At 32.6% G+C, this 144,179-nt stretch overlaps 7 protein-coding genes across 9 annotated transcripts; 5 read left to right on the top strand and 2 right to left on the bottom strand.

Moving 5' to 3' along the window:
- Window positions 1–7,491: 7,491 nt before the first annotated feature.
- On the top strand, window positions 7,492–18,270 carry MHK (Protein kinase superfamily protein). Of its 2 annotated transcripts, XR_016516299.1 has the most exons (19): window positions 7,493–7,705; window positions 8,801–9,133; window positions 9,233–9,311; window positions 9,840–9,908; window positions 10,033–10,122; window positions 10,597–10,735; window positions 10,861–10,963; window positions 11,145–11,197; window positions 11,810–11,876; window positions 12,271–12,382; window positions 12,462–12,527; window positions 12,635–12,703; window positions 12,772–12,832; window positions 12,951–13,055; window positions 13,752–13,809; window positions 17,112–17,146; window positions 17,263–17,308; window positions 17,578–17,653; window positions 17,874–18,270. XR_016516299.1 is itself a non-coding variant. In XM_068623436.2 (18 exons), exons 2-18 carry the CDS (start codon window positions 9,126–9,128, stop codon window positions 18,004–18,006), a joined length of 1,311 nt encoding a protein of 436 aa, XP_068479537.1. In that variant the 5' UTR covers window positions 7,492–7,705; window positions 8,801–9,125; the 3' UTR covers window positions 18,007–18,270. The 2 variants fall into 2 exon arrangements, 1 of the variants encoding a protein (XP_068479537.1); XM_068623436.2 differs by lacking the exon at window positions 13,752–13,809 and having other exon boundaries at window positions 7,492–7,705.
- A 5,406-nt stretch (window positions 18,271–23,676) lies between these two features.
- LOC137819550 (disease resistance protein RUN1) lies at window positions 23,677–27,499 on the bottom strand. Its single transcript, XM_068623435.2, has 5 exons — window positions 26,901–27,499; window positions 25,725–26,805; window positions 25,404–25,625; window positions 24,561–25,289; window positions 23,677–24,221 (listed from the first exon to the last, which is right to left on the bottom strand). The coding sequence occupies exons 1-5, from the start codon at window positions 27,383–27,385 to the stop codon at window positions 23,835–23,837; spliced, it is 2,904 nt and encodes a 967-aa protein (XP_068479536.1). The 5' UTR covers window positions 27,386–27,499; the 3' UTR covers window positions 23,677–23,834.
- Window positions 27,500–32,919: 5,420 nt separating this feature from the next.
- Window positions 32,920–58,127, bottom strand: LOC137819548 (disease resistance protein UNI). 2 transcript variants are annotated; one of them, XM_090296454.1, is made up of 10 exons: window positions 57,993–58,127; window positions 57,706–57,799; window positions 45,120–48,227; window positions 44,160–44,760; window positions 43,244–43,482; window positions 41,842–41,980; window positions 34,812–34,990; window positions 34,227–34,509; window positions 33,760–33,901; window positions 32,920–33,558 (listed from the first exon to the last, which is right to left on the bottom strand). In XM_090296454.1, the coding sequence occupies exons 3-8, from the start codon at window positions 48,225–48,227 to the stop codon at window positions 34,285–34,287; spliced, it is 4,491 nt and encodes a 1,496-aa protein (XP_090152580.1). In that variant the 5' UTR covers window positions 57,706–57,799; window positions 57,993–58,127; the 3' UTR covers window positions 32,920–33,558; window positions 33,760–33,901; window positions 34,227–34,284. The 2 variants fall into 2 exon arrangements, with proteins under 2 accessions (XP_090152580.1, XP_090152581.1); XM_090296455.1 differs by lacking the exons at window positions 32,920–33,558; window positions 33,760–33,901; window positions 34,227–34,509; ... (3 more) ...; window positions 44,160–44,760; window positions 45,120–48,227 and adding exons at window positions 49,713–49,963; window positions 50,638–50,864; window positions 51,530–52,130; window positions 52,436–55,558.
- Window positions 58,128–59,159: 1,032 nt separating this feature from the next.
- On the top strand, window positions 59,160–67,063 carry LOC137819546 (1-deoxy-D-xylulose-5-phosphate reductoisomerase, chloroplastic). Its single transcript, XM_068623428.2, has 12 exons — window positions 59,160–59,298; window positions 61,775–61,962; window positions 63,253–63,339; window positions 63,652–63,777; window positions 63,857–63,919; window positions 64,432–64,581; window positions 64,735–64,802; window positions 64,966–65,077; window positions 65,208–65,312; window positions 65,518–65,639; window positions 65,870–66,016; window positions 66,490–67,063. The coding sequence occupies exons 1-12, from the start codon at window positions 59,223–59,225 to the stop codon at window positions 66,641–66,643; spliced, it is 1,398 nt and encodes a 465-aa protein (XP_068479529.1). The 5' UTR covers window positions 59,160–59,222; the 3' UTR covers window positions 66,644–67,063.
- Window positions 67,064–83,973: 16,910 nt separating this feature from the next.
- Window positions 83,974–86,281, top strand: LOC137818829 (GTP cyclohydrolase 1). Its single transcript, XM_068622452.2, has 2 exons — window positions 83,974–84,225; window positions 84,953–86,281. The coding sequence occupies exons 1-2, from the start codon at window positions 84,012–84,014 to the stop codon at window positions 86,116–86,118; spliced, it is 1,380 nt and encodes a 459-aa protein (XP_068478553.1). The 5' UTR covers window positions 83,974–84,011; the 3' UTR covers window positions 86,119–86,281.
- A 14,550-nt stretch (window positions 86,282–100,831) lies between these two features.
- Window positions 100,832–108,215, top strand: LOC137819328 (uncharacterized). The gene is made up of 3 exons (XM_068623134.2): window positions 100,832–101,105; window positions 102,580–102,701; window positions 107,826–108,215. Exons 1-3 carry the CDS (start codon window positions 100,852–100,854, stop codon window positions 107,861–107,863), a joined length of 414 nt encoding a protein of 137 aa, XP_068479235.1. The 5' UTR covers window positions 100,832–100,851; the 3' UTR covers window positions 107,864–108,215.
- A 24,243-nt stretch (window positions 108,216–132,458) lies between these two features.
- On the top strand, window positions 132,459–136,118 carry LOC137818962 (cytochrome P450 CYP82D47). Its single transcript, XM_068622631.2, has 2 exons — window positions 132,459–133,470; window positions 135,273–136,118. Exons 1-2 carry the CDS (start codon window positions 132,508–132,510, stop codon window positions 135,900–135,902), a joined length of 1,593 nt encoding a protein of 530 aa, XP_068478732.1. The 5' UTR covers window positions 132,459–132,507; the 3' UTR covers window positions 135,903–136,118.
- The last annotated feature ends 8,061 nt before the right edge of the window (window positions 136,119–144,179 follow it).

Genomic DNA, 144,179 nt, shown 5'->3' with positions numbered 1-144,179 from the left:
TAAAATCTTTAGTCCAAGCAAAAATTCTCAAAATTTCTGGATTGAGATTCCAAGACTCCACAAGAAGAACTCTTCTCATATCTTCAAGAGAATCAAAAGCAAATTCGTAAAATCCTTTTGCTAGAGGAATAGCCTTCCAAGGACCCAACGAATTCCAAACAAAATCCAATTTTTTGGATAACTCTAAATGAGTAAGAGTTTGTCACCTTTAACTCGAACAATCCTACCATGAAGGTGAGTTTTACAATCTTCAAGACCAGCCAAATAATCTTCTTATGAAATTCTAACTGTAACTTCACCATTCTTGATGCACGGAGATGGCAACTGTGAGAGACAAATATTACAAATATTCCCATTCTTGATAGACGGATATGGCAATTGTGAAAGAGGAATGTTACAAATAATACAAATATTCAATGTTTGAGCAAAAGTGTTGTCTTGTGCTTGAATCTCATCAGAAATCTTGTGATTAGAAGAAAAATCTTGATCTACAAGACATCTCCAAGGAATTTGAAATCCAGAATTATCCGTACCCATCCTGCAACACCCCAAACGAACGTTGTAAGAACTGAATTCTAGTCTTCACACGTGAGAATCAACAAAATATAACAAAGCTCCCCCAAACAGGATTGAAAACATAGAGCAACACGTTCTGCAATACGAGTCGCTTGAAAACGCAAGTGTCTCTGCGCACTTCGACAAACCTAGCTGCAGTAAAAAGAATCCACTGCACCCGGAACAGAGCAGCACACCACAATCTGCGCCGCCACGAAACAACCGAAACACCACAGTGCCACCAAAACAGCCAAAATCACCAGATGAACAGTGGAGCGAACACAGCAAGAACCACCAAACAAGATACGATCAGCAGTGAAGAGACGTAACCCTAGCTGTCGCACTCACTCTCCAAAACCCTACCAGAGCATCTATTTATTTATAATGTGTTATTATATTTAAATTTGAGATATTATTTAAAAGATTTATATTTAATGTGAAAGGAATTTGAAAAAAAAAAACTTTATATAAGATAGACACATCGAAATCCTAAATATACTTAATAATTATATAATTATATTATTGTGCGTAGTGTTGTGAAAATTATTCATTCCATTAAGGCACTGAATAAAAAAGTCAGACAATTGGATCCAGTTTATCATAAAATATAATTAAAAATATATATTAGATATTTTAGCATAATTTAATGAATAGAAAAACTTTTAAATGTTTATCATATAAAGAAATAATATATATGTAGTAAAAAAAATTCAAAAACTTTTTATAATAAATAAATCAGTAATATATATATATATATATATATATATTATGAAATAACAAAATTTAATGTCTTTACTGATGATCATGGAAGCACAAAAGATTTGAACATTCACTCATATAATCCTAATCAAATATTAATGAGATAAATGATTGTTATTATTTAAATCTATTATAATATTATTTTAAAATTAAAAATATTGTTATTATTATTTAAGTTGTTTCTCATTTTCAATAATATTTTTCTAAATATAAAATATATGATTGTTATTATTTAAATATTTTGTGATATTATTTTAACATAAAACATATTATTTTTATTATTTAAATTTTTCGAATCTTCTGTAATATTTTTTTAAATATAAAATATATGATTGTTGTTATTTAAATCTTTGTGATATTATTTTAAACATAAAAAATATTATTTTTATTATTTAAATTTTTTGTTATATTATTCTAAACATAAAAGATGTGGTTGTTATTATTTAAATTTGTTATGATATTATTCTGAAGATAAAAGATATGATTGTTATTATTTAAATGTATTGTGATATTATTCTGATGAAAAAAGACGAATGAGGAGATCAGTCAAAACTCTATAAATAGAGGATGACCTCCAAGATTAAGATAAGTATTATTCTATACAATATATAGTGTAAAGATATATTTTATGCTCTTACCCATGATCGTTGGAGTATTAAGAAGGTGGAGTTCCTTTCATCTCATTGTGACTTTCACATATCCAAAAAAGTTTTCAATTATGACAAAATTTCGAACACCATTTGATAAAGGAAGTTATGCCTTAACATGACAATCCCTCTCTATGTCCAAAGACTCGGCTTGATCAAGGGATTTTTTTCTTACCATGGCAATCCCTCATGATGCCTTAAGGCTCGGCGATCAAGGACGCATTGTCGATCACCGACCGGATGAATTGGTTATATTAAATAGAAAATAAAGAGATACACGATAAATCAAGTAATATCCTATAAATTTGGTAACCATGTGATAAATCAAGTAATACTTTTTTATTAAAGATATGTATCACATACTATGCATAAACAAAATAGTCCACTATTAACACTATAAATAAGCATTGCTACACAAGGGTAAAATATGTTTTTATTAGTTTTGCATCATATACTCTCAATCGACCGAGTCTTAGAAAGCGAATACGAGAAGGAAGAGCGACTGAGGTATCAAAAACAATTATTAGAACCAGTTCCATGTACTATACCTTATCCGTCTATACAAGTGCAGTTCTCACACTTCCTCTTCTTAACAAAGAAATATTTTGAATGGTAAGACCCTGTGGAAAAACAAAAGACATCAAAGTATAAATTTGCATTAATAGATTCTGGTAAGACCCTGTGTTTACAGTAGAGCAAACAAACTTGATACAAATTTAGTGTTGACTCTTCGATTGTAACACGATGCAAAAGAATTTTAAAACACCCCACAAGATTCATGTTAAACTTTTCTATAAGAGTTTATCCAAACAGTTTGAACAGCTCAATGACTAACAGTCATCTTGATTATTCAAAAGATAAAAAAGAAAATTTAGAAGAATCAAAGAAAAACTATTCCGATTTTGAACAGAACCACTGGAGGAGATGTACTATTCCGATCAAGTTTCGCAGATTGACTCACGTTTTCACCATTTTAAGATGAATAAACCTCATCACTGTTCATCGTTTACTATTTTCTGTTCGTCGAAAATCGCAAAATGCTTCTCCAAGATCGCACTGCTTAAATGTTCTCCAATCGAAGGAATTTAATAAAGCTCACAAAAAGTGAAGAAGATTTGATGAATGAAGCACAAAATCGGATGAAAATGCACAACAATTTAAGCAATTCTGAAATACGTTTCAAATTACTATTTGCGTCTCAAGATTTACTGTTGGCACCAAAGATCCAATGAAAAAAACACAAAAGTTTCGTTTAATATTCTCACCTATGGATTCTTTTTTTTCACCATGAAAAATTTTCAGAAAACTTTCGAAAATGAATTTTGGATAAGATGATACTTTAAAAAAATTGCTAAGGATCTAGTAGCAATTTAAGAACTCAAAAATGAAAATTAAAAGCACTCAAGAGCTCTAATCTATGAAGAATTTGAAAAACAAAATATTTATAATTATAAGATCAAAATGACTCAATTGTTTTGTTAGTTTGTTGATGTTTTAGAATCAACCGGTTAAAAAAAACCTCCGTTATTTTGATGAGTTTCAAAATAAACTTTTGAAATATAATGAAGGTTAAAAAAACATTCGTTATTTTGCTAAGGTTCTACAATAAACCTTTGAAACTTAACTAAGGTTAAAAAATCTCATTTATTTTGCTGAGGTTTTAGAATAAACATTTGGAACTTAACGAAGGTTAAAATAAAATAGCCTTTGTTATTTTGTTGAGGTTTTAGAATAAATCTTTGAAACTTAACGAAGGTTTAAAAAAACCTCCGTTCTTTTGCTGAGATTTTAAAATAAACCTTTAACGAAGGTTAAAAAAACCTTTACTATTTTTCTAAGATTTTGGAATAAACCTTTGGAACTTAACGAAGGTTAAAAAAAACTTCATTTATTTTGCAGAGGTTTTAGAATAAACATTTGAAATTTAACAAAGGTTAAAATTTTTTACGTTATTTTGCTGAGATTTTAAAATAAACCTTTGAAATTTAACTTAGGTTAAAAAAACTCTGTTATTTTGCTGAGGTTTTGGAATAATCTTTTGGAGCTTAACAAATGTTAAAAAAAAATCCGTTAATTGAATTAATTCCTAGGGTTATTAAAACTCTTTTTTCTTGTAGTTTGATAGGGATATTAAATATTTATATAAGATTAAAACAAAATATTTAAAAGAAAATAAACATTTTTATCCTCCAACTTCTCACTAATGGGGTGAGCTAGCTATTTTTAAAACTTTTAATATAAATGTAACTTTAAATATCAACATAAAGCCATCATTTCTCAAGTATTTTCACACAACCATCAAATGTCTATCATAATTCATAATTCATCTTTCTCATGTCAGACTTCTACTGACTCACAACACATAGACACTTGACTCTACTTCTGGAAGACTTGTGTACCTCATTTGACTTTCACCAACTGAATAACTTTGTCTATGTGATTCCATTATATCAGTTGATTCAGGATCATCTCATTCACAGGATACTCACAAATCAATACACCCTAATAGCAAATCTCGTATGTTCTTTCCTGAAAATACTATGTCTTGATCATACTTTCACATCATTATGTACTTTGTGTAACACATTAATACACTATTCAATCACATCACATATGAACTTTAAAAAAAATCCAAATATATCACAAAAATTCACTTAAAATCATAAGTAATTAATTTTAATCATATTTTAAATAAAATTTAAAATTTTCACTTAAAAAACAGTAAACAATATTAAACTAGGCTCTCAAAAGCAAAAATAAAAATTAACTTTTTTTTTACTGGATTGAGTGAGAATTTGCTCGCTTGAACGAGATAGGTATCGCCCAAGTGAAAATCTTCTTGCTTGAGCGAGATTGAACCCAAGAGCACCCAAAAATTCATCCCCATTTTCGCTTGAGCGAGAATCTTCTTGCCTAAGCGAAATATGCATAAAACAATTTGTAAAATCTAATTTATTTCACATTTTCACCCAAAAAATTCCATTCAAATTATGTTATCAAATATACCAAACTAAAGTAACAAATTTCGTGCTAGAGTTGGATAATTACTCTAATATAGCTTCTTTATAAATCTATAATGCCATATATCCAATATCTATAAATCAAAAACAAACAATCAATACACATCAAACATTTTCCTTTAAGTGCTTCATCAAACTATTCAAATACATTCATTTACTTATTCAAATCAAAACCAATATAGTTCTACAACATCTGCCATATTTACATTTTCACATTCTAATCTCAATCAAATTCTAATATACAAAAAAACAAGCAATCTTGCAAGAAAAAATGGAATTGGTGACCACATCACCTCCACCTATTGAAAAGAATAAAACTAACTCCCCTTACCTGAACTTGATCAGATGCTCACTGAGAACTCAAAATCCTAAATTTGTCCAAGGGTAGCTTAACTTGCACACAAAGTCTTGATAAAAAATCTAACTATAAATAGACCTTGAATTAACAAAGACTAATTCTGAAGATAAAAACATCACGTGCAAGCCTAAACTAAAGGCAAACCTAGCTAAATCAAAACTAACTCAAAGGAAAATGAGTCAAAAGGAACTTAGATATTTTGATCCAACAGTCTTGTAGAGTTCGCTGGTAGAAGTCAAGTGGCGGACTCTAATCTTCTAGAGAGATGGTGACTAATTTTCTATTTATATACTCTTTTCATTTTAATAATAAAATATTCTGATATCATTTAAAATATATCACTTTTACACTAAGATTATTTTCTAAATTCTTACAAATTTAAAGTAACGCATAATTTAATTACTGATTAACTGAAAATATTAAATTTATATTGATAATATTTAACTTTTAAAATTATTTAAAATACTTTCAGAAATGAGAAAATAAAAATATTATTCAGTGGATTTATTGTGAATTTCGGTTCTCTTTTTCCTTTCCATATGCTACCTGTTTTCCTTAATTGCAAAATTAAAATAGCAAAAGTGAAAACAAGAAGAATCTATAATTGTTTTAATTTTCAGTTTTAAAACCAATTAAATCACAACCAGTTTTTAAACGTTAGAGAAAAAGAAAAACTAATAAAAATACTTTAGAAAGAGTTTTAAAAAAGTTATAAAAAACTGCAAATATGATTCTTTAAAAAAACTGTAACAGGAAAAAACTATAAATATTATTATTTCGTGAAAGAGAAAAGTTAAATTTTCTGATATATTTTTTAATATTCCAAAAAATATTATTATCTATAAATAAATATTCAATAATTTTTTTTTCATTCATTAAAAAATATATACTTTAAATTTTCAATAAATAAAAAAATAATTTATAAGATGACATCAACATTCTAGAAACTATTCTTCGACTAAATCCAGCCCTCGGATCTGACGCAGCATATGCTGAGGAATAATTATACGAAATGACGATAAAACCAGAAAATTATTCTTATTAACTTTTACATCCCTTATCCTTATCCATCCAACGCAAGGGGCTAAAATCGTCTCCCGCTCCGATATTGAGGGTATAACCGTCTTTTGAGTAGCAAAAGTGAAGGGCAAAATCGACAATGTCGTATTTCAGTAATTATGGAAGTCGTTGGAGGGCAAAAACGTAATCTCAAAGAAACATTTTCATATCAACGTGGGGACCACAGCTCCCCACCCCACTAACAGCCAAGCAATCTCTATTTAAATCTTTTAAAGGAATAAAATAATGAAATAAATGCTTAGAATATTTCTTCCCTCCCATATTTTAATTTACCTTTAATGTTTTTTTTCTTTCAAAAATTATATATATTTTTCTTTATTTATCATGGTTATTTTGTAAATTTAACTTTCTATTTTTCATCAATTTTATTTTATATTGTTATGTTTTTTTAATCACTTTACTAATATAAATATTTATTATTATTATTGTAATTTTATTCTATCTTGTAGTTTAACATTTAATATTTTTCTTATAATGATATTAATAATAATCAATGTATCATTGATAGAGTATTTTTTAATGAAATTTTATCTTTCAATTACTTATTTGAATAAATTGAAATATCTCTTCTTGGTAAAAAAGGTTAGAATTTTTTTAATGGATTGAAATAAAATGAAAAATGGACCATCAACCTTTTTAAATTTATAATTTTATCCCTAAAGTATTTTTTAAACTAAGGTAAATGATTGCATATGTTTGTCAAATTTGATTTTAAAGAATGAAATCTTAATTTAATCTTTGAGTAAGTAAAAAGTAAAATAATTAGGTGGGTTGAAAAGTTTCATTGTATTGTTCTATTATTAAAATTTAATTTAAAAAATAATTATGCATTAAAATATATTTTTTGGGATTAATTCGATATTAAGTATATTATAAATATTTATTTTGAGAGACTAAATCAAATTATATTAAAAAAAGGTTATAATAGGTCTTTTTATTTTTCAAAGACTTGTGCGACCTATACAATATTTTAAAAATGTTATTTGTCAACTTACAATTAAATTTATATTTTAAGTTTTAAAAAAAAGTAAAAAATAATATATTTATTTATATCTTTGGTTTCTTCTCCTTCCTTTTTCATCTATGGAATCCTCCTCCTCTCTCTCATATGGCTTCTTCGCAAATCCGAATTTTCTCTCTCTAAAGCTTTTCTCTCTCCTCTTCTCTCTCTATCTCCCTACGAATTCATTTTTCTCGTTTCGTTTCCGAGAAAGTTCATTCACATTGCCGATCTGTGCTTGCGTATCTCTTGATTCCGCTCTGATTCTATCCAATTCTCACACGCGGTGAGTTCTTCGTCTTTTCAATTTTTTTTTTCCGAATTTTTCTTCGTGCGATACGCCAATTTCCGATTCTTCGTGTTGCTTTCGTTGCCTCTGGTTCGTAGCTGCCACGCAAACTCAAATGCAGCTTGAATTGTGGTCTGTCTTTCTTTTGCAATCGGTTTGTTTCGTAAGAGAATGGGGAATGGAAAGGAAAGCCGAGTTATTTTTCACTTGCTCTGAGTTGAAACAATACTTTATGGATTTATCACATTGGAAAATAACCGAAATTGTGTTTCGGAAATTGTTTCGGACCAGGTTGTATTGAGCGTGCATATTCATTATACAAAATTGTTATAATTTTGAGGGAAACACTTTTTATGGATAGATTGTGAAGAAAACTTCTTCTTCGTCTTTTTTTTTTTTTTTTCATATACATACATATCTTGTGTTTTTGTTTATAGTCCTTGTTTGGATTCGCTTACTTGGGGAACATAAATAAATGTTTTTTTTTTCTTTGGCTTCATTATATAGCTTTTGAAAAATATCGTTTTCCATACTTTAAGCTTAACAAAGCACGTTAAATTTTCATTTTTTCTTTCTTTCAAAAAAATCGTTTTCCATATTTTAATTTCTTTGTTGCTGATATGGATTCTTTGGTCTGATTTACTTGTTGATTGTGGCTCTGGATTGTAGACCAATAGATTTTAGTTTTTTGGGTGGATTAAATAGAGTAATATGAGTTGAATTGTTGGTTATAATACTGTACAGTAGAGGGTATGCAGCCGTTAGAATTATTATGCAACAAGGCATGGTTACTGTTGTGTCGTTAGGATCTGAGTATTCATGGGAAGGTTTGTTTGATCAATGTTATATTTTATTTCTGGGTAGATTGGAGGAGTAAATTCCACGAAGTCTTTGGGCTTAGGGCCCCCCTGTAGAGGATTGAATGACAAACCTTTCACTTGTCTGACTATTGAGTGATATTTTTACTGTTGCGTTTGTACAGTGAAATAGTATAATACTGCATTTTCCTATTAATACACTTTTTAAGCGCACATATTGTTCGCTAATTTGTGTAATTTTCAAAAGCACTAACGCTTATATTTTGTACTGCAGGCTATAACTTGTTCTCCAATGTATGGGCTCAGTTTGAAGTTGATTTAGTCAAACTGAACATGGATATACATGTCATATGATAAAGACGTCACCCGAACACTGGGTTTTCTGAAGGTTGCAGCATGTTGACGGACCTCTTCCATTTTGTAGATAACTTCTACAACGAAAAGTGGATTGTTGATGATGCTAAATGCTTCATGCTATATTTTAACTCTAACCCATGTCTGCAAACTAAGTGCCGACACTGTGTTGACAGTTAGCCATGTTTTCATGGAATCCGTTCCAGTCTCTCTGAAGTGTTATTTATAGTGTTGTAATTCTAATAATGGAAAGGTTAGTTCCTTCTTATCCATTGATTTGTGCATTGTTTCTGGTCCTTCAATTCTCTCATTAAATTATATTATTTCTTGTCTGTTTTTTTCTTCTATTTAGATATAAAATTTTGAGAGAGCTCGGGGATGGTTCTTGCGGTCATGTATATAAAGCCCGTGATATGCAAACATACGAGATTGTAAGCAACTCTGGCTAGCAAGAACAATTTTTTTCAACTTCAGCATTCGTCTACTCATATTCTTTTATTAATCTGGTGCAATTATCCTTTATTGTTGTTAGATTTGTCCTATATAGTAAATGGCTTTTAGAAGTTGCCCTTCCTTGTCTTTTTTATATTTTTGGAGTATAAACATTGTTGCTCCAAGCTTTCATGCTATTCTCCGATAAAATTAAAAAAAGGTGATCTACAATATCTATATTTTGTGAGATATTCTTTTAACGATAACAACTAATTCTGTAAGAAAAATGTGATAACAATAACAATGTTAACATTCATCATGTTTACATTGTATATTGAAGTTCAAAATGGATACTTGTTTTTGCTTTAATTATAAACGTTTCTTTTTGTTTTCTGGGATGCTCCTTTGAGAGGTACAGTTACCGTACTGATTTAGGCAGTGGCTTCTTTCATTGTGGTTAAACCTGCAGTTTCCATGTTACATTTTTTAGTATCTTCTGATGTTATGCTCCTGATTTTGTCTATCAGGTTGCTGTCAAAAAGTTGAAAAGAAAGTTTTGTTTCTGGGAAGAATACACAAATTTAAGAGAAGTTAAGGTATGTTCTACAGTACTTGTTTCTTTATGGAGTTATAGATGGTTTTCCCCTTCCCAGAACTGTAATCAGATTTTGTTTCAATTATAGTTTGTCTTCATTGACGTGTATTGTGCTCCTTCTGCAGGCCCTCCGTATAATGAATCACCCAAATATCATAAAGTTGAAAGAGGTTGTTAGAGAAAATAATGAACTATTTTTCATTTTTGAATACATGGTAAAGAAACTCTCACTCTTATTTTTTTTTCCTGTCATTTAGGTTTTATTTAGTTTAAATATGTCAGATTGTTGAATGACTTTTAAATCTAATAAAAATATTAATTGAAGAGGAATATGTTGTTACTTTATCCTTCTCTAGTCATAAAGAATAAAATTACTTACAAATAGAACCAGAGGAAAAACAATTAGTTGTGAATGATATAATCTAAGAATTTAAGATAAAACAAAAATTGTATGGAACTATCTACACAACACACTTATATCTTGGTCTGTTTTCATTAACAAAATTTCATATCAACAGTCTAGAAAGTGCTGACATCTTAATGTTCCCACAAAATATATTGACATCACTGCAGTAAAAATTATTCACTACTACGTAATTTATCCAAAACTCTTTAATCTCTATAATTTTAAGGTTGATTGTTTTCTATTGACACTTGCTTGACAGTGACACTAGATTTCATCTGTTCAGGATTGTAATCTTTATCAATTAATAAAGGAGAGAGAAAATCCATTTTCAGAGGAAGAGATACGGTGCTTTGTGAGGCAAGTGCTACACGGACTTAGTCATATGCACAAGAAAGGATTCTTTCATCGGGATTTAAAACCTGGTAAGGCATATGATTTCATTTAGCAAATTTTGGACTGTATATTTTTGTGCTTGAACTTTTCAGTTCAATCTTTCTAAAAGGTGATATGGTACTTCATCCAATGAAAAAATATTTCTGCTATGCAGAGAATTTGCTGGTAACAAATGATGTTCTGAAAATTGCTGATTTTGGACTGGCTAGAGAAGTATCATCGATGCCTCCATATACTCAATATGTTTCCACCCGATGGTGAGTCATATTCTTTTATGGCGTGTTTATTATGTCAGTATAAATTTTTCAATGTATAACTTTGGATGTAACCTCAAAAGTCTTTTTCCACTGTCTGTCTGTACATTTTATCCAGAGCTTGTTTTTATTGTAATCATCATCATCATTAAATTGATTATATTTTTTTATCTTTGTGATTAAGGTATCGAGCTCCAGAAGTTTTGTTGCGTGCCCCTTCTTATACTCCTGCTGTTGGTAGGCTTAAATATACTTCTAACTTCAATTTTTCAGTTTATAGACAGTGGGCTGGTGCTTGCTTTTGGGAGCTATCATGGAATGTTTTTGGAAGAAACAGTTTTAGATTTGTAATTTCTTCTGCCTCAATCTGTTTTTTGCATGGGATCTCCCAAAAGCAAACCCAGACACTATTAGTTGGGGATGAGTAGTTTGCCCATACTCTCTAGAGTAATGTCAAAGATGACTTATTTGTGGATAACTTATCTTGTTCCCTTGCTTCATTTTACTGTCTAAAGAAGATTAAGCTAATGCTCAGTTGACATTTTTTCCTTCAGTTAAATTGATGTGTGGTGTTTTATGGGGTGTCTCATGTGTGGGTCTGCAATTAGCATATGTTGGGAGATTAGCTATTGCAGCATTACCTCTCTTTTGTTTAGTCTTGTCTGAATTTATCCTTTGAACATATTTGTAAACATATATGTACATGAATACTGATTTAACATGGAACTTAAACAATAAGAGTTAATGTGAAAGGGATTTTACATGAATTTGCACATTTTTTGTGGCCAAACTTGTTTATCATTATTTGTTCTGATGATTGTATGCTTGCTTTTTTCTTAAAATTTGCAGACATGTGGGCAGTTGGTGCTATATTAGCTGAGCTTTTTACTTTGACCCCTTTATTTCCTGGTGAAAGGTATATTTTGATCCTGTATTTTATGCTTTTGGTTTCTCATTGTAATAATACTAATGTGATGGTGGCCACTATTTGTGCTTTGTTATTTATATATTTAGTTTTCACTTTCTGTAATTTGAAAGATTTTGTTGGGTCATAATGATGAAATGTTTAATGATTTTGATTTTAATGACTAATATACTTATGGGAAAGATTGTGTTCACCTCTCTTACGTACACTTCTTCATTTTGGTGTGTTCGATATTTTCCTTTTGTATAACATATCACACATATATAGAACTTTTGTCCACTGTAAAGTGTAGTTGATATTGATTCAAATGTGATATGTTTATTAATAAAATTGAACTATTAGGCTTTTCATTACATCTTATAAAATTCCTTTTCTCCATTGACAGTGAAATAGATCAACTGTACAAAATATATGGCATTCTTGGGGCGCCACATTCCACTGCTTTCACCATAGGGGCAAACAACTCTCAATTATTGGACTTAGTTGCTCATGATGTTGTAAGTGTTCATGTAACAGGAGTTCAGTCGTGTACCAGTTTTTTTTTTATTCTCTTTAATTCCCCTGATTATTGTGCAGGTTCCCCCTGTGAAGCTTTCTAACATTATTCCAAATGCTAGTTCGGAAGCTATAGACTTGATGACAGTATGCTTTAATTAATTGAATCTCTTTTTTTCTCTGTGCACGCACACATACACTGGCCTTGTAAATACTGTTATCTTCTAATGTTCACTGCATTATATAATCTGTAGCAACTGCTACATTGGGACCCATCAAGAAGGCCAGATGCAGATCAGTCATTACAACATCCATTTTTTCATGTAACTTTCTCTTTGAAGCCTATTTTTCTTCACTTAATCTCTTCAATTTACTGATATATTCTATATAGGTGGACGCATGGGTTTCTTGTCCACTCGGTGATCCACTTGAGCTGAAGCTGAGTAGCAAGAGTAGGGAATTTTCTCTTTTATTTGTTTTGTATCCTCGTATTATATTTACACATTTCAGTTTGTCGAGCTTCATGTTAAAATACCATATATACTGTTTATTGTTTTTTTCTACTTACAGGGGCAAAGCCAAATCTCGAGCTGAAACTGCAGGATTTTGGCCCTGATCCCGATGATTGTTTTCTTGGCTTGACTTTAGCTGTAAAGCCCAGTGTTTCAAACTTAGGTACATACAACCTTAACTGTTTATTTAACCATAGTAAAAGTATCAGATTAGTTGGCGTAACTGCATGATGATTTTTGCTCTTTGAACACCCATTTTTGGTAGAATAGTATGTATGGTATGTTGTTTTGTAAGATAAAAGTGCTCGCTTTCTTTTATTGCAATCTTTCTCAAGATTTGTGTTGGCGGATTGATCTCTCTAGAAACATGCTAATCGGAAAAGCTAGGTTCAGGTTGTGTCTTTATGGTACTGCCAAGTGCTCCGCAGATTGAATGTAGAACTAAGTGCTACCAACATGAGAAATTGGTCAGTTTAACTGTGGTTATATGATATCAACAGCACAGTAGTTTTTGTCTATTGGAATGCTGTTGAAAACCAAACTCTCTAGACAAAGATTGTATTGCTTTTCTTAAATACTGCTTCAAAACTTGTAATGTTTATGATATGTGTTCAAATTATACGGTTTTAGTCTGACAAGGAGGAAAAAGGGAATAAGACTTTGAATTATATGATATTGTTTACATTGATCTGTTATTCTTTTTTAAAGTAATTGATGTGTTGACTTTTTTGGCTTAATTCCAAATCTCACATCAGTGAGTTCATTGTTTGGGAAGGAGGTTTGATGGTTATAAATTAATCTCTCATCCTTCATTGTAATATATCCCAATTTGTAATATCTTCTCCCACATTAATAAAAGCGGGCTGCTGTACTCGGATATTAGACTAAACTGACTGAACTCTGTTAACAAGTTTCGGGTGTGTTTTTTCTTCTTTATCTCTTTTATTATTTCGTTTTATTGGTATTATGTTGCTTTCTTTTTTGTTGTAGTATAATATTTAATATTATTTGTTGGGTAGCTCTGTTAGTGTTTTGTCCGGTTCATTTGTTCTGAACTGGTACATTTCACTAGTTGTGTTGTTTTAGTGGGGAAATTACTCGATTTTCCCAACAAGTGGTATCAGAAGCCGAAGGTTTGCCCTTGGGTTGTCTGAAATTTTTTGTAATATTGAATACTATATTTTGAGTCTATAATGGCAAATCAAGATCAAAAAGCGAAGGATGTTGTCTTAAATATTTGAGATTCTCGGTGTCTAGTTTGAAATCGGCGGTGGAAATATTTGATGGCATTGACCATTTCGGCATGTGGCAAGGAGAGGTCTTGGACTTTCTTTTCAGCAGGGTCTTGATATTGCTATTGAGGAAGAGAAATCAGAAGAGGTAGAGGATAAAGACTAGAACATCATCACCCGATTGGCGTGCAAAACTATTCAGTCCTGCCTGTCCAGAGATCAGAAGTATGCTTTAAAATATGAGACTTCTACTCACAAACTGTGGAAGGTATTTTGAAGGACAAGTTTTTGAAAAAGAGTGGTCAGAACAAGCTCCTGATGAAGAAAATGTTGTTTCGATTTGACTACCAACAAAGTACTACTATGAATGAACACATCACTATGTTTAATCAATTAGTAGCAAACCTGTTGAATTTAGATGTGAAGTTTGAGGATAAGGATATGGCTTTGATGTTGTTATCATCACTTATTGATGAATTTGAATATTTGGAGACTACGCTACTTCACGGGAAGGAGAATGTATTGTTAGATGCTGTTTGTTCTGCTTTATATAGTCATGAATTGAGAAAGCATGATAAGATGACAACTAAATCAACGACATTAGAAGAAACATTGGTGACAAGAGGTCGTCAGCAAAGTCAAACAAAGGAGAGAAGAGGAAGGTCTAAGTCTAAAGGTTGAGCCATTGCCAAAGATGAGTGTGCTTTCTGCCATGAGAAAGGACACTGGAATAAAGACTATCCAAAATTGAAGAAAGCGAAGGCTCCGCAAGATGCAAATGTTGCAGAATGCAAAAGTGATGCGGAATGAGATATCTCTTTGATTGTTTCGCCTTCAACATCATCACATCCAGACGAGTAGATATTGGATTCAGGTTGCACCTATCATATGTGTCCCATTTCCAAATAAAGATGTTCGCAACCTTGGTAGTAATACAAATTGTTCTTCCTCACGCCTTTCAACATTATTAGTGCTCCTGAAGTTGCTTTAAGAATTCTATCTCGTATCATCCCAACTAAGCCTTTAGATTTTAAACCCCCAATTGGATGAGATTTTTCTTCAACTTTGGCACGTACCGCACATCCCGCAAAATTTTGGTGGATCCATCATGATTCCGCAACTTGATTGAACCTATCCTGGATGTCTTACATGGATTATCGTTACCCCATGTAAACAATCCTGCTATCGAGTTCTTAAAATTAAAAGAACCATTTTCGAATGGGACACATATGATAGGTACATCCTGAATCCAATATCCACTCATCTGGATGTGATGATGCTGAAGGTGAGACAATCAAAGAGATATCTGATTCCACATCATTTTTGCATTCTGCAACATTTGCATCTTGCGGAGCCTTCCCTTTCTTCTTCAGTTTTGGATAGTCTTTCTTCCAGTATCCTTTCTCATGACAGAAAGCACACTCATCTTTGGCAACAACTCGACCTTTAGACTTAGACCTTCCTCTTCTCCCCTTTGTCTGGCTTTGTTGACGACCTCTTGCCACCAATGCTTCTTCTGATGTCGTTGATTTGATTTTCATCTTATTCTGCTTTCTCAATTCATGACTATACAAAGCAGAACAAACAACATCTAACGACTCCTTCCCGGGAAGTAGTGTAGTCTCAAAATGTTCAAATTCACCAGGAAGAGATGATAACAACATCAAAGCCAAATCCTCATCCTTAAACTTCACATCTAAATTCAATAGGTCTACTACTAATTGATTAAACATAGTGATGTATTCATTCATAGTAGTACCTTGTTGGCAGTCAAATCGGAACAACCTTTTCTTCATCAAGAACTTGTATTGACCACTCTTTTTCAGAAACTTGTTCTCCAATGCCTTCCACAGTTTGAGCAGAAGTCTCGGTTTTTAAAACATACTTCTGCTCTCTGGACATGCAAGATCGAATAGTTCCGCACACCAATCGGTTGATGATGCTCCAGTCTTTATCCTCTACCTCTTCTGTTTCTTTTCCTCAATGACAATATCAAGACCCTACTGAAAGGAGAATCCAAGACCTCTCCTTGCCACATAACGAAATGGCTAGTGCCATCAAATATTTTCACCGCCAATTTCAAACTGGACATCAGGAACCTCGACCATGATGACGAGGAGCCCGACACACTAGATGGAATTTTTAAGACAACATCCTTCGCTTCTTGATCTTTATTTGCCATTACTGACTCAAAATATAGTATTCAATATTACAAAAAAATTCAGACAACCTAAAGGCGAACCTTCGGCTTTTGATACCACTTGTTGGGAAAATCGGATAAAATTTCCCCACTAAAACAACACAACTAGTGAAATGAAATAGTTCAGAACAAATGAACCAGACAAAACACTAGCAGAGCTACCCGACAAATAATATTGAAGACTATTCTACAACAGAAAAGAAAGCTCTATAATACCAATAAATAGAGCAGAATAATAAAAGAGATAAAGAAGAAAAAAACACACCCGAAACTTGTTAATGAAGTTCGACCAATTTAGCCTAATCTCCGAGCACAACTGAAATAACCCGTTTTTATTAATGTTGGAGAAAATATTACAAATTGGGATATATTACAATGAAGGAGGAGAGATTAATTTATAACCATCAAACCTCCTCTCCAAACAACGAACCTACCAATGTGGGATTAAGCCAAAAAAGTCAACATTATGATGTGATGCAAAGGAAAAAGTATTAAATAGCAAACAAAATACTGTAATATAAATATGAAACTATTTCCAATGTATCATTTAACATAATCTAAACTCTTCTATGATATAACTATGTCTTCTCTAAATATTCTAATGGTAAAATATGAAAAAGGTTAATGCTTTCTTACAAAGATTTTTATTGATATAATTTTTTTGTGTGAAAGATGTTGATAGTTGTTTGAACCCTTTTGCCTTTCACATTTCAAAACTTTTTTGTATTTTCCTTGTTTTATTAATAATGCACGTTGCTGATCATTTAATTATTGTCTTTTCCTGCAGATGTGGTCCAAAATGTATCGCAGGGTGTCAGAGAGGTTGGTAAATGGTGCTGTTAATACTGCTGCATGTTATGTTATATTTTATGTTTTGTAATCCTTATACAACCGTTGTTTACCACTATTCTGACTTAATCCATCTTGTGAAAATGCAGAACATGCTATTTTGCTCAGATTTTAATGATCATTCAGACCAGTCAGGTGATAATTAGTTTCTTACCTTCTATTTACATTTAAACAATCGAAATTTCTTATTTGAAAATAGAAAGAAAAAAAGGACTGCATGACCATATAAAATATTTGAACACCGTTCACAGAATCTTTAGCAGGGACCAAATTAACTGATCATTATTATGACGCCTAAAACAATCCTATGCCACATGTGTAATGGTTTATTAATATTTTGATGACTTGAGTCTCTTCTTTTAAACTTGATGATGATGACGAGTTATATTTATTTCGTGATATAGTATTCTGGACCTTATTATCTCCTGATCGAAATGGTGTCGCCAACTCAGCCGAGACTTCACTGTCACTGTCATTCAGGTAAAAATGCCTTTTGCCTTTTCCCATATTGTTCATCTACATGGGGATATTCTCTTCTTGTCCATTGATATTTTGTTCTTCTTTACTTATCTCTTATTTTAGCACCAAGTTAAATACAGGAAAAAGTAAAATGCTGTATTTTATAGTAGATTAAATTTGTCTTATAATTTGTTTTCCAAACTGAATATAGATACGTGACCAATTGTTTTGCTCTTTACAGTTCAGTGCAACAACATCCGCCAATTGGAGTTCCACAATCAGCGGGATTTTCTTTTCAGCCTTTGCAGCCTAACATCTTAACAACACCATTTTTGGCACTGTCTTCTCCCTTCCAGCGCGGCCACTGCCTTTGAATGACTCAACTTTGAACTGCACCAGTAAGATATGGAATCTTGATAATATGCATATATAATACTTTTTATTTATTGAAAATTAATATTTTGTACAGTTCTCTTTTCACTCAAAGTAGTTTCTTCTCTCCTCGCAATGAAATATAATGTAATTTTTACCGAGCAAATTCTATAATGAAACTTGATTCCATTCCTTAACTGTAACACTGAAATTGAGACCGTGTATTTCCAGAACTGAAATAGAGAGCATGAAAGACAGTTGTCAAAGTTCTTGTTCCTTTAGTATTCTAAAAAAAAATTCCTTTTCTTTTTCTGAACCTTGTTTGTCGTATTTGAAATTGAAAGTGCTTGCTTCTTGAGTACATTTTTTATTACCAAAATGTTAACATATGAATGAATACATAAATAGAGAGTACTTCAGTTTTATGTTTCTTTAATATGAAAACTGACACATGATGGTCCTACTTCAAAGTTAAGCAATCGGTGCTTATTGAGATACAACTGCAAAGATTCTTATTCCTTGTTTATAAGGAAAAAGAGAGTTAAGTATCTCCATAAGTATGCAGAATTTTAAGAAGTATTTTCTTAAAACAAGAAATGAAGAATTTGAAATGCCATCACAAAAGTAAGAATTTCAAGTTCTCTTGTCCAGACTTTCCTTTTCCTTTTTTTTCCCTTCAAAACATTCCTGTCTTGTTTTCTATCTGCATTAGTTAATTCATCAGAGCTTCTTCATTTGAATTATTTTACTTCAACAATCACCGTGGACAAGTTCCTTGATTCCGAGTCATCACAATTAGGGAGTAGCATTCTTGGTATATTACCTTGAAAATGTGAATGTAAGTTTTTAAGCTATAAATATCCAAGCTGTAGAGTGGTGTATTGTACTTCAATATTCTTCGATCTTTCATTTCTTACTTCAATCTTACGTTGGCATTGGAGTGAGTTCTGCCCAAGCATTATTATGGTTTGTCCTTCCTTTTTCTCATTCACACATCTTAGTACATCTTTTTCAGCAATTGTTCATGGCCATGTCATGTTGCTACCTAAAAATTGAGGTCATAGACGAAAATGATATTTAAAATTTTGTTTGATATATTTAGTAATTTGTTATTTTTTAATTAAATATTACAAATGAATATTTACACTAGTTTAGTCAATATTTAAAATAACAAACTCATCCAATCTCCTAGCGAAAATACATTCACGACAATTGTATCCGTATTTTTTAATTTGGATGAGTCGAAGTTGAAAAGAAAAAAATAACATGTAAAAAGAAAATGATGAATTGATAAATCAACATCTTTCTTTTCCTCTAGTTTGAGCTTCTCTCCTCTTTATACTTTTTCTCTTCTTCTTTTGTTGCTGATTTGGGGATCAATGAGTATGATGAGGTTCCGGCTAAAGTTTGGGTTCACTTGATGGTAAATGCAAAAGAATGATGAATTTACAGAGGAATGAAGTTGCTTGAAGTGGAGTGAAGCAGCGGAGAGGAAAACTCAGAATGGAGGTTAAATATTGTGCTCTTTCTCTCTCGTTGCCTTCTTATTCCTAAAAAAAATTCTTTCATAAAGGTTTGTGCCTTAGATCCTGAAAATAAGGAGTTAAGGAAAGAGTGAGTTAGTTTGCATATAAAAATTGTCTCTTAACATTAATTTAAAAAATAAAAAATAAAAAATAAAAATTTTTATTTTTAAGTGATTCATATAAAATGACAAAACACTCATTTTTGTAATTTTAAAATTTAAAAGATTAAATAATAAAATGATATATATTAATAAGGGTAAAATTGGAAAAAATTTGTGTATATCAGTAATTGGTTATGATGAAGAATCCTTTTTTATATATAAGTATAAATTATTCAAGATAGTTAATATTGAATAAGATTCGAGTAAATTTACAATTAAGATTTTAGTAAGTTTAGAAAGTAACTATTGTTCTTACATGGTTGAACCATGTCAGATTTCTTCTATCAAGTCTCTAATCTCTTTAGTTATGTGGTCCTTTGAATCTTTGTCTTTCAATGTCTTGGAGTGGATACTTGTAAAGACATTCTGATGCTCAAGTCAGTTATAGGTCTATCTAATTTACAAATATTATAATTATAGAATCATTATCTTTTTCATTGGGGTCGTCTTCTATTTATAGTTTTTTATGGGTCTGAGGGTTGTCCTAGGTCCATGAAGACCTAATCATCTTTCTAATCTTGTTTAGGGAGTGATTAGTTACTTGTGATTTGTCTTCATATACCAAATGATTGATATGTTGGCTATCCATCCATACTCAGTAATAATACCTTAATAATACCTTATAAGTAACGTATATATTTTAAAAAGTGCCGCCAAAACCTTTGACCATGAAATATGTTACCGAAATGTATAAAGTATGAGGATTCTTTGATTTGGGACGTAAGCTTGAACAGCTTGAATTCTCAATGGCCACATTCTTGGTCGTATAATAATGTCTACATGATTAGCTTAGAAGATATATCTTCAAATGATGTATAATGTTTATGGAGTAAAAACTATAAAACTTTGTTTTAACACTCAACGTTTACATGAATTATAGAATTATTTAAGGAAATGTTATGATACACTAAGTATCATTGACACTCTCTAAACACTTATCATTTGTTGCAGGTCAATAATAAAATTCAAATAAAAAAGAAAAAAAAAATCTATAAAGGTAGGAATATTTATAGTTCAAAACAACTATATGTGTTTGGTTACTGAGATCTCATTGTTATCAATAATAATTTTAAACAAAACGGCATACTCAAAGAATATTTATTGCTAAGCGACTATTCATGAACCATAAATGGTCATCATACGACCAACACAATAGTCATTACTGACAAAATCTAAAAATACAAACTATCTAGGAAAGTGTAATTTATCTTATTTTATACTCTTGTCCGACATACTTTGCACACATATTACCATTATTGTGCTCTCTCTTAAGTATCGAAAAGTCTTTTTTCAGATGAAGTTAGTGGGAGAAACACTCTTTAAAGGGTATGAAGGAGGGGGACACAAAAATTGGGGGGAATGCGGGCGGTGTAGTTGTAGGCGACATTGGGCAGCGATGACAGTTGGGGTGCTAGTAGTTGAATGATCTAGATGCCAATAGTGGTGTTGCGGGATGGAGCCTGGTGTGCGTGGAGGCTGTTTTAAGGCACTAGGCGGCAAGGCGGTTGGGACGCTGGTGGTTGACCAACTTAAGGTGCAACGGGCGGTGTTGTGGCATGCGACCTGATGTGCAGGAGGTTGTTCTAAGGGCTGGATGGAGCGGTGAAACGTTGGTGGCATGGTGCAGGTGTTTGAGCCGTTGGTGTGGGTTTTAGACGAGGGGTGTAGGGTTTCTTCAATAGCATATAAACACTTTTAGATGAAGTTTAGTATTTTATTTAGGTCTTTTATTTGGGTTTTGGGAGACATGGTAAGAGTAATGAAAACACCAATGATAGAACAACAACTACCTACTAAGACTAAGTCTAAGGAATACTAAGACTACTAAAAGTAGGGTTTACCAAATTCTTCTCTTCTCTCTACTCAGAAAAACCTGTAACTTAAATAGGTGATTGAGTTTGGGTCTCTATAGTATTGGTCTTCTCCTAACACAATTTTTTATTGTTTCATCTATAATCTTATGAATGTTGTATTTATCTTTAATAATTTTTATCTGATAACTCATATTACATAGTGGTACAAACCGTACAAACACTCACTTCACATTCTAATAAACTGATATTTTAATCATTTGATTTATTTTTTAATTAAAATATTATTATATTATTATAATAGTTTGTATGTATTTTACTTTTTTTTTTCTGTTGAAAGAAATATTTTCCTTTTACTTATATATCTAGAATACTTTTTACATTGAGATTAAGTGTTGTCAAATCTATGGAATAACATTATAGTTGTAACATATGAGAACCTCTTATAGTTTGACATTCATTACAATTTATACTACCATGTTACAACCATTTTTATTAATATTTTATTTAATAATTTAATTTATATTTTAATCAAATAATTTAATTAAATATTTTATTAATATATAGAGTTGTTAAATGGAAGTAAGAGACCATGTGGGTGTGAAAATAGTTACTACAATACTTTAGTGTTGTTCCTTAGAAAATATTGGTTTTATAAGGAATAAACAAATTAACCATGTTAGTAATTGATACTTTTGATATTAAATATGCTTACAGTAATACAACAATATAAAAAATATTTTCGGTATAACAATGTAACATGTTTTTTTACAAGACTCATAACTTATTGAGCATTAAAAAAAATAGAAATTATGAAAAAAAAAATCATAAAATAAAAATCAATTTTATAAAAAAAATAAAATAATTAGTTACTATAATAACTAAATTAGATAACTAAATAAATTTTTGGTTTCTAAATTAGTTTCTATTATTGTTAAATATTTTTTAAATTGGTATCTAATTAACAACCAAAATTTTTCTACCAAATTTAGATATTACATATTAATAAAACATTTGTTGTTCTCTTTTTTTTTTTTTTTTTTTTTTCATATTTCACCTATGCCTAAACCTAACATGGTATCAAGTGTCATTGCTTCCGCTTCTGCATCTCAGTTTGCACCACAAATGTTCCATACATCGATTGTTATGAAATTAGATGATGATACTTTCTCAATTTGACAACAGGCTCTTGCAATGATAAGAGGGTTAAAGCTTGAGAAGTTTGTTCATGGCGATGACATTCCACCATTATATGCTGCTGATAAAGAAAATGAAATCACAAATATTGAGAATCGTAAATACACCAATTATGTTCAAAAATATCAATTGCTTGTTGATGTCCTTATTGATCTTGATGAAGATGGTGGGATTGAAGTTTTCTCGTCACATTTGGAAGATACATAACACATACTCGAGTTGTTGTAAAGAAATTGAAATTGAAACTTCAGATGATAAAAAAAGATAAAATTATCAATGAATATCTTTTAGAAATGAAGAAAATGGTTGCTTCTCTTGCTGCAGTAGGTTCACTAATTTCTGATTGTGCTTTATGAATGATATTTTTTTACTTCTATCACAACTAGACTTGATCCATATATTGTTGATGAAATAAAGGTTTTATTACTTGTTTAAGAAGTGAAAGCATACTGAAAACCTATTGATTCATGCTAATATTGTTTCTGGTCTTAAAAATGGCAGAACTCCAATCAAGGTCATTATAAATCTGATTCCAATTCAAATGGAGGTTTTCATGGTGGCAAATTTAATCATAGAAACAACAATTGGAACAACAAAGGTATGTTTAACATTGGCAGAGGCAATGGAACATCAAGTTGAACTTAAACTAGCCAAAGCAATTGGAATCAAAATAAATCTTCCTCTAAAATCTGTGGTAAAATTGGTGACACTACTCTCGATTACTATAATAGGTATAATCAAGAGTATTAGAGTAACCCTCAAGCCAATAATATTCAGTTTCAACCCTGTGGATATGATTCTTCTGAGACTACTACTCTTGCAACTCCCTCCCCACCACTGTTCTTGATCCTCTCTAGTACTCAGATTCTAGTACATCTCATCATATCACCCAAGCACAATTTGAGGATTGAGAAACATGGCTAAAATAAACATGAATTTCTCACAACAATAAGCTATTCTCAAAAGAAAAACAAGGAAAAGATGGAAAAAAAATGAATTGCAATCAAGGACACAGATTAATTCCATAACTAAAGGATCCTGCTATTCTCATAGAAGATACATGACTTACCTGAAGTCACATTACAATTTTCTTTCTGAATCTAAGGAGAGAATTTTCCTTTGGCTCTTTTCTCAATTAATGTGATTCACCACATATGGGATAGACAACGGTTTTCTTGACAACCAATCCATGACCAAAACTCAAAAAAATCTCCACCTTGTCTCCAGATCCTAAATTTGACATTATACCCTGCCAATCTATATAATTAAAGGAAATTACTGTGCCATGCTTGTGTATATGCAATGTGCACTGTGTGTAATTAACAATTAAGACACTTCTAAGACATTCAGTTGCATCGATTTCAGGGGTTGATGAATAAACAACACACAAAACCATTCCCTTAAAGTCACGATCTAGAGGCACAGTGAAAGAAACAGAGTGTTCCTCACCCATATGGGCCAACCAATAAGGATCATTGTCACCTGGGAGAGAAACATCACATGACTCACTGCTTGTCGATACCTGTACCATATAATTAATTTCAAAAAAATCTGGTTATATCAATATCATGCCGTTAGGCATTTAGAATGCGTTTCTGTGTTAGTCTCTTTCAGTTCATATTTCTACGATCATTAGGAATAAAACAATCAAGAAGCTATTCAAGCAAGGAAGTGGAAATCAATTTCCTAGTACTTAGTATAAGCATAATTACTTGGTCAGGTGAATAATAACGTCAGATACTTTTGGATGAAGTTGTGTGGCTGTAGTTTCTATTAGATACTTCATTAGGATTATTTTGTGTTCTCTTAATTCTTAAGATCAGGGTGAAGGCAATAAACAAAGCGAAAGCTAGAGAAGAACCTCAGATATGTAATCGCTGACAGAATTGAAGAATTCATGGTATGCACCAACACCAATAAAAGAAGACCTGAAGTGCTGCTTTGAAATGCTTGATTCGGTAATAGTTGCAAAATATTCGACCAGAATATTTTGCACTTGCTTAGATAGTTGAAACTCCGTGTCACATTGCACCAAAATACTTCGAAGTTTTGTCAGGCTGCTAAGCGATGGCGTAATATCATCCCAGCTATTATCCTCCATATCCATGTAAAACGAATGAATAAAAGACATGGAATTCATTGGTGGTGACATCCAATACCGAATGATAGAAGGAAAAAGATTACGTGGCAATCTCTCAAATCCACATAGGGATATATATCCAATACTTTTTGATCTTACAATTGAAAAGGGCACTTGTTTAACAGCTGTATTTTCAGCAATTAGAGTTATCAAGGATTCCATTTGAACTGTATCTTTTTCTAATCTGTCAATCATCAAACACCCAGAGAAAATGAGAGTTTTTAAAGATTTCAACATATATATCTCTCTGGGGAGAATACTCAGACTTGTACAGTCCTTCAAATTTAGCAGTGTAAGATTGCAGAGACCTCCAATAGATTGGTGTACCTCGCGCAATCCTGGACAATCTTTGAGAATCAGCTGTTCAAGACTTGGTAGTCCGGAAAAGTCAGGCGTTTCTGTTAAATACTTGGAGTGACTAAGATTAAGGACTTTTAGCCACCTCAAAACCTGCATCGAGATAAATGTTTTTGACAAATAATAAATAAGAAAATAAAATGAAAGTTACTATTTTTATTTTAGTTAAGCTTGGTATTTTAATAGAAAATGGAAGATAATAAAAACCTGTGGTTCTTTCCAGACGAATTGAAGAAGACTGTGTTTTAATTCAATCGCTATTGCATAATGCAGAAAGTGGTTAGATAGGTATTTTGCAGAAAACCGTTGCAAACTGGTCCATCTCAGTTTCCCAAAAAGGTATTTGGAATCTCCAGCCAGTTTCAGCAGTCTTGATGGTTCTCTTCTGGCTGAACGCAGTTTCACAGGCACTGCTCGAGAGTTTGTCCCCTGTGATGATAAGAGCAAAGAAAAACAAATGTACTGAAAATGAGAAAGCAAACACTTCCATGAGAAGTTTTAAAAAGCATATATAAAGAATGTTCTTACTGAATTATCTGTCAACACATATTCTGCATCATCAAACTGCAGTTTCCTCTCCATCCAAAATTCCTCTTCTGAAATTTCACGAATAATTTCTCTTCCCATTTCTTGTAACAAAGGATGCATTCCAAGTTTGTTGTTCTTTTTAACTTTTATGAGGCTACGTTCTATCAGAACTCTTATTCCAGTATCAGCATCTACTCCACAGCCATTTAGGATCTTGGTAACATAGGCTCTGCCCTTACCAAAGAAGGAACAACATACATCAAGGAATAAATCTTTTTCCATTTCATTGCGTAAACCATCTAAGCTTATTTTCAATTTCCGTTGAATGTGGTGCAGGGGAATTTTCTCCAATTTTAACAGAACACTATTCCATTCTTCTTTTGTCCTTTCAAATAAACAACTTCCAATGACTTCAAGAGCTAGAGGTAGTCCTCCACAATGACTAACTACACTTTTTGCAAGGTAATTGTATTCTTCTTTTGGTTTTGCTTCTCCAAATGCATGCCAACTAAGAAGCTCAAGGGACTCGTTTGCGTTCATTGGCTTTAACGGAAAAAAAGAATCAACTCGAAGAATCCTTAGTAGGTCTACATCTCTTGTTGTAATGATTATTACAGTTCCTCCACTGAACCATTCACGCCATTTCCATACTAATGATGCACCAGACTCAGGCATATCGTCAAGCACAATGAGCACCCTTTTCCCAGAAAGTCTTTCCTGAATCATTCTTCTCCCCATCTCACCGCTAGGTATCTCCACCTTTGTTTTTAGGACATCTAAAAGAAGTTGTTTCTCTAAACGAAGATCCGCTCTTGTTCCACTAACTTGCCCAATATCTTCAATGAAACTTCCCTCTATGAATTTAGCACTAAGTTGATTGTAGATTGCTTTGGCCAGGGTGGTTTTACCAGATCCTCCCGCTCCACTTATCCCTATCGTATAAACTTCCGTGGATTTATCTTTTATAGTTCGAATCACATCTTCCACACGGGATTGTAATCCAACTGGAAATTTAGTAGCAGACAAGACTGGTAAATGAAGAACGGTCTTAACAATTTTGTCGACTAATTCAGCATCACTCCTTCAAGTTCAATAGCAATCATGGAAGAAGTCATGTCATGTATTACCAAAATTAAATGAGAAGCTTAAAACATGGTGATTGAGTGAGTGATTTACCTGTAATTGCTCTCATCCCATCCAAATAAATTTGCAGCTTTGGTGAGTGCGTGGCTCCACCTGGACATGCCATGCTCCAGTTCTTGTTCTGAGAATGCTTGCTCTGCAGTTGCTTTGAAGGCTTTACCAAAATCACCCATCTGAAGTCGTACATCAGATGGCTGAATTTCGTAATACACGGGCAGAACATGTCTGCAATAAGTTTGGTGCCATTTGATGATTTGTTGAAGCTGATGAAGACACCAAGCAGATTGAGAATAGGCTGTTGTGAAAACAACAATGGCTACACGAGAGTGATTGAGAATAGGTTGTTGGAAGTGAAGTGGGTTGTGTGCATTGGGGTGGTGAAGGAAAGTGGTGAAGCCAACAGCAGAGAGGGCAGAATCGAGATGAGACACAAATTTCCTTTGGATGTCTTCTCCATTGAAGTTTATGACCACATCGTACTTCTTTGGGAGTTTTGATGTTGAAGAGGCGAATTCCATGGAAGAAATTGACGAGGTGAAGTGTTAGAAGAAGAGAAAGCATTAATGCAACAGAGTCAAATAGATGATCTGTGCAGACACAAAACCGTTCAAACACGTTATTTCAACACACATAGAAAAGTAATTTGATTATGTAATGTAGTATAAATAGTATATTAAATATATTGATAGATAGTATAATTCGTAGTATTAGTAGTTGATGTAAAACCAGTAGTAATACTAAATAAATCACATGAAATAAAGAAATAAGTAAAAAAAATATACTATCAATTAAGTAAGAAAGTTTAAGGTTATGATCTTAAATATGAAATTATAATTTGCATTTATCGAAACTAAAATGTCTAGTATTATTAGAATTAAAAAGATTCTTTTGAAAAAAAATTATTATTTGGGATAAGTAGAAATTGATTGCATAAGAAAAATTATGTTTATTGTTGTGTAATAGTTTATTGGACCAAGTTCAATATGTGGTTAAGTGGTCTATTATCTTTTATTTTAGTTATTTGATAAAGAAATGGTAATTATTTTATATGCACTTATTTCGTGGTGTAGATGTTACAAATAAGGTTAATATGATTAGTTGTATTTTATTTAAAATTTTATATTATATATTGGAAATTTAATATATGTTTGTTAAATTTAATATTAGTTATGGTTGATGAGGTGTTGGAGATCCCACATCGACTAGAGATTAGGACATTTCATTGTATATAAGTGGGTGCAAAACCTCAACTCTATGAACCGGTTTTATGGGGTTGAGTTAGGCTTAAAGTCCACTTCATAACATGAGGTGTAGGGAAAAATTATGCAAGAAGCAAAAATCCAAATGAGAAGTTCTGAGACCATTGTTAGAGGCTTTGTCCAAGACATTCTCTTCCAGGCAAGCAAATTTGTAATAGGTTATCTGAAAAACAACACAGTTAAAGTGTTGAAACTGAGATAATGGAAGGTAATATGTTGGAGAGGCTTTAAGAACTTGGGAATGGGATAAGATAAATACATCTACATACTCATCCCTCTTCCCATACCCAATTTAAAAATACTCATATACCTAATTTAAAAAATTGGTGTGGTTTTCAAGAATGAGATTGGAGTAAAGATAAAGAATAATTGTTCGTCTTATAGGAATTTATGCCTTGTGGGAGAGGAGATTTCATCTTATATAAGTAGAGAAAATAAATGTATTAAGAAAAGTTGACTGTTAGGACATTTATACAGAAAAGAAAAAGAGAGAGATCTTGAGCTCACATTAGTGCAACAAATTAGGCTCACACGAATCACCACATTTTTCTATAATTAAATTTGAGCTTTCATACTTATCTACAATCCCTATTTTAAGTCATGGAGGCACATAATTTGTAAGATTAGTATAAATTAAGATGACAATAACTTAAATAAATATTAAAAAAAACTATATTAATGGAAGTTAGATTAATAATTATTTAAATAAATTTTAAAAATAATGTTACAAGTAAATTACACTAGTGTTGATGTACCTTAGACTCTAACTTAAATAAATATAAATCTTAAAATTAAATAAAATTAGTATCAACCTAGACAACATTTTTTTATAGAAAAACGTTCATGTTAGGTATCACTATGCAACTTGACATCTCAGTTAGGTCGACACCTTAAGTAACAACAATTATCTGTCATCATATGAAAAAGATATTATTAAAAAAAATATGAAGGAATTTGAACAAAATCAACCTAGGCAACATTAACTTTAACAAATATTATAATGTATACACGAATTTAAATTAAATAAATATAAATATTAAAATTAAATAAAATTGGTATCGATCTAAACACCATTAACTTTAATAAATATTATAAAAACATTAAATTAACATTGATTAGTTTTGTTTCCAAGGTCGGTATAAAATTTGAAAATCATACATTTGTAATTTTTTTGTCCATTTTTGTTGTTCTAAAATTTGAATTGTTTGGGAAAGTAGTGTATGCAAGCTTTTTTTTTATATGTGAATATTTTGAAGTGTTGGCCTAACAACTACTGATGTCATTTCTTTACTGTCTCTGTTATTGCATACATCTCCCTAACGTATATGGAGGACAATTATAGTCAATGACACATTTTCTTGCTGAAGAACGAAAGTGTGTGGTCCCTTTGGTTGAGCATTGCCCCACGACCACTGAAGATGCATTTTTCTCCACTACAAAGGGTTGGTTGAAATCTGGGAGGTGTAGTGTAGGATCATTTACAATTTGTAATTGTTGAGCTGAAACCGGCCATGCAAATTTTTTATTATGTTATAAATTGGTGAGAGGAACAATGAGAGTGACGTAGTGGCAAACAAATTTCCCATAAAAGTCGATGAAATCGAGAAAGCCCCTTAATTTCGTGAGTAATCGTGGTAGAGGCTAATTATGTGTGGCAATAACTTTTTCTGGGTCAAGGTCAACACTAGTAGGAGAAATGATATGGCCTAAGTAATTGACTTGAGTAGTAGCAAAACTGCAATTAGCTAACTTCACAAAGAATTTCTTAGTTTCTAGGAGATCCAGAATAATTTGTAAGTGAGTAATATGATCCTGCAATGTAGGACTGTAACTCAAAATATCATAAAAAAAAGACTAGGACAAACTGTCTCAAATAAGGTCGAAGAAGATCATTCATAGATGCCTGAAATATAAAGGACGCATTAGTCAAGCCGAAGGGCATGACTAAGAATTTGTGGGGTATTTGAATTTTTTTTTGATTGTGTAGGAGAATGGCTTGGATGGGTAAAGGTAAAGAATACAATGGAGAGGATGGGGTTTGTAAGTTGCTTTCTAAAAGGCATGGGGAGGTAAATTGATAATGGGTGGAGTTGGTATATACATATTGGCAAAACAGGTGATAAGACGTTGGGTGGGTGTGGATATGGTTGTGGCTTGTAGTGTGATATGCTAGGGATGGAGAAGTCTGCCTTAATGGGTCCTAGGATACACAACCATTCAATACCTGATACTACATCAACTCCTTCAATGGGTGGTAAAAAGAAATGGTAAATGTAGAAGTTTGCGTGAGATGTCAACCGAAAGGCATATGCCTTGACACTGGATAAATGTGCCATTGCCTTCCATCACGGATAAGGGTGGGCTAGGTTTAATGGCTAGGTGGAGTTGGTGAGCAATACAAGACTGTAATATATTGTGAGAGCTGCCTGAGTTAATAAGAATAGTTATAAAAAGGTTTTGAATTATTCCAGTGAATTTCAGGGTTTAGGGAGAGGTATTACCAGTGAGGGCAATGAGTGATAAAGGAAAATGGGTTGTATTAGGGAATTCGATAGTGGTGGGTGGTTCCTCTAATGGATCAGAGGGTGGTTCTAGGTCATCCAATAGTAACAGGAAATGAGAAGTTGAGCATTTATGCATTGGGATAAATTTCTCATCATAATTGTAACATAAACCATGTGCACGACACTTCTGCAATTGAGTTGGTGTTAGGCGTTTAATAGGTAAGGAAGTCAGTGTGTGGTAATTGGGAATGATTCTTGTTCTTGATGATTGGGAAAAGATATTGGTGAGGTTGGTTACGTGAGGTTGAAAAGAGCATGGGGCTTTGGGTTTGGAATCACAATATTTGTCTTCAATTAATTTAACAAGGTCAGTGGTTTGGGAGATCGAATATGGGTTAAGAATGGACAATTCTTTGCAAATCTCCAGATGGAGACCAGAAATAAAGCAGTTGATGAATATCTGGGGTGAGACCCAGAATGAAATTACAAAGTTTTTCAAAACGTGATTGGTATTATGTTACTGTGGTGAGCTGTTGGAGTTTGAATAGGGATGCTTGATGGTTGGTGTATGTTGTAGGCCCAAAGCGAAGTTCAATGGCGTGGGTGAAGGATAGTCAATCTGTGACAAGGTTGTTATGGTGCATCCATTTAAACCAGTTGAGTGTGTCACCTTTCATGTGGAAAGCAACCATAGATAATTGTTGTTCAGGTGAGATTTGATAAAAGGTGAAGTACTGTTCGCCTTGAAATAGCCAATCCAAGGGCTCTAGACGCTCAAAGAAGGCTAGTTGTAACTTGGGTGGTCTAATAGTGGGAGGAGTGAGTTGTTGGTATTGAAGGTAGTTATAAGTAGTGTTAGGAATGGTCTATTGAATAGGAACATGCGTATGGGTGGTGAGGGGCGTTGTCGATATAGGTGATGAATAAGGTTTCTTCGGTTGGGAAAAAATGGTGTTCTAGGTGAGGTATAAGATGAACCTAATCTAAGAGGAGTGTGAGGGTGGACTGGATGAAATGGTTTCTAGCTTCCATAGTGGTCTGGTGGTTTTGGCTTTCATCTAGCTGGACTTGAATGGTAAAAAGACGGTCTTGGATGTTGTGAAACACTAAGGAAAAATAGTTAAAGCATCAATGCTAGGCTTTTTCTACATTCACACTAAAACCTAAACACTAAGGATTTCTAGGATAATTAAATTTTTCTTTGTGTATTCATGAAGGGAACAATCCTAAAATAGGATCTGCTTAGGCCAATGGGCCTTACACTTTTAAGAAACATTACATTTAAAAACTGAAAGCAAATAAGTAAAGTCAGTTTCTTCCTGCACCCCTACATTTTTCATCCTGCACCCCACAATATCATGCAAAGATCATATTATCCCTATTATTTTTTAAAAACCCCAAAATGCACTTAAACTATATTTATTTTTTTATATTCCGGATTATGGAATCCAGAAAAATTTCGGATTGACATTTTCAGTAAACTTTCGGATCCACCAATCCATAATTCAAAATATACATTCCACATTCAGAAATCCATCATTCAAAAAAAACATTCCGGATTTAGCAATCCGTAATAGAAATATGCATTCTGGATTCAGAAATCCATAATTAAAAAAAAAAAAATTCCGAATTCACCAATCCGCAAAAGAATTAGGTTTTCAGATTTAGCAATCTAGAAATCAACAATTTATGCAAAATTTGCTTCCAGAACACCCCCTCATCCAGAAAACATAATTTAAGCAATTCCGAATTCATGAATCCGTAATACATTACCAGATCCCGATACCCAATAACCCCAAAATCTCCATAACCACCATGCTCCTAAAAAAAACTTAACTCTTACCTCTACAACCCAAACAACACTTCGGCAACATAGCGTACTCCTCCACCTTGCCTCGAACAACTACAAAAACCCTTCACCAACGGTTGATATTCAATGATGAAGATGAATAGTGACAAAGGAAGTCCAACGTGATGCCCCTTTTCAAATTATAGGTCAAAGGTTAATTTTTGAGATATTTAAAATTGTGAGGGTGCAGGAAGAAAAACATGGGGTGCAAGAAGAAGAAGCCATAAGTAAACTGTCACGCAAGCCCACTAAACTAAGAAGTTTTCCATCCATTTAGGTTGATTAATTTGACGTTTGGGCCTATTGATGTTGTTGTACCATGGTGTAACAAGTTTTCCTTCTCTTAAAATTAAAATAAACAAAAAATATTATGATATTAAGGATATAATAAACATTGAACACTATTTGGAGTAAATTCATGATGTATTTGAAGTAAAATACACAAATAAACCGATGGTTTAGTTCCTTTTATTTGGGAATTATGAAAAGTCTTGGAAAAGAAAAAACAGAGCAGAGTTTAAACACAAGCAAGATTCAACAATGGAGAAAGATAAGACAAGCAATCATCTAATAGCCAAGTGGGGTGCTCAAAGTGGCTTTGACTTGTAGGACTTGTTCCTCTTGTTGAGTGATGCTCAACTCCAATTGATCCTTAACATCTTCTAAATGTTGAATCAAAGTAAGCTTTGAGTGTGACACTTTTTGTAATGCATCTTCAGACAGTAGTAACCCAGGAAACAAGGCACGCCTTTCAACACCATCCAACCAAACCCTATCAAAAGAAAACCTACGCACATCTTTCAATAGCTCCACAAATTCAGAGTGGCTTGACCCCAACACATCCAACACACTATGAGTTTGGAGGAATTTCAAAAGCTCAGCTAGGCAAGTGTAAGCAAAACCCTTGTATCTATCACTCAGTGTATTGTCTGTCAAACCAACTGAAGGATGTTTCACAAGAAAATCAGCCAACAAAGACATATTCTCCAAAGCCAAATGCTTATTAGAGACCAGTCTCTCAAGCTCCCTTGTGATAACAAAAGTGAAACTTGAATCTTCAGAGATCTTGGAAAGGTTCTCTGAAATTTAATGAAAAAGTTTCAAGCATCTAAACAGACATAAATCCATACAATTAAATGAAAAATACCTTTAAATGGAGATGAAAGGAATGCTAGTGAAGCATAATTAGGCATGTCTCATAAGATAAAACACTAACAACACCTTCAAATGGAAAAACTCATGTGTCTGAAAAAAGAATTTATAAATACAAGAGTCTTAACCTAGAGAATTTTTAGTCTCAAAAAGGGCAATCCTAGAGCTAGAAGCTTTTTGAACGTCTCCAACACCAACATCTTTAGTGCTAGCAAGTTCTTTATTAAGAGTTGAAAAAGAAGGTAGGGATATTTGACCTGCACCATGTTCCTACATAGATTCAATTAAACAATATGCCATCTGTAAGTTGAAGGTCATCATGTCACCATATTCATTTCATGCTTTTGAGGTGCCAAATCAGATTAAACACAACAATTCATTACATGTTTCAGTTTAGATGTTCCTTCCTAAATATGGTTTGAACCTTGATTCATTTAAGCCCAAAATACATGACAGTTAATGAATAAAAGACATGCAGCGTTACTTTTAAGCATAAGGACTTGTTTCAAAACTTGATTGTATAAAATAAACCTATGTATGTATGTGTATTTTACTAAATTAGAATTAACAAATGGACCAAAAATAATGAACTAACTGATTTTGAACCAGTGGACGATGCTATTGTTTCAGCAAATTTTGAAGTAGTTCCTTCTTCACAACTTCTCTTGATTTCCTGTACAAATTGAAAAGGATATTAAATTGTGGACTATATGGTGAAAAGGAAAATAAAAATAACTGGAGAATGCCTGTTGTGGTGGAGTTAAAACTGGTTCACGTGGTGTTTCCCTTGTTTTTGGATAACTGGAAAGTGTTTCTTTTGAGGATTTTTCAGATATGGAACCCTCTTGATTACTTTGGTCTACTATTTCTTCAAGACACTGCATAATTTGAAAATGTATATAATTTGAATTATCTTTCTAGAAGTCATTCAAAGTAGTATTCGATTTTGTACAGTATTTTTCTTATTACACACGAGTCTAATATTGTCACTTTGTTTCAAGGAAGATTTATACAAGAACTGTTGTTTTGTCTTAGTAGTTATTGTTGGTGCAATAAACATATGCAATTAACTTCAACATTAATCAAGTGCAAACCAAGAAAACCTTACACTAACATTCGAATTTGTTTCATGTATATAGCATTTAAATATGTTAACTGAAATACATTGATTTGTATTGACCTGTGATGAAGTCAACTCACTCCCTGATGCTACTTGAGCTTTAGTCCCAATTGGAAAGTCTTCAGTGGCTTTTGCCATTAAATTATGATTGCTAATCTTTCTGCCTTTAGAGTCTTCACCAAGATCATCCAGTGTCTCCTGTGATATGTTCTTTATACACTGATTTGTCACTTCAGACCCTATAATATACATTAAACACCCTTCAGAAAGTAACTCACAACACTGAAAGATGTGTATAATATATTTATTAAATAGGTCTATTTGAGTCAAGTAAAAATAGCTTATAAGTGAAATAACTTTTTTGAAATACTTAAACGTAGGGTGACACAACTTTTACCTGAAAATCAACTTTAAGGTTATGTTTGGCGGTAGGGTAGAGTAGAGAGATGAAGAAGGAAATGAAAATAAAAAATAGTAAAAATAAGAAAATAGAAGATGTTGGATATAGGACTAACATGTGTGAAAACTAAAAAAAAAAAAAACTTTTAGTAAAAATGAGAAGATTTGTGAAAATCTTATATGGATTTGAGTTCTACTTCTTTAAATTTTGTTTAATAATATAAATAAATAACATAATAATATAAAATTTAAAATTAAATAATCACAACTTGTTTGTACTTTATGTTTTACATTTGAATCATATATTTTTTATTTTGATTATAAACACACTTTTCTTTGTCTATTTTCTCTCTCTTTCATTTACACTACTAAAAAGTAGTTATTATTATATTTGTTAATGTTTTTATTTATTTATATCAATTGCATAATTTTTAAATTAAAATTATAATATATTTATTAATATACTCTAATGAGTTTATACTTATTGTGTCTGTGGCTTCTCAATTTGATTTGTTACTATATCATTTTTCATTATATTTTTACATATACTTTATTACAATAATTTTCTTTGCACTATTTTGAATTCTTATTAACTACTGACAAAACTAATATGGTGCTATGTAATGACAATTGTGATTCTGATTAAATAATTATAATTAATATTTTTTTTAAAATTCCGTGCATGTAAAGTACTAGTTTTATAATAATAAATTAAAATTTTGTAACAAATGCTAATGTATAAATATTAGTGACAAAAATATTTATATGCTAATTATATGCTAAAGCGAATTATTTAATATGTTTTAACTCCCAACAACTATGTGAGGGTGCTTAAGTGGAGAGATAGTTCTTTTTAAGTGAGTAAACTTGAAAGGTATTGAAGTTATGTGACGGTAAAAAAATTAAAAAGTGATTTGCACGCTTAAGCATGTGAATAATACCCCTTAAAAATACATGTTGAAGCTTTTGTTAAACGCATGTTTATGTGTCCATGTTTAAGCGAGCTTGTTCGATGCAAAAGACATGGATGTTCTTGAACAAATAATATAGTATATGTGAATGGAAGTATTAGTGAAAAGTTTATTGTTGAAATTAAGAAATTTTATTAGTTTGCATTAAACAAATGATGCAAACAACTTGGACAAGGGAGTATAAGAGGCCTTGTAAATATTATAAATGTAAGAAATATGAAGATCCTAATGTAGTGAAGTTCATTTGTGCATAAAAAAATTACTCAGTAATTAATATTTGACAAATAATAATGAAACAATTCCTACTACTTGCAAGGTTGATTTATTGTATTAAAATGCATTCAATCAATGTTTGACAATTATGAATAATTAGTTTCTCTATAGTTGTAGTTCTTTTGGTAAGAAATGTTTTACACTAGTGTCTAGTCAACCATCGTATCTGCTTGAAATCCTGATTTATTTATCAAATTGTTTAGATAAAGCTCCTATTCAAATCGACCAAGGAAACCACGATATCATGCATTCTCCATCTTAGATGTTGTATCTGTTGAGACTTCTCTACAAGAATCATTCCAATATGATTCAAATGTCACTACAAGAAAATCATGAAATAGAAACCAATTTTTAGAGACCAAAATAATTAGTTGCAATAGTAACTAAATTAGAGACCATTTTATAAACTAAAAAAAAATTTGGTTTCTAAATTAGTTTCTATTATTTTTTATTATTGTTAAATAGTTTCTAAATTGGTATCTAATTAGCAACCAAGGTTTTAGAGACTAAATTTAGAAACTAAATAATTGGTATCTAAAACCTTAGTTGCTAATTAGATACCAATTTAGAAACTATTTAACAATAATAGAAAATAATAGAAACTAATTTAGAAACCAATTTTTTTGTTAGTTTCTAAAATGGTCTCTATTTTAGTTCCTATTCTAACTAATTATTTTGGTCTCTAAAAATTGGTTTCTATTTCATGATTTTCTTGTAGTGTGTTCTAATTAGGAGTGTTGACACTAATGAGCATTAATGGATTCGTTTAGGTTCACAAAATATGTAAGCAATGATAACTTTTCATCACTAAATCACTTGTTATATTTATTTAAAACTTGTATAAGGTGTTTATCTGATGTCATTTTGTAGGTTTGATCAACTTATTCATCTTACACATGAGATTTTCTTGATAATAAAAGGCAAATTTGAAAGTTTTTGGAAGACATATGGAAAGTTTAACATCTTAGACTCAAATGACAAAAATGGTTTGAAGAGTGCTCTCTATAATCATATTTCTCAATGGAAAGGAAGACAAATCGTCTTTTTCTGAAAGAGTGTGTATACTTAAATTTGTCATTTCTGCTCTACCCTTATTCTTTTTATGTTTTATTTGAGGTAAACAAAAGCCTAAACGAGATTACAAAGATACAAAGAAAATTTGGGGATGGGTTCGAAAGGAAAGAAAATAGCTTGGTTGAAATAGAAGGGAATATATAGGGAAAAAGTATTAATAGGGCTAGGCTTAAAGGATATACACTTTTTAATTATGCACTTGTAGACAAGTGAAAATGAAGACTAGCAACTAAAGATAATGGATAATGGAAAGATGTACTAGAATCTAAATATGGGAATTTGATGATGCTGAATGAGGAATCTTAAGGTAGGAATGAATCAGTGGCGTGGAAAGATCTAAAGAAAATAACTGGATCATTGAACCAACTTGGGTGGTTGACAAAAGTATATCATGGCAAATAGGAAAGGGAAACAAATTCAAATTTTGGGAAGATAGGTGGAATGGGGATATCCCTCTTAAGGATAAATTTCTTAAGTCACTAGTAAAGAAAAGCTCTTTAACGACAGTTAAAAAGATCATATAAAGACGGTTAAGGAATTGCAATTATTTCGGGTGTCGTTATAAATAAGTTGTTTATAACGACGATTTCAGAACCATCGGTATAAAAAAATATTAACGACACGGTAGCTAGCGCGGTTGGTCGCGGTTGCTGGCAACGCTGCGCGCGGAGGGCGAACAAACCAATAATGGTGCTGGCGCGCGATGCGATCATTGGCAGCAGAAAAGAGCGCGTTCGTTGGCGGCACAAGGGAGGAAAGGGTCGCTGGCGACACGGTGCGATCACAACGAGAAGCAGAACGGGTAACGGGGAGAAGCGGAGTGGCGCGATCACGGGAAGCAGCGGCGTGGTGGTTCTGTTGCGAGCTGTAGCAATGCGGTGGCTCTGTCGAAAAAGGCAATGGCGTAGTGCCTCTCTCACGAGGTGCAACAGCGTTGCAGGTGAGTGCTTTGCGGTGGTGCGACGAAGCTGACATTGGTGCGGCAGAACGACGATGAAGAGAGGAAGAAGAAAAGAGAGGGTGAATGAAGGAGTGAAGAAGATTGAAGGCACGAAAGAATGAAGGATTAAAGAAAATAGTGAAGGCGAGATTTAAAAATCTACCACTTAAAAAACTCCCAGTTACACTTATTACGACAGTTCATGCTGGAACCGTCGTTAAAAAACCCCAATCAAACTTAAAACGACGGTTCATGCTCGAACCGTCGTTGTTTTGGGCCTGCAAACACAAAATAATTACAAGTTTGCCACCGCGCTTTTTTTAACGATGGTTATGTAAAAATCGTCTCTATATAAGATCGTCGTATTGATATTTTGTACTAGTGGTTATATAAAAACTATTGTAATAAGTCAGCTAAGGTGTCAGATATGAGAGTATGGATCAATAATAAATGAGAATGGAAAATGAGGTGGAGACATGAGTGGTTTCAATGGGAATTATCCGAGGTTGATCATCTTATGAGAGAATTATCACAAAATGAAGTAAGAGAGCAAGAAGAAGGAACATGGGTGCGGAAGGGATACAAATTTGAAACATATATTGTTAGATCAACTTATAAGTGTCAGCAGGGCAATTATGATGGGCATGATAATACTTTCTTCAAACTAATGTAGAAGATAAAGGTAATCTAGAATGCTTTACACTTTTTCTTGAAAAATGGAAGTGAAGAGTATGTCAAAAAGGGCAATATCAGACCTAATTAACTAGCAAATTGTGTGTTTTATGTGCAGATGAGGAGGAATCAATTGAGCATTTATTTTTTTGAATGTAAAATATGAAACCATGCATGGAATATTTGTAATAAATGGGTGAGATTAACATCTATTGGCTTATTTGACCTCAATAATAAAGGTAATATCATCTAGAAGATAATGTGGATGGTTGTTATTAAATGCATATGGGAAAAAAGGAACTCTGTTGTGGATATGGTCATTGAAAGCATGGGCATAGTTTACAAATAAGGTACATAGAACAAACTTTTCTATTCGTATGTAATTTTGGCACTATGAAGTGGAAATTAAAATAATATTAACATTGGATGGGATTCAAACACAAGTTCCTTCAGTGACTAAAGAAACTTTAACCACTACACCAGACAAATTCTTTAGTATCATTATGATTTTTATTATACTTATTATTATTAATAGTATGAATAATATGAATAGTATGAATAATATTAATAGTCTGAATAATATTAATAGTATGAATAATATTAATAGTATTAATAATATTATTAATATGAATAATATGAATATAATATTAATAATTGAATAATATTAATATAATATTAATAATACGAATATAATTTATATTATTATTATTATTAAGTATAAATTATATTAATAATAATAAGTATAATAAAAATCGCAATATGACCAAAGAACTTGTTTGGTCTAGTGGTTACTACTTCTCTAGTGACTCGCAATAGTATTAATTATAATGATAATAGGTATAAATAATAATCGAAAATAATTAAAGGTTTGGTGGGAGCCACAAGCGTGGCGTTTCTAAATATGGTGGGTGGAGAAGTTTGAGAGAGGAAGGTAAAAGTAATAGGAACTCTCTTTGGTGGAAAGACTTGAAAGAGGTTTGGGCTTCGGAGGGGTGGGGTGGAAGTTTTGAAGATGGATTCAAATGGAAAGTAGGCGATGGAAAGAATATTTCTTTCTGGGAGAAGCCTTTGGTGGATCAGTTGAGTCAGGCTTTACTTGAGGTGAGGTGTTTTCAGTAAGTTATGGAGCTGTAAAGTTTTACCTTCAACCTTATTCACTACTTGGAGGTGATGGAGAGTTCCTTGTGCTGTTTGTGTGGGAAGGAGGAAGGGTCTTACCGTCACTTGTTTTTTGACTGCTGTTTTGCTTGGCGGGTCTGGGGATTATGCTTTAAATGGTTGGGAGTGTCGTTCGTGTCTCACAATGATCCCATGTCAAACTTTGTGCTCAATTCAGGATGAACACGTCCTCTGATTCGATTAATGACGTGTGGAGTACAATTTGGGTCGGGGTAGTGGGGGAAATCTGGATTCACAGAAATTCTATCATTTTCAATAGGGGTGTGGCTGACGTGTTTGAAGTATGTACTTTGATGCAAACAAAAGTTTGGTCTTGGATTTCGGTAAAATCTTGCTCTGCTTCGGTTCCTTTTTCCAGTTGGTGTTTGGAACCTCTGGTATGTATGCAATTGGTCGTTTGAGGTATTCTAGGTTGATTAGTATGGTCAGTGCTGTACTTGTTGGTTTGGTGGTTCTTGTTAGATGTTGGATTATGTATCTTATGTATAAGGGTTGATCCACCCCTGAAGTGGTTCACATTTATATACTTGTTATTGCTAATAAAATAAAATAAAATAAATAACAAGGGCAAATTCAAAATCAATTGTTGAGTATATAAATATGTTATTTGACTTATATTTTGGATGGAAATTTAACTGTTTTATATACCAGCTAATGAATGTTTCATGTTTAGCTAGACCATGTTATTATTTTCATTCTTATATGGTGATCCACGACAACAAATCTATTCAGGTAGAGGCATTTGTTGATCTTATTTGTTAAAATAACTTTGTTATAAGGAAATTGTCACATGTATTTTAGAGTCAATCCAACATATATAGTTAAAGCCTACACAAATTCATGTTGGTAAGGGTATATGAAACACATTTTGTAATTCTGCACAAGTGAATAAAGATAAAGAAATATTTTTAGACTGAGTGATCTATATATCTAATAATTATGTTTAACTCTTGGAGAGTTACAAATGGAGTATTTTGTTATATCTATATATAATTTTTTTTATAAGGGTTGAGACACCTCTAATATTCTATTATATTATGTATTTTTCCTTACCGAGAAAAAAGGACAAAATTTCATCACAACTTTTTCTGAGACCTCTTTTTGTTACGACTTCACATTTCATCACAAATTGCAATACAAAATTTGGTGATTATTGTTTCACCACTTTGTGAGACGAACAACTTTTGTCACTAATTTTTATTTTTATTAGTGTAACTTCTTTTTCTACTTTGCCATTTATTTTCTCTTAAACCAAATTACCATAAATGAAATAAGATATCTATGTAGGGTCTCATTTTAGTTCATGAATGTCTTAAATAATCTATTTTTTCAAAAAACAAATAAATTAGATAGATAAAGAAAAAAATCACCTAAAGAAAATATAAATATATAAATATAAAATACATTTGAATAAAAATTAAACACATTAGAATGCAATACATTAAAAAATTATGCTTAGAGAAGGCCTACGTTTTAAATCTGTATGTCATCATCTTTAATAAAATCACCTAGAAACATTATAGTTTTGAAAACAAGATGAAATGGGTAACTTCAGAAAATAAATAGACGAATGAGTCATAACCTGGAGGAGTAGTACTCTCAGGTTGGGTAGCCACAGAGTTAGATGTTTCATGAAAAGCTTCATAATTAACATCTTTTGTTATAACAGACTCCATGTTAAGATTTGAAGAAGGTATGACCATTTGTCTTTCTTCATTTTCCTGCATAGATTCAATAAAACCATCATCTTTTAGGTCATTAATGTTCATAAAGTCAATTTAGCAATATCCATTGAAGTGTATGTTTTATTATAGAGTCATGTTTCAATGTTAGAGGAATACGAAGAATAAATAAGTGACAAAAATTAGTATTAAAATTTCAAATTAAATATTTTCACTTGAATTTGGGTGCAATTTCCATGAAAAACCCATCAAATTTGTATTGTAAGATCGAAAAACTATATTATTCATAAAAATTTAGTTGAGTATGGTACCTTAATTTTTTTTGGAAAGTTTTTTATAATACACTATAAGAAAATCATCAAATAGAAACTAATTTTAGAGAAAAAAAAATTAGTTGCTAAAGTTACTAAATTAGAGACCATTCTAGGAATAAAATTTTTTTGGTTTCTATATTAGTTTATATTATTGTTAAACGGTTTCTAAATTCGTATCTAATTAACAACTAAGGTTTTTGCTACCAAATTTAAAATCTAAAAAATTGGTAGTTAAAACCTTAGTAGCTAATTAGATACCAATTTAAAAAATATTTAATAATAATAGAAACTAATTTAGAAACCAATTTTTTTTTAAGTTTCTAAAATGGTTTCTAATTTAGTCACTATAACAATTTTTTCTCTAAAATTAGTTTCTATTTCATAATTTTCTTGTAGTGATAGCCTTGATTCTTTTAAATAATGTGACAATTATTATGGTTGGGACATTATTGAAAGTTTGATTGCATAAAATAAAGTTGTTTATGGATGTATGTTACACTTAAAAGTAGCTACTACAACATTCTCTTAACAAAAACAAAATATCAGAAAACGAAAAACGTATTTTGCTACATCAAGGACGAAGGAGAAAACATTTCTAACTTTGGTATGAATGACATTTTTTCTCATCATGTGAATGAGGAGAAAGACTCTTGTTAAGGTTTTCTCTAACATAGAAATTCTCTTTAGATATTTGGTCTTCTCTTTCTTTCAAATGCAATATATCATGCAAATATAAATAAGTTGTAGTATTTTCTAAAAGTTGTTAAGTGTACTGTTTTTATTTCCTATTATGTTTTACTCCTTATGTTCTTAGTCTAGTGGCATTACATATTGTATTGGAATGAATATTTACATGCAAGAAGTATCATTTTCTTGTTGTATTATGTTGTTTTGGTTTGTCAAACAAGATTTTCCATGTTAATTGCTCATTGAACTACTATTATTATAAAACAAAAAACTGAAGTCACCAAATATTAAAACAACTTACTAGTGACTGTCTTTTATCGAGTGGAGTATCTGTTGGTGATATTGCCATTGATGGTATCCCAAGACCAGAAGCTTTTTCAACAATTTCTTGTTCTTCCTCTATTCTTTCTTTGTTTTGTTTCACTACATCCTCCAACTCATTTGATTCAAAGTCATGTTCATGTTGGTTGTATTCATACAACTTATCACGAAGAGCTTCATTTAATCTCGCAATGACAATCCATAAATATATAAAATATCCTATAGGAAAGATTAACACCCTCTTCAGGAAGTACTCACAAGAATACAAAATATGTATGCTTATTAATCATAATTTTAAAGTTAAAATTTTAAACATACACTAAAAATACTCATTAATATAAACTAGTTTTAGAGAAAAAATAACTAGCTAGTCACTGTATATTAATAGAACTAAACACTATTTTAGAGATTAAAAAAATTATTGGTATAAAAAATATTTTCTATTATTAAAAAATAAATTTTAAATTGGTATCTAATTAACTACCAACTAATTAAATTCTAAAGTTGGTAGCTAACTTTTGATAACTAATTCGACACTAAAGAAAATCATTAAATAAAAACTAAATTTAAAGAAAAAAATAATTAGTTGCTATATTAACTAAATTAAATACTATTTTAGAAATTAAAAAATTATTGGTATATAAAATAGTTTCTATATATTATTAATACAATTTATAAACTAGTTTCTAAATTGGTATCTAACTAGTTATCAATCATTTTTTTAGTATTTAAAATAATATATAATTTATTCAATATAACAACTAATTATTTTTTGTCTCTAAAATTGGTTTCTACTTAATGATTTTCCTGGAGTGAGATACCAATTTAAAAATTATTTATTAATAATAGAAATTATTTTATATATAAATAATGTGTAAAAGTATCGTATGTAGTACCTTCTATAGAATTAATAATATCTTCTAAACTTTCAAGGGATGAAGACAAGGAAAGTTTTGGACAATTCTTCACCCAACAATCTTTTACAGTAAAAAACTCAATCTCCTGGCAAAGTCTTGGAAGTTCAACAAATACTAGAATTTTCATATTTGGAATCTCAGCTCTTAGATCACTATCTCCTTGGAATAATTCTTCTAGCATACATGCTTTTATGATTACCAGAACTTCTAACTCGGATAACATTTTGGAAGTTGAAATGGGAAAGACACATTTCAACTTGTTGCATCCTACTATCACAAGAGCTTTCAACCTTGGAAAAAATGACTTTGTCTGATTCTTTGTATCCTCACCAATTATCTGTTTTAATTCATTGCATCTAAATATGGCAAGTGTATGCATATATGGTAAGCATTCCAGCATAGAAGCACAAAATATTACTTCAATTTTTTTACATTCTTCAATTACTAACACTGTAACATTTTGTAGAGTAAAAAAAATCTTGGAATCCACATGTGTCTGAGGCATATAATTCAATGCAATGTTTTTCCAATGTACAGTCATTTGATGTCCAATCACATCATTTGCACTGGAGTCATTTACCTGCAAGTGATTCACCATAGCCAAAAAAATGTGACATGCTCCCACTTAGCTATGTTAATTAAATAACTTGAAAGTTTAATTCCTCCTACTACCAAAAAAAAAAAAAAAAACTTTAGACAACAACGAAAAATCATTACCTAATCAAGTGACTAATTTATTTATCAATAAACAAGTGACTTTTTCAAATTTTGGCCATTAGTTTAACATTTGTTAATAATATCATGTGTAGGAGATATAAAATTAACTTTAAATTATTTCTAAAAATATTTTCATAATTATATAAAAATGATAAACCATTACATTAAGATAAATTATATGCATAAAAAATAGAAACACGTGTAAGATAAAAAGAAGGTTACCATTGAGAGAGAACAATCTTGTAATTGATCCTTGGAATCTGAAGGAATTTTGGCAGTTCTCCATTTGTTTCTATATTTATGGATCCAATGTAAAATCTTACATTTCATAGGGTTTGATTCTACTTGTGCCTTTGACTCATATCTAGAAGATGACATGTGCAACTCATCACATTCCGGAAAAATGTTCACAAAATTAGGCAAGTTTTCTAGATAGAGTTGACTTAGAGTAGTGAGTATGACATCCTTTGACTCATGATGTAAATCTTCCTCTTCATGCTTATGCTGGTATGGGCCAAATACGTATTTTAACAGATTACACTCTCTTATATCCATATGTTTAAGTTTTGGAACATTTCGAGCAACAACCACTGGAAGTATAAAGAGTAATTGGGGACAGTTGGAGATAGTAAGAGTCTTTAAATATGGAAAGGTTGAAGTAAAACTCTTGCTATGATTATGAGCATCAACTATTTCTTCTCCTGAATCTTCTTTCCTTCTGTTTCCATCTTTTACTATACTTTTCAGTTGTTCGCAATCCTCTATCACCAACATCTCCAACAATATTAGGCTTTGTGTGGTTGATAACTCAAATAGAGATGTTAACATTGGACATTTCAATATATACAATTGTATAAGATTGCAGAGAGATATATTGCTCTTAAATACCATGCCTTCTAAATGTATGCAACCATAGAGAATGAGAGATTTTAAACTCTTCAAAAGTTCAAAGGGAAGGGATCCACAACATATTTCTTTCAAATTTTCCATTTCATAAAGTGTAAGTGCAACCAAGTTGGATAAGACATTTTGTACACGATAATTAGTATTGTCGATTAGGCATTTGAGTTGTGGAATATTTTGGAAAATAATCTCAAATAGATTAGATTCACCATCATCATCAATATAAATAATCTCAGGTATGAGATTTTTCCACATTCCTTGAAGGCTCCTTAAACTAAGACATTCAACTTTTTGCAATAGATTTTTGAATGTCTCTTCACAAAAAACTTTATCAGCCATGTGAATATCCAGGGAATTCCTTAGAAAGAATTCATTGGACATGAAAGATCCAGAATGCATGTCCAATATATGAAACCTTTGATAGTTAGAAAGATGTACATTATGCCATATATTTGAAACTTCTTCGTCAATGAAATGCAATTCTTCCAATGAAGTGAAACTTTCAATCACTTTAAATGAATTTTTCCTTTCACATGTACTATACTTCAAATTCAATAATTTAAGTATTACCAATTTTGAAATCTCTCTAGGAAATTTATCCATTGAACAAGAAACCAATTCGAGAGTTTGAAGGTCCTTTAGGATTCTAAGAATAGAGATGTCACCTAAGATGAATCCTTCAAGGTATAAAGATCGGATATTTGTCAATGATTGAATTGACTTTGGTAATGATAAAGTTATATTTGAATACTTGTTTGATAAATACAAAACTCGAAGTCCTGCTATATTTTCAAAGAATGAATTTGGGACTTTCACATCAAAATTTTCCGTTGCAGTTAAGTAGGCAATAAGAAGATCAAGTTTAGATCCATCAAAATTGAAGGAAAAAAGATCTGTGCTTTTCCCTTCAAACAAAAAATATTTAATACTCCTTCCCTTTTCAACCATTGTCATTTCTTTATTGTTAGTTGTATCCACTGCCAAAATCTCCTTATTAGCTATAGATAAAGCCACTTCACGAACCAAGTCATGCATTTTTACACTTCCAAATTCTCCATGCAATAACAAACATGAATCTATGAGTTTATATTTTGCTACAACAGCTTTATTACGACATTCACCATAATTGGAAATTTCATCAATGTTCTCAATGAGACCCGTTCCTATGGCAAGCCTGACAAAAAGTTCTTCAGATATATCTTCATCTTCTCGAAACACAGAACATAAAAGGAACAATTTCTTGTCTGTTTCATTCTTCATATTGTCATAACTATACTTCAGACATGTGTAAATTTGACTCCAGTTTTCATCATCACCTCGTTCGAGCATGGACTTTTGCAAGGATTGTAAGGCTACATCCCATTCTTCTGGACGTTGTTTTCCCTTTAAACTAGCAGCAATAACTGCAATTGCAATTGGCAATCCTTTACATTCTTTGGAAATTTTTCGACCTTTATTAAGAATCCTTTTAGAGGAAGTATTACTTAAACCAGCATGCTTTTGGAACAATATCCATCCCTCTTCCTCCGGTAAGATATCAAGTTGAATTTTCTTATCACAATCCATTTTATGGCATATGTTCATATCGCGGGTTGTTCCAAGAATTTTGCAACCATTGTGGTCGCCCTTCAATGGAATACCTATTTTTTCAAAACTGATATCTCCCCACACATCATCTAGAATTACAAGAATTTTCTCACCATTGGTCAATCTATCCCACAACTTTCCAGGCCTTTCTGATTCAGTACAATTGTTCAATGGCAACCCAAGTGGTCCTGCAATATCATCTTGAATTTTTTTTGTATCAGGGGTATTAGATACTGTAGTATCAATGACTTGATCAAAATATTTTGATTTCTTAAGCTCCTTACCCATCTCTTTTGCTAATGTTGTTTTACCTGTTCCCCCCATCCCTTGCAATCCAATCATATAGTTGTTCACATCTGTCAATGCATTAAAAAGTTCTTCAAATTTCAACTTTCTACTTTTGAAAGAAATGTAATTTTGAGAAGAATGATATTCAATGTCTGGAACATCACGAGTGATTCCAAAATTTTCAAAGTTGCGTTCCATGAGTCTTTTAATCTCCTCTGTCTTGCTTTCCAAATCCTTCCCCCTACTATATTGCCATTTGCAGTTAGGAAACCTCCCAAAAAAACATGTCACTTTCGTTTTTGTGTCTTCTTCAATAAGGTCTTCAGCTTGGTTTTGCCAAAGTGTGACATCTCTTGCTATGTTATCATTTCTTCTCTTTGCCACTCTAACACACTCTTCCAATGTTTTCTTTTTTGCTATCAAATTTTTCCTTTCCTTTTCAAAGTCCCCAGTAATGCATGTGAAGCAACAAATATAACGTGATTGTTCTAGTATGGCATTAATCAATTTCTCCAAATTTGACTTTGCCAAATCAGATACAATGCTCTCCATCTAAATCAAATTCCATACATAAAATATTAATTTTTTTAATAATTTAAAGAAAGACTAGAATACATTTTCATTATATGTAATTATGATGGGCATGATAATACTTTCTTCAGACTAATGTAGAAAATAAAGGAAATCTCAAGTGCTTTACACTTTTCTTGAAAAAGGGAAGTGAATAGTATGTCAAAAAAGGCAATAGGCATAAATAACTAGCAAATTGTGTTTTGTGTGCAGATGAGGAGGAATCAATTGAACATTTATTTTTTGAATGTAAAATACGAAACTATGCTTGAAATATTTGCAATAAATGGGTGGGATTAATATGTATTTTTCTTATTTGACCTCAATAATAAAGGTAATCTAGAAGATAATAATAAAGGTAATAACATCTAGAAGATAATGTGGATGGTTGTTATTAAATGCATATGGAAAAAAAGGAACTCTGTTGTCTTCAAAAAGGGCAGAGTGGATGGTCAATTGAAAGCATGGGCATAGATTACAAATAAGGTACATAGAACAAACTTTGCATATTTTGATTGGTGTTTATGTCTAAACAATTGTATTAAAGGGGTACAAATAACAATGGTAGATTCAAAATCAATTGTTGGCTATATAAATATGTTATTTGACTTATATTATGGATAGAAATTTAACTCTTTTATATACCAGCTAATGAATGTTTCATGTTTAGCTAGACCATGCTATTATTTTCATTTTTATATGGTGATCCACGACAACAAATCTATTCAGGTAGAGGCATTTGATGATCTTATTTGTTAAAATAACTTTGTTATAAGAAAATTGTCACATGTATTTTGGAGACAATCCTACCAGCATATATAGTTAAATCCTACACAAATTCATGTTGGTAAGGGTATATGAAACACATTTTGTAATTCTGCACAAGTGAATAAGGACAAAGAAATATTTGTAGGCTGAGTGATCTGTATATCTAATGATTATGTTCAACTCTTGGGAAGTTTCAAATGGAGTATTTTGTTGTATCTATGTATAGGTTTTTGTATAAGGTCTGTAATATCCCATTATATTATGCATTTTTCCTTACCGAGAAAAAAAAAAATTTCATCACAACTTTTTGTGAGACCTCTTTTTGTTACGACTTCACATTTCATCACAAATGACAATATTAAAAATTTTATGATTATTGTTTTACCACTTTGTGAGACAAACAAGTTTTGTCACTAAAATTATTATTTTTATTAGTGTGACATCTTTTTCTACTTTGTCATTTATTTTCTATTAAACCAAGTTACCATAAATGAAATAAGATATCTATGTAGAGTTTCATTTTAGTTTATGAATGTCTTAAATAATCTATTTTTTCAGAAAGCAAACAAATTAGATAGATAAAGAAAAAAAAATCACCTAATGAAAATATAAATATATAAATATAAAATACATTTGAACGAAAATTAAACACATTAGAATGCAATACATTAAAAAATTATGCTTAGAGAAGACCTACGTTTTAAATTTGTATATGTCATCATCTTTAATAAAACCACGTAGAAACATTATAATTTTGAAAAGAAGATCAAATGGGTAACTTCTGAAAATAAATAGACGAAAGAGTCATAACCTGGAGGATTAGTACTCTTAGCTTGGGTAGCCACAGAGTTAGATGTTCCATGAAAAGCTTCATAATTAACATCTTTTGTTATAAGAGGCTCCATGTTAAGATTTGAAGAAGGTATGACCATTTGTCCTTCTTCATTTTCCTGCATAGATTCAATAAAACCATCATCGTTTAGGTCATTAATGTCCATAAACTCAATTTAGCAATGTACATTGAAGTGTAAGTTTTATTATAGTCATGTTTCAATGTTAGAAGAATATGAAGCATAAATAAGTGACAAAAATCATTATTAAAATTTCAACAATTAAATATTTTCACTTGAATTTGGGTGCAATTTCCATGAAAAACCCATCAAATTTGTATTGTAAGATGGACAAATCATAGTATTCATAAAAATTTAGTTCTTTAGATTGAGTATGGGTACCTTAATTTCTTTTTGTTTTGGCAATTTTTTATAATAGCGTTGATTCTTTTAAATAATGTAACAATAATTATGGTTGGAGCATTATTGAAAGTTTGGTTGCATAAAATAAAGTTGTTTATGTATATGTATGTTACACTTAGAAGTAGCTACTACAACATTCTCTTAACAAAAACAAAATATCAGAAAACGAAAAAACGTATTTTGCTACATCAAAGACGAAGGAGAAAACATTTCTAACTTTGGTATCAATGACATTTTTTCTAATTATGTGAATGAGGAAAAAGAGTGTTAAGGTTTTCTCTAACATAGATATTTTCTTTAGTTATTTGGTCATTGAACTACTACTATAATAAAACAAAAAACTGAAGTCACCAAATACAAAAAGAACTTACTAGTGATTGTCTTTTATCGAGTGCAGTATCTGTTGGTGATATTGCCATTGATGGTATCCCAAGACCAGAAGCTTTTTCAACAATTTCTTGTTCTTCCTCTATTCTTTCTTCGTTTTGTTTCACTACATCCTCCAACTCATTTGATTCAAAGTCATGTTCATGTTGGTTGTCTTCATAAAACTTATCATGAAGAGCTTGATGTAATATTAATATCACATCCGATATTTCTAGAAAAAATCCAATACGAAAGATTAACACCCTCCTCAGGAAGTACTCACAAGAATAAAAAAATATGTATGCTTATGAATCATAATTTTAAATATAGTAAAAAAAATCATTAATAGAAACTAATTTTAGAGAAAAAAATAACTAGCTAATCACTATATATTCACGAAATTAGAGACTATTTTAAAGATTAAAAAAATTATTTATATAAAAAATAGTTTCAGTTATTAATAAATAAATTTTAAATTGGTATCTAATTAACTACCAACTAATTAAATTGTAAAGTTGGTAGCTAACTTTTGATAACTAATTCCACACTAAAAAAAATCATTGAATAAAAACTAAATTTAAAGAAAAAAATAATTAGTTTTTATACTAACTAAATTAAATACTACTTTAGAAACTAAAATATTATTGGTATATAAAGTAGTTTCTATTATTAATATAATTTATAAACTAGTTTCTAAATTGGTATCTAATCAACTACCAATAATTTTTTTAGTATCTAAAATAATATCTAATTTATTCAATATAACAATTAATTATTTTTTGCCCATAAAATTAATTTTTATTTAATGATATTTCTGCAGTGAAATATAAATTTAAAAAATATTTATTAATAATAGAAATATATATAAATAATGTGTAAAAGTATCGTATGTAGTACCTGTTATAGAATTAATAATATCTTTGAAACTTTGAAGGGATGAAGACAAGGAAAGTTTTGGACAATTCTTCACACAACAATCTTTTACAGTAAAAAACTCAATCTCCTGGCAAAGTCTTGGAAGTTCAACAAATACTAGAGTTTTCATATTTGGAATCTCAGCTCTTTGATCAGTATCCCCTTGGAATACTTGTTCTAGCATACATGCTTCTACGATTACCAGAACTTCTAACTCGGATAACATTTTGGAAGTTGAAATGGGAAAGACACATTTCAATTTGTTGCATCCTACTATCACAAGAACTTTCAACCTTGGGAAAAATGGCTTTGTTTGATTCTTTGTATCCTCACTAATTATCTGTTTTAATTCATTGCATCTAAATATGGCAAGTTTATGCATATATGGTAACCCTTCCAGCATAGAAGCACAAAATATTACTTCAATTTTTTTACATTCTTCAATTGATAACACTGTAACATTTTGTAGAGTAAAAAAACTCTTGGAACCCACATGTGTCTGAGGCATATAATTCAATGCATTTTTTTCCAAATTTACAGTCATTTCTTGTCCAATCACATCATTTGCACTGGAGTCATTTACCTGCAAGTGATTCACCATAGCAAAAAAATGTGACATGCTCCCACTTAGCTATGTTAATTAAATAACTTGAAAGTTTAATTCCTCCTACTACCAAAAAAAAAAAACATTAGACAACAACGAAAAATCATTACCCAATCAAGTGACTAATTTATTTATCAATAAACAAGTGACTTTTTCAAATTTTTGCCATTAGTTTAACCTTTGTTAATAATATTTTCATAATTATATAAAAATATAAACTTTTACATTAAGATAAATTATATGCATAAAAAATAGAAACACATGTAAGATAAAAAGAAGGTTACCATTGAGAGAGAACAATCTTGTAATTGATCCTTGGAATCTAAAGGAATTTTGGTAGTTCTCCATTTGTTTCTATATTTATGGATCCAATGTAAAATCTTACATTTCATAGGGTTTGATTCTACTTGTGCCTTGGACTCATACCTGGAAGATGATATGCGCACTGATAAACACTTGAACTCCTCACATTCTGGATAAATGTCCACAAAATTAGGCAAGTCTACTAGATAAACTTCACTTAGAATAGTGAATATGACATCCTTTGACTCATGATGTAAATCTTCCTCTTCATGCTTATGCTGGTATGGGCCAAATACGTATTTTAACAGATTACACTCTCTTATAATCATACGTACAAGTTTTGGAACATTTCGAGCAACAACCACTGGAAGTATAAAGAGTAATTGGGGACACTTGTAGATAATAAGCGTCTTTAAATTTGGAAAGGTTAAAGTAAAACTCTTGCTATGATTATGAGCATCAACTATTTCTTCTCCTGAATCCTCTTTCCTTTTGTTTTCATCTTTCACTATACTTTTCAGTTGTTCGCAATCCTGTATCTCCAACTCCTCCAACAATAGTAGGCTTTGTGTGGTTGATAACTCAAATAGAGATGTTAACATTGGACATTTCCGTATACTCAATTTCTTAAGATTGCAGAGGGATATCTTGCTCTTAAACAACATGCCTTCTAAATGTATGCAATCATAGAGAATGAAAGATTTTAAACTCATCAAAAGTTGAAAGGGAAGGGGTCCACAACATATTTCTTTCAAATTTTCCATTTCATAAAGTGTAAGTGCAACCAAGTTGGATAAGGCATTTTGTACACGATAATTAGTATTGTCGATTAGGCATTTGAGTTGTGGAATATCATTTAAAATAATATCAACTAGATTAGACTCACCGTCATCATCAATATAAATAATCTCAGGTATGAGATTTTTCCACATTCCTTGAAGGCTCCTTAAACTAAGACATTCAACTTTTTGCAATAGACTTTTGAATGTCTCTTCACAAAAAACTTTTTCAGCCATGGGAATACCGAGGGAGTTCCTTAAAAAGAAATTATCGGACATGAAATATTTAGAATAATTGTCAATTATACGAAACCTTTGATAGTTAGAAAGCTTTACATTATGCCATATATTTGAAATGTCTCGGCCAATGAAATACAGTTCTTCCAATGAAGTGCATCTTTCAATCACTTTAAATGAATTTTCCCTTTCACATGTACTATAATTCAAATTCAATAATTTAAGTTTCACCAAATTTGAAATCTCTCTAGGAAATTCATCCATTGAACAAGAAACCAATTCGAGAGTTTGAAGGCCCTTTAGGATTCCAAGAATAGAGATGTCACCTAAGATGTATCCTTCAAGGTATAAAGATCGGATATTTGTCAATGATTGAATTGACTGTGGTAATGATAAAGTTGCTTTTGCAAACTTGTTTGATAAATACAAAACTCGAAGCCCTGCTATATTTTTAAAGAATGAATTTGGGACTTTCACATCAAAATTTTCCGTTTCATTTAAGTAGACAATAAGAAGATCAAGTTTAGATCCATCAAATTTGAAGGAAAAAAGATCTGTGCTTTTCCCTTCAAACAAAAAATATTTAATATTCTTCCCCTTTTCAACCACTGTCATTTCATTCTTGTTAGATGTATCCACTGCCAGAATCTCCTTATTAGCTATAGATAAAGCCACTTCACGAACCAAGTCATGCATTTTTACACTTCCAAATTTTCCATGCAATAACAAACATGAATCTATGAGTTTATATTTTGCTACAACAGCTTTATTACGACATTCACCATAATTGGAAATTTCATCAATGTTCTCAATGAGACCCGTTCCTATGGCAAGCCTGACAAAAAGTTCTTCAGATATATCTTCATCTTCTCGAAACACAGAACATAAAAGGAACAATTTCTTGTCTGTTTCATTCTTCATATTGTCATAACTATACTTCAGACATGTGTAAATTTGACTCCAGTTTTCATCATCACCTCGTTCGAGCATGGACTTTTGCAAGGATTGTAAGGCTACATCCCATTCTTCTGGACGTTGTTTTCCCTTTAAACTAGCAGCAATAACTGCAATTGCAATTGGCAATCCTTTACATTCTTTGGAAATTTTTCGACCTTTATTAAGAATCCTTTTAGAGGAAGTATTACTTAAACCAGCATGCTTTTGGAACAATATCCATCCCTCTTCCTCCGGTAAGATATCAAGTTGAATTTTCTTATCACAATCCATTTTATGGCATATGTTCATATCGCGGGTTGTTCCAAGAATTTTGCAACCATTGTGGTCGCCCTTCAATGGAATACCTATTTTTTCAAAACTGATATCTCCCCACACATCATCTAGAATTACAAGAATTTTCTCACCATTGGTCAATCTATCCCACAACTTTTTATGCCTTTCTGATTCAGTACAATCGTTAAATTTCAATCCTAGTGGTCCTGCAATATCATCTTGAATTTTTTTTGTATCAGGGGTATTAGATACTGTAGTATCAACGACATAATCAAAACATTTTGATTTCTTAAGCTCCTTTCCCATCTCTTTTGCTAATGTTGTTTTACCTGTTCCCCCCATCCCTTGCAATCCAATCATATAGTTGTTTACATCTTTCAATGCATTAAAAAGTTCTTCAAATTTTAACTTTCTACTTTTGAAAGAAACGTAATTTTGAGAAGAATGATATTCAATGTCTGGAACATCACGAGTGATTCCAAAATTATCAAGTTTGCGTTCCATGAGTCTTTTAATCTCCTCTGTCTTGCTTTCCAAATCCTTCCCCCTACTATATTGCCATTTGTAGTTAGGAAACCTCCCAAAAAAACATGTCACTTTCGTTTTTGTGTCTTCTTCAATAAGGTCTTCAGCTTGCTTTTGCCAAAGTGTGACATCTCTTAGTATGTTATCATTTCTTCTCTTTGCCACTCTAACATACTCTTCCAATGTTTTCTTTTTTGCTATCAAATTTTTCCTTTCCTTTTCAAAGTCCTCAGTAATACTTGTGAAGCAACAAATATAACGTGATTGTTCTAGTATGGCATTAATCAATTTCTCCAAATTTGACTTTGCCAAATCAAATACAATGCTCTCCATCTAAATCAAATTCCATACATAAAATTTAATTTATAATAAAATATTAACTTTTTTTATGAATTAAAGAAAGACTATAATACATTTTCATTATATATGAACATGAAATACTTATAACGGAACACATCAATAATATATGCATGATTATTGATTGATCAAGCCCCATCCTTCTTCTTCTCTTACTTTCCTTCTAATTCTAGAGAGCAAGAGATGTGGAGAATCTTACGAAGATGGAGAAATTATAAGAAGTGTTTATATTTAGAAGAATGAAAAAATGGTGAAATAGATTTGGTCTTGTAAGGTTTGTTGGTGTTGTGAACCCGTACACTCTTGAAAAATAACTTGATAATACATGAATTGCTGATACAAAAATTCATGTCAATGTAATAAAGTATATAAGGAGTCGCTACAAGAAAAATTGGTATTACATACAGCACAAATTCGTATGTAAGACACTAAATCCGTATGTAAAATATAGTTATATACGGATTACACACGGACAAGAATCCGTATGTAAAACTATCGAGATAACTTTTCTGTATGTAATGCAGCATATTTTATTTTTAATTTTTTTATTATTATTTTTATCCTTTTTTATTATTTGTGATTATTATCTACAATTATTATTTATGCCTATTTTATTATTATTAATTGCAATTATTATATATGTTATGATAATTATTATTAAATACTGTAAATATTATTAAATACTATAAATATTATTAAATATTATTAAAATTATTAATACTATTAAATATTATTAGTATTATAAAAATTATTAAATATTATTAATATTATAAACATTATAAATATTATTAATATTAATAATATTATTAAATATTATTAAGTATTGTTAATATTATGTTGGATTTCAATGTGATTAAGTTTGTTGATATTAATACTCGTACTGATAAAGTTCTTCGTCCTTTTCCTAATAGATGGGAGTTCCCTTCACCAGAATTAACACTGATGGGGCTGCTAAGATCCTGGTCTTGCTACTTGTGGATGTATTTTCTTTGGGAGTATGTGCTTTCTCTACGTTTATTGAAGTTCGGACGACTATGGTTGCTGAGTTTTATCAAGTTATACATGCTATAGAGGAAACTCAAAAGATGAGACTGTGTGCATTTTTTTTTTCTTTTTTTTAATAATATTTTTTTTATATGATGACATTGTTGTTACTTGAGGTTTAGCCTAGGTGAGATGTCAAGTTGTATAATGATACCTAACATGAAAGCTTTTATAAAAAAATATTTTTTTAGAAGAGTTGAAAATGAAAAAGAAAATTTTTCTGTGTTTAACACTATATCTAACCATGGGACTGGATTTGTGAATGTGAAATCCAATCATTATGTGAACACATAATTATATAAAATTACTGTTTACAAAGATATAGTCACATACTCAAATAAAAATGAATAATAATAAATTTTAACTCTTTAAAAAGGAAGAAAAAAAGGAGACCAAGTACATGGGTGAAAGTTGTCAAGAGAGAACTCATAAACAATATCTCCTTTGCAAAATTATATGATTTACAACCAAGCCTAGTGTAATTCTACAATTTACGTAACTAAACTATCAAAGAGATAAGATTTTTTGTTATTATTGTTGGGTGCGACAAGGGATAAAATCAAAATTATGTAAAAAAATCATTATGTTTTAGATAGTTATTGAATAATAATTCAACATATTTTCCAAAATTGTTTGGAAATAATTTAAAAGTTGGCAAAGAATACAAATCAAGAAGGTTTATTACACGAGAGAAATGGCTAGCTCAATTAACTTAATCAATTATATTTTCTGAGATAGTAAATTCATTATTTGTTTTATATCAAACACTAATTATACTCTTTTTAATCATTTTTATAATAATAATCATCATTACTTTTTTTCAACATTTGTTATTTTTTTCTTCCTTTTACTTTATTTTTAATTTAAAATAGGAGTACAGTCATGGAAGATGCATCTAACATAATATAGCAGAATTATAAGATTATTTGTTAGAAATGATCTCGTGTTTAGATAATCATAAGCTTATTTTTCCTTAAAACAAATACTTGTTTGCAACACACATATTCTTGTTATACACAATTATAGTGAAAAAAAGTGCCGTAGAAAAGTTTATAAAAGCAAAGCACATAAGTACTTACCTGGATCCTTTATAAAGTTTATGTTTTTTGATAATGAACCCTTATTCCTCTCCAATTTGGCCAAATAAAAGCTTTGTTTATGTTTTTATTTTTCCTAAAAATGATTAAATATGTTGGAAATGAGAAGAAAAAATAGTCGAAAACAATTACACGAACAATATGATAATGTGTGTTATTTTTTAACAAAAGCATATCAAAGGAGTAGATCTTGAAAGAACTTTTAGTAGTTTAGAAACATGCATATGAAAACAGGGATTGAAAAAAAAAAGAAAGAGATTTGTGTTTACCTGAAGATATGTGTGGTGTGCAATGTTTCTCTTCCACAAAGCTTGAAGAACTGAGATAATGTTATCTGCAAAATGAAGCATACTTAAGTTGTCTTGTTTGTTGTTGTTTTGAGTAAAACCTTGGAACACTCTTGAATCTCATACCAATCCATTTCAACACGCTTTCTTCTAACAAAGAAAAGCATCTCTTCCTTTTATTTACAACTTTTGCATTAAACATCATTCTTTTACTTACCCAGTCATTTTCCTCTTACTGGCCCCACACATTTCTTTCTATTATTATTATTATTATTATTATTATTATTAAGGTGCAATAACTGAATTCTATTTTTATAAGCAAACTTTCATCTTTCAGCTTTTTCAATAAACATAATTAAAAACCAATCAGCCGTTTTTATCATAGCATGATCTTTTAATTAAATGTATCTTAATTAATTGCACAAGTAATTTTTTTTTATGGTTAGTTAACCCAAACTTAGTAGAAGAAACTATATAATCTATATTTAGTTTTTTTTTTTTGGCTGATAAAAGTGAAACCACACACACATAAACTCATTTAGGGCTGATACGTGAATACTTGGACTTCTCTCTCATTCCAGAAAAAAAAAATATATTAGTGATTAATGCTATTTTCATATTTAAAAAAAATCAATCCATGAAATCCACTAGAATACAAAACCACAGATCCATCTAAAAACACATAATATCATTTGCTTTAATTTCTATGCTCATAATTTCTCCATTTTCCATATTAATTCCGTCTAAGAAAGCAAAACCCTACGTTTCTTTCACTTATTGTGTGGATCACATTAACATATATAATCTGGAAACTTCAAGAGACAATGAAACGAAGACTTCATAATCCACATCACCAACGAGTGTTGCTTATTCAAACTCCACCTTTGTCCATATACACACACCCTCACTATTTTTTTAGGTTACAATTAACCATTTTATCCACTTTTTTTTGGCTTTTTTCAATTATAGAAGGAAAAATAAGAAAATAAATGTTTTTTTTTTCAGAAAAAAAAAGAACCAGAAGGAAAAACCTTGGTCATTAGAACTGGCATGTCTAACACCACACATTGTTGTGCCATTTTTTATTCTCTTTTATCGTTTTTGTCTCCTTATACTTGTCACCAACTTGGAAAAACTACTTAATAACACTCTGTTTGGTTCTATTTTTCATTCGTGAACATTTGAGACGTGCCTTCTTGTTCAGCTTCTGTAATGGCTCTGAATTTGCCCTCCCCAGTTCAAGTGAAGCCCTTATTTTTCTCATCAAATAACTCCCCAAAACTTCCAGGTTCTTCTCCCGTCTTTCTCCCAAACGTGCTTCTGCTTCTTCATAAGCAGAATCAATAAGCACTTCTTCACTCCTTCAACACTTGTGTTAGCTTATAATTCCCTTCTTATCAACCTTTTTTTTCTCTGATTTCTCTCAAACTTTATCAACCAATTACCTAAATCGTCTCCTCTTCTTCTTTTGCTATTTACTTTGCCCTTTTTTTTTTCTTAACGCCATTTTCATGTCTTGTTTTCACGTCGTGTTCTTCATTTTACTCTATTCCCTGATCATTCTGTTTGGTTACTACAAATTCTTTAAACTGATCAGAAATCATTCTCATCAATATTTTCTCTACAAAATTTATTCTACATGATTGTTGGTAATTGGAGGATTTTCTATTTAGATAATATCACCCTTTATCTGATTTTCTGATACAAAAAAAAAAGAGAAAAGAATCTGCTCTTTGTGTATATATAAATGAATTAAACTGATCAGAAATCTTTGTTAGCATTGTTTTTCAGAAAACTATAGTAAAAGTGAATAACTTTATTAATTCTAAATCATAGTTTGTGATTTGATAGGATGATACTATTTTGCATACCCTTTTACGTAAACTGTGTTTTTTCTTTATCTTATCTATGCATTCACTAATTACTATATGATGCTATGGTTTGAGGTTAGTTTTGATGAAAAGATGGAGAAGATGCACCAAATAGTTTTTAAGATAACGAGCAAGTGTTGTGTTTCTGCACTATGTGACCACAAAACACGACAAAAGGAACCTTGCGTACGTAAACAAATGAATAAGATGGAAGAGTTTGTTGAATGATGGCACGAAGCTTAAAGGGATCATCACAACAACCAAGAAACTCTAATCTCTCTTCTATCGTTCTCAACTTGGAGGATTTTTTTTTTCTTTTAATATATGGAAATTGAGCCATAAGTTTCATGGAAGAAAAAAAAATCAACCAAAAACACCTAGAAATGAACAAAATTTTGAGTGCTTTTTGGGAAGAAACGATGGGAGATGTTTACGTTAGGGTCCACACTATTCTTAAAGATTCTCCATCATAGTTTTACTACAACTAAGTTGATATTTTGCACTAAAATAATTATCCAATTTATCTTAGTTTCTCATTTTAGTTAATCTAACATAATTTTTAATTGCTAAATAATAAATTATTGAGATTGCATCAATTAATTATTTATTGACCTACTATTTTATGTCTATTTTCAAAATGATTATTAATACCCTATAAGAAAATAATTTAATAAAAATAATTTAAAAATAATAATAATTAGTATTTAAAGTAGTTTATAATATTAATAAAAATATAAACTAATTTTTAAATTGACATCTAATTAGTTAGCAATGTTTTAATTACCAATTATATATATATATATATATATTTTGTGTGATTGATAGATATAGACATATATAAAACTTATGAACGAATTGCATAACTTGACATTTTAATATTATTATTTTTATTGTGTAAATATATAATATGAGCATTTTGAGTTAATTAAATGTTTTTTAAATTTAATTTTTTAATAATATTAGCATAGTTTATAATCGTATACTGTTTTACAATATACTTGGATACGAATGATTTCATCATAATTTAGTCACTATTGAACTGAAAACAAAACACTTTAATTAATTTAAGAAACAATCAATTTTTTTTAAAAAAATATAACAACAATAATGTTAATGTAAACTCTTGAAGACAATGACCTAAATCCTTCTATTTTTGTACTGCATAATATTTATATTGAGATTAAATATATTAACAATTAATACACAGTTCTATGGGATAATGTGTTTGTCAATGTTTGAAAGTTGTTTTTGCCATTATTCAAAAGTAATAAATATTTCTAATCAAACAAGTTAATCGATGTGCAAATTGCTTTTGCAATCTTCCATTTAGATCAGTTTTCTTCTATACTTGTTTAAAATGGTACATTTGAAATGAGATTTTTTTATATAAAAAAGTATAATCATTTTATATATGAGATGTCTTTTATTATATTTACCATAAAAATAATGGTATTGGAATGATAATGTGAGCTGATTTTATTTCCTTTTCTTTTTCAAAATACTATTTATGTTTATATGAAGGATCGTTGGTTATACAAAAGAAGGAAATACAACATTTTTTTATTGAAATATTATTAATTTATATAACAAATGAAATAATATAATTAAAAAATTATGACTATCACTGCATATTTTAAAAATATAAAATAAATATTTATTTGATGAAATACTTCACATGAAGACAAAAAAAAGAAAAAAGGACCACCAAAAGAACAATTTATTTTGCAACATATTAGTTTATATTAATTAAACAGATTATTTTCAAAGATATTATTTCTAGAAAGAAATTTCTTTTTTAATAAACTACTTTATCTTAAAAACAACTTGCCCTTCAACTTGTAATTAAGTATACTTAGGTTTTGTTTAATGATTAATCTGTTTCTTTTTTCTTAGGTAATTTTTGTTTGAAGAGAAAAGAGAGTGACAGAATAGAAGAAAGAAGAGTTTATTGTTCTGCTGCAGCTCAATCACCACCACCAGCTTGGCCTGGAACAGCTATTCCAGAGCCTTCTGATTTTAAGACATGGGAAGGACCAAAACCTATTACTGTCTTAGGATCTACTGGTTCTATTGGAACTCAGGTATATATCAATTTCCATCATCAATATATATATATATATATATTCATATTTAATGGTTATGGAAATTTAGTTTCAACAAAAAAAATCATGGTTATGAAAAATGATCTATAATTACCATTTCAGCCATGAAATATCTTATTGGTATTGAAATTTTCCTTGTAATTTGATAAAATATCTTTATGATTCTTTAAACTGGTAGTGACATTTAGTTCTAAGTTTAGGAGGAAACATAAAAAATAAAATGATATTTTTGTTAAATACTTTGTATATAAATTACACATTTGGTAATATATTTATATAATTTTAATATTATTTTTTATGAGTTTATTTTTTCTCTTTTGCAGTGATATATGCAAGCATTAAGTGTTCTTGTTAATTTTTTAACAAACAAAATGTCTTTTTAATTATCTATTTTTTATGATATCGGTATGTCTTTTTTTTTTTTTTTTTTTTTTATTTAGTAGCACTATTAAACAACTTTTATGCTCGTGTATGCTTCTAAATAAATACAAAATAGAGAATTGTCAAAGTTTAAAATCACTAAATTTCTGAAAAAAATCTTATAAAACGGACAAGCTCTCATAAAATGTTTTTCTAAGTTTAAACCCCAACCACTTTATTTAATTAAGTGACGTGAATAGTATAAAATTTCCTAAAACAAATAAAAACATAAAATTAAAAAATATAGAAAATCTTATTGCAATTTTGTTTAATATATATAATTTTTAACTTGTGATTTAAAAATATTATAATTGTTAGCGTGTATGTTTGTGTACACACAATATCAATAAAATTAATTTTACAATTTCACATATCTTTATTAACAGTCATTCCATTTAAGACAAATAATACTTGATTTCATGATAGAACTTACTTTTCTAAAAATGTTTTCAAACATATATAATCAAATTGAAGGCTTTATATATTCTTTCTAGCTAGCACTTACATTATATTTTTCTTCAATTTCAACTTTTATCATTCTCAAATTATTTACTTTTGTTTTCAAATTATTTCCTCCTAACTTTGAGCTATAAATTTTACCTAATAAAAGCATCTTATACATATCTCTAAATTAGTTTGGCCAATGTTTATGGCTTTCTAAATTAGACTTATCAATGTGGTTTGTCCCATTGAACCCTATAATTTTCTTGAATTACTCTATATTATTTTGGATTAGACTTTAAAGTATGTAATCCATTACTTGATTTTTTTTTTATTTCTTCAAGTTGATTAATTATTGCTTTGGGTGCTTTTTTTCTTCTAGTAATCTTAATTATTTTCACTTGTTAGACACTGAGTATAGTGGCTGAGTTTCCAGAAAGGTTCAAGGTTGTGGCACTTGCTGCTGGCTCAAATATTACCCTTCTTGCTGACCAGGTAATAATAATTAACTTAGTCCAAACATCATCTAATGGAACTTTCACATACTGCAGTGAATTTGAAATCTTATAAAAAAGAAGAAGTTTTCTTTCTTCTTATGAATTATAACTACCAGGAATAAACTGTGTCAAAATTGTATTGTTCAGACATTTTAAGAATCATCTAAGAACAGAGAAATCATCTTGAAAATCAATATAAGACAATTTGGATGAGAAGACTAGTATTTTAAAGCTAAAAGTAACATAATATGTCTCATCTCTTAGAAGTGCAAACAAAAGTCTCATGTTCAAGATATTTTACTCTTTGCAGATAAAGACATTTAAGCCTCAAGTTGTTGGTCTTAGAAATGAGTCTTTGGTGGATGAACTTAGAGAGGCTATTGCTGATGTGGAACACAAACCTGAAATCATCCCTGGAGAGCAAGGAGTCATTGAGGTTGAAATCTTTTTTTTTTGTCTCATCTTGTGGTTTAATAATCTTTTCAAAATTCATAAGCAACCATATATTTTTTCAGGCTGCCCGTCACCCTGATGCAGTCACTGTAGTTACAGGAATAGTTGGTTGTGCAGGATTAAAGGTAATTTTAAATAAAATGTTTCTTTCATTCAATCTTCATAATCATTCCATTATGTGTATCAAATGTTCTAATCAATAGTCTAAATAAATCACATTATTTAGGAGTCAAGTTCAAAAAGTAGTATAAAAAAATACACCTTCTTCTGTTAATCTTTAAGGTTTCATTTAAAAATAAAACTGTGATGAAATTTCAAATTTTAAAGATAGACAAAATTAGTGTATTGCTGACACCTCATAAGTGAACAAATAGTTGATGTTTGTTTGTACATATTGGAGTGAGAGAAGAGATTATTATTGAGCTTGAAAGTTGAAGGATGTCATTCATTGCACATAAATAATGTAACTTTGGCTGAACCTAATAATTATTATCATAGCTCTGCTGCTAATTTGTTCCTCTCAACTATAGTATTAAAAAAAGTGCACATATATTTACATAATGGTAAAAGTTCTTAGCAATATGAATTGGTATGTATAGATTGTAAAACTACAAATGTCATTGGTTATTTTCTTCAGCCAACAGTTGCAGCAATTGAGGCTGGGAAAGACATAGCTTTGGCCAACAAAGAGACAATGATTGCTGGAGCCCCTTTTGTTCTTCCTCTTGCTAAAAAACATAACATAAAAATTCTTCCAGCTGATTCGGAACATTCTGCAATTTTTCAGGTACTTAAGTTCATTATCAAGTTACAGATATCTCATATACTGAGTATATAAATCTTTGCATCTTTTCTGTTGATTTGAAGCAATGGATTTATTAATTGCACCACTTCATGCTGCTGTTCATCACTGATACATAAAGGATTCTTCTCTGAACAGTCTATCCAGGGGTTGCCAAAGGGTGCACTTAGGAAAATCCTTTTAACTGGGTCAGGAGGTGCTTTCAGGTAAGGGAAAATAGTTCAAGTTGAAGAGTTTTGATGTTTCTGGATAAAGCCTATTTGAATCATTATTGTTTTATTAGGGAAATCTTCAATCATTCCATCTCATAATGCTATTTAAGGCTCTTTATAACTGACCTGAATTATCTGTCATTCTGGTGATTAACAGAGAATGGCCAGCTGAAAAGATGAAAGACATTAAACTTGCTGATGCATTAAAGCACCCCATATGGAGTTTGGGGAGAAAAATAACTATTGACTCTGCTACCCTTTTCAATAAGGTTTGTTTCCTTCTACATTCAATGCATTTGGATGAAAATGTCCTTTTTTATTTGATGACAGAATTCTTTCTTGTGATTCTATCTATTGATATGCTTATATCTATAATAAATTTATTTTAATTCTTTGCAGGGTCTAGAAGTAATTGAAGCACATTACTTGTTTGGATCAGACTACGATGATATTGAGATTGTTATTCATCCACAATCTATCATACATTCCTTGGTTGAAACACAGGTTAAAACCTTGCAATATGCTGTTAGTTTTTGCTTGTTAATAAACATAGAAATTCTCACTCACATACTGAAGGATGAATCACATTACCTACATAGAAAGGCTTGAACATGTGAATTGCTCAAGTTCAAATTGAAATACAAGGAAAAGGGAATACAAAAAAATGTCAGCCTAGTATTAATTTGCCTTGTTTCTATGTTCTTTTCAGGATTCATCTGTTATTGCACAGTTGGGGATACCTGATATGCGCTTACCACTCCTTTACACATTATCCTGGCCAGACAGAATCTACTGCTCTGAAATAACTTGGCCTCGCCTTGATCTTAGCAAGTACAAACACTTTCCTTGTATCATATTTTTTCATAACCTTATCTTGAACATTCATCACCATTGTGAAGCCCTTCTTGGTTGAATTTCATCTTTCTCTTTTCAACAAATTGCTAACCAGATAGCTCCATTTTTCTTTACTTACAAATTTAGCAGATAATGTGTGATGAACCAGTTAGTAGTGAATATGTTCATCTTATTGACACAATTGTATTTAACATCTCCTCACTCAGGTATGGTTCTTTAACATTTTATGCACCTGATGATAAGAAGTTTCCATCGGTGAATCTATGCTATTCTGCTGGACGTGCTGGGGGCACCATGACAGGAGTTCTCAGTGCAGCAAATGAGAAAGCTGTAGAACTGTTTGTTGAAGAAAAGTAAGCATTCTCGTAGTTAGTTTCCTCACGCCAGTTTTGCTCTGAGAATTTCACTACATTTATGTTACATTGGAGATCCATGTTGTTCAAACAATCATACATCCCCCAAATCACTTCTGTATATGCAGAAGGATGCATCAGAAGAACTAACATAACATTTTCCTAGCCATGAAACAGTCTACAACAAAAAAAGTTCAATTTCATGTTATATGGTTTTATTTATCACTACTGTATCCTCAAAAAGTTCACGATGGACGATCTTTTAAGCTTCGTGGTCATGTATTACTCGAGATTAAGGAATTTCGTACTCTTAGGAAGTTTTCAATCTGTGATGTTTAAGCCTCATCATCATGTATTACTCACAGATGAGGGTTCGTATATCCTCATAAAAAATTTTCCCACATTCTATGACAACGTTTGTTTTTTGAAGGTGATGAATCCTCTTCTGACTTCCCTTCTCCCTCTGTTTGCAGGATTAGTTACCTGGACATATTCAAGGTTGTGGAGCTAACATGCCAAGAACATCAAAAAGAATTAGTAGCATCTCCTTCACTGGAAGAAATTATTCACTATGATCAGTGGGCAAGACAATATGCTTCTAATCTGCAAAAAGCTTCAAGTGTTTGAATCCCCGACTTACTGTGACATTTTAAAAATGGGGGTTGTGGAGGATTGTTGCCAATGTGAATGTATTTGTTGGTTCTCCAATGTGGATAAAATGTTCTCCAATGTGCATAAAATCAGTGCAGACATCTTACACTAGACTGTCTAGTCAATTTGTGTAAACTGTCTAATAATAGATCGTCTACTCTGTTTGTTTATATTACACCGTCTAGTTTGTTGATAGACTGTTTAGACTGTCTTGTTTAACACTAGATCGTCTAGTCTATATCTTACTAGACCGTCTAGTCTGTTGGCAGCCTGTCTAGTCTATTGACAAATTATCTAGACCATCTTTTTTGTTAATTAGTTTTTTCTTTTCTTGTATGTATACCTTCTTTTCTTGACTTTTGACATTATGAAAATATATGTTTTCTTTTTGCTTTTTCTCTCTCTCCCTCTTTCTCCTTTCTCTCTCCCTCTCTCTATCTCCCTCTCTCCCTCATTACGAAATACTCAACCTGGAGTAAGGGCAAAACACATGATTGTAACATGGCTGGTCCACTTTGTTTTTACTTCCATAAGATAGAACATCATGTGGATGAACATTGCTACTAACATTTGGAATGATCTTAAGGTTAGATAGTCTTAAGAAAAACTTCTTCGCAGTTCTGATTTGCAAATGGAGGTAGCCTCTTTAAATCAAGGTAGCTTGTCTACTGAATATTTTACTAAATTGAGTTATATGGGATGAATTAGAAAAATTTTATATGTACTTGTGAAACTAGATGTTCTTGTGATGTTTCATCCACTATCATTGATTGAACGCATGAGAACCAAGCCATGCAGTTTCTGCGTGGAGTAAATGACCAATATAGTAACATCAAATCTCACGTTCTTCTTATTGATCTCATTCCTCCAATAACCATGATTTTCTTGTTTACTGCTCAACAAGAAAGACAATTGGCTAACAAGAGATTATGTATGTTTACAAATTGATATGTTACAGCTACTGTGCTTGCTAAGAAAGATGTTAACTCTGAATATTCTACTCTAGGTTTAAGAAACTTTTCTCATGTCTTTTATTTACGTTTCTCATCACCTAAATAGGAGATGATGTGGGCTGATACAAGTCATTGGGCCCTAAAGCTCTATAGCCAAAATTAGACATGATAATACTAATAATCTATTAAATAACATAGTCTTTCATCCATGAAGGCTTCTTCTTCTGTCTGATGGGCTTGCTGTCTTGGGGGCCCAATACTCTATCATTTCCATCCGCTTGTGGAGACGCTTTGTCCTCAAAGTGGGTAGGGAAATCATTTTGGGTTGGGCTTGGACTTTGTGGGTTGGTGGTACTGCCATTAGGGTTACATGGGAGGGTAAAAGGAGTGTTCTGGAGTGTTGAATGGGGGAGGGGCTCGAGGTTAATATCCACGTGGCTAGGTAATGGTGGGTTGGTGGGATTGACATTATTAGGTGAGAGAATGAGTGGAGCATGCTGGATTGGTGAGTGGGAGAGTGGCTCGAGGTTAATATCCACGTGGCTAGGTAATGGTGGGTTGGTGGGATTGACATTATTAGGTGAGATAATGAGTGGAGCATGCTGGATTGGTGAGTGGGAGAGTGTCTCGAGGTGCTTTTCCATTTCCACATGCAACTTTTGACGTGGCGGCTGGTCATTGGGTAAGAGGGGTGGTGTGGCTAGAAAATTAGGTGAAAGGGGGGGTGTGGTAACGTTAATTTTGGTGGGCCGAGTAGGGTTGGCTATTGAATTAGGTGAAAGTTTCTCTGAGGTAACATTGATTGTTGTGGGCAGGGTTGGTGCGGCTACTGAAGTAGGTGAGAGGGAGTTTGAATTAGAGTTATGTTCAGTGGGCAGAGAGATGCGACTTGAGTTTGAGTTTGAGTTTGAAAAGTGCAAGGGTGGGGGTCCTTTGTAGACTCGAAGTAACGAAATGTGGAAGACGGGGTGGATCTTCGAAGTGGCTGGCAGTCGGAGTTCATACGCCACCGTGCCGATACAGCGCAGGATTTCAAACGGTCCAGAGTAGCACGACGCGAGCTTATGTGAAACGCGACGTTCCACGGATTGTTGTCGATACGGTTGGAGGCGGAGCCATACCCATTCGCCGACGTTGAAGGACACGTCCGAGCGGTGTCGGTCAGCGTTGTCCCGCATGCGTTGGCGTGTGCACTGGAGATGCTTCTTCAATTCGTGTAAGATGATGGTGTGTTGGTGGAGGAGCTCGGTCACGGTGGTCCCGGAGCGTGGGGTATGGAGCAAATCCAAAGTGGATGGTGGTGGACGGCCGTAAAGCGCCGTGAAGGGTGATGTGCCTATGGCTGAATGATGAGATGTGTTGTACCACAGTTCCGCAAGGTGAAGGAAGCGATACCACGAGGTCGGGTGGTCACTGGTAAAACAACGAAGGTATGCTTCTAAGCCTCTGTTTATCACTTCTATTTGGCCATCTGTCTGGGGGTGGTATGATGAACTGAACTTAAGGGTTGTGCCTTGTGCTTGAAACAGGGTTTTCCAGAAGTTGCTAATGAAAATGGGGTCTCGGTCAGACACAATGGATTTGGGAATCCCATGAAGGCGGCATATTTCGCTTGAGAATCGTCGTGCAATACTCTCAGCTGTGTAGTGGGTTGGAAGCGCAAGAAAGTGGGCGTATTTTGTGAGTCGGTCACAGATGACCCAAATGACGGTGTGACCCGCGGATGAAGGTAGGTGTGTAATAAAATCCATGGATAAGTCTTCCCACACTTGATCTGGTATTGGGAGAGGTTGTATTAACCCCTGAATTTTCTTTGGCAGGTACTTGTTGCGTTGACATAGAGAGCACTGTTGTATGAAGGTTTTAACGTCCCTTGTCCATCCTGGCCAGTAGAAGGACGCGGCCACTCGTGCCAATGTGGGTGTTAAACCTGAATGACCTACGGTGGGAGATTCATGGCATTCTCGGAGAACCTGTTGGCAAAAATTGTCGGCCTCTGGAAGAAAAATTTTGTTGCGAAAAAATAACAGTCCTTTGTGTGTGTGGAATAAGGATGGTGAAGGTTGGTTGTGAGTGTACTGTTGTATTACTTGGAGGCCGTCACTGGTGGCGAAGTAATGTTGGAGAGTTTGGAAGATGGTCGGCATGGGAGAAGAGATGGACAAAAACACTGATTTGGGTGTCGATTCTTGGCAGGAATGGGCATCAGCTACGACATTTGTTTTTCCAGGTTTGTATACTATCTTAAAATCATATCCTTGTAGTTTGGCAGTCCACTTTTGCTGTTCTGGGGTTTGGATTGTTTGGGATAACAGGGTGTTGAGGCTTTTTTGGTCAGTGAAAATGGTGAAATGTGTACCAAGTAAATACTGACGCCACTTTTTAATTGCTTCTGTAATTGCATGCATTTCTCGGACATAAACTGATGCGGATTGGAGGCGGGGACACATTTTTTTGCTGAAGAAAGCTATGGGATGGTTGGCTTGGCTGAGGACGGCCCCTACAGCTACAGCAAAGGCATTTGTTTCCACTGTGAAGGGTTGTTGGAAGTCTGGCAGGCGTAGTGTAGGAATTTTTGCCAAGTGTGCTTGTAATATTTGAAAGGCCTCTTGTGCCGCTGATGTCCATGTAAACTATTTGTGTTGTAATAAATCGGTGAGCGGAGAGGCGAGAGTGGCGTAGTGGTGAACGAATTTTCTATAAAAACCCGTGAGGCCGAGGAAAGCACGTAAATCCGTGAGTGAACGTGGCTGTGGCCAACTTGTGATTGCCTGAATTTTGTCTGGGTCTGGTGCGACACCTATAGATGAAATAAGGTGACCCAAATAGCTAACTTGGGTGGTAGCGAAACTGCATTTAGATAGCTTAGCAAAGAAATGATGTTGTGCCAATAATTGCAAAATAAGCTCTAAATGAGTTAGATGGTCCTGAAGTGTGGGACTGTAAATATCATCAAAAAAGACAAGAACAAACCGTCTAAGATAAGGCCTAAGTAGATCATTCATTGCTACTTGAAAAGTTGATGGTGCATTTGTCAAGCCGAAAGGCATCACTAGGAATTCATAGTGACCATCCATTGTTCTGAAAGCTGTTTTGTGAGTATCTGTGGGGGTGAGGCGAATTTGGTGGTATCCAGAGTATAAGTCAATCTTAGTGAAAACAGTAGCCGAACCCAATTCATCTAGCAATTCATCAATGGTGGGAATGGGGAAGCGGTCACGGATTGTGGCTGCATTTAAGGCTCTATAGTCTATACAAAAGCGCCATGTACCATCTTTTTTTTTTAATCAAAAGAACTGGGGAGGAGAAGGGGCTAGTGCTTGGTTTGATAATGCCTTCGTGAAGCATTGTTTGAATAAGGGTAGAGATGGTGGATTTTTGTGAGTGAGGGTAGCGATAAGGTTTAACATTAATGGGTGATGTGTGAGAGAGGAGTGGTATGTGGTGGTCATGGGGCCGTGGAGGTGGTAGGCCTCGAGGAATTTGAAAAATGGTTTGATGTTGAAGAAGGATGGATTGTATTGAAAATGGCAGAGAGAATAACGGAGAGGATGGTGTTTGTATGCTGATTTCTAGAGGGAGGGTGGAATCTGATGGTGTGTCAATGGATAAAAGATGGATGGATGCCATGGCTTTTGTGGAAAGGAGTTGGCAGAACTGATGATAGGTAGCTGGGGTTGGTGTGGTGGGTGTGCTGGCTTTTAGAGTGATTTGTTGGTTGAGATGGGTGAAGGCTATGCTGGGGATAGAGAAATCAGCTGTAATTGGGCCTAAAGTGCGCAACCAATCGATCCCTAAAACAACATCTGCTCCTTCTCTGGGAAGGAGGTAAAGAGGAATTGTGAAGGTAGTGTTTTGGAGAGCAATATTAACTGAGGGACAAATGCCCTGACACGTGATAAAAGCTCCATTTCCAACCATGACGGTAAATGGGGGACTGGGTGAGATGGGGAGGTGAAGGTGATGGGCAATGCGAGGCTGTAAAATATTGTGGGAGCTACCAGAGTCTATTAGGACTGTGACTGGGAGGTTGTTGATGAGACCCGTGAATTTAAGGGTTTGTGGGGAGAGGGTACCGTTTAGAGCATGTGGTGAAAGGTGGAAATGGATCATGTCATCTGTAGGTGTGAGTTGTAGGGTTTCTTCCGTGGAGGCCGAGGGATAGTCAGGATTGTCTAGGAGTAAAAGAAATCTGGAGCTAGAACATTTGTGGCCTAGGTAAAATTTTTCATCGCAGTTATAACATAAACCTAATGCTCTCCTTTCCTGAAGTTGTGCAGCTGTGAGACGTTTAATGGGTAAGGGAGGGGTGGGTGGTAGGTTATGGGGTACAGCAGGGTGATTGAGATTGGTTTGGGTAGTCGTGGTTGTTGGAGGAAGGTGTGGGTGACGTGAGTTGTTGGTGGTGTGGTGCTGAAAATTTGTAAGGTTTGGGGAACGAAAGGGTTTAGGTTTGGAGTCTCTGATTTTATCTTCGATGAGTTTGGCAAGACCAATAGCCTGGGAAATGGAATAGGGATTAAGTATAGCAAGTTCCCTTCGGATTTCGGGATGGAGGCCTGAAGTGAAACAATTCAGAATGGTTTCTGGGGACAACCCTTGGACACAGTTACATATTTTTTCAAAGCGTGCCTGGTATTCTGAAACCGAAGAATGTTGGTGTAGTTTGAATAGTTCAGCTTGGTGGTTGGTATAGGAAGAGGGGCCAAAACGTAGCTCTAAGGCACGGGTAAAAGAGGGCCAATCTGCAAGAAGGTTGTTCTGATGCATCCACTTAAACCAGCTAAGGGCATCCCCTTTCATGTGAAAGGGAACCATGGATAATCTTTGATCTGGGGGGAATTTGGTAGAATGTAAAATACTGTTCAGCTTGGAATAACCAATCCAAGGGGTCTGGTCCTTCAAAGAAGGCTAATTGTAGTTTTGGTGGTCGTATGGTGGGTGGAATATGTGGCTGGTCTTGTGTGGACATGTGATAAGTGTCTAATTTCAGTAATATTTCATATTAAAATATAGGCACTTATGAGGATTTATTGCTAATTTACATATAAAATAATCCCTAATTTATGAATTTATACCTTTTTACATGTGTGGGGAAAAAGTAGGAGGGAAATTAGAGGAAACCTGGTTTACCAAGGAGGTGAGTGTGGTTTGAAGGAACTCGTTGCTGGCCTCTATGTTGGTCTGCCTGGCTTCTGTGGTTTCCATTTGTGTTTGTATGGATGAAAGACGTTCTTGGATGGTGAGGAGAATGTCCTCAAGGTCCTTAGGTTGGCGTGAGGGAGGCATGGTGGAGAGCAATGAAAGCACCAATGATAGGTTACAGCTACTGTGCTTGCTAAGAAAGATGTTAACTCTGAATATTCTACTCTAGGTTTAAGAAACTTTTCTCATGTCTTTTATTTACGTTTCTCATCACCTACATAGGAGATGATGTGGGCTGATACAAGTCATTGGGCCCTAAAGCTCTATAGCCAAAATTAGACATGATAATACTAATAATCTATTAAATAACATAGTCTTTCATCCATGAAGGCTTCTTCTTCTGTCTGATGGGCTTGTTGTCTTGGGGGCCAATACTCTATCACAAATTCATAAGCAATTATGGAATTAAATGGGTTGCATGGGATGAAGCCCTTTGGGAGGTTGTTTTAGGAATTTTGTGTTTACAACCTATTCAAGTGAAACTAGAAGAGCCAATGTCCCAAATCAACAATGTTAAATTTTTTTTTATAAACAATGAATAAATTAAATTAAGACCGTATACATCAACCACATGGTTACTCCTCCATAGAACAAAACACTCAATATGTTGCTTAACTACGTAATACACACCCAAAAAGAATCACATAATTACAGCAGCACTTTGGCAACACCTACACCCAAAAAACAGTGTACACTTGAAGGTGGAGCAAAGTATGTAACTATACCCACTAGGAATAACAATCAAATGGTACACCACCATCACAGGAATTCAAAGGGTTGTGGCAGCAACCAGACCAACAACAACAATGATCAACAATGTTAAATATAATTGGTTTAATACAATACTCACATACGACCTACATGAAATAGGATCAATAGAATATACTATATCACTACGAACATTAAGCACTTGTATATCAATGAAAGTAACATACTGTTGGGACTTGAACTGGAATAGGATCATTACTTACCTCAAATGGATTTATTGACTTTGATGCTTATGGAAAACCTGGCATGGGCTGTAACAATTGAAAGAAATTTGAGATATGCCTCATACTATTGTACTAGCCAGTAGCAAAAGTTTAAGATAAAACTGAAACCTAATAAATTGAACTGTAACAATGCCACTGCACTATTATATTGCTAAATACTTATCACCTAGTTACATACAATGGAAGAAAACATTACCTGACTTTCACAACTTCAAAAATTCTTAAATGTTTTCCCTTAATTATATTGTAATTAAACTTACAGCAAATTGAATTTCAAGGAAATGCCCTTTCCCTTTATGAATATTGTAAACTATACTTCCAGCAAAAGAATATTTTGCTTCCTTTTCTGGATGCTTTGTTTTCTTTTCTATCATCTCAAACTTGTTGGATAAGAAATAATAAATCAAAAATAATTAACACGGTTTTTTTAACAAGAAAATTTTAGTTATGTCAATACCAAACATCATTTATAGGGTCTTTAATATTTTGTCAAAATTGGTGCTTTTTGTGGACATTGAGAATAGAGAAAGAAGATACTTGAGAAGTTAAAAATTATAAAGAAGAAAAAGACTTCAAAATCATTGAAAAAAATAAAGTTGGAGGTTGACAAATTATCCAAGAAGGTACTTAGTTTCACAATTTATATGGGCAATTTCACTATTAATTTATGTGGCGTAGGACTGTAGTACTTATTTTTCCTACTAATTAATGTCTTTAATTAATTGAAATGGGACAGGTTGTAGCTTTGGAGACTCATGCTTCCACAGGTGGGATTATATCAAAGTTAGATGTGAAGAATTTGATTAAAAATTTGATGAGAACATTGATTGCATCGGATGAAATTTATGATGTTTCCACAGGTGGGATTATACCAGACTTAGATGTGGAGAATTTGATTGAAAATTTAATGAGAACATTGATTGTATTGGATGAAATTTATGATGAAGGGGACTGAAATTGCAGATAAGAGAGTAGGTATTAACTCTTGATCTTCAAAACTGAAAATATATGTCAACTGATATTAAAAAATATTTGTCATTAACATTATATGTCTGGAAAAAAAGTATGCAATGCAAAGATTATGAGAGTTTAGAAACACATTGAGACTCTTATATGTTTAGGATGACAAGGCAAAATTTAATTCCCCTTAAAAATGATGAAAACATGATTAAGATGCATTTTTATGATGACTTTCAGAGGAGGCGGGGAAATCCTAAGAAGCAGCAACCAATGCAACATTTTGACTCATTAGTTGGTATTTTATTCTTACATTAATATTTTCTTTTGCATTAATTTGTGATTGGATGAACTTGTCGGTTATATTTTTCTTTTTTTTTTTCTTTCTAGGCATAACCATTTTTATAATGGAAGACCAAATAATGTCCACTTTTAGTCCACATTTAGTAGATGATCATGACCACCAGATTGAATTACGATATTTGTTCTCTTGACAGTTTACACTATGGTAATCTTTTGGGTACGGATAAATTGAAAAGGGTAACAAGTATAGGTAAATTTCATATTTTCTTTTATTAAACACTTTGTTGGTTTCTTGACGATTTTTTAACCTTTGTAGTGTGATTGGAATAGTCTTAGGTCATTCTACTAGATCCATATGATATGTTAATATAGGTTTTTTTTTATCGGCAAAAAAAGAATGAATAAAAAGAGATATTTCAGGGATATCTCAACCCTTATACAGAAACCTACCTTACACACACAGATCAGCTGCTCCTCTCAAGAGGAGAAGTTCCTAGAAAATATAACAGACCTCATACAGACCATTGGCTCAAGACACCAATCGGAGAAAGAAAAACAAGCGTCTCGCGCTTTACGCATTACCCATGACCACGCCTTAACCTGCGACATAGCAAAAATTTCAATATGGTCTACCCTGCCACTTTTAAACACCTTCCTATTCCTATGATTCCACAGTTCCCCTACCACAGCTATCCACACACCCCCCCAAACCTGATTCACGCTTTCCGTGACCCCACTCATCTGGAAGCTTAAAAAGTGATTCTTCGGATCCCTATGACTCACAGAGGTCATCCTCACCCACTCATGGCACTTTTCCCACACAAGCCAAGCCACCCTACATGTACAGAACAAGTGGGACGTAGTTTCCTCCTCCTCCCCACACAGGCTACAAATATTGGTGATTAGCCCTACCCCCCTCCTTGCCAGATTGGCTTTGGTTGCTATTTTGTCTTCCAATACCCTCCACGCCAAGAGATGAGCATAAGGTTGCGCCTTTAGCCTCCAAAAACCCAGATATACCTCTGTCTCCTCCCCCTGATATACGTCCCTGAGTATGTTGTATGCTGATTTAACCGTGATCCTCTTTGTCCTTGTATCATTCCATGCCCACCTATCCTCCTTGTCTGCCATCCCCATCTGACCTCCCAGAATATGCATCAGCTGACGCTCTAGACTCCGTTCCCATTCAAACATGTTTCTTCTCCATTCGATCTTCCATACCCACCCCAAGCTTTCAGACCACTCCCTAACCTGCCATAGCAACGAATCCTTGTTCGTACATGTGGAATGAAGCCTCGGGAATAACTCTTTTAAGGCTACACTGCTTGCCCAACTATCATCCCAGAACCTGATCTCCCTTCCATTCCCAACCTCCCACAAGATGTTGTCCTCAAAATTATCTTTCCAAATTTGTAAAGCCCAAACATCCTTCAAATCCCTCCACCAAAGAGAATCCAACCAGTTCTTTCTTTGCCTTTGTAAGTCCCTCCAACCTCCATATTTTGAATCCACCACCTCTGTCCACAAACCCTGCTTCTCTGAACCTAGGCGCCAAATCCATTTTCCTATCAATGCAATATTGAAACGCCTTATGTCGATCATACCAAGCCCCCCCCCCCTCTTCTTTTGGCGCACACACCTTGTCCCACGAGGCCCACACGATTCTCCTTCCTTCTGACCCCCAGCTCCACAAGAAATTCCTCTACAAACTAACAATTTCATTCGCCACCGTAACCGACATTTTATAAAGGGACATATAGAATAAAGGCAAAGCAGATAAACACCGACTTAATCAAGCAAAGTCTCCCAGCCATCGAGATAAACTTGCCCTTCCATCTGCCTAGTCTCCCCCTCACTCTTTCCACCACCTCTTCCCAAAACTTACTTCTTCTGTGATTTCCTCCTACAAGCATGCCCAGATATTTAAACGGAGTCTTCATCGTGGCGCAATTGAAGACCGTCGCGAACTGCTGTAACAAGAGGTTATTGCACCCTATCCCTCCAACACTGCTCTTCTGGAAATTAACCTTCAACCCGGCGCTAACTCAAAACATATAAGAATGGCCTTGATGACAAACACACTGTGAGTACTCGCTTTACATAGAAAAAACGTGTCATCCGCAAACTGCAACATATTTACCTTGGTGAGCCTACCTCCGATCTCCACACTCTCTAATAAATCCTTATCGACCGCCATCCTTACCACTCCAGCTAGACCTTCTGCCACAATGAGAAACAGAAAAGGTGCAAGCGGGTCTCCTTGCCTCACCCTCTTCCTGGGCTTAAACTCCTGAGTCGGACTCCCATTCACAAGCACAGACACGAATGAGGACTCAAGACACGCTCTAATCCAGCCGAACCATCTCCCACAGAAGCCTAATCTCTCCAGCATATAGAACAAGAATCTCAAATCAATTGAGTCGTATGCCTTCTCATAGTCAACCTTAAAGAAAATACAATTGCTCTTTCTCCTCTTAATATCCTCCAACACTTCATTTGCTACTAAGACACTATCCACAATCCCCCTACCTTCCAAGAACGCCGACTGTCTCACATCGATGACCTTGTGCAAAACTTTCTTCAACCTGCTTGACAGAATCTTTGCCACAATTTGTTAGAAAAGATGGCTTTAAACTAGAGGGGGGTGAATTGTTTAAAGGGATTTTCGCAAACTTTTCAAAGCTAGAATGAATTTATTTCAGAAACCAATTGATTCAGCAATTCAGTTAGCCAAAACAGCAAGCAAAACTGTAGAACTAGAAAAAACAATCGGTTGTTTCTTCGAAACAATCGGTTGTTTATACCAACAAACAACAAACAAACTGAAATTAAAGAGATAGAGACAGAGAGATTGTACACAGATGTTTATACTGGTTCACTCCAAACCAAAGCTACATCCAGTCTTCTCAGAAACCCTGAGGAAATCCACTAAGCAACCACACCTTGATCACTTACACAACAACCAAGAGAATGACCTTGAAAACCTCAAGAAACACACTCTCCTTGGCCAACACTAAGATTGCTGATCTTGAACACCTCAAGAACACACAGCCAATCTCAGCAAAACACACAAAACGAATTGTTCAGCAGTTTACAAAGATTACACTTGTTACAGATGAATATCTGAAATCAATACAAGTAGAATCCTATTCTAGCACCTTGATCAATCTCTAAACTCTTAAGCAATCTCAGAAATCTTTGAAAAACTCTTAGTTAAAAACTTTGTCTCAAGATTCTTGATACTTAAAGAAAGTTTTTCTGAATGTAGTCAAAGATATAGTTTGTTATCAAATCTTAACAAACTCTTAATTGCTTTTAAAACAGATTGGTCAAAGCATTTAATGAATGGAGCGTATTCAGTTAAAGCATTTAAAGCTCAGTCAAAGAAAACAGTTTTTCTGTTATGTTTACAAAACAAACAATCGATTGTTTCCTCGAATCAATCGGTTGTTTTGTTACTTAACAGATTTCACCATTCAAAAGCAGTTTTCAAACTTTCTCAAAACACCTAAGTGTAAACCATCGGTTGTTTCGACAAAACAATCGGTTGTTTCAACTTAGTTTGAAAAACATTTTACTTTGTTAAAGATTGACATGCTAATTGCTTTGAGATTTAATCTAAGGGTGGATTACAACATTAAACTACCCCAGAACAAAGCTTTAAACCAGCACAGCAGCATCAAGCAAAGCAGAGGCTTCAACATCCTTCAAAGGATTTGGATTCTTCAAAACATTGAACACCACTTGGTTCAACACAATTTTGTACATGCACCCGACCAAAGATATCGGCCTGAACTCGTTCAAGCAATGGGGATTTTCAACTTTAGGGATTAACGATATAAAAGAGGCATTCGTCCCCCTTGGCCATCTCCCTTCTTCCTCAAAATTATGCACTGCCCTAATGATGTCTGCCTTCATCTCCTCCCAACATAACTTGATAAAGCCAAAATTGAAGCCGTCAGGTCCCGGGCTTTTATCACTGCCACAGCTCCACACTGCCTCCTTTACCTCCTCATCAGAAATCCTTCCTACCAACCCGATATTGTCTTCTTCAGAGATCCTATTAAAACTTGCATTATCTAGCTTGACGCTCAAACGATCATCGCCAGAGAACCTCTCTTTGAAATACATTCGGACCTTGTCCTTCACCTCACCCTGATTTTCATACCACACACCATTGTCTCTCACCCCGTTGAACCCATTCCTTGCTCTTCTCCATTTTATAGTCGAGTGAAAATACTTTGTGTTCAAATCCCCCTGCTTCAGCCATTTGATGCGAGCCTTCTGCTGATAAATGGCCTCCTGACTAAGGTTATTACTTCTCAACTCTGCTAACAACCACTTCCTATCTTCCCTACCCACCTCATCCAACTCACTCTCGTCATCTTTTGCATCCAACTCATGTATCCTTTTTTGGATCTCATCCCCCTGCTGAAAGACATTGCCAAAAACCTCCCTGTTCCACTCTTTTAAATCAGCCTTCAACAATTTCAACTTTTCTTTGAACACAAATAAGCCTCCACCTTGAATTTCATAACTGAGCCATCTGTTACGAACAAACTCCCTGAACCTGTTATCTTTGTGCCAAACATCTAAACAGTGAAACGGTTTTGGCCCCCAGTCCACAGTGACCGTGTCTAATACTAGTGCACAATGATCCAACACCGCCCTGTCTAACACCCGGTATTTGCTGTCCGACCACCTATCCAACCACTCCCTCGACACTAAGAACCGGTCAATTCTACTCTTTATCAATCCGTTGGGTTTGTACCATGTAAACTTTCTACCCAACATTGGTAAGTCTATCAATTTAGAGCTTTCAATAAACTCGTTAAACCTTCTCATCTCGCTATTGTGATCGACGTTGCACCCCACATTCCTCCTCTCGCGTGGGCACCTGATGGAGTTAAAATCCCCTACCACACACCACACATTCGTATTAACCTCCCCCCATATAGCCTTTTTCTCTAACACTGAACCGGTGTTGTAGATGTTGACCACCACATTTTGTATCGGGTCTTCTAACCTCCATTCCCATGCGATGATGCTATAGTTACTCCCATTAAAGATAGTACTAAGATGAAAGCAACTTTTCCTCCACATCGTAATTACTCCTCCAGCATTATTCACATTCCCGTTCACAACCCACTCTATCTCATTTGAACCCCGCATTTTGAAAATCTCGTGCGACCCCAAATCCTTACACTTAATCTCTTGTAGACACACCATACCCGCTTGTTCTTTATGGATCAACTCCCTCAGATACTTCCTTTTGTGAGGACCCTCCACTCCCCTTATATTCATACTAATTACCTTCATCATCAGAAACACTGTTCTCCACTCTACTTACACTTTCCTTCCTAACTCCTGCCTTATCTCGAATCTGACACCTCTACAGAGGAAATACTTCAAGATAAAAGCACTAACTCTTCTAAAGGTAAGGGAAAACTGTATTAAAGTTCGTGCAAGAGGAGTCAAGATGACCTGAAACTAGGAAGCTACTCGGAGAAGAGCGGTTCTTGATAAAAATGATAAAGCAAAGCATGTAAAAACGGTGACTCTTCTGATGTATATTGATGCAAACTGCTTTAAAAATCAGTTCTGCATTAGAACTCAAATAATTGTTGGTAGTTATGTATTTTCGTTTCTAATAGAGCTAGTGTATGGTGTATTTGCATGTTATTGGAGACTTGTCTCTAGGAGGAAGGCAATTTGCCTTTTTTTTTTTTATCAGCAATGAATAAATAAAATTAAAGGGATACTTCAGGGGTATCCCAACCCATATACAGTGACCAGAAGTGGACTTCCTATTTCATCCACAAAAGAAACTCTCCTTTATGGTTGGAGCATAACAACCTTAAAGTGAGAGAACCATACCCCAAAATATAACCAACAGGTTACCTCATAGCATCATTCAGCTTTACCGAAACACCCAGAACCGAGGCCACCTACATTCACCTCGCCACACGACGAGTTACCCAACCCATATCAAAGGCAAATTGCCTTTGATATATATCATTTCTTCCATTTCAACTAACTTTTATATCTTCAACTAACTTAAACAATATAATTGCTTAAAAATTATATTTTATCAAAAAATAATCCTAATCACGGAGTTAATGAAACCAATTTTCTTTATCATTGATTAAAACTGTATTAGAAATTATATCGAGATACATTAATAATATATTTAATAAAAAAAAAAGTTTACTTTCAATCTTTAATTATGATCCAAATATCCAAATATGTTGCATAATAACATACCAACTTTTCAATGAATTATTCCTCTAATCAAAGTTTTATTATTAATTATTTAATTAATGTGATCAGTAGTAACTAACATCTTGGACCATACCCTACAAAAACTAAAAATCTACAACTCTCACCAGAAAATAGGTCAAAGGTGTTCATAGGCTAAGAGTGCATTAGATATAAAACCAAACATGACCTTAAGCTTTAGACACAGCAACATTAGAAAACACATATTCCATTAGTATATTTGCCCCAGCAAAATACCACAAATTCTACACCAACCACATAAAAAAACTTAGATATAAGAAACAAACGATGACTGGGAAGAGAATCAAAGTGAAAAAACAAAGAGTAAAAAGGTTGTTTGTACCAAAGGTTATTCTTAAATAGCTGAAAGCTCCTCTTGCTATTGGAACTTGAACAGCAAATAGTCTAAGTGGGTAGCATTCTCTTTTTCAGGTCTTTGAGGAGTTTTAATTCTTTGTGTAAAACTTTGAAATGAAGACATTATAATACATAAAAATCTAAACTAAACCAATTCATAAAATAAACCAATACATAAAAAAAAGTTTACTTTCAATCTTTAATTATGATCCAAATATCCAAATATGTTGCATAATAACATACCCAACTTTTCAATGAATTATTCCTCTAATCAAAGTTCTATTATTAATTATTTAGTTAATGTGATCAGTAGTAACTAAGATCTTGGACCATACACTACAAAAACTAAAAATCTACAACTCTCATCAGAAAATAGGTCAAAGGTGTTCATAGGGTAAGAGTGCATTAGATATGTTACGAAGTGGGCTTTAAGCTTATGGGTGGTCCGATAGCGGACCGATAGCGGGTGGCACGATAGGCCCAACACAAACACTTGCTAGGATAAGCTTGAAATGGCTCTGATACCATGTTACCAAGTGGACTTTAAGCCTAACTTAACCCCATAAAACCGGCTCATAGGATTGAGGTTTGCACCCACTTATATACAATGAAAGACTCTAATGTCGATGTGGGATCTCCAACAAGATATAAAACCAAACATGACCTTAAGCTTTAGACACAGCAACATTAGAAAACACATATTCCATTAGTATATTTGCCCCAGCAAAATACCCCACATATTCTCCTACACCAACCACATAAAAAACTTATAAGAAACAAGCGATGACTGGGAAGAGAATCAAAGTGACAAAACAAATAGTAAAAAGGTTGTTTGTACCAAAGGTTATTCTTAAATAGCTGAAAGCTCCTCTTGCTACTGGAACTTGAACAGCAAATAGTCTAAGTGGGTAGCATTCTCTTTTTCAGGTCTTTGAGGAGTTTTAATTCTTTGTGTAAAACTTTGAAATGAAGACATTATAATACATAAAAATCTAAAATAAACCAATTCATTTCCACACTCAATTGAGTGCATGCAGTGGGCAATAAGAATTAAACATAAATATTTGTGTTTATTATTCAACATCTTCTAGGTTTTAATAATAAGATGAATTAATTAGTAAATAATATATATTTCTTATATTAAATTATAATTATTTGGTATTAATATGAAATCGTGTTAATTACTTACTACACATATTTTCTACATTTATAATTTAGTGTTTATATTTTCTTTATGAAAAAATTATATTTATATAGTATTACGAAATCTTTGAAAAGTAAATAAAAAAAATTGAAGTGCAAGTGTAACAAACTAAATTAAGAATTGTATTTTTTTACAAGGAATTTTATAATTTCTATATAATTTTAGATTTAACTTCTTTTCTTACCTCTATTAAATATTATAACATTTTCGTTTTATATTAATGAATAATGAAGAGATAATTTTAAAACTCTCAACTAAACTTTAATTTGTCATAGTATTTTTGTTGGCATGTGTTTAATTATTTTAGAGGTGTCTTTTATATTAATGGCAAAGTATTACTAAAGTAATATCTAAACACTATTCTCCAAATTAAATAAATAAATTAAATATAAATTAATTTTTAGAGATAATAAAATAATAAATTATTATATTTACTAAATTAAATATTATTTTAAAGATAAAAAATTATTAATAAATAGTTTTTAAACTGATATCTAATTAGCTATCAAGAATTTAATTTTTAATTAATTAAATATTAATTTAAAAACTATTTATTAATAATATAACTATTTAAATATTAATATTTTTTTAGTTTTTAAAAAACTATATAATTTAATTAATATAATAGTTAATTATTGTTTTCTCTAAAAATTAATTTTTATTTAATTATTTTCTTATAATAAAATTTAATTTGAATTTTTCAATATAATAAATAAATAAATTGGAATCTATTATTAAATGTAATATTTATAACATTTAATGAATTTAAATTTTGCTTTGGTAATCACTTTAATTATTTATTATATTAAAACATTCAATGTACTATTTAATATATATTAAAAAACTGCATTAATATCATTAAGTTCAATATTTTTTTTCTACAAAATCTTAAAAAAAGAATCAAAAAAATAAAACATGATCTTATTTTGTACATGAACCATATCCTCAGCCACGTACATCTGTTTCCTTCCTTGTCACCACTGCACCATTTACATGTTTTTTCTCTATAAATAAGAAGCATGGCACATAGAGATAAACAAAAGAAGGTGCATTGCTGCATAAATCGTGTGAGTTTATATTTGTGTAGTGTTTGAATGGGGCATTTGGGTGAGAATGGTTTGAATTGTGAGCTTGGAAATGGAGTGAGCATGTGTGGTAATGAAGAGAGCTTTGAGAAAGAGAGCAATTCAAGTTCCATTCAATATGCTGTCAAAGTCCTGTTGATGGGTTTAGGAGAAGATATCAACAGAGAAGGCATTAGAAAGACACCACTTCGTGTTGCCAAAGCCCTTTCTGAAGGAACCAGAGGTGACTATCCATTACTGCTGTTTTATCTCATTTAAGCTAAAATTAAATTTTCTTTATTGTCTTCAACTATTTTCTTATATATATATATATATATATATATATGGTCATGAGTGAGAGATGGTGTATGAACCCTAAATCTGGGGTGGCATGTTTTCAGTTTTATAATATTGAAGATTTGATTCAAAATTCAATCATCACACAGATCTGTGGCCTTTGCTGCAAAGATTTGAGTGTGGCCTGTGGATCCAAGTTTAATCTTGTAGATTATGTTCTAGACATTCTCTTTGTAAACAAGGTACTATGAAAAAAAAAAAAATTGGTTGCATGAAAAAATTATATAATAAAAGATAAATTTATAACTGAATGATATAAAAAATTTATTAAAATAATATTATTATTGATTATTAAGATCTATTAAATATTGGTTGTCAAATATCAAGATGCTTATTTTATTTTTTTATATTTAATGTTCTAAACCCTAAAGCTGACATTTAATTTTACTGAATTGAATGATGTTATCATTTTATATGAAATTGAGAACTACTTTTGTTTACATTCACTTTATTATTAATAATAGTATTATTTTAATATTTTGCATACTATTTTATTACAAATATATTCTTTATTATTTATATATTTTTAAATCCATCACATATGAAATGAAGAATATATACAAATTTTTGAAGAGTATGTTAAGCACAAATATTGATAAGGGTGTTGTTAACAGGTTATACTCAAGGTGTTAAGGAAATTGTGGAAGATGCATTGTTCCCTGAAGCTTGTGTAGGCAATAGTGAAGTTGGTGATGCAGGTGGTGAAGTAGATGGACTTGTGATTGTGAGAAACCTTGACTTTTACTCCTATTGTGAGTCTTGCATGCTACCATTCTATTTCAAGTGTCATGTGGGTTATGTGCCTTCTGGCCAAAGGGTTTTAGGGTTAAGCAAGCTCTCTCGTGTCACCAATGTCTTTGCAAAGCAACTCCAAGAGCCTCAGCGTCTTGCAGATCAGGTCTGTTCTGCATTGCAGGAAGGAATCCAACCCAAAGGTGTTGCTGTTGTGCTTCAATGCAAACACCTTCCCTTTCCAGACATGGAATCAAACACTCTTCAATCACACCACAAAGGGGTGCAGGGGATACTGGTTTCTGCAGGCTCTGGTGCTTTTCAAAACAAAGATGCACTCATCTGGGATGACTTTCTTGGCCTCCTTAACTCTAGAGGTGTTGACAAGGATCAAATTCATGATAAAGGGTCATTGGACCAATGTTGGTGTCCTTCTTTGTCTTCTTCTAAAGTTTCAGTCAAGAATGAAGAAATCAACCCTCTTATGGTCACTGCAGTGGCTTCAATTCTTAAGTCCTTAGGTGAGGATCCAACTAGGAAGGAGTTACAAGGGACTCCTGGTAGGTACACAAAATGGCTGATGAACTTCCAATGCAGCAGCATTGAAAAGAAGCTGAAGGGTTTGGTTTGGAGTGGGACAAATGGTGCTTCTAGTGACAACAACACACTACACTCAGAGCTGAACTTGCCTTTCCTGTCACAATGTGAGCATCATTTGCTTCCATTTCATGGTGTTGTTCACATAGGATACTTCACTTCCCCAGGGTTTGAGATTGAGAAATCCCTTTTGCAGACAATAGTGCATTTCTTTGGGGTTAAGCTCCAGGTTCAAGAAAGGCTCACCAAGCAGATTGCAGAAACAGTTTCTTCATTGATTGGTGAAAATGTGGTGGTGGTGGTGGAAGCAAGTCACACATGTATGATGTCTCGGGGAATTGAGAAGTTTGGTAGTAATACTGCTACCATTGCTGCATTGGGACGTTTTTCAACTGATCTTGCTGCAAGAGCTATGTTCCTGAAGAGTATTCCAAGTGCTGAATCTCTTTAAGAGCATTGGTGATTATCTATAACTGTTTTTGGAAGTGTTTCTTAGTTGTTCTATTTTCGTGTTTCATGCATATTTATGGTTTGGCATCGTTTCTTGTTGTAATAACCCGTTACTACCATGTTAACGGAAAGTGAAATTTTTGAGTTGAGTTTGAATTCAAGTATTTTACCATCTTTTACTCGTTTTTAAACTTGAGTAATATTTTAGATTCGAGCTTTTTCTCTACTTTTTACATTCGACCATTGTTGAACTTCTTCAACAATTCAGTTCTTCAATTCAAATTGTCTCTACATGCCTTGATAATTATACCATGCACTTTACAATTCAGAATTTCTTTATTTTTTCTTTAACTTTCTAAAATTCTAAGGTTTCTTAATTGAATTAAATCACTGAATGATATTTTCTTTATAATTATTTTAAACATTTCATTTCAATCTCTTCACATGTAATTAAATTTACATGAGATTAGTATCAAGAAAACAGGTCTAGAGTTATGTAGTTGTATATATGTCTTGTAAAGTATGATTCAATTGAATATGGTAAATCAATTTATCTATATAATTAGAATATAATTGTTTAGAAATAACATAAATTTTATTTTGTGTTTACAAAAAAATATAAAAATAAATGAAATTTTTGTGTCTACAAATAAATCTAAAAATTAATGAAATTTAGTGAAATAATGTTCGTAAGAGTGATCAAATTAATATTTAAAATGACAAGATTATTAAATAAAAATTAATTTTAAAATAAAAAATAATTAGTTATTATTAATTTCAGTAATAATATTAAAATACAAACACTTATGATATTAATTGATAAAATAATCCTAAGCCAAACACCCCTGGGGATCTCGCCCAAGCGAGCACAATCTCACCCAAGAGAGATGAGTGACATTGAGCCTTTTTTCGTGCAACTCGCTCAGGCGAGCCCAATAACGCCCAAGTGATAAATCACTTAATTAGCAGGGTGCAAACAACATATAAAAGTAATTCTATGATTTTTTTTGGAATTTTTCAACGCAACATGGTCCAAGAAAAAAACTGTAGAAATTAGGGCGAATTTTCACAAATTTTGGTAGAGGATAACCTTGGTTTGCATAAATTTCTGAAAAATTCTCCCGAAATAGTTTTTTGTTGAAATTCCACGTAAGAATCTCGACTGAATTTGGGACAAACCGCGACAAATTTCACGTCTAGTAAAAATTTTAGACCAAAAGACTAGGGGAATAAAGCATAGTAAGTGTCAAACCGAGAGTACACAAAACTGGTTTTTCGAAAACAAAACGTTCTGGATTTTCATCCCTATATGTCATTTTTGTGATTTGTGTATGACCGTGCATACTTAGCAGGGTGCAAACAACATATAAAAGTACTTTTGTGAAATTTTTCGGAATTTTTCAACGCAATATGGTCCTAGAAAAATTGTCAAAAAGTCAGGCGAATTTTCACAAATTTTGGTAGAGGATAGCCTTGGTTTGCACAAAATTTCTGAAAAATTATTTGAAAATATTTTTTTGTTGAAATTCCACGTAAAAATATCAATTGAATTTGGGAGAAAACGCGATAAATTTCACATCAAACAGATGAGTCACCTAGGAAAAAAATCAAACAGTTTCACACACAAATGAACCTTCTTTTCAACCCTATCAGTGATGAATAAAAAAATTATTGCAAACCTTCTTGGACGAATTTGAGGCTAAAATATCAGTTTAAAACTCAATACACACAAAGACAAATCCTTGGTAAAAATTTCAGACCAAAAGGCCAGGGGAATAAGGAGTAGTAAGTTCCAGACCGAGAGTGAACAAAATCGGTTTTCCGAAAACAAAACGTCCTGGATTTTCTTCTCTGTATCTCCGTTTTATGATTTGTTTATGGACGTGCCTCCTTAGCAGGGTGCAAACAAGATATAAAACTACTTCTATGAATTTTTCAAAAAATTTCAACGCAGTATGGTCTGAGAAAACAATTGCAGACTGTAGGGCGAATTTTCACAATTTTGGTAGAGGATAGCCTTAGTTTGCACAAAATTTCTGAAAAATTCTTTGGGAATATTTTTTTGTTAAAATTCCACGTAAGAATCTCGACTGAATTTGGGACTAAACGCGACAAATTTCACGTCAAACGGATGAGTATTCACCTAGGGAAAAAATCAAACAGTTTCACACACAAAAACCTTCATTTCATCCCTGGCAATGATGAATAAAAAATTTATTATAAATCTTGTGGTTCTAATTAGGGGCTCAAATCTCAACCAAACTCAATACACACAATGGCGAATGTCTGGTAAAATTTTTTGACCAAAAGGCCAGGGGAAAAAGGTGTAGTAAGTCCCAGATCGAGAGTGAACAAAACCGGTTATTCAAAACAAAACGTCTTGGATTTTCTTCCCTATATCCCCTTTTTGTGATTTGTTTATGGACGTGTCTCCTTAGAAAGGTGTAAACAACATATGAAAGTACTTATGTGAATTTTTTTCGTAATTTTTCAACACAGTATGGTCCAAGAAAAAAATTGTAGAAAGTAGGACAAAATTTCACAAATTTTGGTTGAGGATAGGCTTGATTTACACAAAATTTCTGAAAAATTCTCTGGAAATATTTTTTTTTTGTTAAATTTCCACATTAGAATCTCGACTGAATTTGGGACAAAAGGCGACAAATTTCACGTCAAACGGGAGAGTATTCATCTAGCGAAAAAATCAATCAGTTTCACACACAAACAAACCTTCATTTCAACCCCGGCAGTGATGAATTAAAAATTTATTCCAAATCTTGTCGAACGAATTTGGGGCTAAAATCTCAGCCAAAATTCAATACAGACAATGACGAATGCCTGGTAAAATTTTGAGACCAAAAGATCAGAGGAATAAGGTGTAGTAAGTCCCAGACCTAGAGTAAACAAAACTGATTTTGCGAAAACAAAACGTCCTGGATTTTCTTCTTTATATCTCCATCTTGTGATTTTTTTCATGGACGTGCCTCCTTAGTAGGGTAGAAACAACATATAAAAGTAATTATGTGACTTTTTTCGGAATTTTGCAACGCAGTATGGTCCAAGAAAAAATTTGCAAAATTAGGGCAAATTTTCACAAATTTTGGTAGATGATAACATTGGTTTGCATAAAATTTCTGAAAAATTCTCCTGAAATAGTTTTTTGTTGAAATTCGATGTAAGAATCTCGACTGAATTTGAGACAAATCGTGACAAATTTCACGACAAACAAATGAGTATTCACCTAGGAAAAAAATCAAACAGTTTCACACACAAACGAACCTTTCTCTCAACCCCGACAGTGATGAATAAAAATTTATTAAAAAATCTTGTAAAATTAATTTGGGTCTAAAGTCTCAGCCAAAATTCAATACAGAAAATGATGAATTTTTGGTAAAAATTTAAAACCAAAAGATCAGGGGAATAAGGCGTAGTAAGTCTCAGACTGAGAGTGAACAGAACTGGTTTTTCGAAAACAAAACGTTCTGCATTTTCTTCTATATATCTACTTTTTGTGATTTTTTTATGGAAGTTCCTACTTAGCAGGGTGCAAACAACATATGAAAGTACTTGTGTGAATAATTTTGGAATTTTTGGTTTGCACAAAAATTTTGGAAAATTCTCCCGAAATAGTTTTTTGTTGAAATTCCAAGTAAGAATCTCAACTGAAATTGGGATCAAAAGCGACAAATTTCACGTCAAACGGATGAGTATTCACCTTGGGAAAAAATGAAACAGTTTCACACACAAACGAACATTCCTTTCAACCCTGGTAGTGATGAATAAAAAATTTATTGCAATTCTTATGGGATGAATTTGGGGCTCAAATCTCATCCAAAACTCAATACACACAATGTCGAATGTCTGGTAAAAATTTCAGACCAAAAGATCAGGGGTATAAGGCGTAGTAAGTCCCAGACCGAGAGTGAACAAAACCGGTTTTTCGAGAACAAAACATCCTGGATATTTTTTCCTATATCTCCTTTTTGTGATTTTTTTGTGGACGTGCCTCCTTAGAAGGGTGCAAACAACATATGAAAGTAGTTGTGTTAATTTTTTTGGAACTTTTCAACGTTGTATGGTCCCAGAAAAAAATTGCAAAAAGTATAGCGCAATTTTACAAATTTTGGTAGAGGATAACCTTTGTTTGCACAAAATTTCGGAAGCTTTAAATGTAAGACACCAACATCATATCCTCCTCTAGAGTCCAAGGTCCTTTCTTAATTTAAATTTTGTCACAGCAAGATGACCTCCCCATTTCACACATATATATGAAACTAAAGAAAATAATTAATCTACCTTGCTAACTAATAACGCTTATCTTTCTCTTGATTCCGAAATAGTTTTTTGTTGAAATTTCAACTAAGAATCTTGACTGAATTTGGGACAAAAAACGACAAATTTCACGTCAAACAGATGGGTATTCATCTAGGAAAAAAATCAAACAGTTTCACACACACACGAACTTTCCTTTCAACCTTGGCAGTGATCAATAAAAAATTTATTTCAAATCTTGTGGGATGAATTTAGGGCTCAAATATCAGCCAGAACTCAATACACAGTGACGAATGTCTGGTAAAAATTCTAGACAAAAAGACTAGGGGAATAAGGCGTAGTAAGTCCTAGACCGAGAGTGAACAAAACCAGTTTTCCGAAAACAAAACGTTCTAGACATTCTATCCTATATCTTCTTTTTGTCATTTTTTTTATCGACGTGCCTCCTTAGCAGGGTGCAAACAACATATGAAAGTACTTGTGTGAATTTTTTTTGGAGTTTTTCAACGTAGTATGGTCCCAGAAAAAAAAATAGTAGAAAGTAGACCGAATTTTCACAAATTTTGGTAAGGATAGCCTTGGTTTGCAAAAAATTTCTGAAAAATTCTCCTGAAATAGTTTTTTTTTTAATTTCACGTAAGAAACTTGACTGAATTTGGGACAAAACGCGACAAATTTCATGTCAAACGGATGAGTATTCACCTAGGAAAAAAATCAAACAATTTCACACACAAACGAACCTTCCTTAAAACCTTGGCAATGATGAATAAAAAGTTTATTGCAATTTTTTTGGGATGAATTTGTGGCTCAAATCTCATCCAGAACTCAATACACTCAATGATGAATCTCTGGTAAAATTTACAAACAAAAAGAGTAGGAGAATAAGGCGTTGTAAGTCCCAAACCGAGAGTGGAGAAAATCGATTTTCCGAAAACAAAACGTCCTGGATTTTCTACCCTATATCTTCTTTTTGTGATTTTTTTATGGATGTGCCTCCTTAGCAGGGTGCAAACGACATATGAAAGTACTTGTGTGAATAATTTTGGAATTTTTCAACGTAGTATGGTCCTAGAATTTATTTTTTTTGCAGAAAGTAGGACAAATTTTCACAAATTTTGGTAAAGGATAGCCTTAGTTTAAACAAAATTTCTAAAAACATCTCCCAAAATAGTTTTTTATTGAAATTCCATTAAGGAATCTCGACTGAATTTCAGACAAAAAGCTAAAAATTTCAGGTCAAACGGATAAGTATTCACCTAGGGAAAAAATCAAACAGTTTCACACACAAACGAACCTTCCTTTCAGCCCTGGCAGTGAGAAATAAAACATTTATTGCAAATCTTGTGGGACGAATTTTGAGGCTCAAATCTCTACCAACACTCAATACACACAATAATGAATGTCTGCTAAAAATTTCGGACCAAAAGTCCCAAGTATATAAGGCATAATAAGTCCCATACCAAGAATGAACAAAACTGGTTTTCTAAAAAAAAGGTCCTAGCTTTTCATCCCCATATCTCCTTTTATGATTTGTTTGTGGACGTGCCAACTTAGCTGGGGCAGACAACATACGAAAGTACTTGCATTTAATTTTTCGGAATTTTTCAAATCAATATGGACCCAAAATAAAATTGTAAAAAGTATGGCTAAATTTCACAAATTTTGAAAGAGAATAGCCTTGGTTTGTACAGAATTTCTGAGAAAAAATCCCGAAATATTTTTTTGTGGAAATTCCATGTAGGAACCTCGACTAAATTTGAGGCAAAACGCTACAAATTTCAGGTCAAACGGATGAGTAAAAAATCAAACTGTTTCACACACACGAACCTTCCTTTCAGCCCTGGCAGTGATGAATAAAAAATTTATTGCAAATCTTGTGGGACGAATTTGAGGCTCAAATCTCAACCAAAACTCAATACACACAATAACGAATGTCTGGTAAAACTTTCAGACCAAAAAGATCCAAGAAGTGAACAAAACAGGTTTTCTGAAAAAAAAAAAAAAAACGTCGTGACTTTTTTTCCCTATATCCCTTTTTTGTTATTTTTTTTTTGTGGACGTCCCAACTTAGCTGGGTGCAAACAAAATACAATAGTATTGGTGTGAATTTTTTTCAGAATTTTTCAACTCAATATGGATCCAGAATTAAATTGTAGAAAGTAGGGTGGAATTTCACAAATTTTGAAAAAAGATAGCCTTGGTTTGCACATAATTTATTTAACATTTTCCCAAAATATTTTTTGTTAAACTCTATTAAGGAATATGAACTTAATTTGGGAGAAAACGCGATTTATGTCAGGTCAAATGAATGAGTATTTGCAAATTCATCCCACAAGATTTGTAATAAATTTTTATTCATCACTGCCAAGTCTGAAAGGAAGGTTCATTTGTGTGTGAAACTGTTTGATTTTTTTCTTAGGTGAACACTAATCCGTTTGACCTTAAATTTGTCGCGATTTGTCCCAAATTCAGTTGAGATTCCTACACGACATTTCAACGAAAAATATTTCGGGAAAAGTTTTCAAAAATTCTGTGTAAACCAAGGCTATTCTCTTTCAAATTTGTGAAATTTCCCCTACTTTCTGCAATTTTATTCTAGATCCATATTGAGTTGAAACATTCCGAAAAAAATCAAATAAGTACTTTCGTATGTTGTTTGCACCCAGCTAAGTTGGCACGTCCACAAACAAATCACAAAAGGAGATATGGGGAAGAAAAGCCAGGACTTTTTTTTTTCTTCAGAAAACCAGTTTTGTTCACTCTCGGTTTGGGACTTATTACGCCTTATATCGTTGGGTCTTTTGGTCTGAAATTTTTACCAGACATTCGTTATTGTGTGTACTGAGTTTTTTCTGAGATATGAGCCTCAAATTTGCCTCGCAAGATTTGCAATATATTTTTTATTCATCACAATCAAGGATAAAAGGAAGGTTCTTTTGTGTGTGAAACAGTTTGATTTTTTTCGTAGGTGAATACTCATCTCTTTGACTTGAAATCTTTCGCATTTTGTCCCAAATTCAGTCAAGATTCTTACATAGAATTTCAATAAAAAAATATTTTGCGAAAATTTTTGGAAATTCTGTGTAAACCAAGGTTATCCTTTTTCAGTTGAAAAATTCCGAAAAAATTCACACTAGTACTTTCGTATGTTGTTTGCACCCTGCTAAGTTGGCACGTCCACAAAAAAATTACAAAAGGAGATATAGGGATAAAAGGTAGGATGATTTTTTTCTTCAGAAAAGCAGTTTTGTTCACTCTCGGCTGGGACTTATTATGCCTTATATCCTTGGGTCTTTCGGTCTGAAATTTTTACCAGACATTCATTATTGTGTGTATTGAGTTTTGGATGAGATTTGAGCCTCAAATTCGCCCCACAAGATTTGCAATAATTTTTTTATTCATCACAAGAAAGGATGAAAGGAAGGTTCGTTTGTGTGTGAAACAATTTGATATTTTACGTAGGTGAATACTCATCTGTTTGACCTGAAATTTGTCGTGTTTTGTCCCAAATTCATTCGAGAGTTATACATGGAATTTCAACAAAAAAATAGTTCAGAAATTTTTTTCTGAAATTTTGTGCAAACCAAGGGTTTAGGGTTTAGAGTTTATAGGCTTTTTAGAGTTTTTAGGGTTCTTAGGGTTGTTAGTTTTTTTTAGGTTTTTAGCATTTCTAGAGTTTTTACGTTTTTAGGGTTTCTAGAATTTTTATGGTTTTTAGGGTTGTTAGAGTTTTTAAATTTTTTAGGGTTTTTATTGTTTTTAGGGTTTTTATGGTTTAGGGATTATAGGGTTTAGGCTTTGGGGTTTAGAGTTTAGCAAGAAAAACTTCAAATGGTCATAACTTTTGACAAAGAAGTTAGATTGGACAGATTACGCCTTTTTACTTAGGTGTTTTGATCTGAAATTTTTACCATACATTCCTTATGGTGTATTGAGTTGTGGCTGAGATTTGAGAGCCAAACTCGTTCCACAAGATTTGGAATAAACCCTAAACCCTAAACCATAAACTTTAAACCCTAAACCCTATGATTCTTACGGTATTTAGGGTTCTTACATATTTTAGGGTTCTTACGATTTTTATGGTTTTTAGGTTTATTGGGGTTTATAGGAGTTTTAGGGTTTTGTATGGTATCGTGGGTTTGTAGGGTTTCTACTATTTTTAGGATTTTCGTGGTTTTTAGGGTTTTTATGATTTTTAGGGTTTTTGGGTTTCTAGGGTTTATAAGATTTATGGGGTTTTGGGGTTTTCTATAGTTTAGGGTTTAAGGTTTATGGTTTTATGAGTTCTTAGGTTTCTAGGATTTCGTCGGGTTTCTAGGATTTATAGGGTTTTAGGATTTTTAAGGTTTAGGGTTTAAGATTTTTAGGGTTTATATGATTTTTTAGAGTTTTTAGGGTTGTTAGTGTGTTTAGGGTTTCTAGGTTTTTAAGGGTTTCTAGATTTTTATGGCTTTTAGGGTTGTTAAATGTGTTTTACAATTTTTAGGGTTTTTATTGTTTCTAGGGTTTTAGGCTATTTAGGGTTTCTATGATTTAGCGCTTATAGGGTTTAGGCTTTGGGATTTGGAGTTTACCATGAAAAACTTCAAATGGGACATATTACGCCTTATTACTTAGGCGTTTTGATCTGAAATTTTTACGAGACATTCCTTATGGTGTATTGAGCTGTGAATGAGATTTGAGCCCCAAACTCGTCCCACAAGATTTGAAATAAACCATAAACCATAAACCATAAATCGTAAACTCTAAACCCTAAACCCTAGGATTGTTACGGTATTTAGGGTTCTTACAGTTTTTGGGTTCTTACGATTTTTAGGGTTCTTACAATTTTTAAGGGTTTTACTGTTATTAGGGTTCATATGAGTTTTAGGGTTTCATAGGGTTTCTTGGTTTGGAGAGTTTCTAGGGGTTTTAGGGTTTCTTGGATTTCCATGTTTTTTAGGGTTTTTATGATTTCTTGGGTTTTTGGAATCTACAAGATTTGCAATAAACCCTAAACCCTAAACCATAGGATTCTAATGGTATTTAGGATTCTTACAGTTTTTGGGTTCTCACTGATTCTAGGGTTCTTATGGATTCTTGGTTTTCTAAGGTTTGGAGGGTTTCTAGGAAGTTTAGGGTTTCATAAGGTTTCATAGGTTTGTAGGGTTTCTACGGTTTTTAGGGTTTCTAGGTTTTTAGGATTTCTAAGGTTTTTAAGGAATATAGAATTTATAAGATTTATAGAATTTTTATTATTTTTAGAGCTTTTAGGGTTATTAGGGTTTTTTAGTATTTCTAAAGTTTCTATGGATTTTAGGGTTTTTATAGTTTTTAGGGTTTCCATGGCTTCTAAGGTTTCTAGGGTTTTTAGGATCCTTAGAGTTTGTATGAATCGTTAGAGTTTTTTAAGGTTTACAGGAGTTTTAGGATTTTCTAGGGCTACCTGCAACCTGCAACCTACAACCTACAACCTACTACTTGCTACTAACAACCTGCAACAGCAACATGCTACTTCGTACCTCTTATATATTATCCACTATCTGCTACATGCTTCCTGCAACCTGCAACCCGCTACATGCTACATGCAACCTGCAACCCGCTACCTGCTACATGCAACCTACAACTTGCTACCTACAACTTGCTACCTGCTACCTACTACCTGTACCTGTAACTTGCTACCTGCAACCTGTTCCCTGCTATCTGCTACCTGTAACCTGCTACCTACAACCTGCTATATGCAACCTGCAACTTGCTACCTGCTACCTAAAACCTGCTACCTGCTACCTACAACCTGTTACCTGCAACCTGTTACCTGCTACCTACAACCTGCAACCTGCTACCTGCTACATGCTACCTGCAACCTGCTACCTGCAACCTGCTACCTGCTATCTGTTACCTGCAACCTGCTACATGCAACCTGCAACTTGCTATTTGCAACCTGCAACTTGCTACCTACTACCTATACTTGCTAACCGCAACCTGCTACCTGCTACCTGCAACCTGCTACCTGCAACCTGCTACCTTCAACTTGCTACATGTTACCTACAACCTGCAACCTGCAACGTGCTACCTGCAACTTACAACCTGCTATCTGCTACCTGCTACATGCAACCTGCAACCTGCTACTTGCAACCTGCAACCTGTTACCTGCTATCTACTACCTGCAACCTGCTACCTGCAACCTGCTACCTGCAACCTGCTACCTACTACCTGCTACCTGCAACCTGCAACCTGCTACCTGCAACCTGCAGCATGCTACCTGCTACATGCTACCCGCAACCTGCTACCTGCTACCTGCTACCTGCAACCTGCAACCTGCTACCTGCAACCTGCTACCTTCAACTTGCTACATGCTACCTACAACCTGCAACCTGCAAACTGCAACGTGCTACCTGCTACCTGCAACCTGCAACCTGCAACCTGCAACCTGCAACCTGCTACCTGCTACCTGCTACCTGCTACTTGCTACCTGCTACATGCTACATGCTACATGCTACCTGCAACTTGCTACCGGCAACCTGCTACCTGCTACCCGTAACCTACTACCTGCTACCTCCTACCTGCTACTTGCTACCTGCAAGATCCTACCTGATACCTGCTACCTGCACGCTGCTACCTCCTACCTGCAATCTGGTGCAAGTAACCTGCAACCTGGTACAAGCAACCTTCTACCTACAACTTGCAAACTGCAACCTCCTACACTTCTACCTGCTACCTGCAACCTACAACTTGTAACCTGTTACCTGCTACCTACTACTTGCTTCCTACAACCTGCAACCTCCAACCTGCAACCTGCTACCTGCAAGCTGCAACTTACTACCTGCTACCTGCAACCTGCTACCTCCAACCTGCAACCTGTAACCTGTAACCTGTAACCTGCTACCTGCTACTTGCTACATGGTACATGCTACATGCAACCTGCTACCTGCTATCTGCTACCTGCAACCTGCAACTTGCTACCGGCAACTTGCTACCTGTTACCTGCAACCTACTACCTACTACCTGTAACCTGCTACCTGCTACCTGCTACTTGCTACCTGCAAGATCCTACCTGCTACCTGCTACCTGCGCGCTACTACCTCCTATTTGCAACTTGGTACAAGTAACCTGCAACCTGGTACAACCAACCTGCTACCTGCAACCTCCTACACTTCTACCTGCTACCTGCAACCTACAACTTGTAACCTGCTGCCTGCTACCTGCTACTTGCTTCCTACAACCTGCAACCTCCAACCTGCTACCTGCTTCCTGCTACCTACAACCTGCTACATGCAACCTATAACCCCCTACCCGCTATCTAATATCTGTTACACGCAACCTGCTACCTGTTACACACAATGGGCTACCTGCAACCTGCTACCTGCAATCTGCAATCTGCAATCTGCAACCTGCTACCTACAACCTGCAACGTGCTACCTGCTACCTGCAACCTACAAACTGCAACCTGCTACTTGCTACCTGCTACCTGCAACCTACTAGTTGCAACGTGCTACCTGCAACCTGCAACGTGCTACCTTCAACTTGCTACCTGCAACCTGTTACCTGCTACCTGCTACCTGTTACCTGATACCTGATACCTGCAAACTGTTACCTGCTACCTGCAACCTGCTACCTGCTACCTGCTACCTGCAACCTGCTACCTACAACCTGCTACCTACTACCTACAACCTACAACCTACAACTTGGAAACTGCAACGTGCTACCTGCGACCTGCAACCTACTACTTGCTACCCGCTACCTGCTACCTGCTACCTGCTACTAGCTACCTGCAACATGCAACTTGCTACCTGCTGCTTGCTACCTGCTGTCTACTACCTGCTGCCTGCTACCTGCTACCTACAACCTACTACCTTCAACTTGCTACATGCTACCTACAACCTGCAAACTGCAACGTGCTACCTGCTACCTGCAACCTGCAACCTGTGTGTGAAACTGTTTGATTATTTTCCTTGGTGAATACTCATCCGTTTGATGTGAAATTTGTCATGTTTTGTCCCAAATTTAGTCGAGATTCTTACTTTGAATTTAAAAAAAAATCGGGAGAATTTTTCAGAAATTTTGTGCAAACCAAGGCTATCCTCTAACAAAATATCTGAAATTTCACCCTACTTTATGCAATTTTATTATGGGACCATACTGCGTTGAAAAATTCTGAAAAAATTCAGACAAGTACTTTCATATGTTGTTTGCACCCGGCTAAGGAGACACTTCCATAAAAAAGTCACAAAAAGGAGATATAGGGTAGCAAATCCAAGACGTTTTGTTTTCAAAAAACCGGTTTTGCTCACTCTCGGCCTGGGAATTACTACGCCTTATTCCCCTGGTCTTTTTGTCTAAAATTTCTTCTAGATATTCTTCATTGTGTGTATTGAATTTGGGTTGAGATTTAAGCCCAAAATTCGTCCCATAATATTTGCAAAAAACTTTATTCATTACTACCAGGGTTGAGAGGAAGGTTCATTTGTGTGTGAAACTGTTTGATTTTTTTTCCTAGTTGAATACTCATTCGTTTGACGTGAAATTTGTCATGTTTTTTCCCAAATTCAGTTGAGATTCTTACTTTGAATTTTTAAAAAAAATCGGGAGAATTTTTCAGAAATTTTGTGCAAACCAAGGCTATCCTCTACCAAAATTTGTGAAATTTAACCCTACTTTCTACAATTTTATTATGGGACCACACTGCGTTGAAAAATTCCGAAAAAATTCAGACAAGTACTTTCATATGTTGTTTGCACCCGGCTAGGGAGGCACGTCCAAAAACAAGTCACAAAAAGGAGATATAGGGTAGCAAATCCAAGACGTTATGTTTTCAAAAAACCGGTTTTGTTCCCTCTCGGTCTGGGACTTATTACGCCTTATTTCCCTGGTTTTATTGTCTGAAATTTCTACTATACATTCTTCATTGTGTGTATTGAGTTTTGGCTGAGAATTGAGCCCAAAATTCGTCCCCAATATTTGCAATAAATTTTTTATTCATCATTGCTAGTGTTGAAAGGAAGGTTCGTTTGTGTGTGAAACTGTTTGATTTTTTTCCTAGGTGAATAGTCATCCGTTTGACGTGAAATTTGTTGTGTTTTGTCCTAAATTCAGTCGAGATTCTTACATAGAATTTCAACAAAAAACTATTTCGCAATAATTTTTCAGAATTTTTTTGCAAACGAAGGCTATCCTCTACCAAAATTTGTGAAAATTCGCCCTACTTTCTGCAAATTGTTTTTTCGGACCATACTGTGTTGAAAAATCCCGAAAAAATTTACAGAAGTACTTTCATATGTTGTTTGCACCATGCTAAGGAGGCACGTCCATAAAAAAATCACAAAATGGAGATATAGGGTAGAAAATCCAAGACGTTTTGTTTTCGAAAAATCAATTTTGTTCGCTCTCGGTTCGGGACTTACTACGCCTTATTCCCCTGGTCCTTTTGTCTCAAATTTTTACCAGACATTCAACATTATGTTTATTGAGTTTTGGCTGAAATTTGAGCACAAAATTCGTCCCACAAGATTTGCAATAAATGTTTTATTCATTACTGTCAGGGTTGAAAGGAAGTTTCGTTTGTGTGTGAATCTCTTTGATTTTTTTCTAGGTGAATACTCATTCGTTTGACGTGAAATTTGTCGCATTTTGTCCCATATTAAGTCAAAATTCTTGCTTGGAATTTCAACAAAAAACTATTTCATGAGAATTTTTCAGAAATTTTGTGCAAACCAAGGTTATCCTTTACCAAAATTTGTGAAAATTCAGCCTACTTTCTGGAAAAAAAATTCTGAGACAACATTGTGTTGAAAATTTTCGAGAAAAATTCACAAAAGTACTTTGATATGTTGTTTGCACCTTGCTAAGGAGGCATGTCCATACAAAAAATCACAAAAAGAAGATATAGAGTAGAAAATTCAGGACGTTTTGTTTTCGAAAAACCGGTTTTGTTCACTCTTAGTTTGGGACTAACTACGGTTTATTCCCCTGGTCTTTTTGTATGAAATTTTTGCAAGACATTCGTCATTGTGTGTATTGAGTTTTGACTGAGATTTGAGCCCTAAATTTGTCCCACATGATTTGCAATAAATTTTTTATTCATCAATGCCAAAGTTGAAAGAAATGTTCGTTTGTGTGTGAAACTGTTTGATTTTTTTCCTAGGTGAATAGTAAATTATTTTTCTAAATTTTAAATTTGTACATTTTTTTAATTCTTATTATTTTGTTTGAGTGTTTTTAATATTTTTTTTTTACTTTCATTTTGAATTAGAACCTTCGAAAAATAGTTCATAGAAATAAAAAAAAAAAACAATGTACATGATACAAAAACAAATATACAGCAAATATTTTAGATGAACTAAAGTAATATAGAAAACCCAAAACTATTTCTTTTGTATAGAAACCAAAAATCAAACAAACATATTTTGAAAACCAAAATAAATAGAACTATATGTTAAAAAGTATAAATAAATGTTTAACCCACCGCTAACATTGCAGTGTTATAATGGCTTCGCAAGGATGCAGGCGATGCCCTCAGCACACTACCCATCATCAGCCGCAGCAGCACTGCCTCCACTGCCCCCTCCGCCGTCACTGCCACCACTGCGCTCTCCACAACCCCCACTTTCACGCTGTCAACTTCTTCAATCCTCAATCTCAACCATGTTTCGCTCCCTTTCAGAAAACGCATCCCAATTTTTTGCCTCTGCATGGTTATTATCATCATCAACAACAACAACCCATTTCTTCTGATTCTCCGTAAGTTCTTCTGTTATTAGCTTTCTCCGTATAAGGCCACTCTTTGAGGGAAGTTGAGGGGGGGTTGTGCTTAAGTAGATTGGAGGAGAATTTTGGAGCCTTTGTTTGTGCATTTATTTCTTGTTTCATCTTTCTTTTAATAAAAACGCAACGGAACATCCTTTGGAGATTGTGAAACTTGTAGGAGCTTGATGGGATTTGAACTTGAAGAATGTAATTTTCTTTTAATATTTTAGATTAGAGCAGTGACTTGTGCAGTTGTTGTGAATAGTGTGACTTATGAGGGAATAGGAAGGGTTGTGATGTGGTTGTAGTTGCATTGCAATTACTGAAATTTGGGGTATATAGGGATTGCAATTGCGAACTTAATGTGGTTGCAGAGAGCTTGGATTGTGGTTTTGTTATTGAAAATCGTGGTTACGGAAGCCTTGAGATGATGAAGCTATATTTGGTGAACAAAGTTTTTAAGAGGGAAAGAGAGGTTAAAGGAGTGCTTCATCATGGTTTGTGTTTTTGTGTGGACTACACAAATCAGACAACATGTGCAGCCCAGTGAAGATGTGCAGTCCACAGACAACTATGTTTTGAGTGTTTTTTTTTTTTGTTACAGTAGAGTTCATTAATCGGAAAGTAGGAAGTTCTAGAAACGGAGAAAATTTATAGGATTAATTAGTAATACTATGGAATGGACAATGGCTGATTGTGCATAAGTCTTTTAACTAGTCCGTGGTGAACACTGCAATGTTAGTTTAACCACTAACCACCCAATTTATTTCTTTGTACTGTGAGACGTGATGAAATTTTTTGCTACAATCTCTAGAAGAATCATGCAACAAAAGGTAGTTTTTGTAGTTGGAGAGTGTATGGGTGATATAAATCTGACACCAGAATCACATATTTCCAACGTGGGAATCAAGTCTCATACCTTGCATCTAGATTCTCATAGATTTCCAGAATGAAATAAAGGAACAACAATAGTTTGAATTATTATGGAAGAAACTGCCTCTGACCTTAAATTACTGTGCACGGTTATGTAAATCAATTCCTTATTTCAGCTATTGTCTCTCCAATTAGAATTTTCCCTTGAGATCTCAAGTGAACTATACATCACCATTCTCTTAAAAATACGAATTTATTCTTTCATACAAAACTACCATGATTAGTTTGCATATTCCACTGTACTTTCTTGCCCTGAAAGAGTACAATAACAGCAACTGACATTGTCTCATGTTACTTAATATTAGATTCTAGTTGTTATGCAGTCATGATTAACCTGAGAAATATAGCTGTACATTTTTGTTTCTGCACTGTTTGATTTGTTGTCGTATCTGTTTTCTTGTTATAGATAGGAAACAATGAAACTAATTGAATCCTAGTTTTAAGTATGACTGCATCAAGTATTCTATTTATCCTTTTTTTTTCTATCAAGGTTGGGTAATCGATCTATCCTTTGATACTTTTGATTGGTTTCCAGGATTCCACAAGAGCTGGAGCATATAGATCTTGATGGTGAGGAAGAGGATGATGATCCAGTTTTTGTTCTAACCGATGAATGGAGGGAATTCTTTGCAATATCTGAAGCTAGGAGAAAACTAGGTGGCTAATCTATCCTTAGCTCTTTCTCCTATATGTATATGCATTTAAAATGTAGTTTATGTTTGTTAATGTGTCTAAGTATGTGTTCTTTTCTCAACTGAACTTGCTATTTAATGGTATCTTTGGGTGAGAGGAAAGAAATGGAGGAAAAGAAAGTAAGTGATGAAGAAAAGGAAGGAAGAGATATAGTTGAAAAATATAATGAAAATTAAGTTTGTTTGATTGAAAAGATAGAGGGTAAAAAGTGAAGATTAATATTTTGAGATTGTTTAATTAATAATTAACATTGTTCTATTTATTTATTGTTACTATGATTAGAAAAGCCAAAATTATATATTTACAAACTTCCATAATTAATTATGGGTGTCCATAATGATGAAAGTATAAAAAAAGTTGTGGATTGTATTTTAAGCAACATAATTCATTATGTTGTGGTGGATGATAACTTTTCATGTTTTTCTTGGATATATTGTACAGGAAAAAAACCTTGTGGATCCCACCATTTTTTAAAATCTTTCTTCACCTTTTACTCTCCCAAATAACCATTTTTCACTGTCTTGCTTCATGTGCCTCTCTCTTTCTACAGTACCAAACTGACCCTAAGAGTTGAGCATGTCGAATTGTTTGATTCTTTGGATTCAATTTTCTTTTTTCCAATTGAAAAATCCTCTCAACTCAAACTCGAAAGATCAAGTCAGGTTTACATATTCAGTGTGATGAAACCGAGTTTGATTAATCCTGATAAGGAGATTAGAACAAGGCAACTATTATCAGAACCTTGATGTTGGGATATGACCACACATCATAAAGCCAATATATAAAGAAGGGGAGTACACAAAATAGCATTGTGTAATGAATAACGTATTGTTGGGTTCAAATCCGCAATAACAAGAAAACACAACAATAAAATGGAAAGAAAGCACTTTATTCATTAAAAGTTTCTATACATAGAGTTTGTTCGCAAGATACAATGTATCTACCATATATATAAAGTTCTCTATATATAGAACCTAGGGAACGAAATAATAGAAAACCGTTAAGACAATTAAACCTAAACATCAACTAATACATTTGTTTGATGATTTGTATAAACTTAACACAACTAAATGCTGCCCTAGTAGATGGTTTTCTGTGCTTTACCCCAGACCATGATTTGAGAGTCAATTATCACAATTCTCCACCTCCACTCCAAATCATGGAAGAGCTTCCACATCATCTTCCTTTATCCTCAAACGAAAATTTAATTCACTCTACGCACTGATTGAATCTTGATCTTGGCAAGGACTTTATAAACACATTTGCGAGATTTTCCTTTGAGGTTGCCTTCATGATTCTGACCTCCTTAGACTCAACGATGGCTCTCATGAATTGCAATCTAACGTCTATGTGTTTTGTCCTCTCGTGATAAATTTGATGATTAGCAAGATGGATAACACTTTGGCTATCACAATGTATAGTCACACACTCCATCTTTGCTATCATCCCTTTCAACCACAGTGCCTTCTTCACCCCTTCTATGAGTGCAATATACTCAACTTGGGTTGTAGATAAAGCCACCACAAATTGCAAAGTTTTCCAACAAACTTCAGTTCCAAACAATGTAAAAACATACCTAGAAAGCGACTTTCTGGTATCAACATTCTCCTCATAATCTTCATCTACAAACCCTTCTATAACATCTTTGCAATGGGTGGATAGTCTATACACCAGCTAGATGTTGGGAAAAACGGGTAATTTTCCCACTAAAACAAAACCCTAACAGAGCTACCCGACAAATAATATTGAATAAATAAAGCGAAATAATAAAAGAGATAAAGAGGAAAAAACACACCCGAAAATTGTTAACGGAGTTCGGCCTGTTTAGCCTAATCTCCGAGCACAGCAAAAACAACTCACTTTTATTATTATGAGAGAAGATATTACAAATTGGGATATATAACAGTGAAGGAGAAGAGTTTAATTTATAACCCTCAAACCTCCTTCCCAAACAATGAACCCACCGATGTGGGACTTGGGATTAAGCCAAAAATCAACAAATCTCCATCTTGGCTTAATTTCAAGTCTCACCTAAATCTTTTCAAAACATAACAAAAATAAACTTTACAGTGCTTCAAATTTGCGCCTCCGGGCGCCAACTTCAAATGTGCAAAATATTAACCGAGTCTAAACAATGTTCAAACTTGGCCCTTGTAACCACCTTGCCTTGTAGCGAACATCTTCTTTATTAGAAAATTCTTCTTTCTTTGCAAATACCCATTTGCACCCAATTGCCTTCTTACCTTTTGGTAATTGTGCCAGCTTCCACGTCTTGTTCTTCTTCAAAGACTGCATCTCCTCTTCCATCGCACCTGCCCAATTACCACTCTCTGAACTCGGAATGGCTTCTGGGTAAGTGGATGGAATGTCATCAACAACTGGAAGTGCATAGGCAACCATATCCATGAAACGAGCAGGCTTCTGAATATCTCGTCTCTGTCTTCTAACTGCAATTGGTGCTGATTGCTGTTGAGATTCTTGGGTAGGAACCTCTTCCTCATCTGACTCTTCTTCTGCCATAGGAGAGTCACTTGTGATATTTTGTGTTGGGATCACCACTGTCTGCTCAAACTTCATCTGCTTCCGGATACACTCCACCTGTTGCGGAGTACTATCAGCTCCTTTTGGATTTACCTTCTTTAACATGGCAGATTCATCAAAGGTAACATCCCTGCTGATAATTGTCTTCTTTGCCTCTAGACACCACAAACGGTATCCCTTCACTCCAGGACTAAAGCCCATGAAAAGAGCCTTCTTTGCCCGTGGATCCAACTTTGATTCAATCACATGATAATATGCAATAGAACCAAAAACATGCAAAGAATCATAATCAGTTGCAGGTTTTCCAGACCATACCTCTAACGGGGTTTTTCCATCTATAGCAGATGATGGCAAACGATTGACGAGATGTTGAGCGTATGTCACAGCCTCAGCCCAAAACTCTCTGCCTAACTCAGCATTAGACAACATACAACGGATTTTCTCCACAAGTATCTTCCTTTAGAAGCTTTATCATGCCATACTTTGTTTATTCTTAGTTGTCAAATTCATAAGATCAAACATGTTGATTGACAAAAGATTCCTCTTGAGCTCTGGAACACACCTTACTTCTTGCAGCAACATCTCCTGGTTGTCAAACATCTTCAACTTGATTAACTCCATGCCTTGCACCTTATAGGCTTTATTCTTCTCAAGAAGAACCATTCTTTTCAGCTCCTAGGTCTCAAAGAATTCATTCACAGAACACATGTTATGAGTGCACTCGAGTCCATTGCCCAACTCCTTTGTGCATTAGACATGTACTCCTCCAACACCCTAGTAGACTCGTAACTATTAGAGACTACAACAACATCAACAAATTCCCTCTCAAAATAAGAATTTTTAACCTTCTCATTCGTCTCCTTCTTTGAACAATTTGCCTTGAAGTGACCCTTCTTATGATAGTTATAACACTCAACCTTTTATCAGCCCTGACTTTAAGACATTCAAACTCAACCCACTGTCGTTTGTTTTAGATTCTTGAAGCTTCTATAGCTCTTTAGTCCTAATTGAGGTTTGCACCTCCTCCAATGTAATGGTTTGTTCCATCCCAAATAACAAAGCGTCCTTAAAATTCTCAAACGTTTTTTGCAAGGCGTTAAATAGGACTAAAGCCTTGTCTTCGTCCTCTAACTTCACTTTTATATTCCCTAGATCATCCAGAATGTTGAAATCCACTAGCTGCTCCACCATTGTTCTTGACACAATTATCTTGAACGAATACTATTGTTGCTTCAAATAGAGTTTGAGTGCCAAAGATTTACTCAAGGTTCATCCACATCAATGCAAAAGTCTTCTCCTTTGCGACTTTCCTCAATGCCTTATCTTCAAGAAATAGAACTAAGACGCTATTGGCTTTATTGATCATGTCAGCCTTCTCTTTTTGAATGATGTTGGCATGTTTGCTTCATTCCTTAGAGAATCAATACACCCTTGTTGTATCAAGATAGCCTCTATCTTGATTCTCTATAATCCGAAGTCGTTCTCCTTGGAAAACTTCTCGATGTCAAACTTGGTGACTGTGTCTTCAACCTTAGACTTCTTGACTCTTCTTGTTCCCACAAACAACGGCAATTGTTGGATTTGAATCAACAATAAGAACAAAACCCAAGAAATTTTTATTCACGGGAAGGTTCTATACAGTGTTTGTTCACAATATATCGTGTATCTACCATATCCATCAAATTTTATATATATGGAACCTAGGAAATGAAATAATACAAAACTGTTAAGACAAAGCCTAAAAATCAATTAATTTACATGTGTTAGACGGTCTGTCTAAATCTAACACTACTAGACGCTTCCCTAGTAGATGGTTTTCTATGGTCTTCACTGGACAAATGATTTGAGAGCTAATCATCACAAAGATTATGAATGATTACAATATATTCTTATTATGCTAGAATTATGTCCCTAAGCAAATCTCAACGCCACTCACTAGACGAATGATTTAATCATCACAGATTAGATTATGAATGCTTACAACATGTTCTTATTATGCTAGAATTATGTCCCTAACTAAGCAAATCTCAACGCCATTGATTATGTAATGATCAAAGTGATGTGTTAAGCATCCAAACACTTGGAGAACTCACTCTCCAAAACTAGCTTTAAAGTAGAGAGAGCCAAATACTTAAATACTTCACCGAACATCCCATATTATTCGATTTAGGATTTAGGCATCCATAATATCCAAGTTTATATCGTGGTAGTGTCCTTAAGAGTTGACATCTTGACTATTTTGACCCCACGACACTTTATTTGATGACACTTCACTGAATATTTTTGTTGGTCAGAACCTGCTACTGGTCAAAATCTTCCATAGGTAACTCTCTCTAAGAGACTGAATTAATAAGCACCCAAGCACTACGGGATCCTATCTCAAAAGCTAGTTATTAAGAGGTGGAAACTAAACACTTAAATACTCCGAACATTTCATATTACTAAAATGAGACTAAATACACAAGGTCCTATCAGGATAATTAACAATTATTAATAAAGTGAGTAATGGAGCTAGTTTCTAAGATTCCTTTTTATCCTGTCATGCAGAGAAAAAGAAGAAGCAGGGCAAGAAGGGAAAGAAGTAAATATAGAGAAAAATGTATGCTAACAATACTCTTTGGGTGATCAAGTGGTTGTGTAGTTGATGTAGACAAGGCATTGTAGCCTGCACTTCTTGAAAGGATGAATTACTGATATTTGTAGTTCATTTATTGTTTGTAAGATGGCGTTACTGATATGCCGGTGAATGTGTTTTGTATAGATGATTTCAAAATTCTCTATAATTAGAAATGCCGAATTATGTTTTAGGACTTGGATTTTGTAGACCGAAGGACGGAAAGGGCATATTTTTACTTTTATTTTTTTATAATTATTTAAATGTGGAAAATGAAATGATATATTGTCATTGATATAATATGGTATATATTTTTTGACAAATCGAGTTGTTATGACCAATATGGGCTTTATGATTGGTCCGTCAAAAATGGATCGCAATTACTTCCTGCACCATATGCTTGTCCCCAATTTTTGTATGAAAAGATGAAAATGTTCTTAAATAAAATGGGTTACATATAAAAGTACATCCCCTTTTCTGGAATATGTTTCTGGATTATTTTTTTTCTGAAACGAATTTGTTTTATTGCGGATTTTTTTTTATCTACAATAGCATTTAGATTTTTGTTTCCATATTTTTATTTTTAGAACACAATTCCAGATCTACTTTTTCATATTTTCATTTTCAAAATGAAGGGCATTTTTGGAAATCTAAAATTATGCAGGGTTCACGTTAAAAAGGATTGGGTGCAGAAAGAATTTGCCAAAATGGATCACAATTATATCTTATTTTAAAATGAGGAGTTTCTTCCTGCACCCTAACAATTTTTCAAATTCCTAAACTAGCCTTGATATTTTATTTGAAAAGGGTATCGTGGATGAGTTTCTTGAGTTGTGTTACCGAAGTGTTGGTTGGTTTTTAGAGGTAAAATTGAGTTTTTTTAAAAAGGTAGATAGTTATGGAGTTTTTAGATTCTTGAAAATTAGGATTTGAGATTGTGCTACGAATGAATTTATCTAGGAAATTTTTGTATCGCTCAGTCGAGGACTATATTATGGTATGGAATCACGCTTCTGAAAATAAAAAACACATTGTGGATTCCCATTTTGTAAATATAATTTTGAATGTAAGCGAGTTTTAACAGAAAAGCTATTTTTTTTTATGTAGAAAAGTTTAATCTCAGTACATGACATGTGTATGAATAGAAAGGAAATTTATATGATAGAATGAGTGAGTTTGAGAGTAAGAAATTGAAGAAGTTGCACAAACTGCTTATTTTGGTTTTGACTTAAACAAGCAGACAATCTCATCCAACATAAAGAGTTGAATACAAATAATTAAATCTCATTCCTGATTCAAAAATTCGAACAACTTCTAGATATATCTATCCAAAAAAAATTGGATCATTCAATTCGAGACTATATTGCAGAATACTCTGTCCAGAATCACAAGGGACGTATTGTGGAAATGACAATCAGTCAAACAAAAGGAACTACTAATTCAAAAATAAAATAAAATAACTTTACTTACTTTCGTTTTCAAATGGAGAGTCGTCGTAGAGACACCATCGAACCACCACCAAGAGAAATGCGTTGGTTCCTGTGTGTAACTTTGTGTTGTGCGTAAGGAAGAAGAAAAATGTAGGTCTGTGCGATAGAGAAAGGTGTAGGTGTCTGTTGTGCGTAAGGAAGAAGAAAGTTGTAAGTCTGTCGATAGAGAAAGGTGTAGGTCTGTGTTGTGCACAAGAAGAAAGAGTAGAGTTTGAATAGTTGGGTGCATTTTAGGGTTTTTAGAAAATAACAAAGATAATTTTGTCTTTGCATAATATTATAGGAGTGCAAAAAGAAAAACATAGGGGTGCAGGAAGAAACTCCCTTTAAAATGAACTACATATTGGGTGTTTCTTCCTGTAATTGTACATTTTTCTTCCTGCACCCCTACGTTTTTTGAAATACTCAAATTGTCCTTGACAGTTTTGGATGGTTCCAGAATAAGAGCGCTATGTAAGCAAAAGATATTTTTAGAATAGAAAATCCAAAAGACAAAATAACCATTATGGAATACCCTTTTTCGGAACATATTTTTTAACTTTTGGAATGGTAAATATGAAATTCATAAAATGTGTTCTGAAAAGAATATTGTGAAATGATTACATACGGTTCTTTATGGGAAAATGTTATAACTTGCCCTTTCTGAAATGTAATATGCATGCACTCTTTCATTTCATTCTATATTTTCTATTGCCACAAATATTAGGAATTACCAATTTTGAAAAAAAAAACCTTTACCTTTCTTCTTCGACATACAAAGCTTCTAACACCACCCACTAATCACTGCAATGCTGCTGAAAAGCACACATGTTTGTTTATGTTCACTGATATGACACTAAGATCACCAAAATTATATTTGCTTCCTCGGAACCGTGACAACAAAAATAATAAAGAAGGAGACACTCTGTTTGAGTTCTTAAAACTTCACATATTTTGTCAATTCACATTTTTAATAGGATACAAGAAGTTCTTAAAATCCCCCAAAATTCATTTTCTCAATTCATAAATGTAGGGATGCAGAAAGAAACACCCTACATATTTTGATCTCCTGGTAAAGGGTGAATTGGAGGATTGATGGATTAGTCTCTATCAAAATGGATTTTTTTTAGTTATTTTATAAATTAATTTAAACAGATATTTTTAATAAAAAAATAATATCAATAATTTATTTTAAATATTGAATTTTTAATATTAAGTTTTTAAAATGTCAATGGCTGGTTGGTTTGACAGGTACATGGGACATATCACGATAGGTTGAATTGTTAATAATTCTCTGTATTAAACACTATCCTTTTCATTAGGAGTCAAATCAAATTTGTAAGAGGAGTCCAAATCAAATAGAACTCCACAAATTATTTTTTCAAAATATGGTTGGATGGATATTAAGAATTAGGATTTTAAAATGATAAAGTCTTTGCAGATTTACAGTAGCTAAGAATGATTTTTCAGATTTTTCTTAAAAAGGGTTTTATGATTAAAATTTGCAGTGTAAATTATAATTGATTTACGTTGTAAGAATTTGAAAGAATTGTATGTATTTATAAAATTTTACAAAATTATGTGGATCTTGACAAAATCAAAATTACAAATGAAGAAATAACAAGGTTTGAATAAAAAAATTAAAATTTTCAATCTTTCAGTACTTAGTACTTAGTTTTAAATGCATGTATTTATCTTTTATTGAATTTTGAGACTAAATAAGAATTACATTTAATATTTTTTTGTGATGTCAAATCCATTAAGATAATATTTTTAAAGTTAATCATTCTATATTAGGTACAACAAACTTTTGAAATTTGATGTTTTTGTTATTATTTTGTCTTTAAAAGACTCTTAATAATTTAAGAGTGAAAGATAATTGTTATGGATTCTTAAGCTATATGAACTTTTGCACATACAAAAATAAATTTTAAACTCATTTGGTCATTATATTAAATGGTGCATCATTCAAATATTTTATGTTATTACGAATTGTACTTTAAGCCTAACTCAATCCTATAAAACCGGTTTATAAGGTTGAGGTTTGCAATACACCCCTCTTACACCGAGAGTGACAGTTCGTGCGTGGGATAACATATTATGAGTAGTCTGATTGTTGATTTTGGCTTAATCCCAAGTCCCACATCGGTGGGTTCATTGTTTGGGAAGGAAGTTTGAGGGTTATAAATTAACATCTCCTCCTTTATATATCCCAATTTGTAATATCTTCTCCCATAATAATAAAAGCGGGTTGTTTCAGTTGTGCTCGGAGATTAGGCTAAATTGGCCGAACTCTGTTAACAATTTTCTGGTGTGTTTTTTTCCTCTTTATCTCTTTTATTATTCTGCTCTTTTTATTCAATATTATTTGTCGGGTAACTTTTTTAGTGTTCTGTTTTAGTGGGGAAATTACCCCTTTTTTCCAACAAGTGGTATCAAGAGCCAAAGGTTCGCCCTTAGGTTGTTTGAAATTATTTGTAATATTGAATATTATATTTTGAGTTTGTAATGGCAAATTAAGAAGAAGAAGTGAAGGATGTATCCAGAGTGTCAGGCTCCTCGTCACCATGGTCGAGGTTCCCGATGTCGACTTTGAAATTCGACAGTGGAAATATTTGATGACACTAGACATTTTGGCATGTGGCAAGGAGAGGTCTTGGACTCTCTTTTTCAGCAGGGTCTTGATATTGCTATTGAAGGAGAGAAACCAGAAGAGGTAGAGGAGAAAGACTGGAGCATCATCAACCGGTTGGCATGCCGAACTATTCGATCCTGCCTATCTAGAGAGCAGAAGTATGCTGTAAAAACTGAGACTTCTGCACACAAACTGTGGAAGGCATTAGAGGACAAGTTTCTGAAGAAGAGTGGTCAGAACAAGCTCCTGATGAAGAAAAGGTTGTTCCGATTTGACTACCAACAAGGTACTACTATGAATGCACACATCACTATGTTTAATCAATTAGTAGTAGACCTGTTGAATTTAGATGTGAAGTTTGAGGATGAAGATTTGGCTTTGATATTGTTATCAACTCTTCCTGATAAATTTGAACATTTGGAGACTACGCTCCTTCACGGGAAGGAGAATGTGTCGTTAGATGCTGTTTGTTCTGTTTTATATAGTCATCAATTGAGAAAACAAGATAAGATGAAAACCAAATCAACAACATCAGAAGAAGCATTGGTGGCAAGAGGTCGTCAGCAAAGTCAAACAAAGGGGAGAAGAGGGAGGTCTAAGTCTAAAGGTTGAGCCGTTGCCAAAGATGAGTGTGCTTTTTGTCATGAGAAAGGACACTGGAAAAAAGACTGTCCAAAACTGCAGAAGAAAGGGAAGGCTCTGCAAGATGCAAATGTTGCAGAATGCAAAAGTGATGTGGAATCAGATATATCTTTAATTGTCTCACTTTCAGCATCATCGTATCCAGATGAGTGGATATTGGATTCAGGTTGTACCTATCATATGTGTCCCATTCGGGAATGGTTCTTTGAATTTCAAGAACTTGATGGCGAGGTTGTTTACATGGGTAATGATAATCCATGTAAGACAACTGGGATAGGTTCAATCAAGCTGCGAAATCATGATGGATCCACCAGAATTTTGCGGGATGTACGGTACGTGCCAAAGTTGAAGAAAAATCTCATCTCATTGGGGGCTTTAGAATCTAAAGGCCTAGTTGTGACGATGCGAGATGGAATTCTTAAAGCAACTTCAGGAGTACTGGTGATGTTGAAAGGCGTGAGGAAGAACAATCTTTATTACTATCAAGGTAGTACAGTGGTGGGGACAGTAGCGGCAACAACGTTTAGCTCTAAGAAGGATGCTGAGGCAGCGAAGTTGTGGCATATGAGTTTGGGACATGCTGGAGAGAAATCCTTGCAAATTCTTACCAAGCAGGGATTGTTGAAAGGTATGAAGGCTTGCAAACTTGAATTTTGTGAGTATTGTGTTCTGGGAAAACAACGAAGAGTGAAGTTTGGCACTGCAATTCACAATACCAAGGTATTCTAGATTATGTGCATTCAGATGTGTGGGGACCTGCCAAGACTCCGTCAATCGGAGGTAGGCATTATTTTGTCACTTTTGTGGATGATTTTTCCAGGAGAGTTTGGGTGTTTACTATGAAGAACAAAAATGATGTGCTTGAAATTTTCCTTAAGTGGAAAGCTCAAGTTGAAAACCAGACAAGAAGGAAGATTAAGGTTCTCCGAACAGACAATGGAGGAGTATACAAGAGTGATATGTTTCTGAAGGTATGCCAAGATTGTGGCATAGTTCGACACTTCACTGTTAGAAAAACACCACAGCAGAATGGGGTGTCGGAGTGTATGAACAAGACACTTGTGGAGAAAGTTCGTTGTATGTTGTCTAATGCTGAGTTAGGCAGAGAGTTTTGGAGTGAGGCTGTGACATACGCTCAACATCTCGTCAATCGTTTGCCCTCATCTGCTATAGATGGCAAAACCCCGTTAGAGGTATGGTTTGGAAAACCTGCAACTGATTATGATTCTTTGCATGTTTTTAGTTCTATTGCATATTATCATGTGATTGAATCAAAGTTAGATCCACGGGCAAAGAAGACTCTTTTCATGGGTTTTAGTCCTGGAGTGAAGGGATACCGTTTGTGGTGTCTAGAGGCAAAGAAGACGATTATCAGCAGGGATGTTACCTTTGATGAATCTGCCATGTTAAAGAAGGCAAATCCAGAAGGAGCTAACAGTACTCCGCAACAGGTGGAGTGTGCCCGGAAGCAGGTGAAGTTTTAGCAAACAATGGTGATCCCAACATGAAATACCACAAGTGACTCTCCTATGGCAAAAGAAGAGTCAGATGAGGAAGAGGTCCATACCCAAGAATCTCAACAGCAATCAGCGCCAATTGCAGTTAGTAGACAGAGACGAGATATCCAGAAGCCTGCTCGTTTCATGGATATGGTTGCCTATGCACTTCCAGTTGTTGATGACATTCCATCCACTTACCCAGAAGCCATTCTGAGTTCAGAGAGTGGTAATTGGGCAGGTGCGATGGAAGAGGAGATGCAGTTTGAAGAAGAATAAGACGTGGAAGCTGGCACAATTATCAAAAGGTAAGAAGACAATTGGGTGCAAATGGGTATTTGCAAAGAAAGAAGGATTTCCTAATAAAGAAGATGTTCGCTACAAGGCAAGGTTGGTTGCTAAAGGCTTTGCTCAGAGGGAGTGAATTGATTATAATGAGGTATTTTCTCCAGTTGTTAAATATTCCTCCATTCGAATTTTGTTGGCCTTGGTAGCACAGTTGAATTTGGAGCTAGCTCAACTTGATGTAAAGACCGCGTTCCTACATGATGATTTGAAGGAGGAAATCTATATGACTCAACCAGAAGGATACAAGGTTGCTGGTCAAGAAGATTGGGTTTGTAAACTTAGCAAATCGTTGTACGGACTGAAACAATCTCCGAGACAGTGGTACAAACGATTTGATAAGTTCATGAAGGATCGGAAGTACAAGAGAAGCAAATATGATCACTGTGTGTATTTGCGCAGACTTGAAGATGGTTCATACATTTACTTACTCTTATATGTTGATGATATGCTGATGGCAACAAAGAGCCAAGTTGAGATTGACAGGTTAAAGGCTCAGTTGAGTAAAGAGTTCAAGATGAAGGATTTGGGGGAAGCCAAGAAGATTCACGGCATGGAGATAAACAGGGACATAGAGAAGGGCAAACTTTGGCTGTCACAGAAGCAGTATTTGCAGAAGGTACTACAACGTTTTGGTATACACGAAGATACAAAACAAGTAAGTACCCCACTTGCTCCTCATTTGAAATTGAGTAGTCGTTTATCTCCGACGACTGATGAAGGACGAGAATACATGGCAAAAGTCCCATGTGCAAATTCATTTAGCAAAGAATCAAGTCTTTCATGCACGAACGAAGCACATTGATGTTCGCTATCACTTTGTGCATGAGATTCTCGAAGAAGAGGAGATTGTTCTCCAGAAGATTCGCACTACGGAGAATCCTGCAGATATGCTCACCAAGGTGGTTACAAGGGCCAAGTTTGAACATTGTTTAGACTTGGTTAATATCTTGCACATTTGAAGTTGGCGCTCGGAGGCGCAAATTTGAAGCACTGCAAAGTTTGTTTTTGTTATGTTTTGAGAAGATTTGTATTAGGTAGGACTTGAAATTAAGCCAAGGTGGAGATTTGTTGATTTTGGCTTAATCTCAAGTCCCACATCGGTGGGTTCATTGTTTGGGAAGGAGGTTTGAGGGCTATAAATTAACATCTCCTCCTTCACTGTTATATATCCCAATTTGTAATATCTTCTCCCATAATAATGAAAGCGGGCTGTTTCAGGTGTGCTCGAAGATTAGGCTAAATTGGCCGAACTCCGTTAACAATTTTCTGGTGTGTTTTTTCCTCTTTATCTCTTTTATTATTCCGTTCTTTTTATTCAATATTATTTGTCGGGTAGCTTTGTTAGTGTTCTGTTTTAGTGGGGAAATTACCCGTTTTTTCCAACACCTATAACGGCCCGATAGCGGGTGACCTAATAAATGTGTGATTTCCAACACACTTCCGATAGCGGGTGACCTAATAAATGTGTGATTTCCACACACTTCCTCACGTCAAAACCTTGCAACTCACCTTTTCTCGCTTGTTTTCTTTTCCACATATTATTAGATCCAAACAAAAATGGTTATGACAAATTCATTTAAGTGAACAGTATTTCCAAATACTAAATAATAAAATTGTTGGATAAATTTATTTATTGTTCAACATTCATCTTCCTACACCAATCTCTGCAGTAACCCTTGTACACCAATCTATACTATTAAGTTTAAAATTTCTATAAGCATCAACCCTTTTCTTTTATTACTTATAAACAAACACTAAAATTTGAAGTTCGCATTAAACATGCTTCAATTTTTAAAAATGAACATACATTAAATATTGTGTTTCAATATGTATAAAAGACCTCAAAATATTTTGTGAAACAATAAAGCTCGTTCATCCTAAAAGAATATTTTTTGTTTTGTTTTTTATCTCCAATTTAATATGAATCATAACAAGTTCTTATAAAAGTTATTATTTATCTTTTGTTATATTAATAGTGACTTTAATAAATCCTATATAATAATATGTCTACTAAAAGGGACTAATATATTATAACACAATACTTCTCTTTCTTTCAAATTAAGGATCTATTCCAAAAATAACTCATCATTTGTTTACTACACTAGACTTCCATTGAGTGCTCATTCGTCCTCTTCTAGAACTCATCTTTATTCATAGCTCAACATAAAAGTTTCTTCTTCTAACAACTAAAAAAAGATAATATTTCATTTTTTTTCTAAGAACAACTACACTGGCTCTGAATGTAATCAATGTAGTGGAATCTAGCAAAAAAAAACATTGATTTAATCTGAATGGAACAACACTATTCAATTTAAACTAATGTATGTTACTCACTGTATAATTTAGAACTAACATATAATGTTTTTTTCTATTTATAAATAGTTATCATGTTAGTCTTTATTATAAAAGTTGACATTACACTTAAGCTAACAGTTCAAATTTCAACCATGATCTCTTACCATATAAAAAAATATTATTAAAAAAATATAAACAAATATGAGAAAAATATACTAAAATCCATAGAAAAGAACCTACTAAGAAAAAAAAAAGGTACTTCAATAATATATATATACTCATTAATAGATAATTCTAAGAGTGGACTATACTAGATGAAACCTATTATAGTAATGAAACTATTTTCATAAAATTTTAAGAAAAAAATTTATTACTCTTTTTGTGCCTATTTGTTTGACCCTTTTCAATAAATCACTCCGTCTATTTTTATAGCACTCCTTATGATTTAATAATTCATTGATTATTTTTTTTCTTAAATTATCCTTGGTTAAAGATTTGAAATAAATTATAAAAAAATATTTTCACTCTTAATCTTATTTGAGAATATAAAGACTCACATATACTAAGTATTTCTTAACTCCTTTAGTTTTAAATATGTAAATATAATTTTGAAACAACAATACGTATTACTTTTTTTTTATTGACAAAAAAATATATAAAATGGAGATATTTCAGGATACTTAGCCCTTATTACATATTACTGATAAATTTATTATTTTAAATGAATATATATCTAATCTTTTTAAGGGAAATTGGTTGAAAATGTCTTATAATAGTAGACTAAATTAATGTTATAAAAATAATATTAGAAACTATTTATTCCTTTGGCTATGTTGAAGGATTAATACCAAATTGAAACACGACACTAGGAAGTTTCCTCGTACTATTATTGGTATGATACAGTGAATTCAATCAAGAAAGCTAAAAGTCTATTTATATGCGAATGTGTTATAAAAGGAAACCCAACGATGAATGGGACATACTCGTGATACACAAGCACGCAGTGCCAAAAAGATCTTTTCGTAAGTCGTATTCAAAGTTAAAAATTTAACAATTTGGTATTCTAAAACTCCACAACATAAAATTTAAAATATTAATTTTAAATAAGATCCTAAGTTATACAAATAAAATGTTATTTTTATTTTATTTGAACAAATTTAATTGTACTACCGAGAGCTCAAGTGCCGAGAGGTCATACACTCATCTGGACTCTCAACATGTCGGTGCACTGTATCCTCTCGATCTTACCTGCAAGTAAGATCTAACAACGTTATTAATAGACAAATTATACTCTTAAACACTTAAAACATGATTAGGAGGCATTTGGATCGACCTGAGCCGACTTAATCATTTGTACAATCCACACTATAAGAAAATCATTGCATAAAAACTAATTTTAAAGACAAAAAATAATTAGTTACTATATTGATTAAATTAGCTACTATTTTAGAAACTAAAAACATTATTAGTATCTAAAGTAGTTTTTATTATTAATAAATAGTTTCTTAATTGGTATCTAATTAGCTACCAAGATTTTATCTACCAACCTTAGAATCTAAAGTAGTTGGTAACTAATACAAAAGTGATTAAAACCAATACAAAAGCAATATAAAACTGACTAAACGATATCACTAAAGAACGATCTGCAAAAAATCAAAGTCCATACTCATATATGTGTAACCGACTAGCTGAAACTGACTAGTTGAGATCTTACATAAAGGGTAAAAAGTCAAATGTTTGTAAAGCGATTAAAGCCATACAAAAGAAATAGAAAAATGACTAAATGATACCACTAAAGAACAATCTGCAAAAAATCAAAGTCCATACTCATATATATGTTTAACCGACTAGCCAAAACTGACTAGCCGATATCTTATAAAGTCGAATGTTTTCAAAGTAGATCCCTACACTCAACCCAAAAAAATAAAATTTACATGAAACAAAGTCATAAATCTGCCTCATCAATTCCCAGAGTACCTGACCTAGCCGACTCGTCCTTGGCATTCAGGATTTCCTTAATTGGCACAAGCTTGCCTAGGAAAAATCCATCCCCACATCAAAATTCTCCACATCAAGAGGAATCTTATAGAAGAAGGTGACCTGTTGGAGAACCTTTCCAAAGTCGGCATCATGCTGCTCGAGCACTTGGTTCTCCGTAAACCTCCAACTCTTGCTTCAAGGAACTCATATCAACCTCCTTGGTGGCCAACTTTACTCCTTCGCCTCAGCAAAGCGACATTGTTGACGCCAGTTGCCCGCATCTAGCTTGGTAAGGACAAACTCAGTCTCCAAGTCTTTGTTCCTTGCGGAGATAGAGATATTGGCCTCCAAGCAACCTTGAGTGATGAAGCCGACTCGACCAATTGAGCCTTTAAGTTCTTGACTTCAGCAACATCCCTCTAACTCTTCAAACTTGTGCTCATGCACTTGCTGAGAACAAAGGTCTAAGCGCATAACTCCATCAAGACATTATGAAGCTTGTCAAAATGGGGTCGAGAGATATAACTCTTGCTTAGTCGAATTCAAGCTAACCGAGACTTTATTAGCCAAGCAGATATCCCGACTATGAAAATCTCGAGTGCTAGAATTGAAAACTTTGACTCACAATGGAGCCTTTTCAATGAACGGGCCTTCGGGGATAAGTATGTCCTTAAGAGAAGTTGGGTGGTGATCCTTCGGGGAAGCTCATCTATTACCTAATACCTCCAAGTCCTCCGTGATCATTAGCGACCTTGATCACTTATTAAACCCAAATTCTTTGTCCAATAAAATGGGAGCCAAGGGGTCTTTCCATTTGTAAAAATACTAACCACCCTCTTACCCTACCACTACTTTAAAAAATTCACATTTAAAATATTTAAACGAGGATATAAAAGGCGTGAAAAGACAAGTTCTTGGTTGACTGACTAGAGACAACAACCCCACCCAATCTCCCATCCTAGTGTTATAAAAATGTAAAAAGATCGAAGTGATAGCCTGAGGCTCAATGCCAAGAAAAGCAGGTGGAAAGCCTGGATCACTACCCAACTGTTAGGATGCAATTGGGTTGGTGCAACATTTAAAATTTGAAGCACCTCCATAATAAACCTATATAAGGGAAACCAGATATGCATATAAGTTATTAAACAAACAAAAAAAAAGAAAAAGAAAAAGTCCTCGAACGAATCTTCTCGCACAAGGCAAACCGTATCCAACACACTACCCTTGTGGAGGGACACAATCTCGTCCAAAACATCATCGACCAATATTTTCATTCTATCAGCAAACGACTTCAACATTGAAGATTGTCGATACTTCGAGATATACTCCCAAACTCAGGAATCCTCCCACGAATAGCTGGTCATGACATAAATACATCACTATCATGACATTTTCCCCTCCAACAATCATCTGAGTCACTTGAAAGGACATGCTCGTGTTCCCAGAGTCACTAGAGTCTGAACTAGTTATATTTACAAGGTACCTTGGTACCCCTGCCAACACCACCCAAAGCAGCCGAAACATAACTACTATAAGATGAAGAAGGCATGGCTACCTCCAGGTATATCACAAGTAATTAGTAGTTAAAACTTTGGTAGCTAAATTAGATATCAATTTAGAAATTAGTTTATAATTAGTTTATAATTTTTTACTAATAATAGAAACTACTTTAGATATCAATATTTTTTTAATCTATAAAATAGTATCTAATTTAGTTAATAAAGTAATTAATTATTTATTGTCACTGAAATTAATTTTTATTTTAATTTTATGATTTTTTTGCAATGTAATTAGAATAAAAAAAACACCTATTGTGAATCAATTGCTTTTACCCTACATATTACTCAGCTAATATTCGATCTCAGAAACAAAAAGAAAAAACAAATCAACAAACAAAGCTGTTGTATTTTGTGAGGGATGTAGTTATCAAATTTGGAATGTATCAGCTTCAATCGACAATTCTCTTTATAGGTATCCCCAAGTACATGCACCCTTTTTTTTTCTCTCATACAAATTCAGCTTCAAATCACAATTTTGCTTCCAGAATGTACATGCACCCATCTTATTATCTTTCTTTCCATTTACTTTTCTTACAAAAAAACATGCATGTGATTGCTACACTTATAAACTAGTCAAATTTGACCAATGCAAAACTATGCTTAATCTAAGTTTTTTCATCATTTTCCTTATCAACAAAACATCCTTTTCCTTGTCAAATATTCAGTGAATAGAATGTCTTTGGATGAGTTTCTTAAGAGGGGGGCCTTTGTGTTTCATAGCCTCAGGTTTGGATCTGATGAGTAGAATAAATATCAACGAGGTTCGTCAAGTACTAAAAATAGATTAATCTGCCATTTTTTAATCAAAATAAATAAATAAATAAAAATAATAGAAGTATATAGAGTACCAATAAGTATTGTAATATGTAGCAATCTAATTTCATTAAAAAGTTATGGTTATGAATATTTCAATTTTAGAGAATTATTAATAATTCGATTTCTAAAATTAATTTGTCTTTTTAAGGTATATGTGCGTGCCCAAATATAAAACTACATTTATAAATATATGATTTAAATATATTAGTTTGCGTTGCTATTAATATGCATAAACATATTAAACTTAAAAGAGAAATCCATTTTTAGGTGTAATAATTGAAAATAAATAATATTAAAGTTTATAGAATAAAAATTATAAATACTATACTGCTGCTACTAGAAGTTAGTGCTTTTATAACAAGAAAATAATTATTTTAAAATATATGCATATGTAAATTTTTTATAATATTTTCATTCTCATAAAATTTTCATTATTTTAAAGTGTAATATTTTATCAAGATTTTTTTATTAATAAAGAATAAATGAAATTAAAATAGAGTGAATAGGTACTCCAACTCTTATAAAAAAAGACATTTCTCATATCAAATATTTTTTTATCAAACGAGTTTTTGTTAAATATTTTTTTAAAGAAAAATCCAAACCATTTAATAAATTGACATAAAATTTATTTCAATGAAAATAATTTTTATTTAAAATCTTCGAACAGACAAGAAATGTATGTCGTGTTTTTAGTGCATTCAAAAATTTCATATTAGTCGACAAGGAGAAAATAATAACTTATATTTCTTTTTCTTTTAACTCACCAAATCTTTTTTTTTTTAAATAAAACCGTGATAAAATTTTCAAATTCCAAAATCAACCATACCTTAACGATAATTGATGTAATGTTATACAAGGACGTGACAATTATGATTAAGGAGGTCGTGAGAAAGAAGTTTGAATGTCATCAAGAAATTGAAAGCGTTTTCGATTTGATAATGTAAACATAAAGAAAAATGGACTTTGATATGATGTTATCAACGTAAGAGACTATAGATTTAGGTCAAGTCTATATAATATATGTTTCCTCTTTTATTTTAGGCCATAAAGTGAGTGAAGCCAAATTCTTGGTTGTTAGAAAAATCTTCTAATATAGAGTGTGGATCGTGTGGTTTATATTTGAACTAGTTATGAATAATGTTTCTGACACACCATTTTATTTAACAGTTGAATCATTTTAGGTAATTACAGTTTTTATAACTTAAGTTTACTTTATATTTATTATTTCAGTTAAATATATAGTATTTTATTAAGATGTCAAAGTAAATAGTATAATAATTAAATCAAAAGTTGTAATATTATAATTAAAAAAAGTTTAAAAAAATAATAGCATAGTAATAAATTAGACATTTGAGATCCTCCCAATCATCTTTGTCTATGTGAAGTGAACTTTTACACTTACTTAACCACTTGGTTAAGTTCATGTCCAATGAGATCTTCCTTAGGTCCTCACCTCTAATTGTTAAAATCTCAACCTTAAGTAAAAGTGTCACTATAAATGAAAACATCTAAAAATCAACTCACATTATAAAAGATACCATCTCTTAGGTTAAAAAAGGTCCATGATAATGTTATAGATCATAGACATACAACATTTATTAAGGGGAAAGAGCTATTGGATAATATGTTGGTTGCAAATGAAACCTTAGAAGATATTAAGAGAAAGAAGAAGAGTAGTATTTCTAAAAGTTGATTATGAGAGAACATATGATTCAGTCAAATGGGATTTCACATGTTACATGCTGGGAAAATTAGGCTTTTGTACAAAGTGGACTGTTTGGATATAAAAGAGTACATAGAATTCCATTTTTGTCGGTGCTTGTGAATGGAAGTCCAATTGTAGAGTTTAAACTCGAAAAATGGATTACAACAAGGATATCCCCTTCTCCATTTTTGTAAGGCTACCACTCAAAATGTTTTAGTATTCAAATGTATTTTAAGATGTTTTGAGCTTGCTTCCAAGTTAAAAGTGAATTACAATAAAAGTAGGATATGAGGACTGGAATAGATGAAAATATGATTCACAAGTATGCTTCTATTATTAGCTGTGATGTAATGAATATTCTTTTTGCATACCTGGGCATGAGTGTGGGAGGAAATCAAAGAAGAAGTAGTTTATGGGATAGAATAGTAGAAAAAATTAAGAAGAGATTGACAAGATGGAATTTGAGATACTTATCATTCGCTGACAAAATTTGTCTCTTGAAATATTATTACTCTTCCTTTTTTAAATGTCTTTTCTTAAAATGATTGCATATGTAGTAAATAGAATTAAGAAAAGGAAAAAGGCAAAGGAAATTTTTGTGGGGTTGGGGGAGGGAGGGAAGGAGAATAATTTTGCTTTCATGGGAAAAAGTGTGTAAAACTGAGGAATGAAGGTTGGAAATTTTAGAAATTAGATTATTTAATATAGCTTTGTTAGAAAAATGAATTTGGCGCTTAGGGACAAAAAGTTAAGGGTTGTGGAAGGAAATAATAGAGTCCAAATATGGGGGGTGGAGGGAACTAAGGAGCATAAGAGGTAATAATGTATAATCTATTTGGTAGAAGGATATCAAGATTATAGTTGATATTGAGAAGTGGAGAAACTTTTCGGAGTTAACATTCGGTGGAAAGTTAAAAAGGGAATAGGTTTTGGGAAGATAAATGGAAGCAAAATTTCTTAGGTTGTATGACATATCTAGTAACAAAGAAGCAAAATTGTATGAAATAGGTTGGTGGATTAATAATAGTTGGGTGTGGAATTTTTAGTGGAGAAGTTGGAGATTTGAATGGGAAACAAAACAAGTAAATTTGTTATTGCAAGAATTTGACAACATATATTTGAGTAAGAATGGGGAAGATGAATGGAAAAAAGAAAAGATGAAGAGATGCATGTTTACACGGTAAAATCAACTTATAATAAGCTTTTGAATGAGTTAAATGGGGATGACAAGTTTTTATATGGAAAATTCTAGAAAATTAAAGCTCTATTATTTGTCCATTTATTAGTATGGAGAGTGTTACAAAACATAATATCAACTTGACAATATGTTGTGTGCATTGTGCAAGCAAGAAGATGAACCTATTAATAACTTTTTCTAAGGTGTAATGTGTCTTTGACAGTATGAAGTTTGTGTTATAAATGGATCGAGGAAGATACAATACATCACAATGCAGTGAAATATCATTTTAGAGATTTCAGGATTTTAAGGTTAGCAAAATATGGAAATAGGGTTTGAGAGTGTGTGTGGATTGTAGTCGTGTGGGAGATCTGGAGGTAGAAAAACATCATCATTTTCAATATTGCTCGGTATGATCCTATTGAAATTTTTACTCTAGAACAATTGAAAGCATGGTCATGGATCATAGGAAATGAAAAGTGGCTTTTTTCTCACACCTTATAAATTGTCTGAAATATATTAAAAAATAATTATCAAAGCAAAATCTTGGTAAGGAGCTCACTTTCAAAGGAAAATTAATATATATATATATATATATATATATATATTGTTGTAATGTAATTGGTTTGTTGTAAGTCGTGTACTGTAGGTGGAAAATTTATACAAGGAATACAACTTGATCTTAGACATGCCAAACAACGAATGCTACACCTATAATGACTGCAATGTCAAGATCAGTTGTCAGTGTAAATCTAATTTGCTTTACGAGATGTCACATGCTATAGTAGCCTTAAGGCGAAAGTTAGTGATCAAATTGTAGAATGAAATTGATTCATTATCATTAGTTCATGATATTGGTGCAATGTGAATGAGGGATATATGTTTTCCCACTTGTGTGATGAGAATCCACTTTGATATTTTTAGTTGGTGCAAGACGGGGCGTAATGTTTTAGGGGTTTTTTTGGTAATACTTTTCGTTTTGAATCATGTTGCATAAGGATTATAGTGATTTTTAGTAAATTTACAATTTTTTTGGGTATGACTGGATGGGTAATGATCACTACATCATTAAGGGATTGTGGGAGTTTCTTATATGAGCATTGTATAGTTTTAGATCTTTGTAAACGAGTTGAAGTATCCTTAGTACTCTCATTTATTTTATTTGTTCTTGCTAATAAAAAAAAATAATTATGGTTAGATAATCCCAAATTATCTTTCAACGAATCAAATAGTTAATCTAGTTAAATTAGTATACAAAATTTATCTACAATAAAAAAAATCACAATAAAAATAAAAAAGGAGTTGTCGTCCATAAAAATAAAATAGAAATTATAAAAAGTAAAAATATACAATAATATTATAACTTAAATAGTTAACAAATACAAATAAAATTTAAATATTTTTTTATAATAAATAATTTAATATAAGTACTACAAGATAATCATGAAATAGAAACCAATTTTTAAAGACCAAAATAATTAGTTACAATAGTAACTAAATTAGAAACCATTTTAGAAACTAAATAAAAAAATTATTTCTAAATTAATTTCTATTATTGTTAAATAGTATCTAAATTGGTATCTAATTAGCAACCAAAGTTTTAACTACCAATTATTTAGTTTTTAAATTTGGTCTCTAAAACCTTGGTTGCTGATTAGATACCAATTTAAAAACTATTTAACAATAATAGAAACTAATTTAGAAATCAATTTTTTTTTAGTTTCTAAAATGGTCTTTAATTTAGTTACTATTACAACTAATTATTTTGGTCTCTAAAGATTGATTTCTATTTCATGATTTTCTTGTAGTGAAAAAGATAATAATTTTTATAATTTATTCAACTGAAAACATTAAAAAACTAAATTAGAAACTTAAAATATATTTATTTAATTAAATATATTCCTAATATAAATATATATATATATATATATATATATATATTAAATAAAAAAATTAATAGAGAAGTTTATCATCTAATCGATAAAACAAAACTCTATGTCTTTAACCATAAGAGTTAGGCTACATATCCTATTAATTTTTCACGAGTGAACGAGAGTACCATAATTAATGAGTGTGCTGTCCTCACATGTTTGGAATTTATGCTTAAGTAGTTGGGAGTTCAAGAAGTTAGGTATGGCAAGTGGAATTTAATTCAACCTACTCTCTATTTTTTTAATGAAGATGAAAAAGACTAGAAGAAACAACTTTACAATTTTAGTACTCATCCATCATATTATTATGTTGCAGTTATGATAGTTTTTAATTATATTTTTATTTTATTTTACATTATTATAGTGAATTATCAAGTGAATGTTTTTCCTGTTTTATAATGTTAAATTATTATATTATTATTATGAATTGTGAAAGTATCTTTTCTCTATCATACTAGAGTAAATCGGTGGATAACTATCACTCCATTTTTTATAATTATGGTCACATGCACTTTACACTTTACATTATTTATTTACCAAGTTATTAACTACTACTATTATTATTTTTATCAGCCTAAAAAAATTAAATAATATAAAGTATTTTAGGGTGTTTCAACCTTATTATAAAAAAAAATATTATGATTCCAACATAACTCCAAAAAATAAAATCTCACTCACTAATAACTACACTCACCTATAAATAGGAGACATATTCATTGTATTTTGCGAGTTGAATTTGAATGAAGTAAAAAAATTTTACACAAATTGTGTGAGCTCTTAGTGAGACTTATGTCCTCTTAGGTTTGAGGTCTTATCTTTACTCATTTTCTGTTACAGCCAAAAAGACAAGAAAACTCTTTTAGCCTTGATGAAGAAATTAGTATTATTACCAAAATTAAGCATAACATATAAATCCTATATAAGCTATGGAAGGCATGTGGAAAATGCACCTCGGGATATCCATAACACAAACCAACATATTTTTTTAATATTAGATTGTTTTAAGACATTGAATAGGGCACAAAATCTAATTCTAAAAAGAGAACAAGACTGCGACAACTCTGAATTTTAGCCACAACCAAGTCTTTAACCACGTCATATGCACCAGTTCTTTAACATCAAATTTCTCATTTCTATACACCACTGAGTTTCTTTAATTCCATATACTCCATATGAGTGTTATCCACATAGTTTTTCAGACCTGGTTTTGCTTTTTATTTAGTTGTAACATCTTAAACTGCACAAAATGAGCAGAGAGGTTGTTATGCTGAATTGACTAAATTCCCACCCAGGCATGGCATGTATTACAGGCTAAAAGTTCCATCTTACAATGTAAAAATAGGTTTTATAAATATTATGGGCACATTTGGCACAACGGGAACTTGCATTAGTAATGTTAGTCCTTCTCCTAATCAGGTATAGTCTAGTGGGTAACCTTTCAAGAATCGCCCTCCACGCAAGCACTTGAGATGATGGGGAGGTGTTCACCTCCCAAAATGCATTAAAGAAGTTGTTGTTTCTGGTAAGGGTATTGTTGTGTATGGCATCATAACTGACTTCACACAAAAAAAAACCCATCGTCTTCAGTAAGAGTCAAACTTATCCCTATGTATATGAACTGAATCTAGTTCACTAATCAATTGTTGCACTTGTTCTTTCTCCCATTCAAACAAAGATCTTTTCCACTGCAAGTGCCAAATCCAACCCTCATTAAACTAGAACCCAACTTCCCCTACTGCTCTACTATGACACACAAATATATAATATAGTTTAGGGAATTTGGATTTAAGCTTAGAATTTCCTAACCAAGTATCCTCCCAGAGTCTAAACTTATTTCCTGATCCAACTTCACATTGTGCTACCATATTGAACCAACAATCACTGTTACCTTCTTCACATACTTTGCTTAAATCTCTCCACCATATTGAATGAAACTATTTTGCATTCCTATTTTGGCTCAGATTCGAGTACGTCATATTTAGACATTAGGATATATTTCCATTTTTCATTAGTTTCATCCAACAATCTCCACTTTCATTTAGCAAATAAGGCCTTATTAAAGTGACCTATGTTCTCTATGACCATGCCTCCTTCATCCTTTGATCTACACAACTGCTCCCAACTAATCCAGGCTATTATATAGCTCTCACACCCCAACTCTAAAGATTTTTTCTATGTATTTTAGTGTTTTCTTGACATACGAATACATGTGCCTTAAAAAGAATATGAAATAAAGGAGAAAAACCCTAAGTATAGGTTTAATTAGACATAATCTTCCAGCCAAAGTGAGGTTCCTTCATTTCCACTTAGATAACTTGTTCCTAGTCTTGTCCAAAAGCAACAAAGCAATAATGATGTTTCCTAGGATTTCGACCAACCGATAAACCTAAATACTTGAAAGGAAGGGACACTTGAGAGCAATTGAACAGGAGAGAGAAGTTGTCCAGTGAGCCTTCGTCTACCCCTAAGCCTCCTATCATTGATTTGGGAAAATTCACCCTTAACCCTGAAGCTAATTAAAAACATCTAAGAATGAATTTTATTGTGAATATACTTTCATAATTCGCTTTACAAATGAATAACGAGTCATCTACAAACCGCAAGAAATTAATTTCTACTTCATTCTTTCCTATCTTTACCCCTCTCAAAAGATTTAATTTTTTCGCTTGTCATACTAATCTCGTCATTCCCTCTACAACAAAGAGAAGGAAAAAGGGTGCCATAGGATCTCCTTGTCTTAACCCCCTTGATGGTTTGAACTTTGTGGTTGCACTTCTGTTAACTAGTACAAATACCGATGATGATTCTAGACATTCGTTTACCCACCCAATCCATTTGTCATCAAACCCTAGTCTAGTCATCATATAGAACAGGAAGTCCCATATATCTAAATCATAAGTCTTTTCAAAATCGCTAGGATGAACTTTGGTTTGAATTTTATGATTCTCATATCTTCTAGGAATGTTAACATAAAGTTTGACGTTCCCAAATGGTATTGAATTCCTTTGCCATCTGCATAGCATTCTTGACATAGAAGAATCTCACAAAACTGAATCTCCTTCTCTACCGATTTAGTTTCCTAGTAATGAACTTTTCATTCAGTCTCCATCTTTAAATTTTTTTTTAACATATCATATTCACCATAATTATTTAGTAAATTTTTTAAAAAAAAACGTTATGTGATTCTGCCCATAAAATCCCGGGGAGGCCTATGATGGCCTCTCATTCTCTACCAAGTTATTGATTATAGTTTAATTGAATTTTAACATAAGAGTTTTAATATACTTTTAGTTAAGTTTATAGTTCTAAATTTTTTATTTGATTAAAATGTTTTAACATAGGTAAGCTTATACTTTTAGAACCTATTTAATTTGTCCAAAATAAATATCGTTCGTCATTTTGTTTTGTAGTAACAGTTATGATGAATCTCATGTATAAATTACCAGGAATCTGCAACCGTTTTGGATTTCGAAATGTGAACATGAAGAAATAGAATTTGTTGTGATGTTATGAACGTAATAGACACAGATTTTCTGTCACTCTTTTGTTTGGGTCCATTAATTGAGTGATGCAAAATTCTTGGTTGTTGGACAAATTCTTCCAACATAGGGTTAGATTGTGGATAGGGTTAGATTCTGGATTGTGAATTGTGGTTTGTGTGGTCTATATTTGAAACAATCTCTTCCAAATTCTAATTATTAATTTGTAATATTTCTCGACAACATTATAGGTATAATTCGATCATTTTAATGATAAAATAATATTTAATTTAGTTAATATAATAATAAATTATTTTTTATTTTTAAAATTAGTTTTTATTTAATAATATTTTTTTAGTATTGTAATATTAAAAGGTATTAAAATAGTACATTAATAAAAGGACAACGTTTTGTTCACACTACAATACATAACACTCTTCAACAACCGTTTATAATAATATTATAATATTTTTAATTAAAAATAATTAAAACATTAATTTATTTGTTTATTAAGTATTGGTTTACTGCTTTCAGTGTCAAGTATCAGGTCCTTAATAAAAGCAAAACATTTGAGATCCTCATAATCATATTTTTATTATGTTAAGAGGGTAAATGTAACCATTTTTTAAGGGAAATTAATTTTGAAAATTAGTGATAAAATATTATATTTAATTAATAAAAATAAAATTATTTAAAATTTTAAAATAAAATAATAATATATTTAGTTGTTAAAGTGGAAAAAAATATTTGTGTCAAATATAATTACATTTTCTTAATACGGATGACAATGAATGTGTTTTATTTATTATAAAGGAAACACATAAAAATAGTAATAACTAAATATGAATAATAAGTTTACGTCTTTGGACACAACTTACTACCATTATAATATATTAGTGAATGTTAGAAGTAAAGCCTCACTTTACAAGTAAATTGAACTACTAATATTTTTAAATAGGTTAACAAATTCTTTAAATAAGATTTTATTTTAAGAAAAGTCTAGTTTTTTGAAAATCAAATATGCTAACTTTAGTGTCTTATAATTTTGAAAAATATTAAAGATAGAAGGATTATAATAATATAAGAGACAATGAAGAAGGAAACACTAAGATTTATACTAATTTACTCTTTTACAAAAACAATATTTAAGGTAACCACACTATTCTCAATTTTTCAAAATTATTTATGTATTTTTAGAAAAAAAAGTGCATTAATACAAGAAAACCATTAAATATAAACTAGTTTTAGAAACAAAATAATTAATTATTATATTAACTAAATTATATACTATTTTAGAAACTAAAAAAATTATTGATATTTAAATTAGTTTTTATTATTGATATTATTAATAAATAGTTTCTTGATTAGTGATGAATGAACTTTTGAAACAATTGTGTTTTAATTTTTAATTATGTATCAACTTCTAAACAATATTATGTGTGCTTTAACTTTCAATGAATTAAATGGATATCGATAACTTTTATACATTATTTCATTTTATTAGTATTTTTTTTTATTATTATTATGAACATATATTATGTGTAGTTTAATTGTACAAACTAGATTATAAAAAAATTATGAAATTTGGAGGTTAAATTTTATTTATTTAGAATTAAAATTATGACAGTTAAAAACGTCACAAATTATCCTAGATAATGACGTCAGAATCTTCTTTAATGAATTCAATTACGATAGTTATAACTAATACTATTTACATATAAAAATCGCAACTTTAAACATAGTGTTAAAGTGACGGGGGTTGTGATGGCTAGCATGAAACCGACACATTAAACTTTGTGACGACCAGTACTATGGCGGTTTGAAAAACCGCCACACGTGTATATTGTGACAGTTATAAACGCCACTTTATACAAAAATAACCGTCACAATATACCGTGTTTTTGTAATGTCAAAAGTTGTTTACATTGGCTACGAATAGCCAACAATGCCACCCAAGCTAAATCTAAATGAAATTTGAATATTTTCTTAAACAAATAAAAATCTAACCTAGGGTTCGGAGTGTAGTTGGACAAAATTAAAAATTCCTCCAGGAAAAAAGTTTGAGGACATATGTTTCTCGTGTTTGGCTATGCTTCCCATGATCCCTTTACATGTTCCTTACCTTTCTTTTGACTTTTATTGACCTATATGCACTTGCCTAGGGCAGAAAGTAAATTCTTAATTTCTATAATTATCAAAATATTATGCTATTTTGAAAACATTTATTTACTTATAACTATTTTATATTCTTCCTTATTCATGTCAGTTGCCACACTAATCTCCTTTATTCTAGAACTTCTATAACTTAAGCAATGCCTAGTCCCTCAAATGATGGAAAACTAGTGTTATGATGAGGCTATGAAAGATCTTTTAGGATGAACAACGAGTCTCGTCACTTAAGTGTTATAGTGTCACTTAAATTATATAAATTATCTATAAAGTGACATACCATAACATTTGTAGCTTGAGTAAGAAAAAGTTAATAAAATTTTCATTGTTTTAATAATGGATGTTGTTCAAGCTATAATTACACACTCAAACAACTTTCAATACATTTTCCTTTTCGCGTATATATATATATATTTACTGCATAATTAATTGAGTTATTATAATGTGTTCAACCATCAAACATTATTAAAAATATAACCTTAATTAATAAAAAAAGCAAGTGCTAAAAAATATTACACATAGTTATGTTTCAATTTAAATCATATAAAATAATTATTTTCAAACTAGTAATTACTTGCACATTTGCATATTTAATGAAATATAAAATATTCTAACCAAATTTCATTTTAAAAATTATTCTTACAAAATGTATAATAATTTTAAATTATTTTAATTTAAATATGATTTTAAAAGGTTGTGAATTTTAAATTTAATTCCAATTTAATTATTTAAATATAGATATGTAAAATTTCAAATAAATTCTTTTAAAAAATATGGATTTAAATTGAATTATTTGGTTTTAGATTAGATTTTTAAAAATCTATTTAGTGTAAACCTGAGTAGATATATATATATATATATATATATATATATATAAGTAGATATGCAAGTATCATAACTACTCAACAATCCCCATGGATCCTGCTTCCTATGTCCCAACTTTTGCAGGAATCTTAGCTTTGTTAATTGCATGCAAAGTGTTTAGGTTCATTAGATCTCTGAATAGATCTACTAAACCTAAAAAGGGCACAAAAGTACCCGAACCTGGTGTTGCTTTACCTTTCATAGGGCACCTCCATCTGCTGAATGCTAGAATACCCTATTTCAGGACCTTTTCAGCCATGGCTGAGAAATATGGTCCAATTTTCTGTGTCAAACTGGGTTGCCACCCCACCATAGTGGTGAACAGCAGGGAAATTGCAAAGGAGTGCCTCACAAAAAATGACAGAGTTTTTGCCTCAAGGCCAAACACTTCTGCAGGGAGAATCCTGGGTTACAACCATGCAGTGTTTGGCCTTGCCCCTTATGGAAATTACTGGCGTGAGATTAGAAAAATGGCAGTTCTTGAGATTTTCTCAAGCTACAGGCTTGAGAAGCTGAAGCATGTGAGAGACAGTGAAACATTGTCACTTGTGAAGGAGTTGTACTCATCAATATCATCGATAAAGAACGTGAAGGGTTCAACTGAAGTGGCTATGAGCAATTTATTGGAGCACATGACCTTCAATATAATTGTGAGGATGATAGCTGGAAAGAGATTTGGAGGGGACACAGTTAATGAAGAAGATAATGAGGCGTGGAAGCTGAGGAAAGCCATAAAAGATGCCACGTATCTGTGTGGTATTTTTGTGGTGGCTGATGCAATTCCATCACTGAGTTGGTTTGATTTTCAAGGACATCTCAGTTTCATGAAAAGAACAGCTAAGAAACTAGACTTTATCCTTCAGAAGTGGCTTGAAGAACATGTGAAGACGAGAGGAGATAACATGAATGGTGGATGTGAAAGGGACTTCATGGATGTGATGCTATCATCTTTCGAAGGGCAAGAAGATTTTTGTGGCTATAACAGGGAGATAGTTATCAAAGCAACATCAGTGGTACGTTTTCTTTTAATTCTCAATAATTGGTCTAGTAATTGTCAAGAGAAACAAAATTCCTTCAAAAAAAATACATTCACTTCACACTTCACAACTCTCATTGCTCTAAAATCATTACATACAAATTAATTTTGGAAATAAAAACAATCAATTACTATATTAATTAATTTTGAAAAAAAAAATTAGCTATTTTATAAACTACAAAATTATTACATGTAAAGTAATTTTTAAATTGAAATTTAATTAAATATAAATTTAAAAACTAATTTATAATAGAAACCATTTTAAAAGTTTTTTTTGGATTTTTAATGGATTTTGTTATGGAGATTTTAAACTAACTCTTATATATATAGCTTGAAACATTTCTTAGATGTTCTTTTAATTCATTTTATTAATCTTGATAAAAAAAATACTTTAAATACCAATAATTATTTTAATTTTTAAAATAATATCTAATTTAATAAATATAGTGATTAATTATTTTTTTTAAAATTAGTTTTTATTTAATAATTATATTGTAGTGTTATTTTAATAATATAATAATATATATTAGAATTTTAAATTAAAAAATAAATAAGTATTATAAAATATTATTATTTGAGGATATCAAGTTAATATTTTTTATTTGGTGGATGAAAAATAGAACAATTTAACTCCCACGTGACCGTACTAATCCCCTGTTTCCTCCCTTTTACTTTTGATGGCTTGGAAGTGATAGTTGTGTTCAAAATCCAACCATACAATATAGGTCACACGTCAACTTTGGTTATTGATTATAATATAAATTTCTAAAGTTCAATTTTAACATCTTTTTTAACACTTTCTATTAATTTTAAGACACAATCCCGAGTATATTAAAAAAAATGTTTTTAAGTTTAATTGTGGATGTTTGACAAACATATTAGTCAACAATATGTAAATATTTATACTTATCTAGAGGATTCTCCAAAATACAGACAACTCTACCATTTTTTTTCAGAAAAAAATAATTAATTTTAGGATAAATAAGACTGGTTCGTCTTCTTCTATAAACTTTCCTAGGTTTGTAGTATATTAATTCTTGTAATCTATGCATAGTGTAAATGAAAATATAATAATGACAAATGGTTGGTTAAAAAGAAGGGTTTTGTGGATTCATAAAGAGATCTTCCCTCAAACTAAGAAAATAAAATAAAAATAGGTTTTGATGAATTTATTTGTACATTTATATATCTCTTTACATAGTATTGTAAAAAATATAATTTTTTTAACATAATAATTTCATTGTATTTCTCAATTAAAAGATAAAATATTAAAGATTTTGCATTAACTACATATAAAGAAAATTTTATAATATATAAATAAATACAAATTTTACTTTATAAATTAATTTTAATATTTTGCGGATACTTCGAAATTGATGGAATACTTAACTTAATTACTATGGAAAAATTAGGTTTAGGGTTATTCATATTTTTCGTGAAGGGAATGCGTGTGCTGATAAATTGGATAATTTAGAATTTATTCATACAAAATCATTTAATTAGTATAATATGTTTCCATCTAACTTGTTCTTAGAATTCTTTATGAATAGGTATAGTCTAACTATATATCGTTTTTGTTAACATGAGTTTTGGTTTAATCTCTCATATTTTGTTTTTTCATGTGATGACAGATGATTGTTCTTATTTAATGTATCTGTCTAGCTGAGATGTTAAGTTGTATAATGAAAGCTTTTATAAAAAAAATTAGAGTTCTCTTAAAATAATTTTGTTTCTTTATTCAAACGAGAGATTATTTATGTTGATGAACTTTTGTTACAGCTCCTTGTCCTTACTGGCTCTGGAAGCACAGCCATAACCCTAACATGGGCACTCTCCTTGCTCCTAAACCACCCAAGGGTCCTAAAGGCTGCACAACAAGAACTGGACAACAGCGTAGGAAAAGAAAGATGGGTCCAAGAATCTGACATAAAAAACCTCAATTATCTCCATGCCATCATCAAAGAGACCCTTCGTCTGTACCCACCAGCACCCTTAACAGGAATCAGGGAAGCCATGGAGGATTGCTGTGTGGCAGGGTACCATGTCCCAAAGGGAGCACGTTTGCTTATTAACCTATGGGAGCTGCAAAGGGACCCAGAAGTATGGTCCAACCCTAATGAGTTTAACCCCGAAAGGTTCCTCACGACTCATCGAGACATTGACTTTATGAGCCAGAACTTCGAGCTAATTCCATTTAGCTTTGGAAGAAGGTCGTGCCCGGGAGTGACCTTTGGGCTGCAAGTGCTGCATTTGACCCTGGCTCGCTTGATTCAAGGCTTTGATATGAGCACAAAGGATGGTGCTGAAGTTGATATGACTGAAGGGTTAGGTGTGGCTTTGCCTAAAGAAAACGAACTCCAACTTACGCTTGCACCACGTCTTCCGTTGATGCTTTATGAAAGCCTTTGAATAAAGTATGGGAAAATAATAAAATAGTGTTTTATGCTAGATATTACTATGAGATTGTACTTCGGGTTATGTGGCCTTTCATACCAAAAACTTATGTAGTTTAATGGTAATAGCTACTAGTACTTGAATATTAAATAAGTGATAATACTTTTTTTTATAGTATGCAGAAATGGTTACTTAAACCCATATAAAAAAATAAGATACAATTTACTTCAACCCAACCATCTCCTTCATGTTTTCAAATAAAATTCTTGGTAGAGGTTTTGTTTTCTGCTACTTGATCATAACTTGTGACATACATTATTTTTACCTCTCCATTCTTCACATGTTTCCTAATAAAATGAAAATGATTATCAATATGCTTATTCCTCTCATGATAAACTGGATCCTTTGTTAATTCAATTGTTGATTTGTTAATTCAATTGTTGAGTTGTTGTTGACTCTTTTCACGTAGTAAATTTTTAGCCAAATTGTATGATACATACCAAGATATTGTAACATATTTCACCTCTTTTGTAACCTTTTGCAACTAGATGTAGCTTTCATTCTCCCCTTGGACATTCATCTTTTTCTTGTATACCCATTTTACACTTATGGGTTTATAATCCTTTTGGCAACTCTACTAAGTCTTGCATTTTATTTTTTTCAATTGCTTTTATCTCATCATCCATTACAACTTCCAATTCTTGTCTTTTAATGATTCCTCAAATACAATGTTCTCTAAGTATGCTAATAAGTAAATCAAATGAACTTCATCAGTTGAGTCATATAGATCTTGTAGGCTCCGTAAGTGTGGTTCTTCTTCATGATGACTACTTTACACCAAGTGTATTGTGTCAAGAGTAAGAATTTTTCCCTAAGAACTGATATCGAACCCATAAGGAACAGTTAAATTATCAAGTATAATATTCACTAAATAGAAAACAATAAGTAAAAGTTTGTAGGATGTTTATTGTGTATGATTGCAAGAATTGTAAATAAAACAAAGTAAAGAGTTGTTGATTCAATTGGAAAAATTGGTAATGCTTCCACTAGTACAAGTCAATTTGACTATCAATATGTTTTAGAGCATGATGACCAGCCCTTTCCTTGCATCCTACACTGTAAGTTTAATTATTTCACAATTTTATTATGTACTAAATATTTTAGATATTCACATCTACTTATGGTACAAACCGACAAATAACTAAGGACACAACAAACACTTCCCAAAAGGGTCAGTCATCTCAAGATGCAAAGTCAGGCTCACCAAGCCTCGAGAAAGAATCAGCAAAAGAAGAAGAAACTATAAACCAGAATACCATAAGTTATTCCTTTTGGTCCTTAAAAAAATAGAATATGTTTTTAAATAATTTAGGCTCACTTTAGGTGTCCAAATAACAAAGATAGGCTAGAATAAGGTACCTTTAGCATAATAGGGGGTGTAGGTATCATTTTAGCTTGTTCCTAACCCTTTATGAAGGCAATTTGACTTAGTTTCTAGAAGGACAAGCCTAGGGTGCGGGTTTGACTTAGTCAAACCCTAAGGATTCCCATTTTTTTTCCCTTTTTTCCATCTTACCCCTCTTGATTGTTTTCCAAGGCTCCTTCACCTATAAATATGAGGTTTACCCATTGTATTTTACAAGTTAAATTTGAATGAAGTAAAGAAACTCTGCACAAATTGTGTGAGCTCTTAGTGAAGCTTATGTCCTCTTAGGTTTGAGGTCTTATCTTGATTGATTGGGAAACTCTCAAGTGGCGGCGACCAACACACTCATCTTGAAGCACATCACCCTCCAAGTGGCATGACATTTCTCACCCACCATCATAAGTTTTCTCATTCCATTTTTCCTTTCATTTCTCCATTCCATTTTTATTTGTTTGTCTCTTAGTTTCTCTTCTTTGTTGCTCTTGGGTTTCACTAATAATCATGAGTATGGTGCATCATTTGGGAGGTCATGACCACCATTGATGTTACCTTGTGCCCATTTTTTCAATTCCGCAATTGCGCATCTCATCCTCATCATATCTTGTTTTTCATCTTTGCCTCTGTGAAGTAAACTTTCACACTTACTTAAACACTTGGTTAAGTTCGTGTCCAGTGGAAATCTTCCTTAAGTCCTCACCATTAATTGTTAAAATCTCAACAAGCCACCATAAATGAAAACATCTAAAAATCAACTCACATCAAGTTATTCACATTACTTGTATTTTTTTTACAGGTTTTTATGAATCACATCAGTGCTACTTCTACTTCAAGGGACGCATTTCATATTTTTATTTGTAGTACGTTTTTATATAATTTTATTATGGTCTATTTCAAGTTCTAGTAATCTTGGTTAATTTCTAATTTACAATTTTATTTTTTGATTTATTTTAATTGCTAAGTTGTATTTTATGTATTAATATTCAGTCTGACTTAAAATTATCTAAATATTTGAATGATTTGGATGATTTTTATAATTTGTATGTTTTTTCTAAAAGTTTTTACAGGTGAAAACGAATAGAACAATAAAAATAAACTGCATTTTTTCAGTTTTTATGTGTCGACTAAGTCCACACAAATCATTATTAATCTTTATTTTTTTTGTAGCTTCCATTTTTGTGTGGGTCAGACCCACACAAGTTTTTTTGTTTTTTGTCCAATTACACATCGGTTGGGCCGACTCAAATTCAGATTTCACTTTTTTTTATACATCTTCGTCGGCCTGGCCAATGATATTTCATCCCCGCTTAGGTCGGCTAGGCCGATGATACTTCCATCTGCGTCACATCGGTTTGGCCCATGCAATTTTTGTCTGGCCAATGCAATTTTTGTCGCTCTTGCTGGCCAATGCAAATTGACTTTGTTTCCACACTTTTCTCGTTGGCTTCTTGGTTGTTGCATAACCAACGCTTTTTCTTCAATTTTCTTTGATTTGTGTCCATTTTGGTCGATGAAAAAAGAGGTTTCTATTGTAGTGGTATGACGTTTCATTACAAGAAAAACATGAAATAGAAACTAATTTTATTTGGTAGTTAAAACCTTGATTGCTAATTAGATACTAATTTAGAAACCATTTAACAATAATAAAAACTAATTTAGAAACCATTTTTTTTAGTTTCTAAAATGGTCTCTAATTTAGTTACTATAACAACTAATTATTTTTGTCTCTAAAATTGGTTTCTATTTCATTATTTTCTTGTAGTAGTGTTTCTTTCTCCCTATTTGATAGAACGAACATTTTGAAGTAAATATAGATCCAAAACTAACCTCCCTTTAAAAATCTTTCTTACAAATCTTTCCAAAAACTTTTAACAACTTATAGCCAACAATCTCAAATTGTTGAGATGTTCTAATCTTTGTAATCCATGAAAAATCATTACATTACATCTTTTACAAGTCTCAAAAGTAGAATCGTTCTTGATCAAAAGAACTATCTTCATAATTATGTTCCAAATATGACAGTTAATTTCATTAAGGGGTGAAGAAATCAGAATCAATCCTACATTTTCTCCAAAATGTAAATAATGGACTATAAAATTTAAACTTAGTGTAATGGTTTCTGATAATAAGAACTCTATTGATTTAAAAAAAAATCAAGAAACGATAAAGACCAAGAAAAATATAAAAAAAATAAAAAAACAAAAGACCAAGTAAAAATTATCAGAGGAGCATAGCACTTCTCTTATACCATCTAGAAGATGGTGACTCATCATATTAAGGGTATTTGTGTAAAAGCACATAGTCACTATTTCTGAAAAAAACAAAAGCAGAGGAAAAAACCCGTGACAACTCAAAGGAAAGCTTCATTGAGAGTGATGAGCAGAAAAACGTGAAAAAGAAGAAACAGAAACCAGGTAAGAAAATTGAAACTTTTAACTTTTGTTAACTGTAAAATTTACAACCAAACGTATTTTAAGATAAAAATTAGAACTTCAAATTTAGTTTGCCAAATGCGCCCTAAAATAGCATCAAATAAGTCATGATTAAGATAACTTACTTATAAGGTTTAAGTTTGAAAAGACTTTTAAAAGGAAAAGTCAAAATTAATATGGTTAGACTCATATCAAAACAAAATCAAACCAACTTCTTCTAGAAAACTTATTTGTAAGTATTTATAAAAAATAAGAAAAAACAATTTATATTTTTCATAAACAAATTATCTCATGTATGAGTTAAAGTTAAAATTTTGAAAAAGTTGATAAAAAATAACTTCTATAAATTAATTTATTTATACATTAATTTTAATTTATAAATGGATTTATTTTGTTTTTTTTACGTTTGTTTATAAAAACAAATATCCAAATAGTTATTTACATGAAATTCACATCTAAATAGAATACATTTATTGCAACATTTTTGTAGTTCACAAACCAAGCTAAATTATAGGTTGTTGTAACAATTTTTTTCAACGACAAGGGCATAGGACATGTCTAGGATTGTGTCGACATTATCTTGTTCTTTTCATACCATTTTTTATTTTCTTAAAAAAGTTAGGTTCTTATTTGTATTGAACTCTTTCTTGGAGCAATCATTTACCATTTACTTTGAGTTTAGTAGATGTTAAACTGTTTTTACACTAAATAAAATTATTAAACAAAAATTAATTTTAAAGATAAAAAGTAATTAATTATTATACTAATTATATTAAAACCTTAAGTTTAAAGTTCTTGCTGTACAATTTTAAGAATTTAGTTTAAAAAAAAAATCAAAACATCACTACAAGAAAATCATGAAATAGAAACCAATTTTTAGAGACCAAAATAATTAGTTGTAATAGTAACTAAATTAGAGACCATTTCAGAAACTAAAAAAAAAAATTGGTTTCTAAAATTAGTTTCTATTATTATTAAATAGTTTGTAAATTGGTATCTAATTAGCAACCAATGTTTTAACTACCCATTATTTAGTTTCTAAATTTGGTAGCAAAAATCTTAGTTGTTAATTAGATACCAATTTAGAAACTATTTAACAATAATATAAACTAATTTAGAAACCATTTTTTTTTAATTTCTAAAATGGTCTCTAATTTAGTTACTATTCCAACTAATTATTTTGGTCTCTAAACAATGGTTTCTATTTCATGATTTTGTTGTAGTGCATATATTAACTATATTCTTAGTTTATTTTATAAATTTAATTTCTCTTACTGATAAAAGAATAATATTCAAATGAAATTTAAACTAAATTACTTCAATATTCTACTTTATTTAATCAAAAAAATTCATTTGAATATTTTATGAAATAAATATTATTATTTTTGTTTTTTCTAATTTTTTGGTAGACAAATTTTCAACCAATTTAAACAATTGATGCAACCCGGTCAAGCCACTTTGATAAATGGATTTGGAAGGTTGGGGGTCTCCAATTTTTTACAGTCAGCTCTGCGTATAACCTTATTAGGAAGGACAATGAGGTGGTTTCTTCGCCGGTTTTCTGTAAGTTATGGGGGTCCAAGGCAATTCCTTCAGCAGGGCTTTTGGCTTGGAGGGTGTTGGAAAACAAGCTTGCTACTAGGGTTAATCTTAGTAGAAGAGGGGTGCAGTTAGAAAGTCTGTGGTGCATTTTTTGCGGGAAAGAGGAAGAGTCTGGTAGTCACTTGTTCTTTGGATGCAGTTTTGCTTGGCGAGTTTGGTGTTTATGCTATAGATGGCTTGGGATTCTGTTTGTGTCTCACATTGAGCCGAAGTTGAACTTTGATCAGTTTAGGCTGAGCTTTTCTTCTGAGACGAGTCTGGTAGTTTGGAACACAATCTGGGTAGGGGTGGTTAGTGAAATTTGGAGCCACAGGAATCGCTTAATTTTCAAAGGAGGAGTGGCGGATGTATCTGAAGTTTTTGCATTGGTACAAGTAAAGGTGTGGTCCTGGGTGGCTACAAATTCCCGGTCAGTTTCCTTCTCCTATTCTGATTGGTGTTTGGAACCAATGGAGTGTATGAGGTTAGTTTACTAAAGTTTTTTTTTTAGTTTATATATGGACAGGGATTGTTTTGTTGGTTTTGGTGGTATGCAACTGGAATTGGTTTTGTGTAATGTGTATAAGGGTTGAATCATCCCTGAAGTGGTTCTAATTTATTTATTTGTTATTGCCGATAAAAAAAAAAAAAAAACAACTTTCGGCAGTTTCGTTGAGACAAAGTCAATTAATCAAACTTGTTTTTCCATCCTTCAGTGGGAAAAAATATATCATGTTTTTTTTATTGCAATTTACTCTAATATTTATATCAATAAAATTTAAATGTGGAAAAAATTCATTCCTTATCAATTTCTCTACTTTTACTAAAAATGTGACTTAAAAAGTTTGTGTCACCGGAAAAAAAATATTGTTCATTCATTAAATCATATTTATAGCCAATAATACGATGAACAATAAAAATAGCAACCATCAAATTCAATTTACACAAACCATTAAAAAATATTAATATCAAAGAGATAATTATATTTAATTAAAACATCCACTAGTAAAATTGGAAGAGTTTCAATAACATGAAGTTTAGATAATGAAACTAAAATCTAGATAAACTAGTAGGCAAATTTTGTTTTTAATAAATTTAACAATAAAATAATAAGTTTAAATTGCTTCCATTAGAGCTTTCTATTTATTTGAAACAAACTTTTCTTTTAAATCTAGGGTTTGAATAAAAGACATTTATTATTAATTTATTTTGTATTTATGATTAGTATGTGTGGTTTTTCATTTTTTTTTATCATAAATAAGGTTGGATTTTAACTTTGCTAGAACATATGTAAAGAGAAATAGTTGAACATGTTGCTTAGTTCTATTTAAATTGTTTTAAATATTAATACTGGGTAAAATGGGTGAGATTCTTAAGCTCAAGATTCTTACCTGCTTTATTGCATTGAATCAATACTACAATATAAAAATGAAGCATAAAATATTCTTAAATTTATCTTTTTCTCAATGGAAATTTATGTGATAATAATGAATTTAGAATTATTGATTTAATTGGTTACTCAACTTTCTATTCCATTAATGTGAGGACCTATGTTCCATCACTTAATGTGATGGTTGAGAGAAAACTTAGAATTGACTTTTACCTATAATTTACATATATTGTGAAACGTATAAACACAAAATATGTTGCTCCATAGTTTAAATAAATTTTTAACTTACTAAGTAGTAAACTTTTGAAATATTAAATTTAATTATAGGCTTATAATATGACAAAATAGCCTAAGTCAATTCAAAATCACTAGTCTTTTGCACTAGTTTCTGTTGAACCAAGTGGTGTTCAAGCTTTGAAGAATCCAAATCTTTTGAAGGATGTTGAAGCCTTGGCTGTGCTTGCTGTTACTGTGCTGTTTTAGTTAGGATCTGGGGTAGATTGTGTATGTAATCCACCTCTTGATTGAATCCAAAGCATAGGCATTCTCAATCTTTTTGAAACAAAAATGTTTTTCAAACTAAGTTAAAAACAACCGATTGTTTTGTCGAAACAACTGATTGCTTATACTTAGATGTTTTTAGAAAAGATTGAAAACTGTTTTTCAAATGGTTGAGCTGTTAAAACCAAAACAACCGATTGATTCGAGGAAACAACCGATGGTTTGTTTTGGTACCATAACAGAAAAACTGTTTTATCTTTGACTAAGCTTTAAATGATTTAACTGCTTACGCTGCAGTCTTTAAATGCTTTGACCAATCTTTAAATGCAATTTAAGAGTTTGTTAAGATTTGATAACAAACAACATCTTTGAATAAATTCAGAAAAACAGAATTGAGAAACAAGTTTTTGAATACAGATTCTGAGTTTTTCAAAGAGCTGAGATTGCTTAGAGTTTGTGATTGATCAAAGTGTGTGGAATAGGATTCTGCTTGTATTGATTTCAGATTATCTTCTGTAACAAGTATAATCCTTGTACTCTGTTGAAAAAGTTTCGTTTGTGTGTTTGCTGAGATTTGTTGTGTGTTCTTGAGGGGATCAAGATCAACAATCTTAGTGTTGGTGTGTTGGCCAAGAGAAGTGTGTGTCTTGAGGGGATCAATGTCACTTTCTTGGTTGTGGTGTAACTAATCAAGGTGTGGTTGCTTAGTGGATTTCCTCAGTGGTTTCTGAGAAGACTGGATGTAGCTCTGGGTTTAGAGTGAACCAGTATAAACATCTGTGTGCAATCTCTCTATCCTTAATCTCTTTAAATTCAGTTTTGATATTTGTTTGCTGGTATAAACAACAGATTGTTTTTGCGAAACAACCGATTGTTTTTCTGGTACTGTTGTTTTTGCTTGGTGTTTTTGCAAACTGGATTCCTTATCAATTGTTTCTTGAGAGAATTTCTTTCTTGACTTAAAA

Source organism: Phaseolus vulgaris, chromosome 10 (genome assembly GCF_051622355.1).
Source record: "Phaseolus vulgaris cultivar YP4 chromosome 10, ASM5162235v1, whole genome shotgun sequence".
NCBI lineage: Eukaryota > Viridiplantae > Streptophyta > Magnoliopsida > Fabales > Fabaceae > Phaseolus > Phaseolus vulgaris.
This window is presented reverse-complemented; position numbering and strand designations above follow the sequence as displayed.

Bases quoted from the DNA above. Each gene is read 5' to 3' on its own strand.
- LOC137818962 (XM_068622631.2), top strand. From the start codon at position 132,508: ATGGATCCTGCTTCCTATGTCCCAACTTTTGCAGGAATCTTAGCTTTG. The intron at 133,471-135,272 runs GTACGTTTTCTT...CTTTTGTTACAG, and splicing joins TTATCAAAGCAACATCAGTG to CTCCTTGTCCTTACTGGCTC.
- LOC137819548 (XM_090296454.1), bottom strand. From the start codon at position 48,227: ATGGAGAGCATTGTATCTGATTTGGCAAAGTCAAATTTGGAGAAATTG. The intron at 44,761-45,119 runs GTAACCTTCTTT...AATCACTTGCAG, and splicing joins AAGATTGTTCTCTCTCAATG to GTAAATGACTCCAGTGCAAA. The intron at 34,510-34,811 runs GTCAATACAAAT...CAAATTATGCAG, and splicing joins GTGAGTTGACTTCATCACAG to TGTCTTGAAGAAATAGTAGA.
- LOC137819328 (XM_068623134.2), top strand. From the start codon at position 100,852: ATGGCTTCGCAAGGATGCAGGCGATGCCCTCAGCACACTACCCATCAT. The intron at 101,106-102,579 runs GTAAGTTCTTCT...ATTGGTTTCCAG, and splicing joins CCCATTTCTTCTGATTCTCC to GATTCCACAAGAGCTGGAGC. The intron at 102,702-107,825 runs GTGGCTAATCTA...CCTGTCATGCAG, and splicing joins TGAAGCTAGGAGAAAACTAG to AGAAAAAGAAGAAGCAGGGC.
- LOC137818829 (XM_068622452.2), top strand. From the start codon at position 84,012: ATGGGGCATTTGGGTGAGAATGGTTTGAATTGTGAGCTTGGAAATGGA. The intron at 84,226-84,952 runs GTGACTATCCAT...TGTTGTTAACAG, and splicing joins CCTTTCTGAAGGAACCAGAG to GTTATACTCAAGGTGTTAAG.
- LOC137819546 (XM_068623428.2), top strand. From the start codon at position 59,223: ATGGCTCTGAATTTGCCCTCCCCAGTTCAAGTGAAGCCCTTATTTTTC. The intron at 65,640-65,869 runs GTACAAACACTT...CTCCTCACTCAG, and splicing joins CCTCGCCTTGATCTTAGCAA to GTATGGTTCTTTAACATTTT. The intron at 66,017-66,489 runs GTAAGCATTCTC...CTCTGTTTGCAG, and splicing joins GAACTGTTTGTTGAAGAAAA to GATTAGTTACCTGGACATAT.
- MHK (XM_068623436.2), top strand. The intron at 10,123-10,596 runs GTAAAGAAACTC...TCATCTGTTCAG, and splicing joins TTTTCATTTTTGAATACATG to GATTGTAATCTTTATCAATT. The intron at 12,833-12,950 runs GTAGGGAATTTT...TTCTACTTACAG, and splicing joins GCTGAAGCTGAGTAGCAAGA to GGGCAAAGCCAAATCTCGAG.
- LOC137819550 (XM_068623435.2), bottom strand. From the start codon at position 27,385: ATGGAATTCGCCTCTTCAACATCAAAACTCCCAAAGAAGTACGATGTG. The intron at 26,806-26,900 runs GTAAATCACTCA...TTGAACTTGAAG, and splicing joins TGGGATGAGAGCAATTACAG to GAGTGATGCTGAATTAGTCG. The intron at 24,222-24,560 runs GTTCTTCTCTAG...TATATGGTACAG, and splicing joins TCAGCGATTACATATCTGAG to GTATCGACAAGCAGTGAGTC.